At 41.2% G+C, this 134,214-nt stretch overlaps 2 protein-coding genes across 7 annotated transcripts; one reads left to right on the plus strand and one right to left on the minus strand.

Annotated features, from left to right (window-relative positions):
* Nucleotides 1-3,327: 3,327 nt before the first annotated feature.
* Nucleotides 3,328-69,184, plus strand: Rbl2 (RB transcriptional corepressor like 2). Of its 4 annotated transcripts, none has more exons than XM_026392302.2 (23): nucleotides 3,328-3,725; nucleotides 6,643-6,773; nucleotides 8,818-9,018; nucleotides 12,682-12,746; nucleotides 17,039-17,167; nucleotides 19,406-19,566; nucleotides 19,885-19,949; nucleotides 20,647-20,833; nucleotides 27,255-27,421; nucleotides 28,692-28,801; nucleotides 30,369-30,472; nucleotides 32,747-32,884; nucleotides 34,188-34,352; nucleotides 34,831-34,942; nucleotides 39,609-39,878; nucleotides 40,085-40,365; nucleotides 40,454-40,630; nucleotides 46,440-46,511; nucleotides 47,045-47,150; nucleotides 47,676-47,881; nucleotides 48,387-48,551; nucleotides 54,604-54,775; nucleotides 68,625-69,184. In XM_026392302.2, the coding sequence occupies exons 1-22, from the start codon at nucleotides 3,486-3,488 to the stop codon at nucleotides 54,772-54,774; spliced, it is 3,423 nt and encodes a 1,140-aa protein (XP_026248087.2). In that variant the 5' UTR covers nucleotides 3,328-3,485; the 3' UTR covers nucleotide 54,775; nucleotides 68,625-69,184. The 4 variants fall into 4 exon arrangements, with proteins under 4 accessions (XP_026248087.2, XP_026248088.2, XP_077649494.1 ...); XM_026392303.2 differs by lacking the exon at nucleotides 68,625-69,184 and adding an exon at nucleotides 65,374-65,617; XM_077793368.1 differs by lacking the exon at nucleotides 68,625-69,184 and adding an exon at nucleotides 61,311-61,360.
* Aktip (AKT interacting protein) lies at nucleotides 55,968-66,203 on the minus strand. Of its 3 annotated transcripts, none has more exons than XM_026392307.2 (10): nucleotides 66,078-66,203; nucleotides 63,526-63,636; nucleotides 61,840-62,045; nucleotides 59,371-59,435; nucleotides 59,181-59,281; nucleotides 58,627-58,715; nucleotides 58,450-58,548; nucleotides 58,247-58,354; nucleotides 56,920-56,980; nucleotides 55,968-56,748 (listed from the first exon to the last, which is right to left on the minus strand). In XM_026392307.2, the coding sequence occupies exons 2-10, from the start codon at nucleotides 63,565-63,567 to the stop codon at nucleotides 56,641-56,643; spliced, it is 879 nt and encodes a 292-aa protein (XP_026248092.1). In that variant the 5' UTR covers nucleotides 63,568-63,636; nucleotides 66,078-66,203; the 3' UTR covers nucleotides 55,968-56,640. The 3 variants fall into 3 exon arrangements, with proteins under 3 accessions (XP_026248092.1, XP_026248090.1, XP_026248091.1); XM_026392305.2 differs by having other exon boundaries at nucleotides 55,968-56,751; XM_026392306.2 differs by lacking the exon at nucleotides 66,078-66,203 and adding an exon at nucleotides 65,636-65,962 and having other exon boundaries at nucleotides 55,968-56,751.
* Nucleotides 69,185-134,214: the final 65,030 nt, after the last annotated feature.

Raw genomic sequence — 134,214 nt, forward strand, 5'->3', positions numbered from 1 at the left:
TGGCTATTACTCAAGATGGCAGCAGACCTTGGCATCAACCATGTGGTGCTGATTCTGCAGGAATAGGGTTTCATGGAGGCTTCCACCAAGATTTTAAAGGAAGGCCTGGGAGGCCAGGCAAAGTGCAGCAGGGTCGGAATCCCTTCGGGCACTCCCTGGGAAGGTAAGGTTTGGAGATTTGAGGAGGAAACCTAAACTGCAGTGGAGATACCCAAGGTTAAGAAATGCCAGTACTGTGGAACATTGTCCTAGGAAAGCTGCAGGAATTGAGCAGAGACAAATCCACAGAAAGGCCACTTGTGCTGCAAGGCCACAGGGGTGGATCTACATAAACTCTTTGGAGAGAACATCACAATGCCATGTGCTCCAGATGCTGGACATGGAACTACAGGACTTCTTTGCCCAGCTGGATTCGGTCTTACTTTGGTCCTATTCCTTCTTTCTAGGTCCATATTTTTATAAATGAAAATGTTTACTCTGTACCTTGAAATATAGGATATTTGTAAATTACTTTTAATTTTACAGGAGATCTCAAGGTGAGATTATGTTGAGCCTCAGAAAAGACTTTGGACTTGAACTTTGAGCAATCTCAGAACTTTTGAGACTATGGAGACTCTGGGGAAAGGACTAAATGTATTTTGCATTGTTAGATGAATGTGAGTTTCGGGGGGCTATGCATGGAATGTTATGGTTTGAATGTGAGATATCCCCCAAAATCTCAAACATAAGACAATGCAAGAAGGTTTGGAGAAGTGACTGGGTTATAGCATTAACCTAATCAATGGATTGATCTCTGACTGAATTGACTGAGTGGTAAGTGGAGACAGGTGGGGTGTGGCTGAAGGAACTCATTAACTGGGGTCGAGTCTATGGGGTATGTTTGCATCTGGCAAGTGGAGTCTTTCTCTCTGCTTCTTGATCACCATGATGTGAGCTGCGTCCTTCTGCCACACTCTCCCGCCATGATGTTCAGCCTCACCTCAACCCCTGAGGAATGGAGCCAGTCTCCTATGGACGAAGACCTCTGAAACTGTGAGCCCTATAAATAACTCTCCCTCCTCTACAATTGTGTTGGTCAAAAAAAAAAAAAAAAAAGGTGACTAAAATGGGAGCATTCATCTGAAAACTGGCAATACAAGGCTTATTAGTCCAACCTGTCTCTCTCTCTTTTCCCCCTTCAAGACTGAGTCAAGATATTTTTAGAGACTTTTCAACCTCCTATTCCAGATCACCCCATGATGAGACTGTCCCTCTCTAAGCAGGAACCCTCATGGGATCCTTTCACAACTCGGATAGATAAACATTTAATTTTTTTTTTTAATATTTATTTTTTAGTTCTCGGCGGACACAACATCTTTGTTGGTATGTGGTGCTGAGGATCGAACCCAGGCTGCACGCATGCCAGGCGAGCGCGCTACCGCTTGAGCCACATCCCCAGCCCCTACCATTGCCTTTTCTATTTGTATTTTTTTGGGGTGAGCAGCTGGACCTAATTTGTTGGAACCGGAGACTCTGTGAACATGATTGTTTCTTTTGCCCACAAATTTTGTTGCCAGAATTTGGACAGGCCTCAGTGGGATGTTTCATCTCTGCTATATATACAGTATCAGTGGGATGGCCTGACTGGAAGCCTAGAGCATCTATTTCCAAACTGGCCCATTCAACATAGCTGGGCCTGAAGGCCCGGGGCTTGAGTCCTTGCCACCTGGTGAGAAATGCAGAATTCTTGGCACATAAAGACTCCTGTCAAAATTTGGTACTTAGAGACCACCAAACTCTGGCCTGGCTTCTAGCGTCTTAAGGCTGAATCCCTAGAAAGATGCCCCCTTTCAATCCCCATTAAATATCTGCTGCAGAAAGCTCAGCAATGCTAGGAAAATTTACTTTTTATTCCAATCAAAACCTAAACTTAGGTCTCTGGCTTCCCTTTCTTGATACATTTACTACAAAGGACTTAAAACTGTGAATTCTTCCTCTTTGGGATGTATGTGAACCTTTCATAACACAGGAGTTCTTAAGGATCTGAAAGCCCCTGTAATCATCAGGAAGGCTAAGGCCTTCTTCTAGTCTCTGGGGGAGGATAGCATCCTGATTTTCATAATTAACAGCCAGCAGACCCAGCTGGCCTAATGGCATTAATGCCACCAGCCCCTTGTCAATTTTCACTTGAGCTCTGTTCTTTCCCCCTCTCTACTCGTTTCTCCTCCCTTTTAAATACCTGGCCATCTTTGTACAAATTGGAATGGAACTCAGCTCTTTCCCCTTACTGTCAGCAGCTACTGAGTAAAATCTGTTTTCGAGCTTTAACTAATGTACAGCTTGGTTTATTTTTGATAACAGGTTTTCTCATGTGATCCGGGCTTCTGGTATACTGTGGTATGGTGGATGAATTCAAAACCTAGTGGAGGGAGAGAGGGAGAGAGGGAGAGAGAAAAAATGAGCATGTGTCTGCCAGGTGGAAGACCTGATACATTTTATATGTCTGTGCAAATCCAACTCCAAAACGGCTACTAATTTTACTAAAGGTTCATTGTGTCAAAATTGTTCCTAAGATAACATGTTTCATATTTCCATCTCCCTCTCTATTTGCAGATTTCTGTTCTTCTCCTTCCTGCCATTATAGCTTTCATATCCCACCCTTTTGTCCCAGTACTTCTTTCCCTCAGTTTATACTTAACAAAACAAAAATAGCAAAACAGCAATGCCTTTCAGCTGTTCTCCATGAAAATGCTTTATACTATACCCAATAATAAAGAGGACTGGCAATTTAAAAACTTTAAGTGGAAAAAACAAGATTGGAAATAAAGTGATTCAAGTCCACTAAAATGTAAAAATAGAAAGTAAAATAATAAAAATTAAAAGGAAATAAAGTTACGCCAATTGGGTGGTTGAGGATAGTACACCTAAGTCACAGTGAATGTAAATTTGTCATGTTGGGGAGGGGATGGAGAATTACTGCATTTAAAAAAATCAAATAATTACTTGAAAGGCTCACATAACACTAAAACATAGGAAAGAAATAGAAATTACAAGCAGGGCTGAGGTTTGAATTTAGGTGATAAGCTCTTCCTGTTACATTTTGGACAAGGACATCCAGATGATAGGGAAGTATTTCTGGGAACAGTTTGGATACTGAATCTTCTCCTGTCAATGTTTCTTGTACTTTTTTTATCTTCAGAACAGCTTCTGAATGGTCTCACGATGGGAATATACTTAATATACGAAAAAGTAGCTTGTATTTCATCCCCCAAAATCAACACAAGCTGATTTTTTTCTTCATAGTTTTTGGCCCCCTTGAGCTTCCGGTTTGGACTACATTTCCCAGCGGGCCATGCTCAATACTACGGGTGCCTTCAGGAGGTCAAGCGCCGGTGGCGGCGACGCAGTCGCGGTACGGGCGACTGACGGGCGGGCGCTTTGCTGTTTGAATGGCTACGGGCCCTGGCCCTCACCTCACCTGAGGACCAGCTGTCCAGGGGTGCGCTATGCCGTCCGGTGGCGACCAGTCGCCGCCGCCCCCTCCTCCTCCTCCAGTTGCTGCAGGCTCTGATGAAGAGGAGGAGGACGACGGTGAGGCAGAGGACGCCGCGCAGCCGGCTGGGTCGCCAACCCCTCAGATCCAGCAGCGGTTCGACGAGCTGTGTAGCCGCCTCAACATGGATGAGGCGGCGCGGGCCGAGGCCTGGGACAGCTACCGGAGCATGAGCGAGAGCTACACTCTGGAGGTACTGTCGGGGGAGGAGGCGAGGGGCTTCCTGGGCCTAGTCGGCGCGCCCCGCCGCGGGGATGGGTTGCCTTCCCAGTGGGTGTCGGGCGCCCGGCAGGGACCCCCGGCCGACCCCGGGTCTCGGGGCGCCCGGGTCTGCGGCGCCCGGAGAGCGAGTGTTCCTCTTTGCGCACCGTAGTACTGCAAACCGGCGTTTAAAGGGCTCTCGCTGCTCTGGAGGTGAACTCTTTCTCGCCGCTCTTGTGTTTAGGACGGGGTACACCTTTGTTTCCAAAATTGCACAACCAGGTTGAGATGCGCTAGGGTCACGATTACAAAAAAAGGGGGGGGGGGTTGCCTGTGTGATCATCTAATCCCCCACCCACCAAGGTGGTCGAACGAACAGGTGTCGTTGTCCAGACCGTAGGAAGAGTGGGCGAGACTCGTGCTAGCGCAGCGATGGGCCGGATCCGAGTGCTCGGGTCTCGAGGCTTCTTCTCCATTTGTTTTCAATTTCGGCTCTACCTGATTACCTCTGCCCAGGTGTTGCAGACTTTTGAGTAAAGGCGTCGTTAAGTTTCGGGCTGTGTTTATGGATGTGTAAACCAATTAAGGCAACTCTTCCCCCGGCCCAATGAAATGGGCTTTCTGCCTGTCCGGACCTAGACAGACGCCCCCAGTTGTTGCTAAGAATCAGGACGGCGACTACCTTGAGGATCTGGGTGGTTGTCGCCGTGATACGGACGTGTTTTGTCCCTTTCTTCAGACGAGGCTTGCAGATGAGAAAAATAGCCCTCCTAGCCAGTGGCTGTCAACTCTGTAGGCGCCTCCCCTTCATGGGCCAATGGGAAGTGACACGGAAGTCCGGATTGTTTGTCGGCTGTTTGCCTGTGTGTGTGGCATTCAAACGTGAGGCCGTTCGATTTTCTCGAGTAGTTTTACATGTAGCTTGTGGAAAGAGTAGGGCAGATAGGCTCCAAATACGAAGGCCTGCTACCAAGGTATGATTTAACTGTGACATGCTGCTTTTGCGTATGTGTCTTTCTGTTGATTGCTTAAAAAAAAAAAAAAAGATCTAATATTAGTAGAATTTCAATGCGATCACTAATTCCCTCGCCCCATTGCTATTTCTACAGAAAAAGGCAGTAATGATGGCTTTAGAACCTGACAGACCTGGGTGACTTTGAACAAATTACTTGACCACTGGAAAACTCAATTTTGTTATATGTAAACTAGAGATATTTATACCTACCCCATAGAACTGTCTTTAAGGTTAACTAAGGTAACGTGTGGCTCATCATGCATACTGCTTCAGAGTTTACTGAAGTATATTGAGGTGATGTGGCTGAAGAGGCTACTTCTCTGGGTGCTTTCCTAGTAAACTTTTTGTTTGTTTGTTTGAAGGACATACATGCCTCCAAACAAGCTCTAATTTTACCCTCAAGATATTCCTATAACTTAGAACAAGCATTGTCACCATACAGTCTAGGTATTGCAACTTATAAAGATTGTCATGTTAAGTCTAGTGTTACCTTAGCAACAGATGTTAGTGAATTGTTATTATTTTTGGTACTGGGACTTGATCCCAGGACCTTGCAAATGCTAAGCAAGGGGTTTCCTAAAGAGCTTCATCCCTAGCTCCTTTTTTTTTTTTTTTAATTGTTTTGAGACTTGGTCTTGCTAAATTGCTCAGTCTGGCCTCAAATTTGAGATCCTTCTGCCTCAACCTCCCCACAGCTGGAATTACAGACATGTGCCACCACACCAGGCTTAGTAAATTAATTTTGAAAACATGTTTGATTACTCGATTTTTTTTGATCAGTGAGACTTTAATCTCTTCTTGGCCCAGAGCACCTAATAAATGCATGAGTATTTGTTCATGTACCAAATATTTCTTTAGTACCCATTACTACTTGCCACAGTATTCTAGGTGCCAGGAATAAATCAGTGAACAAAACTAAAATTCCCTGCCCTTGTGGAGCTTATAGTCAGATATGCTAAAAGGTAACATGGGATGGGAATCTCAGGTAAATGTACAATGAAAAAATAAAGTTCTGTGATATATTTAATACAGAATACTGGTTTTAGAATTTTACCTTTTTTATTTTTATTTTTTGGTACCAGAAATTGAACCCAGGGTCACTTAACCACTCAGCCATATTCCCAGCCATTTTTTATGTTTTATTTTGAGACAGATCTTGCTAAGATCTTAGGGCCTCACTAAATTGCAGCAGTTTGTCTCGAACTTGCAATCCTCCTGCCTCTGCCTTACAAGTCACTGGGATTATAGGCATGTGCCACTGTGCCTGGCTCTTTGATTTTTTGTATTTTCTGTGCTTTATTCCTGTGTTTCCCTTCGTTTCTAGGGATTAAATTCAGGGTGCTTTACTACTAAGCTACATCCCCAGCCCTTTTTATTTTTAATTTTATGTTATTTAAGTTGCCTAGGAGCCACAAACTTGTTGTCCTGCTTCAGCCTCCTGAGTCACTGGCAGAGCAGCCAAGGATTGAGCTGCTAAGGACTGACACAGCTGGAGAGCTCTTTGGGCATCTCTCTGTATATGACTGACCACATCATATGGTCTCTCCCCAGCATTGTGACTCAAGGTAGTCAGACTTCTCACATGTTGGTGTAGGACTCCCAAGCACATGTTCTGGAAGATTAAGTGGTATCACTTTAACCTGTATTATTTGTTGAGGCAGTTAATCAATTTAAGGGGACATAGACCTATGCCCAGGTTCAAGGTGAGGAAACACTGACCTCCCACCACTCATGGAAGAATGTGTCACATTTTATGAAGAGCATGTTGGACAGTACCATTTTTTGAGAATAAAATGTCCTATAAGCATATAAACTACTCTTTCAATTTAAACATAAGAATTTTTGTATTGAAATATACATAGTTCATTAGTTAAAAATCTACTTTATTTTACAGGGAAATGATCTTCACTGGTTAGCATGTGCCTTATATGTGGCTTGCAGAAAATCTGTTCCAACTGTAAGCAAAGGGACTGTTGAAGGAAATTATGTATCTTTAACAAGAATCCTGCGCTGTTCAGAGCAGAGGTAATTATATTAGTTTGAAGTATAACTAATAAAAAAAACTTATAATTCATAGTGATAAAAAGAATTCTCTGTCCATTATTCTCTGAGCATGTGGATTGCTGAATTTGGACACCAGATCATGGTTTTCCTTTACCACTTCAAAGTTAGTACTCATTATATTTTATTAATTTAATGAAAATATTTGCATTATATGTATTAGGCACTTGTGTGGAAGAATTTACTTTTGAAAGTTATTGTGTAAAATGTGGAGAAATCGAAATAAGGATATTAAGAACTTTAGGAGACACTCCAGATTGAAAAGGCAAATAAAATATTAGTCATATGGTATTTTGCTTATAACTATATGTACAGGACTTGTGTCTTAATGTGTATACATGGAACAGGTAGTAAAATCAAAGGTGTATGTTCTCTGACTCTGCTTCTTGGGATGGTCCCTAAATAAATTACTAAACACATGGACAAACATGGGTATTACAGCATTTTTGTTATAAAACATTAGAAACAACCTAAATTTCCCTTGGTTAGGGAATGAATGCAAAAAGTCATGGTGTGTTCATGAGTAGGAATGTTTTTAGCAATTAAATGAGTGGATTAAATCTGTTTGTATCAACATTAATGAATTTCATAAGCATTGAGTTGAAAATCAAGTTGCAGAATGCTACTTAATGTATGATTCCTTACATATAAAATACGAAACACATGCAAAAGTGCTTAAGTTTATGGATCCACATATTTAGGTAGGAATCAGACTAGCTTCAGTGTGGTTATCTTTCGGGAAGAAGGACTAAGGAGGGGAATTGGACTAAAATGAGGAGTACAAATGGGAATTTTGACTATTTATGTAGTGTTTTTAGTTTTTAAAGAAATCTGAAGTAAGCATGGCAAAATTTATTCAATATGTTAATATTTGTTAATCCTGGAAGTTGAGTACCTATTTGCTAGTTATGTTACTCTTGTTCATTTTTTTTTTTGAGAGAGAGAGAGAGAATTTTTTAATATTTATTTTTTAGTTATCGGCGGATACAACATCTTTGTGGTCCTGAGGATCGAACCCGGGCCGCACGCATGCCAGGCGAGCATGCTACCACTTGAGCCACATCCCTAGCCCTTGTTCATTTTTTTATATTTTAAAATATTTCATAATTTAAAAGGCAAACCTCAGGTAGCCAGATACAATGACACAAGCCTGTAATCCCAGTTAGTCAAGAGGATCTCAATTTTCAGACCTGCCTGAGCAATTTAGCAAGATCTTGTCTTAAAACTAAATTGAAAGAGGTTTTTTGGCACCAGGGATTTAACCTAGGGCCACTTAACCATTGAGCCACATCCCCAGCCCTTTTTTATATTTTATTTAGAGACAGGGTCTTGATAAATTGCTGAGGCTGGCTTTGAATTCAGTCTTCCTGCCTTAACCTACTGAGCTGCTGACATTACAGGAGTGCACCACTGTACCTGGCTCAAACTAAAAAAAAAATTTTTAAAGGTATAGGTATGAAACTCAGTGGCAGAGTGTATGCCTAGTATCCATGAGGCCCTGGGATCAATCCCCAGTACCAAAACAAAAAACAAAACAAAAAAAAACCCCAAAAAACAAACAAACAAAAAATCTCAGGTGTAAGGATCAGAGTAATAAACCAATCTGTATGATATTAAGCTAGTCAAAGACATGAGTTGTGACTTTATATTACTGTCACAATATAATATTATTTTTTATTTTCTTTTTTTTGTGTTATTGGGGGTTTACCCAGGGATACTTTACCATTGAGCTACATCCCCAGCCACTGTTTTTCTTTTTGTTTTTTGTTTGTTTGAGGCAGGGACTCACCAAGTTGCTTAACTCTATTAAATTGCCCAGATTCCTCTTTCCTCAGCCATCCCCCCCGCCCCTTGCCTGGGATTACAGGCATGCTCCACGACACCCAGCTAAAAGTAATATAATTTAGTACAATAATTTTGGTTTACTTTTATCTGTTTGTATTGATATAAATATACTTCACTTTTTATGTTAGTCATGAAATTACCTCATTCATATCTTTATTATCAGCTTAATTGAATTTTTTAACAAGATGAAGAAATGGGAAGACATGGCAAATCTACCCCCACATTTCAGAGAACGTACTGAGAGATTAGAAAGAAACTTCACTGTTTCTGCTGTAATTTTTAAGAAATATGAACCTATTTTTCAAGACATTTTTAAATATCCCCAAGAGGAACAACCTCGTCAACAGAGAGGAAGAAAACAGAGGTAGGTTTTTATATCCATTTCTTGGGAATAAGTGTTTGTCTTTCTGAGTTAGTTTTGATACCTCTGTTAATTTTGCTAGTGTTAAAAAAGAAATGTGATTTCATAAAGAATTTTTTCCCAAGAGTTTTCTTTTAACAATGATTTTTACTTTTCATTGTGTATTATGAAAAGTTTGGCTTCTTTCATTTTGCAAAATGTATGGGGTCTTTGTTGGTATAAACTTTCCCTTTTCATTTAATCAACCAAAAATGCAGACTGCACAAATCAGACGTTTGGGGTATTCAGCAATCAGCTGTCCTTGGTATACACTGCATATTGACTGTAGTATTTTCTATTATTGACTATAGAGACTATTCTTTCATTTGATTTTTATGCCAAATTGAATAATAAATAACCCCCTGAAATGACTTCGCCATGTATTTTGATATTTATTATCAGAGTACAGAAACTGGACTCAAGAAGGCTATAGGGAACTGAAACTATTATGAATTTGTGCTTTCTGATCAGCTCTGCAAAGTCAGTAACTTATTCTGGCTCATTGTCTTTTGTCTTATAGCTAAGGGCAATCAGAGGATACAAATTTGACAAAAGATTTTCTATAAAATAGAAATGGAAATTTGTGTTTAAAATAGAACTAGAAAAGTGTTGATAAAGTGCAGGAAAAGGAGTTTTGTTTGACTGGAATGAATAATGTTTGCTTCTCATTATGGAAAAGTTTTCCCAAGCTATGAAGGATGTTTACAATAAGTAGAAACTTTGGAAAATATGACAAACCACAATTTTAAAAAAGTTTTTTAGTTGTAGATGGGCACAACACCTTTATTTTGTTTATTTACTTTTATGTGGTGCTGAGGATCGAACCCATGTGTCACATGCTAGGCAAGCACCCTACTGCTGAGCAACAACTCCAGCCCAGAAACCAGAGTTTTATATAGTTGACACTACTGATATGGAAGCAGCTGGTCTAGTTTGCTTGAAGTTTGGGAGATTGACTATTTGCAAATTAAGTATTTTAAACTTTGGATACAATTTTTTAAAAATTTATTTATTTTTATGTGGTACTGAGGATCAAACCCAGGGCCTTCCTTGCCTGTGCTAGGCGAGCGCTGTACTGCTGAGCCACAACCCTGGACACAAGTTTTATTTTGGGTTTCAGCAAGGCCAGTGTGATTGTTTATAGAAAGATATAGAATATCTTTTTTCTTTGGAGTGTCTAGAAACTGATTTTATATTGCACATGTTTTGATATTTATTAGGCTATATATACTACCTGTTTCTATTTAAGAAAATTATAGCTGGCACTGTGGTGCCTGCCTGTAATCTCAGAAACTCTGGAGCCTGAGACAGGAGGATTACACATTCAAGCTTAGTCTTGGAAATTTAGTGAGACCCTGTCTCAAAACAAAGAAGTAAAAAGGGCTAGGGATATGACTCTGTTGTAGAGTACTCCTGGACCCAATCCCCAGTATCACAAAAAAAAAAAAAAGAAAAGAAAAGAAAAAGAAAGAAAGAAAAGAAAACTATAAAATTAATTTAAATTTTGTGTTTGGTGGGGTACCACAATTGAAGCCAGGAGCATTCAACCACTGAGCTACATCCCCTGCCCTTTTATTTTCTATGTGTGTGTGTGTGTGTGTGTGTGTGTGTGTGTGTGTGTGTGTGTGTTTTGCAGGGGATTGAACCCATGGCTTTGTGCATGCAAGACAAGCACTCTACCAATTGAGCTATATCTCAGCCCTTATTTTCTGTTTGAGTCAGAGTTTCACCAAGTTGCCTAGGCTGACCTTGAACTTGTGATCCTCCTGCCTCAGCCTCCTGAGTAAATGGGAATATAGGATTGTACCACCTTGTTTGGTTATTAAAAATTTTTATATCACTTTTTTTTTTTTCTGGTGCTGGGCATTGAACCCAGGACCTTGTCCAGGCTCTACTAAGGTACTCTACCCTCCCCCAGTCCTATAGCACTCTATACTTTTTATTATCATTTTCTGCTTACAATAATACTAACGATGTATAGCACTTACTGAGCATTTATTATGGGGGCAGGGACTCTTCTAAAACATAAACAGATATCATTCAGTTAATCTTCATGACAATCTTATGAGGTTGATATTATTGTTACAAATGGGGAAAATAAGCCTCTGGGAGGTAATTTGGCCAAGTTCACACAATTGATGAGTGTAAAGTTACTATTGAAACTAAGGTAGTCTGATTGCAGAATCCCTGTGCTTCATTATGACTGTATGCTACATCTCACACACATTATAATTTGAAAGTTTCTGTCTTTTGAGCATTTACAGTGTTGTCAAGGTAAGGAGGCAGATAAAAAGACTCCCATTTGTGTGATACATCTTATTACAAAAGTCACCAGAATGCAATAGATAGTAGAATATAGGATTCCTGAAGCAAAAATAAATCTGGATGAGTGAGTCAGGAATGGACTAAATAGAAATAGGTCTTAAAGGATGGGCAGGATTTTGACAGGTAAATTTGGAGAAAATGCATAGCCTTCTGTGTGGAGGAAAAACAATAGAAGCAGCAAAGCAAGAGGAAATTTGGCTGCAGGTAGGTTAGTCAAATTTTTTTCTGAGTTTTTAAGTTACAAATCCAGAATTTAGAGTGGCTCGAATATTAAACTAAAAATTTTGAATTTTATATTGATGGGCAATCAAAGCTAGAAATAATTTATCATGTACTGTGGTAGGGAAGCTACTTTTAAAAGTAGATCACTGACTTTTAATTCTTGTCATGGAATTGCTGAATTAAATACACAGTATGATATCCAAGTAGAATAAACTTTTGACAGATGGAGGACTAATGCTCAGGGAGAGAAATGTACCCAGCTAATGGGGGTACTGGAACTAAACCCAATCTCCTGATCATCTTCAGGGTATTTTGCTCTTCTTGACACCCTGTTATAATAAGGCTTTTGGGATGTAGAGATCATAGATATCTTGTCTGAACATTGGCAGAGGTTTTTTGGAAAGCCAGATTTAAAGCAGATCTGATCAGACAACTTGGCAAAATATAACAGGTACTTTCAATGAATGGAAGTGTAAGGGCTTGTAGGAAGGCCAGAATTTACCTTAATAAGATCTGTTTATGATTTGATGTAGTTGGGAATATTTTTAGGGAGATGTATTTCAGCTATGAGAGTGGGGGGGCAGAGGATATGCGACCTCCTGTAGGAGTCTTAAAGCAGCATTAGCTATGATAATGTTATAAAGATAATTACTGTTTTTCATTTTATTTTCTACCCTATGTATCTTTTTAAAAATATTTTATTTTATTTTGAGTTGTATTTAGACACAATAACTTTGTTTTATTTTTATGTGGTACTGAGGATCGAACCCAAGGCCTCGTATGTGCTAGGCAAGTGCTCTGCCACTGAGCCACAATCCTAGTCTTGTATCTTGACCTCAAAACTTTAAACATTTTTTCAGATATTTTTCTTTCTGAGATGAGCTCTTTCCTTGGCTCCCAGTTATTTCCTCACAGTGGTTGGTTGGGGGTAGAATTTCTTACACATTTTCCCTGTGAAGCTGAATCTGGTATTATCACTCCTCTAACTGTGGGTTTTGTTTCACACCTAATTTGTAGTCATTTAGGATGTCTTTTTCTAATTCTTCTGTTGTCTCATGACCTTTTTTTCCTCCCCCAAAGGCGACAGCCCTGTACCGTGTCTGAAATTTTCCATTTTTGTTGGGTGCTTTTTATATATGCAAAAGGTAAGAAAAGAGTAATATTTATTTACATATTAAGTAGCTTATTTAAATTTTAAGATATTAATTTTATCAACCTGTAATATGTCTTAGGAAGAACAGATCCTCACTGAAAATTTTCTCAAGGATTTGAATCCCAGATTCTTTTTGTACCACCTTTTTTTAAAAAGGGTCTTTTGTAATTCTTTACACCATCCAAATCTTCTCTTATGAAATGGAGAATCCTTTAATTTTGTTCTTACTCAACATCTTTTGGACCCAAAGCTGTTCTTCTGAATTTCAAACTAAAAACACTTTCCATTATGAACTGTATTTTTCTTGACATGTCATTCAGCTGAGTGGGACTGATCAGCCTAGAGTAGTTCAAGTTATTATCTGCATCTTAATCAGCTAAATATACTTAACCAAATGTTATGTTAGGTTTATTTTCTCTCCCTTTCTTATCACCCCATTTCACTTATTCAAGATCTGCATTCACTGAATTATGTTTAGATTTCTGTATTTCTACTTAGGAAATATTCTTAGATATCTAAAGGAAAAAAAAGAAAATATAACTGGTTAGTTACATAGCTTTTTTTTATATTATGTGGCATATCTTTGCCTGTAAGATAGCCTAATAAAATATAAAGTTAAAAACAAAGTATCATAGAACTGGAAGGATTTTCACAGATAAGGTAGTTCCCCTTTATCTGTGGAGAATACATTCCAAGACCTCTAAGTGGATGCTTGAACCCACGCGTGGTTCTGTATCTCATGTTCTTTTTTTAAAATTGCTTTTATTTTTTAAATACATTAGAATGGAATGCATCACAATTCTTACTACACATATAGAACACAATTTTTCATATCTCTGTTTGTATAAAAGTATGTTCACACCAATTCATGTCTTCATACATGTACTTTGGATAATGATGTCCATCAAATTCCATTATCATTGCTAATCCTCTGCCCCTTCCCTACATGTTTTTTTTATACATACCAACATAAAGTTTAATTTGTAAATTAGGTATCATAAGAGATTAACAATAATAACATAATAATTTAGAACAATTATAGAATATAAGAGTTATGTGAATGTGGTCTCTCTCAAAATATCTATTGTACTTTAGATCTTAGCAACTTCAGCATACAATTTTTTTTCCTTAATAAGTCAAGAACTATCACTTTTTAACCTAAAGGTAGCACTTTAGGGCTTCTCTGTGGCATATCTAGGTTGCTGGCATTACTACTTTTGCTCTTTGAGGTTATTATTAAGTAAAATGAGGGTGAACGAAAAACTGCTATACTGTGACAATGGATCTGATAACCAAGAAGACTACTAGTGGATGGATAGTGTGTACTGCATGGATACACTGGGTGGAGCAGTGAACAGCAAAACAGATTTCATTTTATTATTCAGAACAGTGCACAATTTAAAACTTACAAAGTGTTTATTTCTGGAACTTTTCTATTTAATATTTTCAGACTGTTGACTTAATATCTGAAATTGCAGACAGTGAAACCATGGATAAGGGGAGATTTTGTAGAAGAGATCCTCATTATTAGATCGAGTATCTCAATTTACTTACTTTAAAATTGGGCAACTGAGGCCCAGAGACTAGGTATTAGGAACAGAGCTAGAATTTGAACCCAGACCTCCTGGCTCCTGATTTCATGCTGAATATGAAAGCTTCTAGCAAGGATGTGTCATGCTATTTGTCTCTAGATGTGGTTTGTTTGGCTATAGCTGGTCTTCTCTAGTTAGGTGACGTACTTCCTTGAGCTGTGTGCTTGATACAAAAGAAGTCTTGTCTTCTGTCAAATGTGAACGATATGCTGTGCATCAGTCTGGCAACTTTCTGTAGTAGGATAAAGGTGACATGATCTGTGGTGTGAAATAAAGGGTTAGGAGTCTATAAACCATTTTTATAATGGTTGCAACAAGTTTTAGCTTGTGGGGCTGATATTATATATGATAGTAATCTTTTCAGATGATTGTATTGGGAAGGTATGTCTGATTTTCAGGAGTTTTATCTGTTTTGTTTGTACTTACGAATAAATGTATTTGGTACCATAAAAACTATTAAAATAATATTTGTTGTCCTCACTTGATCAACTGAAGTGGTGTATTTTTTGTCACTTCAAATAACTCAGTGTTTGAATCTTATTAATTCAGTCTATAACAACTTGATCCAAAGCTTTGTCCTTTTATAATCTACCACTGTGGGTTTGTTGTTGTTGTTGTTTATTTTTGTTTAGGGTTTTTTGTTTTTGTTTTTTGAGACAAAGTCTGGCTATATTGCCCAGGCTGTCCTTGAACTCACAATTTTCCTGCCTCAGCCTCCCAAGTAGCTGGGATTACATGTATGCACCCCACCTGCACTATGATCTTTTATGATGCAGGAGAATCTTTACTCAGAAATCAGCTTAATTAGTTTTCTTCAGTTCTTGATTTATTTGGGAGGATGATGGCCTCTATAGACACTTTTCATGATGACTTTTTCTGCAGCATATGAGTATCCCAGACTCTCTCATTCCTGAACTAAGAAACTTTTTGCTTGCTATCTTTGTTGACTTCATATGGTTAAGTACAAACCAGTGGCCAGTTTGGGCTCATCACACAAAGAATTTTCTGGTCAGAAAACCAATTGGTACCACTTCCTATTTTATAGGAAATCTCAAATCTTCTCATTCTTGATAAATTAGCCAAGTCTATGGGTTAAACAGCTTTCCAACTAGCTGTTTTCTTTCTTGATTGAAATATAAAGTATCTCACAAGGTGAGATTTATTTATAAGGTCAGGGTATGGAATAGAAAGAATGTCACATTGAAACAGACCTAGAATTTAAATTAGAAGCCGATCTTCAGGGGCATTTCAGCTTTTTGTCAGAAATTACAGTATTAGTGGTTTTTCTTCCTGTGGCAAGTACATGTGAGTGGCAAGTTTAGACTTGTCAGTGTGATGGGCTTTGTAGCTTGAAACCAGTAGGTGCCACTTCCTGTTTTATATATGAGGAATTAAGTCTAATATTAAAACTCTGTAAAGCCAAGAAAGTTCATTTGGATATATCAGTATAGAATTTAATTCATTAATGATCATTTGCCATATGGCACCAGAAGATTTTTTTTCTTTTTAATTCATTTAAGTTGAATTGTTGAATGTTTCCATTTGTATGAAAAAAGAACCATATATCCTGATATGCTGAGGTAAGTGGTAACTTTCTTTGGGAGAAAGGAGAGGAAAACCTGAAATGAAGCTCAGTGTGTGTACATGCATGCATTGGTAGGTATTAAGTATGGAAATGCTGAGGTTTGGAAATAGTTCTCCAGATAGATTAGCCATTTACATTGAATTTATCTGATATTAAAAGAAGGTAAAATCAATATGAAGCATATAAAGACAGTATTTGACCAAAAAAGGAACAGAATTTAAGTTGCCAAAAAAAACCAAACTACTAGAAATATTTCTTAATTTATGAGAATAATAAAACAATTTAACAGCCTCTATAATTTGCTTTCAGTATTAGACTTAAACAGCACTGCTGGAAGGACACACTTCTGTAGTTTAGGTTTAAGTTTCTTATGTGTTTGTTACCAAGCACCAACAGTTACCTTGGATAGTAACTCTGTAATTTAAATATCTTTGAGTCCCTGTCGCATTAATTTCTATAAGTTTCTATCATGTAGAAAAGTATTAAAAATGTTATATTGGAGTTCTGATGGTTTTAAAGTATGTACATGAGAAATTGATTATGAGTCATAATTTCTAAATAATATCCATGTCAAATTATTTCTTACAGTTTGAGGTAATTTATAAATTCTCCTTTTTTTTTTTTCTTTTTGGTACTGGGAGTTGAATCCAGGAGTGCTTTATCACCATATCGCCAGCCCTTTTTATTATTTTCAAAAAGAGTCTCCTTAAGTTACTTAGGGCCTTGCTAAATTGCTGAAGCTGGTCATTTGCCACCTTACCCAAGTGCCACTATGCTCAGCCTATAATTCTTTTCAGAAATTTCAAAATCTAATGATAATATTAAGATTTAGTTAGCTACTAAGTATTTAATAAGTGCTTATTTAATGAATACTGAATGAATACATGGCATTTTTAGTAAGGTTTTTGTTTGCATTTAACACTAGGAAATTTATTAAAATATATGAGTAATGTCTCAAAATGTGAACTTCCCAAAACACTTAATATAATTCTTGAGTCAACTTTGTATGATGTTGTATAGTGTCATTAAAATAAAGGAATAAATTATTTTTTAAAATATTGTAAAGTTGATGCTAATTTAATTCCATAACTGTCTATAATCCTGTAGGTAATTTCCCCATGATTAGTGATGATTTGGTCAATTCTTATCACCTTCTTCTGTGTGCTTTGGACTTAGTTTATGGAAATGCCCTTCAGTGCTCTAATCGTAAAGAACTAGTGAATCCTAATTTTAAAGGTAAGTGTTTATTTAAAAGATTCTTGGGCAACCCAGATTTCAACATTATGTTTATTACTCTTAGAGGTTGTATACATAATACAGATTTTCCAGCATCAGAGATCATGAGTATTTGAAAAAGCTTCCATCATCATAGTTATCCAGGACATATATGATAAAGGGTCAAAGCTCTCTTGACATTTTTTATTTTGGAGATATCACAGAGTTTCAAGTCTTAAGTGATAACTTTAGAAGTTTCTGAAAAATGTACTCAACGAGGAGAAGGCATTTAGAAATTCAGAGTAAAGGAAGATTACCCATGTTAAATATCGTATGTTGTATATTTATTTGTCATATAAAAATATTAAAATATATATATTTATTGCACAGTTTTATAAAAAAGAAACTCAGCAAAGATGACATTAAAGCTGGTATTATTTTCAACATTGGCAAGGGTTTATACCTCACACACTCTGTAGAGGTGAAAAAGGATTTACTGTTAGAATCTTCTTTCCAATTTTTTGCTATATAAGAGTAGTTATGGTTCTAAAATAAGTAAAATGAGCCAGGCACAGTGGCACATACCTATAATTCCAGTGACTTAATAGGATTACAAGTTTGAGGCTAGCCTCAGTAAATCAGTAAGGTCCTGTCTCAAAATAAAATTTTAAAAAGGGCTGGGGGTATAGTTCAGAGATATAGCTCTCCTGGGTTCAGTACATTGTACCACCCACTAATTATTTTGACAATGCATTTAGTGTGCTTTAATTTACATAATTTCTATGAAATCGCAGTTCAGAATCCAAATTGTAATTTATAAAGTATATATTAAAAAGTATTTATGTAACTAATATATAAGCTACTTTTAGTTGAATAATACCATAGTAGGATTCTAGAGAGTTGTTGTCAATTTTGGAGTGGTTACAGATACAGTTTTACCTTGTCTATGAGGAGCAGAGATTTTTAAAATTAGCCTAGTTACTTACTTCAGTTGCTCCTGATTTGGTAAATTAATGTTCCTTGTATAGGTTGAGCATCCCTAATCTGAAAATACAAAATCTGAAGTGATCTGAAATCTGACACTTTCTGAGTTCAGACATGATGATCAAAAAGTTTAATATTTAGGGCTGGGTAGATACAGCACTTCCCTACCATGTACAAGGCCCTGATTTTGATCTCCAGCACTAACAAAAATAAAAAGTAAATTCAGATTTTGGAGCATTTCAGATTTTACATTTTTGGATCAGGGATACTTGTCTGGTAACATCTATGCAGATTTTCTAAAATCCAGAAGACTTCAAAATCTAAAACACTTCCAAGCATTTTGGAAAAGGAATAGTCAACCTACATTCTTTTTTTTTTTTTCAACTTAGTTGTAAGTGGACACAATATCTTTATTTCATTTTTATGTGGTGCTGAGGATAGAACCCAGGGCCGTACACATGCTAGGCAAGCGCTCTACCACTGAGCCACACAACTCCAGTCCCTCAACCTACATTCTTTTTTGTCCTTTCTCTCATTCTTTTTTTACTTTTTTTTAGTTGTAGGTGGACAGAATACCTTTATTTTATTTATTTATATGTGATGCTGAGGATTGAACCCAAGGCCTCATACATGCTAGGCAATTGCTCTACCACTGAGCCACAACCCTAGCCCCTCTCATTGTTTCTTAACTCCCTTTTTTCTTTCTTTCTCTCCTTACCTTACTTCCCTCCTTTCCTTCTTTCCTTCACCCACTACCCCTCATGCTGGGCATTGAACCAGGGCCTGCCTCTGTGCTCCATCCCAGAACTATACCCATAGCTCCTTTTTATATTTTTTTAATGGTTGCTTCCCCCATTTTTTTCTTTTAATCTTTTATTTTTCTTTAACTTCTTTTTTTTGCTCTTGTGCTGAGCCTACAACAAGAATAAACTAAATTAATATGATAAATAATCTAATTAAATCTAAGTATATAATCCTTGAACTGTAATTTTTTTTGAAGTGGTGTTTCTTGTTTGAATGTAAGCTTATTTGCAAAGTTGTATTTTTTTTTTAGGTCTTAGAGCAATAAATTAATTTTTAATCATATCCAAATAGATAACCAAATAAAATCTTTTAAGTTGTGATATACTTTTTTAGAGTTGAATTAGGAACATATACACTATTAACTATACATTCATATGCTATTCAGATCGTGATTAGATTCTGCATTTTGGCTTATTAAAATTTAATTTATTGAGTACTGATATCTCCATTTTATTATTTCTTTCATCACAGGCCTATGTGAAGATTTTCACACTAAGGATTTTAAACCTTCCTCTGACCCACCTTGTGTCATTGAGAAACTCTGTTCCCTACATGATGGTCTTGTTTTGGAAGCAAAGGGAATAAAGGAACATTTCTGGAAGCCTTATATTAGGAAACTTTATGAGAAAAAGGTTTGTAAGTAAAAAGAAATAACAAATTATTTTCTAGAGAAAGACTTGATTTCGTATGATAATTTATCTACCCACCTACTTATTTTTGGTACCAGGGATTGAATTCAGGGGTGCTCAACCACTGAGCCACATCCCCAGCCCTATTTTATATATTATTTAGAGACAGGGTTTCACTGAGTTACTCAGCACCTCACCTTTGCTGAGGCTGGCTTTAAATTCGTGATTCTCCTGTCTCAGCCTCCTGAGCCACTGGAATTACAGGAGTGTGCCACCGTGCCTGACTCATATAATAATTTAAAATCTCTTCTTTCATCATAGCTCCTCAAGGGAAAAGAAGAAAATCTTACAGGGTTTCTGGAACCTGGGAACTTTGGAGAGAGTTTGTGAGTACATCTGTTAAAATGTTTTAATATTTTAAATTGTGTACTTAGGAAACCTCAAAGTTTGATGTTTTTATTGTTTTGTACTCTAAGAATTTAAAATGTTTTATGAGAGAATATAGGAAGCAATAAAAATTCTGTTTTTAAATTTAGTGAAAATTGTTTTTTTTTTTAAATATTTATTTTTTTAGTTTTTGGCGGACACAACATCTTTGTATGTGGTGCTGAGGATCGAACCTGGGCCGCACGCATGCCAGGCGAGCGTGCTACCGCTTGAGCCACATCCCCAGCCCAAAAAATTGTTTTTTGAATGATTAGTCACATCAAGCTTTTGCAACTTATGGGTGAAAAGTGACAATGTGGAAATATTGAGGTTTTCAGAGGTTCCTATAACAGCTGGGAAAGATAGCTAAGCTTTTCACCAGGAGTTGCATCTACAAGGCAGATTGGTACAGGGTATACACTATGAAACACTGTCAGTGAGATACACTCCCTGTGCAGTGGATGCACATAGTGTGGCAATCTTATGTTTTATTCTCTTCAGTTTTTATAAACAGTGATCTCAAATGAAATTTAACTTTCAAAAATTATTAGAACTTTTAGTAAATAAAAAATGAAATAATTAAGTGGCCTGAAACATTAACTGAAATGGCAATTCTTTGAGAGAGAACATTTTGTTGTTTTTTCTTTTTCCATACAGTAAAGCCATCAATAAGGCCTATGAGGAGTATGTTTTATCTGTTGGGAATTTAGATGAAAGAATATTTCTTGGAGAGGATGCTGAAGAGGAAATTGGGACTCTCTCAAGGTGCTTGAACTCTGGTTCAGGAACAGAGAGTGCTGAAAGAGTACAGATGAAAAACATTTTGCAGCAGCATTTTGACAAGGTGAGTGGAGTCATCTCAGGAGAGTACAAATACAGGTGCAGATAAGCTGAGGGTTCTATTTTATTTTTGTAGTTCTCTGTGTTTTATTTGTTTACTGAATTAAAAAAAAATAGTTCCATCCTACTTCTCTCAATTAAAAGTTATCTTGTTAATTTACTTTTGGTTGACATCAACTTTGAAAGGTTTTAGTTAGGTCTGAGCAAAAGAGAATTTATTGTAAATTAAAACAAAAGTATCATGCTGATAATTTTTGGTTTTGAAAAGATGGGCCAATAGTATATAGCTTATGCATGTGATGAACATAGTAGGGATTTATAAAATGTTAATAATTAACCTGAATTGTGGCCTTCATTGAAGAAACTGGAGAAACAAACTCTATTATTTAAGAAAATTCTGTTAAAATGAGTTTCAGCATTGTGTGGTGTTAGACTGATAAAGACTAAGAGTTTCCCCCTCCCTTTAAGTGAGTTGCTTCAGATGCTTTTTATTTCTAAAGGTATTTTTATATACCATATTGTGTCTTGGACATTGGAAAATATATCAGTGAACAAAATAACCATGAATATGTTGTTTTAAAGAAGCTTATAGCTAGAGTAGGGAGGTGGACCTCAGATATCAAAGAGTTAAATATATGTTGAATTATAGTAAATGAAGAAAAATTAAATAGATTAGTAATACAAAGTATTGGGGGTAGGAGAGAATGGATGGGCAGATGGAGCTACTATAGATAAGGTAGGAAAAGTGTTTGAGGAGGTAATATTAGCAGAGACCTAAATAAGTGAGGAAGCAAGTCATGGAAATAGCTGCAGAAATAAGTGTGAAGCTAAGAGAATAGCAGGCGCAAGGCTCTGAGGTAGAAACTCCATGGCATTTCTGAACAGTGAGAATATTAGTGCATAAGGAATGGAGTGAGGGAGAGGAAGAGAAGTAAAGGGAGGGAGGAGCAAGGGACAGCTGGGATCATGCAGGCTCTGGAGGCCTTTGTAGGAACTTTTCTTTTGCATTGATGGAAATGAAAGGTTTTAAGAGGGTGTTTTTGAGGAGTGACCCCTGCTATGTGATCTGATTGGCCTTTTTAAAGGTCTTGTGGGGAAGTGGGGTCAGGGGCAAGGGTGAAAGTAAGCAGTTAAGAGGCTATTGATTATCACTATTCTAGTGATAATTCATGGATGGTACCTTGATGGAGAGAGATGGCCGTATTTGGGTCACATTTTGGAGATGCCACAGGATTTATTGACATTTTGGATTAAGATGTGACAGATGAAAAATAATGACAATAGGGCGAGTGATATAAAAGCTAACGTCCTTACAAACGCCTGTGTGATCTTAAGGGACCTGGCCCTGTTATCATTCTGAATTCATCTCCTATTTCTTTCCTCCTCACCCATTCCACTATGCCACATTAACTTCCTTTTTCATTTTTCAGATATGCCATGCATGCTGCCAACTCAAAGCCTTGGGCCTTGCTGTTTCCTCTGCCTAAAACATGTTTCTTCAGATGTTCACGTGGCTTACTTCCTCACTTCATTCTGATCTCTGATAACTTGATTACTATGTAAAATAATAACCACCAGCGTCCTCCAACCCTCAGGACTTCCTTTCTCCCGTACTCTGCTATTGATGTCATTTCAGTATTTATTGCTAGCAGTAAATAAGTAGATAGGTGGGTAGGTTGATAGAAAGAATTGTTATCTATCTCCTTGTACTAGAGCACAAGTTTCATGAGGGATGTGACCATGTTGTTTGCAGTGTTCAACATATAATAGGCATTCCAAATATATTTATGGTTAACATTTATTGAAAGGGAAGAACAGATCTTGGGAGTGGATCAAAAGTTAGGGTTACAGCTGGAAGGCTGGGGATGTAGCTCAGAGGCAAAGCACTTGCCTAGCATGTGTAAGACCCTGGGTTCCATACCTTGCACTGCACACAAAAAAAATAGGAGTTAAAGTTTAGCATGTTAAATCTGAGTTATGTCTTAGGCATCCTAATAGAGTCATTGAGTAGGCAGCTCAGAAATTCATCACTGGAGTTCACAGCAGAGGTTAAGATTATGTATACATACATGCATATGTATATACGCACATACATATGTACATATGTATATGTGTATATACATATTTTTTCTGGAGTCATCAGGATGTGGATGGCTTTTAAAGTTATGGAATGAAGAGAGATTACTTAGTGTGAGATAGAGTGTGAGAGAGAGAGAGGGAGAGAGAGAGAATTTTAATATTTATTTTTTAGTTTTTGGCGGACACAACATCTTTGTATGTGGTGCTGAGGATCGAACCCGGGCTGCACGCATGCCAGGCGAGCATGCTACCGCTTGAGCCACATACCCAGCCCCAGCAGTGTGAGTTTTAAGGACAACTGCATTGCAAATTTTGGAAGTCTTCACTTGGAGAAGGAACAGCCTAGTATATATATGTGTATGTGTGAGTGTGTATGTGTTTGGGTTTTTTTTTTTTTTTTTTTTTTTTTGCAGTACTGCAGAATTTGAAGCCAGGGTACTGTACCACTGACCTATATCCTCATATTTTTTTATTTTATAGTTTAATTCAAGGTCTTACTAAGTTGCCCATGCTGGCCTTGAACTTGAGATCTTCCTGCCTCCACTTCCTGAGTAGCTAGGACTAGAAGAGTACCATTGTGCCCAGCAACATCCTAGTATTTTTACACTATCAACTTCATATCATACTTGAGTTAAAGAAAAATTCCTCTTGCTTAGAATGCACAGGGAGCTTTAGGTAAGTTAAACACTTAAAAACAGTGCTACCAAATAGCTCCATGTTGACCTTGAAGAGAATAGGCAGGAAACTGGTTGTTATATTCTGATTTTCTCTATGAAAATGCTGCCTGTGGGTGATGTGGTTAAATGCTGCTGGCTGCTGTTGACTTCTTACGTGCACCAGGTATTTTTCTCCCTCAATTCAGGCACAGGTTCATATATGGTAAAGAAGTTGGCTCCAAGAGACCTAAGGCAGGGAGTTAATGCAGTTCATCTACCCAGATCATGTTATGAACTTAAAAAAAATGATAGGATGAATTTCCTCTAAACAAAATAAAATGAAGGTCTTAGCTCTACTGGTCTTTTTTTTTTTTTAATGAGACAAGGGAAAGGTCTTGCTAAGTTGCGTAGGGCCTCACTTTTGCTGAAGCTGGCTTTGAACTCCTGATCCTCCTGCCTCAGCCTCCTCAGTCGTTGGATTACCTGTGTGTGCTGGCATGTGCTGCCATGCCCAGCTAGCTCTACTGCTATCTGAGACACATAGAAAGCATACAGATTTAATGTAGAAACCACATAGATTTCTTAATTTTTTAAAAAAGATTTAAATTTGTTCTACTTAGTTGTACATGACAGCAGAATGCATTTCAATTCATTGACCACAAATGGAGTCCAACATTTCAATTCTCTGGTTGTACACGGTGTAGAGACACACCATTCATGTAATCATACATGTACCTAGGGTAATGATGTCCATCTCATTCTACCATCTTTCCTATCCTCATAACCCCTCCCAACCCTCCCCTTTGCCCAATCCAAAGTTCCTCCATTCTTCCCATGCCCCACCACCATCATAGATCAGTATCCACTAATCAGAGAAAATATTTGGCCTTTGGTTTTTTGAGATTGGCTTACTTTGCTTAGCTTAATATTCTCCAACTCCATCCATTTGCCTGCAAATTATGCCATAATTTTATTCTCTTAATGCCGAGTTTTATACATTGTGTAAAATACCACAGTTTCTTTATCCATTCATCTATTGATGGACATCTAGGTTGCTTCCACAGTTTAGTTAATATGAATTTAGTGGCTATAAACATTGGTGTGGCTATATTACTATAGTATGCTGATATTAAGTCCTTTGGATATAGACCAAGGAGTGGTATAACTGGGTCAAATGGTGATTCCATTCCAAGTTCTCTGAGGAATCTCCACACTGCTTTCCAAAGTAGTTGCACCAATTTGCAGTCCCACCAGCAATGTATGAGTGTACCTTTTCCCCCCACATCCTCTCCAACACTTATTATTGCTTATATTCTTGATAACTGCCATTCTGACTGGGGTGAGATGAAATTTTAGTGTCTGTTCAGTTCCTTAGCCCATTTATTGATTGGGTTGATTTTTTTCGGTGTAAGTTTTTTGAGTTATTTATATATCCTGGAGATTAGTGCTCTATCTGATGTATGTGTGGTAAAAATTTGCTCCCATACTGTAGGCTGTCTCTTCACCTCAGTGATTGTCTCTTTTTGCTGAGAAGAAGCTTTTTAGTTTGAATCTATCCCATTCAATAAATTCTTGATTTTATTTCTTGCACTTTAGGACTTGTTAAGGAAGTCGGGGCCTAATCTGACATGTTGAAAATTTGGGCCTACTTTTTCTTCTATTCAGTGCAGGGTCTCTCGTCTAATTCCTAGTTCCTTGATCCACTTTGAATTGAGTTTTGTGCATGGTGAGAGAGAGAAGTTTAATTTTATTTTGCTACATATGAATTTCCAGTTTTCCCAGCACCATTTGGTGAAGAGGCTATCCTTTCTCCAATGTATGTTTTTGGTGTCTTTGTCTAATAAGATAACTGTATTTATGTGGGTTGGTCTCTGTGTCTTCTATTCTGTACCATTGGTCTACATGTCTGTTTTGGTGCCAATACTATGCTGTTTTTGTTACTACTCCTCTGTAGTATAGTTTTAGGTCTTGTATTGTGATACCTCCTTCTTCACTTTTCTTCTAAGGATTGCTTTGACTATCCTGGGTCTCTTATTTTTCCAAATGAATTTCATGATTGCTTTTTCGAGTTCTATGAAGAATGACATTGGGATTTTTTTTTTATATTTATTTTTTAGTTTTAGGTGGACACAATATCTTTATTTTACATTTATGTGGTGCTGAGGATCGAACCCAGTGCCTCATGCATGCTAGGCGAGCACACTAAAACTGAGCCACAACCCCAGCCCCCGACATTGGGATTTTAATAGGAATTGCATTAACTCTGTATAATAGTTTTGGTATTTATGGCCATTTTGACAATATTGACACTGCCTATTCAAGAGCATGGGAGATATTTCCATCTTCTAAGGTCTTCTTCAATTTCCTTCTTTAGGTTCTGTAGTTTTTGTTGTAGAGGTCTTTTACTACTTTTGTTAGATTGATTCCCAAGTATTTTATATTTTTTGAGACTATTTTGAATGGGGTAGTTTAGAAACCACATAGATTTATTTCTGAGCTTTTCTGTGTCAAGTGAGAATTGAACAGCTTGTTCTGATGCCAGTTGAAAATTGTGCTAGGTATTTTAAAAACTCTCTAGAGTAAGTACATTTAATACTAAGGGAAATGTGGCTTGTCTTTTTTAAATATCAAAAATGCTGCTGAGGAGGACTGGGGTTATAGCTCGGTGATGGACTACTTGCTTTGCATGCACAAGGCCCTGGGTTCCATAATAATAATAATAATAAAAAGATAGTATTAAGCTACTTTAACTACTTTAACTTTTCAGAGTTTATGCAAAAGTCAGAAAAGATGCTTTATTTGCAGATGTATTTATGCTTAAATTCTTTAAGTTGTATATTTTTTATATTATATACAAGAATACATTTCTGGGAAGACTTGTCTATTCTTGAGTGAAAAAGTGTGATAGAGTCCAATAACTAAAGATAGTGGAGGGGCAAAAAGATTGATGAAGATTGCTTTTCCTCAGATTGCCTTTTTGGAGAATGTTTAATCATCTCTCTGAAGGAGATTTGATGCTTTGGATGGACTTTGTTAACTCTTGGATTTTACTTGGGCCAGATTTAATCCATAGCTTTCATTTGTCCATCTTTTGAGATTTTCAGACATGATGGTGAATATGAGCTGTCAAATTCTGTTTCTCAGACATGAGAATAATATTCTTAATTTTTAAAAACATAATGGTTTTCTTTGAGCTCAAGTTTTGAAAGAGAGATAATAGGAAGATACCTTCAAGTTTTAACTTTTTTTTCCCTTTGGTACTTGGGGATTGAACTCAGGACACTTTAACACTGAGCCATATCCTCAGCCCTTTTTATTTATTTTTTTTATTTTGAGACAGGGTCTTCCTAAGGTCCTTAAGGCCTCCATGAGTTGCTAAGGTGGGCCTCAAACTTGTGATCCTCCTTCCCTAGCCTCCTATGTCACTGTGATTACAGGCATGTGCTACCTCACCTGGCTTAAAGTTTTAACTTTTAAGACACAAACATATAGTTGGCTAAAATAAATAGTGTCTTGTCACATATCTTTACATGGATAATGGCGGCTCTTAGTTGTGTTATATTTAAATTCCAGGAAGGTGATAAATGAGTTGCTAAAATTTATTGATATTGTAAAGATAAGGTCTGATTGAATTAAATTCCTATTTGTGAAGTAACAAAGTCTTTCTTACCTAATAATTTTATTCACCAGTCTAAAGCACTTAGAATCTCCACACCACTCACTGGTGTGAGGTACATTAAGGAGAACAGCCCTTGTGTGACTCCCATTTCTACAGCTACACATAGCTTGAGTCGTCTTCACACCATGCTGACGGGCCTCAGGAATGCACCAAGTGAGAAACTGGAACAGATTCTCAGGTTAGTTTGAGCTCTGTCTACCTTTCCAAGATCGGGTGTTGATCATTTTCCAATTCCTATATCAATTTTCACTATTATACCTCATTTTAATAATTGTATAGCAGTTGCATGCTCAGTCTTGTTGGTCAGCAGAGGACATAGCAATATAAGATGAATAAGCAGAAGATCATCTTTGCTCATATTTCTCTAATGTGATACAGGAAATGGTAAACTAACAATGCAAAACCCTGTATGATAAGGTACCAAATCTCATTATCAACTATTTTACAATTGTAGAAAAGGAGGTTGTGTGGTCAGTGTCAATGAGAGTTGACATAGAACTTCATGAAAGGGATTGGACCTGAACAAATTTCTGAAGGGTGGATCAGATTTGAACAGATAAAATGAAGCTTTGTGTGTTCATAAAGCAAGAGTAAAACCACTGTTGCTTTTGAAAGCTCTCTAAAACACTCGGCCTACAAAGAAAGTTAACTGCCTCCCAACTCTAATCTTAAATACCCTCAGTGGGGTTAAATATTACCAGTAAATACTAGGTAAAATCAAAGGGTTTTGCATTTGTAAAAAGGTAAGTGTGTGTCATAAATAAAATTCTGGGTATATACAATACTTGGTGATTATCTCTAACAGAATTATAACTGGTTTTTAAAAAAATTTTTTTCCAAGCTTGTTATGTTTTTACAGTGAAATGTATATATTTATGATCAAGATAAACACACAGAGGTTACAAAGGCCCATATGGTGGTATTTGTATAATCCTTCCGAATTTAATTTATATTGCTTTCTAATAAAAAGAATCAATGACATAAACCTCATTTTGGTGAAAAAAAAAAGAAGAATGTCAGTAATGGTTTATGTGAGTCCGCAGTATAGATTACATACCTCTTCCTGTTTTCTTTCAGGTGTTCTTAAAAGCACCTATGTTCTCTAGGGAATCAATTGAAGGCAATTTTTGGTTGTCATCAGTTATTGGGGATATGCAAGTTGAGTTTGGACCAGTCATGGCATTAGTTGTGCCCCAGGGCCAAGATTGCTAAGTTTACCAAAGTGAAGGGTACAGTGCCTCACAAGATAGCATGTGTACTTTTTCACTCCAAATAATAGTCTAGCCACCTTTGTAAAGGAAGCATGGGATCTTCTGAATTAACTTGGAAAGTATATAGTGTCCAAAGATTTTACATTTACATGTTAATGAAATTACAGAGTTGTAATATTTTACCCTTTCATAACGTGATATGACATTTATATTAGATAGATTTTTATTACTTTTTAGGACATGTTCCAGAGATCCAACCCAGGCTATTGCTAACAGATTAAAAGAAATGTATGAAATATATTCTCAGCATTCCCAGCCAGATGAGGATTTCAGTAATTGTGCTAAAGGTAAGGTTTATTATTGTATTTAAGTACAATAATAAGTACATGGAGTCCTTTCTTGGTAATCCAGTCAGAAGCATGAAAAGACTTATGACTAAATGGAGAGGTGTAGTGTGGCTATCTTTTCTTTTATCTGAGTGACTTCTAGGCTCCTCTCTGAAAGAAATTTTAGACTAGTATCTATATTATGTTAGATTTTTTTGTTCTTTTTTTATTGGTAATTTCTTTTTCATGTGTGTGGTTTAACCACTGAGCCGCATTCCCAGCTCTTTTTATGTTTTGAGACAGGGTCTCACTGAGTTACTTAGGGCCTTGCTAAATTGCTGAGTCTGCCTTTGAACTTTCCATCCTCCTGTGTCAGCATCTGAAGCCACAGGGATTAACAGGTGTGCATCACCATGCCTGGTGACTATTGGTAAATTCTTTAGTTTTCATTTGTAAACTAGAAATTAAACAAAACTATAGTGATTCTTCAACATAGTAAGAACAAGGATAGATAAATGGGTTGACTATCTCTTTTCTGAAATGCTTGGGACTAGAAGTGTTTCACATTTCAGATTTTTTTTCAGACTTTTGAGTATTAGATATACAAATTGAAATATCTTGGGGGATAGGACACAAATCTGAACACAAAATTTATTCATGTTTTATATATACCTTATAGCCTAATACTTTAATGCAATAGTTTTAGTGTATCTGTGTTTTGCCTGTGACATGAGTTCAGGGTTGAATTTTCAAATGACTCCATCCTGGTGCTTAAAAAGTTTCAGATTTTGGATCATTTTGGATTTTGGATTTCCACGTTAGGGATGATCAACCTGTAACTGGTCCATATGCCCAAACCTGGCCTGGGAATTGTTTGATGTCAAAATGGAACCAAGTATGTGGAATAGTAAACCAATTACGTATCTCTTAGCATCTGTCAGCTTCTCATTACTGTAATAAAACACCCAAGAGTATTAACTTAGAAAAGGTTTATTCATCTCACTGTTTTGGAGGTTCCATTCCATGATCAAGTAGCTCCACTGTTTTGGGTCTCTTGGGGGGATTCTGGATAACAATGTCAGAGAGTATGTGGTGAGGCAAACTCATAAGCCAGAAAACAACAAGAAAGAGACAAGAAGAGATGGGGATTCCAGTGCCTCCAGTGACTTAAGGACTTCCAATTAGGCCCCATCTGGTAAAGGTCCCACCACTTTCCCATAGAGCCACTCTTAGGACCAAGTCTATTATATGGGTATTTAGAGGATATTCAACATCCAAACTGTAGCATCATAGAACTATTTTTTTTCCAAACAGAACAAAAATGTGTGAATCTTAATGCAGTGATATTATAAATTTTTATATGCAAATTTCAGTTAGCAATTTTAGAAAAATATGAATGTTACCATGAAGAATATAAGGAATTTTAGGGATAATTGAATAAGCTATTATAGAAAAGGCATATATCTGAAGTATGGGTTTGGTTTTTAAATTTTATTTTGTGGGTAGAGAGAGAATGATGGGCCTTCATTTTCCATGTTGTTTATTTTGTTGGTATTTGATTTTTGTGTTTTTAAAATTATTTCTACAGAAATTGCCAGCAAACATTTTCGTTTTGCAGAGATGCTTTACTATAAAGTATTAGAATCTGTTATTGAGCAGGAACAAAAAAGACTGGGAGACATGGATTTATCTGTGAGTAAAACAGTTTCCTTCTTCTCTACTCAAAATTTAAAAAAATATAAGGTGGGGTAGAGAAGAGGGAAAGAAAGGACAGAAGAGGGAGGAAGGTAAGGAAGGAGGAAGGAGGAAGAGCCATTAAAAAGAAATGATGTATGACTCTAGGGAATAAGATTGGCATCTCAGAATAGACTCAATTCAGGAAGATGAAAAGAGTTCTGGAGGTGGAGGGTGGTTATGGTTATATAACACTGTTACCATACTTAATGTCACTGAATTGTAAACTTCAAGATGGTTAAATGCTGTTTTGTTAAGTATATTTTACCACAGTAAAGAATTTTTTTTTAAATCAGTTACTTTGGTGAATATAACTTTATTGGCCTCTAAATTGTAGCTGTTTTATATATATCCTTCAATATGTGCTTTACAAAAAAGAAAGTCATAAGTCATAAAATAGCCCTTTAAATTCATACAGCAATTTATACACACTTATACATATACACACACACCTTGTTCACCTCTCTCTCTATTCTTTGGTAACCTTTACTTAGTCTGTTTTCTGGTTGTCTTTTTATGAATTTATTTACCTATGCTAGGTATCTCATTTAAATAGAATTAAGTACAATATTTGTCCTTCTTAGTCTGGCTTAATGTACTTCTCAGGGTTTATCCACATTCTAGCATAAATCACAATTTTTCTTCCCTTTTGTTTAAACATTTTGTTTATCCATTCATTTTATGGTGGATATTTGGATCATTTCTACCTTTTGACTACTGTAAATAATGCTGCTGTTAATATTGGTGTGAAAGTATTTGTCAAGCATCTGTTTGAGTCCCTGCTAACAGTTCTTTTGAGATCTTCATACCTAGAAGTATAATTGCTAGATCATGGTAATTTTTCTTTTCCTTTTTTTTTGGTGGGGGGCAGGGTTGGTGGGGGAAGACAGTTCTGAAGATCAAACCCAGGCTTTTGAGCAAGCATTCTATTGCTGAGCCACATCCCTAACTCCATGTGGTGATTATTTGTTTAACTTTTTCAGGAACTGCCATACTGTTTGCCATAGCAGCTGTACTTTCTTTACATTCTCACCGGCCCTATACCAGGGTTTCGGCTTTCTCATATCCTCAAAACATTTGTTATTTTTCATTTTTTGAAAAATATTCATCTTGATGGATATGAAGTAATATCTCATGGTGCTTTTGATTTGCATTTCCCTAACAATTTTTAAAATTCTAGATATTAATTCTAGATGTTAATCCTTTCTAGATTATTTTTTTAAATTTTACATTTTAATCCTTTAACAGGTGTCCAATTTGCAAGTATTTTTTCCCATTCTGTGGATTTTGTTTTCACCCTGTTTAGTCTCCATTCTTTTTTTTTTTTTTAATATTTATTTATTTAGTTTTCTGCGGACACAACATCTTTGTTTGTATGTGGTGCTGAGGATAGAACCCGGGACGCACGCATGCCAGGCGAGCGCACTACCGCTTGAGCCACATCCCCAGCCCTCTTTTTTTTTTTTAATATTTTTTTTAGTTGTCAGTGTACCTTTTATTTATATGCAGTGCTGAGAATTGAACCCAGTGCCTCACATATGCTAGGCAAGTGCTTTACCACTGAGTCACAATTCTAGCTCTCCAGTTTTATTTATTTATTTATTTATTTATTTTGGTAGTGTTGGTGATTGAACCCAGGGCTTTGTGCATGTGAGGCAAGCACTCTACCAACTGAGCTATATCCCCAGCCCCATTTATTCTTAATTTTTAAATTTTGATGAATTCTCATTTATCTGTATTTTTTCTTGTTGGCTGAGTAACTTTTTAATTAAAAATAATAAATATTCATATACACTTTTGAGAAACTAATAAGCAAAGCAAATCACCTATAATTATGTCACTCTACAATTAACATGTTTTTTGGCACATGGTCATCAAGCTAGTCACCTTCTTGCCTGCCTTCCAGCCGTCTTTTTGTGACAGTGCCCTCTTACTGTGAAAACTGTTTTGTAATATCTTTTTACATTATTCTAAGCATCAGGGTGCATTTGCATTTTGGTTAGAAATGTCATATTTCATAATATATAAGATTTTTGTAAGTTCTTATATATTCCTTTATATTTTTGATAAAAGAAAGCTTATTTATAGAGTTAAGAAAGGTTCTGTAAGAAAGTAAGCACATACTTCCACTAACTCAGAAAACAAGACCTTATCTGGTATTTTTATTTTAAGTATGAAATGTTCTTTTAGAGTAGGCTAATGTTTCTAAATGTTTTTAACTTTGTTTTATAGGGTGTTCTGGAACAAGATGCATTCCATAGATCACTCTTAGTTTGCTGCCTTGAGGTTGTCACTTTTTCTTATAAGCCTCCTGGGAACTTTCCATTCATTACCGAAATATTTGATGTACCACTTTATCATTTTTATAAGGTATTTTTTTCTTTTTTTTTTTTAATTGGTGCATTATAGTTGTATATAGCGATGGGATTTGTTACATATTCAAATATGCACATGATATTATAAGGTATTTTTTTTAAAGTATGATATTAATGATCATGGATGAGATGAACTTCCTGTTGTTAGTCCTTAACAACTTTTTGTTTGTTTTGTGGTATTGGCAATTGAACCAGTGCTTTGCATGTACTAGGCAAGCACTCTATCACTGATACAACTCCCCAGTCCTTTTTATTTTATTTGAGATAGGGTCTCACTAAGTGGTCCATGCTGACCTCAGTCTCCTGAGTAGCTAGGATTACAGGTGTGTACCACCACACCCAACTGATAAAGGATTTTTAGAATACTGTGATTTCAGGAGTCTTACAAGGCTTTAAAAAGTAATGTGCACATCACTAGCTAATCTTGTATTGCAGCCTTTTTTTTTGTTGTTATGAAAGTTAAATGACATTGAGAGTAGTTTGAAAAAGTAAGTTCTCTAGCTGGGTGTGGTGGCACATGCCTGTAATCCCAGGGACTTGGAAAGCTAAGGCAGGAATGTTGCAAGCTCAAGGCCAGCCTCAGCAATTTAGCAAGGCCCTGAGCAACTTGGTATGCCTCTGTCTCAAAATAAAATATATAAAGGGCTGGTGATGTGGCTCAGTGGTTAAACAACCCAGGGTTCAATTCCTGGTACCAAAAATTAATAAATAATTTCCTGTCATTACAGAGAGGCATTAATCTTCTAGCTGTTTACTTCTTTTGTTTGGTACTAGGGATTGAACACAGTGACACTTTACCACTGAGCTACATCCCCAGCCCTTTTTTGAGACAGGGTCTTCCTTGATGTTAACTTAGCATATGGTCAAATTAGTTGCTGTTTAAAGGGCTTTGATTTTTTTTTTTTTTTTTTGGTTTTTTCTTTTGTGTGTATGCTGGGTATTGAACCCAGGGTCTTGTGCTGAGGCACACACCAGGCTCTTAGTATAAAATATTAACAGTAATGTTTTCATACTCAATATACAAAGGATATTTTTTCATTTACACATTTTGAAATATATCACTGTAGAAAATATTTTATATAATTTATGTATACATTAATTATTTACAAGATAGTAAAAGGAAGAACCACTGTTTCAAAATCAAACTTTTGTTAAATTTATAATTTTTGATATCTAAATATTGAAAAATATTTAAACAGATGTGCCCATTTTACTTTTATGCTTAGTAAAAATTTTTGTGTGAAAAATCATAGTAATTATTATTATTAAATGATCCAAGGCCTTTTTCTTTATTTCAGGTAATAGAAGTATTCATTAGAGCAGAAGATGGCCTTTGTAGAGAGGTGGTAAAACACCTTAATCAGATTGAAGAACAGATCTTAGATCATTTGGCATGGAAACCAGAGTCTCCACTTTGGGATAGAATTAGAGACAATGAAAACAGAGTTCCTACATGTGAAGAGGTTTGTGAAAGTATCCTAACATCTTTTTATAAGTACATCAATATCTATCCTATTCCAGTACCCTTTCACCAGACAGCATTTAAATTTAGTATTTTCCATGTAGGGGGTGAGAGGTTTGATAGTTGGCATTAATATCTACCTCTGTAAATATTAACAAGAGCCAGGAATAATTTGAAATTGTCCCAAGGTTTCAGTGACAATAAAATTCAATGGTTTTTCTTGATTCCTGATCAAGTTTCTGTTCATTAGCATAATTGCCATTCTAACTCTCCAAATCAGTAATAAAGGTTGATTCATATTTAATACCCAATTTTCAGTTTGGGAGGCTTTTTAGTTTTAGTATGAAAATGGAAAAAGCTGATTGTATTAAGGTGGAAGAACTAATGAGCCAAGATAGTTTTCTTCTTAGAGTATTACTGTATTTCTAATGAAAATGCTTCTTCAAATATTACCATTTTGTGTGAACAATTATTTATAGGTCATGCCACCTCAGAACCTGGAAAGAGCAGATGAAATTTGTATTACTGCCTCCCCTTTGACTCCTAGAAGGGTGAGTGAAGTTCGTGCTGATACTGGAGGGCTCGGAAGAAGTAAGTTCAAAATGTTAGAAGGAATATTTTGGAACCTTGCACCAAAATCTGTGATTTGGTGCCACATGAATCATTTAAAAATAATGGTTTTAAAGAATATTTAATGAGGAAAATATATGACAGAACAAGAATCTTGTTTGTTGTGCTGGGCATAGAACCCATGGCCTCATACATGCTAGGCAAGCACTCTACTTCTGAGTTTTATCCCCAAGCCTCAAGTTACTTTTTAAAAGGATAGGATGCTATATATTTAATATGATCCTTATTTTTAAAGTGAATGTTTTCCTCAAAGCATAAAAATGGGCAGAAGTGGAAAAACCAACTTTTAAGAATAATTCTTGTTGGGTGATAGAATTCCCAGTGATGTCTATATTTTTTTAAAAAAGGGAAATGGGTTATTTTTAAGATTAGAAGAAGTAGAGAAGTCTTCTTAAGGTTAGAGCTGCATGAACCAATTAGGTAGAAATACCAGTGAGATAAGAGAACTTGGTGGCCTAAACACGTTCAGTTTTATCAGTTGAGCTGTGCTACCTGAATTAAGATGACAGCAGTGCTGGTCCAAGAAGTACAGAAAAGAGTAGGTTTGCTATGCATCTGGTTTATATTTTAATCAGCTTCTTAGATCTACTAGGTGCAAAATTTAAATTCACCCTATTTGCCAACAACATGATTCTATATTTAAAAGACCTAACAATGCCACCAGAAAACTTCTAGAACTCATAAATAAATTCAGTAAAGTAGGAGGATATAAATTAACACCCATAAATCAATTGTGTTCCTGTACACCAATGATGAATCAACTGAAAGAGAAATTTGGAAAACTATCCCAGTCACAATAGTCTCAAAACTAAAATACTTGGGACCCAATCTAACAAAAGAGGTGAAAGACATCCTCAATATGAACTAGTATAGAAAGAAATTGAAGACCTTAGAAGATGGAAAGATCTCCCAAGGTTCTTGGATAGGCAGAATTAATATTGCCAAAATGGCCATATTACCAAAAATGCTATACAGATTTAATGTAATTCCTGTGAAAATTTCAATGACATTCTTCATAGGTTTAGAAAAAGCAGCTGTGAAATTCATTTGGAAAAATAAGAGGCCAAAGCAATCCCTAACAAGAAGAGTGAAGCAGGGGGCATCACAATACCAGACCATAAGTTACACTACAGAGTTATAGTAACAAACACAACATGGTATTGGCACCAAAAAGACAGAATAGAATCCTCAGAGACAAACCCACATAGTTATCTCATACTAGACAAAGGTGCCATAAACATACATTGGAGGAAAGATAGCCTCTTCAACAAGTGGTACTGGGAAAACTGGAAATCCATATGTAGCCGAATGAAATTGAACCCCTGTCTTTCACCCTGCACAAAACTCAAAGTGGATCAAGGAACTAAGCATTTACACCAGAGACCCTGTGCCTACTAGAAGAAATGTAGGCCCAACTATCCATCATGTCATTTTAGGAACCGACTTCCTCCAGAAGACTTCTAAAGCACAAGAAGTAAAATCAAGAATAGATGGGATGGTATCAAACTAAGAAGTTCTTCACAGCAAAGGAAACCATCAAGAACATGAACAGAGGGCCAATAGAATGGGAGAAAATCTTTGCACCTTATACCTCAGAGCATTAATCTCCAAGATGTACAAAGAACTCAAAAAATCCTAACACCAAAAACCTCAAATAACCCAATCAATAAATGGGCAAAGGAACTGAACAGATACTTCACAGAAGAAGTAATATGAATGGTTAAAAAAAATCTGAAAAATTGTTCAACATCACCAGCAATTAGAGAAATAAACTGAGATTTCATCTCACTCCAGTCAGAATAGTAATTATAAAGAATACAAGTAAAAATAAATGTTGGCGAGGTTGCAGGGGAAAAGATACACTCATAGATTGTTGGTGGGACTGCATATTGGTACAACTACTCTGGAAAGCAGTATGGAGTTTCCTCAGAAAACTTGGAATGGAACCACCATTTGATCCAGTTATTACCACTCTTCAGTATATATCCAAAGGACTCAAAATCAGCATACTATAGTGATGTAGCCACATAAATGTTTATAGCAGCTCAGTTCACAATAACTAAGCTATGTAACCAACCAAGATGCCCTTAAACAGAGAAATGGATAAAGAAAATGTGGCATATATACACAATGGCATATTACTCAGCCATAAAGAAGAATGAAATTATGGCATTTGCCAGTAAATGGATGGAAATGGAGCCCGACATATGCTAAGTTTAATAAGCCAATCCCCAAAAACCAAAGGTTGAAGGTTCTCTCTGATATGCAGATGCTAATACACAATAAAGGGGGAGAAAGGAAGAAAATAAGTTCATTGAATTAGACAAAAGGGAATGAAGGGAAGGGAGTAGAGATGGGAACTGGAAATACAGTAGAATGAAGCAGACATAACTTTCCTGTGTTCATATAGGAATACATGACCAGTATAATTCTACAACATGTTCAACCACAAGAATGGGATCCTAATTAGAATAAATTAAACACTGTGTATGTATAATACGACAAAATACATTCTACTGTCGAGTGTACCTAAAAAGAGCATTTAAAAAATTTATCACAAAAATAAATTTACATGTAGGAGATAACACTACTTTTTCTTTTGGTGCTGGGGATTAAACCAAGGGCCTTGCACATGCTCTACCACTGAGCCACACTCCTAATCCCACAACTACTATTTAAAAAACAGTTTTTTAAATTAAGCAAGTTGTGTATGGTTGAATGCCATTCAAATATTCTTGTTCTAGATCAGTTTGATAAGTCCTGGCTGTAGAAGGATCAGTTTGTATTTTGCAGTACTGGCGATTGAACCCAGGGCCTCACTCATGGTAGGCAAATTCTTTCTCACTAAGCTACATTCCTAGCCCTTTTTTAAATTTTGTTTTGAGACAGAGTATTGCTAAGTTTCCCAGGCTGGCCTTGAACTTGCAGTTCTCCTGCCTCAGCTTCCTGAGATTACAGGTGTGTGCCACTGTGCTCATTTTAGGTGGATCAGTTTTAAAGTCAAGAATCACTCTAGTCAGTGCAGTCAATAAATATGTATGATCCATATGAAAACTTGAAGAGGATTCACAGTGGCTTAACTGTTTTCCTGCTTATTATCAACTCGAATATATCTATGAATCCTAACACCTATTCTTTCTCATGTTTCTATAGTTTTTCCTTCCCTAATCTATGGATTGGGATTTGACATTAAACTTCATTTTCCTTTAATTTATCAGTTGTCCATTTTTCTCAGTGTTAAAAAAAAAATATTGCACACATTCTTGCTGATTCTGCAGTTTTGTACCAAATGCAGACCTAGTAAGTTTATTTTTGTATCATCAGGTAAAGTTAAGGCACAGTCTCTCAGCACTTACTCCTGTAAACCCTCTTATGATCTTCCTACATATATTTTTAAATTTAAAAACCTTCTGATGTACAGTTTTTACAGGTGGACATGGAAGAGGGAAAGGATTGCTTCCTTCTTAGAAATAAACATTGGTTTGAATATTTAAAAATAAACTAAGCTGTAATGATTAGTGTTTTTGGAGTAATGAAAAGTTTCGGAAATAGTGTTAATGATCGTACAATGTTGTAGATGTACTTAATGCTACTGAGTTGTACACTTATGAATGTTTTTTTAAAGTGGCTAATTTTATGTTACATATATTACTACAATTTAGAAAAATTAATAATATACCAAACCCCATTGGTTTACACAACTTAAATAGGTGAAATGTATGGCATGTGACCCATATCTCATTTTTAAAAAAGAAAAGTATTGCTGGACTTGGTGGCTCATAACCTATAATTCCAGTAACTTGGGAGGTTGAGAGGTAGGAGGATCACAGGTTCATAGACAGCTTCAGCAACTTACCTGAGACTGTCTCAAAATAAAAGGGCTGGGCATAACCTCAGTTCAATCCCTAGTATGCCAGGGAGGGGGGACAATTCTAAGCTTAGTTGAATCTAAACCGTGTATGTCCACCTTGCTGAAGAGCATAATATTGAGATTCAGTAATTCTGTTTATGTAGAAAAATACTAAGGTGAAAATTCATACACAACTGGAAAATGCCATCAGATGTGATACTACCATCATGTTCCCCTTATCAAGTAATGGCTTTGCAGTGAAAGCACACTGTGCACGGATGTTAGAATTTCAATATGGGCTGGGGATGTGGCTCAAGCGGTAACTCGCTTGCCTGGCATATGCTGGGCACTGGGTTCGATCCTCAGCACCACATACAAATAAAATAAAGATGATGTGTCTACTGAAAACTAAAAAAAAGAAATACTAAAAAATTCTCTCTATTTTTCTATACTTTTTTTAAAGAGAAATTTCTTAACTTTCCTCTGTATCATGGAGTCTTTGTAGTAGAAGACAGCCTAGTTTTAGTGGAAAGTGGAATAGAGAAGGCAGCACAGTGAGAAAAATACAGAAACATTTCTTCATAAAATTTTGCTTTCAGTAGTGTTGACCTGAATTTTTTATTAGTTGACTGTAGGTACACTATGACTTCTGTAAGTTTTATTTGCTTTTTAAGTTTTTAATTATTTGAAATACTGTAGTTATTTTGAACACAAGAGCTTTGATGGAAGTGGATTTGTCTCATGTTAAATGGTTTGTTTGATTTGTTTTGACCCTAGGCATGACATCTCCAACTTCATTATATGATAGGTACAGCTCCCCAACAGCCAGTACTACTAGAAGGCGGCTGTTTCCTGAGAATGATAGCCCCTCTGATGGAGGGACACCTGGGCGCATTCCCTCACAGCCCCTAGTCAATGCTGTACCGGTACAGAATGTATCTGGGGAGGCTGTTTCTGTCACACCAGTTCCTGGACAGACTTTAGTCACCATGGCAACTGCCACTGTCACGGCCAACAATGGACAGACAGTGACCATTCCTGTACAAGGTAAGGAAGAATTGGATATTGAGTTCTCTGGCATTTATTGGAAAGTTACTTGAGGTTTGGCTAGAGGAGTAATGTCTGGAATAGAGAAGTGATGGGGAGAGGAACTTTAGGAGGAAACAAAAAAAGGAAACCTCTGCCAAGAGAACCTCATATTTTCAACATTTTCTTCATGTCTTTTTTTCCCATGTTGTAACAAACTGGTGTAGGTATTGCCAATGAAAATGGAGGGATAACATTCTTCCCAGTCCAAGTCAATGTTGGGGGGCAGGCACAGGCTGTGACTGGCTCCATTCAGCCCCTCAGTGCTCAGGCCCTCACTGGAAGTCTGAGCTCTCAACAGGTGACAGGAACAACTTTGCAAGTCCCTGGTCAAGTGGCCATCCAACAGATTTCCCCTGGTGGACAACAGCAGAAACAAGGCCAGCCTTTAACGAGCAGCAATGTTAGACCTAGGAAGACCAGCTCATTATCGCTTTTCTTTAGAAAGGTAATTTTTTATGTACCCTAAACCAGAACATGAGCTGGGGATATATAAGTGTTAAACAAAATTTTAAATATTCTTATTTATTTATTAGGTATACCACTTAGCAGGTGTCCGCCTTCGGGATCTTTGTGCTAAACTAGATATTTCAGATGAACTGAGGAAAAAAATTTGGACCTGCTTTGAATTCTCCATAATTCAGTGTACAGAACTTATGATGGACAGACATCTGGACCAGTTATTAATGTGTGCCATTTATGTGATGGCAAAGGTGAGTGCCATTCAAGGCTAAAAAGGCAAGGGCAAAGATGTTATGTCATTTCTCCAAACATTTACTTAGCAGCTTACTTGACATATAACCTGTCCATTTAAAATGTACAATTTAATGGCTCTTATTCACAGATATATGTAATCTTCACAATTTTAGAGTATTCAGTTGTATAGATATGTGCCATTATTTTTTTTCATCAAATGAAGGTCATTTGGGTTGTTTCTATTCTTTGGCTATTATGAATAACACTGCTATTAGCATTTGTGTATATCTTTTTGTGGGGATGCATGCTTTGTTTTTGTTTTTTGGGTTATATACCTAGGAATGGATCAATGGATTATATGGTAAATCTGTTTAATCATTTGGGGGAAAGTCCAGACTGGTTTTTTTTTTAAATAGTTTTTTAGTTGTCAATGGACCTTTATTTTTTTTATTTACTTACATGTGGTGCTGAAGATCAAACCCAGTGCCTCACGCATTCCAGACAAGTGCACTACCACTGAGCCACAGCCTCAGCGGCCAGACTGTTTTCTAATGTACTGTACCATTTTACCATCAGCAGTCTGAGGAGCCTTAATTTCTTAATTGCTGGGGATTGAACCCAGGGCCTTGTGCATATGAGGCAAGCACTCTACCAACTGAGCTATATCCCCAGCCCCATAATATAAGAATACTTTTTTTTTTCCCCATCCTTTCCAGGGATGGAAGTCAGGGGCACTCGACCACTGATCTACATCTCCAGCACTGTTTTTTGTATTTTATTTAGAGGTAGGATCTCACTGAGTTACTTAGGACTTCATGCCCAGCCAATAATACTTTATTTAAATTAATGTTTTTAGTTGTAGATGGTCATAGTACCTTTATTTTATTTATTTTTATATGATGGCAAGGATTGAATCCAGTGCCTCACACATATTAGGCAAGTATTCTACCACTGAGCTATAAGCCCAGCCCCACAATACCTTTTATATTTGTTTTTAAAAAATATTTTTAATTTATTGAGTTGAAATTCACATTACATATACTTAACCATTTTAACTTAAACAGTTTAGTGGCTTTTAGTATTTACTATTCAGTGGCTTTTTGATATTTCATATCAATGGAATGGTATAACAATGGAGTTGTGGCTTATTGGTAGAGTACTTGCCAAGTGTGAGTTTCAATCCTAGCACTACATAAAACCAAATAAAGGCACTGAGTCCATATACAACTTAAAAAAAACCCCAAACGTTGACCTTTTGTATATTGCTTCTTTCATTTGGGATAATGTTTCCAAAGTATATCCTTGTATCAGTACTCCATTCCTTGTTATAGCTGAAATAGCATCCATTGTGTGGATACATTAGAATTTATCCATTCATTTATAGAGGTACATTTGGGCTCTTTCCAACCCTTGTCTATTATAAATAGTGCTATTGTGAACATTTGTGTACTTGTTTGAGTGCCTATTTTCAATTTTTATTTAAATTTTTTTTATCTTGGGATAATGTCTAAGTTGCTGAGGCTGGCTTTGAACTTGGAATCCTCCTGTCTCAGTCTGGAGTTGCTGGGATTACAGGTGTGTGCCACCACACTTGGCTGTTTTCAGTTTTTTAAGAGTTTATACCTAGAAGTGGAATTTCAGGGTCATATGGTAATTCTGTTTAACATTTTGAGGAATCATCATTTTACACTGCTCCTAGTAATGCAAGAGAGTTCTAGTTTCTCTATATCCTTGCCACCTTATTTTACATAGATATAATCTTTAGCATGGGGTATTGAGTGTTATCTCATTGTGGTTTTGAATTGTATTTGTTTAATGATGTTGACCATCTTTCATTGTGCCCTGTTGGCCTTTATATGAATTTTGATTCCAGCCTTTCCAGTAGGTATGAAGGACTTTTTATGGTTTTGAATTCCTGACTGATGATGATAAACAGCTTGTAATTTGCTCATTGGCCATTTGTGTATCTTGTTTGGAGAAGTACCTATTTAAATCCTTTGCTCATTTAAAAAAATTGGATTATTTATTTTTTGAGTTGTTGGAGTTCTTTATATACAACTACCTTGTCATACATATGATTTGCAAATATTTTCTCCTGTTCTGTGTTATTTTTTCTTTTGGGTGGTTGATGATTGAACCTGGTGCCTCAAACATGCTTGGCAAGGGCTCTGCTACTAAGCTTCCCTTCCAGTCCAGTGTGTTATCTTTTCACTTACTTGATAGTGTCATTTGAACCTTTTACAAAAGTTTTTAATTTTGATGAATTCCAGATACCTATTTTTTTTGTTTGTTTTCATATCTAAGACTCCATTGCCAAATCTTGAGAACCAATGTCATTTTACTTCTATGCTTTCTTCTGAGTTTATTTTTATCTCTTAGGTTTTTGATCCATTTTGAGTAATTTTTGTATATGCTATGAAATAAAAGTCCAGCTTCATTCTTTTGTGGCTTTCCAGCTACTCCAACCCCATTATTAAAATGACTATTTTTCCCCATTGAATAATCTTGGCACCTTTGTGGTTGATCAGACACACACAGACATTTAGGCTTATTTCTGCCCAATTAGTTCTATTATCTGTCCTTATGTAGTACCATACTCTTTTGATGACTGTTGCTTTGTTATAAGTTTTACTGGGAAACGCAAGTCCTCCTACTTTTATTTTCAATTATTTTGGTTGTGTTAATCTCTTGAAATTCCATGTGAATTTTAGAATCAAGTTGTCAATTTAACAGTCATCTGAGATTTTGATCGGTTACACCAAATCTATTTTGGTTTAGGGAGTTTTGCCATCTTAAGTCATTTGATCCTTGAACATGGCATGCTTTTAACATTTATTTAGATCTTTTTTAAATGGTCTTTCAACAATGTATTACACTTTGAAAAGTATGACTTTTGCTCCATTCATTCCTACATATCCTTTTTGATGCTATTGTAAATGTAACTTTCATTTTTGGTATGTTCTCTGCAAGTGTGTAGAAATAACTGATTTTTGTATATTGGTCTAATATCTAGGAACCCAGCTGAACTTATTAGTTCTAATAGATTTTAATTGATTCCTTAGACTTTTTCATGTATAATTTGATTTCTTGTCCAAATTAGATACTTTTTATTTCCTTTTTCCCAGCTACCCTTCCCAACTATCTTGACTAAAACCTACAATGTTAAATACAAAAGCTGAAAGCAGAAATCTTGTCTTTTTAGTTAAAAAAAAAAAATTTAGATACTCAACTATGAAGTCTGACTTTCATTATTTTCTTGGATGCCTTTTATCAGATTGAGGAAGCTCCCTTTATGTTCCTAGTTTGTTGACTGTTTTATCATAAAAAAGTGTTAGATGTTGTTTTTTTTTTCTGATTTTACTGTGTTTTACTTATTCTAATCCACTGATTTTCTTATGTTAGACCAGCCTTGCATCCCAATGTTAAGTCCTTTTTGGTCTCGTTGATAATTTTTATGTTGCTAGGTTTAGTTTACTAGTAATTTGAATTTTGTCCTTATTGCTAAGAATAGTATCTTCAGATGGACTTTTTTCAAGGACTTTGTAAAGATATTTCTAATTATCTTAACATCCTTTTATAATGTAGGCATTAACAGTTATAACATACACTGCATCTCCTACATATGCTGTATATTTATCTCTAAGTATTTTTGAATTTCCCTTTTGGTTTCTTTTTGACTCATTTGTTATCTAGGAATATGTTAGTTTCTACATTTTTCCTGAATTTCTTTACTGACTTCTAGTTTAATTTCACTTTGGCTGAAAAAGAAAACATTGTATTATTTCAGTCCTTTTAAATATATCAAGGTTTTATAGCCTTGTATATGGTCCTTCTTGGAGAATTTCTTTTGGAGCAGAGTGTCTTTAGACTTTAGCACTATGAAACAACTAGACCCATTTCTTTTTTGAGCTTCTGCCTCAGTCATCTTTTATCCATATTGAAAGTAAATTTAAATCTCCAAATATTGTTGAAATTTTGGGTTTTCGTTGTTTTGTGATACCAGAAATTGAACTGAGGGCCTTTCATATGTTAGGCAAGCACTCTACCACTGAACTACACCCCAACCTTGGTTCATGTAAGTTAGTACACTATTAACGTGTGTGCTTGTGTTTACTACTTCCTAGTATAACTTCCTGATGGATTGATCTTTTTATTATGAAATATCCCTCTTTAACAGCTTTTGTTTTATAGTGTGATACTTGTGTAGTTGTAGTCTGCTAAATCTGTCTTTTCAGTTTACTTCAAATATATGTGTTTGTGGCAGAATCACTTTAGCACTGAGCTATCCTCCAGCCTTTTTTTGAGGGTCTTGCTGAGGCTGGCTTGAACTTGAGATCCTGCTTCAGCCTCCCAGAGATTGCTGGGATTTCAGGCATGTGCCACTGCACCCAGCTTGTATTATTTGAGGGATGGGGGTACTGGGGATTGAACTATGGCACTCATCCACTGATTCACATCCCCAGCCCTATTTTTTAGAGACAGGGTCCGAGTTGCTTAGTGCCTCACTGTTGCTGCTTTGAACTTGTGATCCTTTTGCCTCAGCCTCCCAAGTACTGGGATTCCACCATGCCTAGCTTGTGTTTTTGAATCTAACACATCTCCTATCAACAGAATAGAGTTGGATCTCATTTCTAGTCTGACAATCTCCACCTTTTGACTATTCAGTTCATTCACTTTAATGTTGATATAATTGGTTTTTCATTCCTTTATTCTTTTGCATTAAGTATTTTTTAATGTTCAATTTTAATGAATTTTTACACCATATTTTGTTTCCTTAGTGGTTGCATTGTTTACATATTACAAATCGAACAGCTACTTGGCATTGATATACTTGTATGACTTTTAAAAAAAAGTAGTTTATAGTTTGCTATAACAACCTTATTTCATTTCTTATTGGTTCTCATGAATTCTGACATCTGGAATAATTTATTTTATCCAATACAGCTTTGCTCCTATGTATCTCCTTTCTTTGTAACAGCTCCAACAATACATCATATACATATTTTATATAATTGTTTTTAATCAAGAGAAAAATGCCTTTTTAGTGTCTTTATAATTACATAGTCTTTGTGAAAAAGGTCAAGAACACTGGCATATATTTGGATTACTGTCGAGACGCACTTATTTTTAGCTTCAAGCACATTCTGGTTTTGAGGATATATTTCATTTATGGAAGATAACTTTAAATATGTTATCTCATTATCTCTTGACATGTACACTCTGTTATTTTATTGGGGTTTCCCTGTAAATGAAAAAAAGAAATTGCTTTTCTCACTAATGTTCTCTATTTGGCTTTCTGCATTTTTACTATGATATATTGACGCATGGATCTGCGGATCCTTGGAGTTTCTTGAGCTTCATAGATATGTACATTAATGTTTTAAAATCAATTGGGAAGATTTCACTCTACTTCTCTGAACACTTGCTTCTCTATTCTCTCTTCCTTGGTACTCCCATTACACATAGTCTCAGAGAAATGTACACACCGTGCTATCTGTTCTTTAGATCATACGATCTCTTTATTCAATTTTGCTAATTCTTTTCTGGTTCAAATTTACTATTTTTCTCCTAGAGTTAGTTTTTAATTTTAGTTATTGTACTTTTCTACACCAGATTTTGGTTCACATGCTAGAATCCTCTTATTGAATTTTAGATTTTCTTGAATAGATGTTTTTTCATTTGCTATATACCCTTAGAACCATTTCCAGAGACTTTAAATCACTGTTTTTAAATACAATTTTTACTACTTGCTATGGAAAGCAGATTCACTGAGTTCCTCACACTGTCATGCTGGAAGTTGATCTGAGTACTCTCATTCTTTGCCAGGTCACAAAAGAAGACAAGTCCTTCCAGAATATCATGCGTTGTTACAGGACTCAGCCACAGGCCAGAAGCCAGGTAACTATAGGCTGAAAATTAAGCTTAAAGTCTGCGACGAATACAAAGATTAACTACTTTAATCTTTCTTTAGTCACTAACAAAGAACTTCACATGTTGGTAAAGTCCTCTTTTCTTTCAAAGTCAACATTATGGAATATTTAATTTCTATCTAGTGGTTCTGTGAATAAAGTTATCCAAGTAAACACTATTGTACATTTAACCAAGATAGTGTTAAAAGAAAAATGGGTTTAAAATTTTAATACCATTTCTCAAAGGCAAGAATGCTGGATCTTTGTAGATGAATTGAATTTTATGGTTGGGGGTCATTATGCTCTGTGGTATTTTAGGAAGTACATGGAATCTGAAGCTAGACAGGCTCTGATTAAATCCTGGATTTGTTATTTAATAGCTGTGTGCCTGACCATGGCTGCATTTCTTAATATCCCCTGAGAAAGATGACTCCTACTCACTGTTAAGTAACATGTCAAGGTTCTATTATTTAGGATGCATTTAATAAATACTAGTTTCTGTGACATTCTGTCTCTTTAAAGGTGTATAGAAGTGTTTTGATAAAAGGGAAAAGAAAAAGAAGAAATTCTGGCAGCAGTGAAAGTAGAAGCCATCAGAATTCTCCTACAGAACTAAACAAAGATAGAAGTAAGTAGATCTTTATGACCTCAAACAAAAGTAGGCTCTTATTTTTTTAGGCCTAGGAGACTAAGAATTACTACAGAAAGTGCTTTCTTGACAAAGAATCTGCTAGAAAAATAAATTCTAAATTTAGTGACAGAGTTCTTCATTTCATTATTCTGAGACAAAGTGCATACCATTTTTCTCCAGGGGAATTAGAAAAGGCTTCAGACAGGAATCTGCTGGCATCTTATTTGGAGCTACGCTATGGAAATGCCATCCCTAGTTATTGATTTGCACCACTTCGTGCAGGATTCAGATCCTAGGAAACTAATGACCGGTATACCTATGCTCCAGTTATGGCATGGGAGTAAAGTTATTTTCTGAGATTTGCTTCTTAGTGGGAAGGAAGTTTGTTTTTCATACCAAGTACCAGTTTCATACTCAGAACTGGTACCAAGTAGTGGAGGTAGCTGTTCAGCTTTTTTTACTGAATTTTTTTTTTAAAAAACCATCAGTACTAGCAAACTTTGTGTTTAACACTCTTTGTAGCCAGTAGAGACTCCAGTCCTGTCATGAGGTCAAGCAGCACCTTGCCAGTTCCACAGCCTAGCAGTGCCCCTCCTACACCAACTCGTCTCACAGGTGCCAACAGTGACATGGAAGAGGAGGAGAGGGGAGACCTCATTCAGTTCTACAACAACATCTACATAAAACAAATTAAGACATTTGCCATGAAGTACTCACAGGCAAACATAGTAAGTTTCACAACAGTATTTGTTTTGTTTTTTCACTCCAGAGGAATGAATAATCATTTATATTTGACCTGTTTGTGTACAAACTAGATTTATAAGCAACTATCAAGTAAAACTAAGGAAGTCTTAATAAGATTGTATTGATTCCCTGCAAAATACGAGATAGTTACATGGATTCAAATTATCCAATATTTAATGGTGGTAGTGATCTTACCACTTATTTACTTCTATTCCCATTTTATGAGAAAATGAGACATAAAGAAGTTTCCAGCTTATAAGGCTGTTGCAAGGATGAGATGACAATAATAGATTTAAAAATGCTTAAAGTAGAGATGGGCATAAACTAAGCACTTAAGTTTGCTGCTCATCTGACTTTCTTTAGGGTCTGATTGTTGCTAATACATCACCGTTTACCATTTATAAAACTACTTATTACCTCTTAAAAACTTTCTAATCAGGTATTTTAAGTAAATGAGTTTCTTACAATTACTGATTTTGTTTTTAACAGATGGATGCACCTCCACTCTCTCCCTATCCTTTTGTCAGAACAGGCTCCCCTCGCCGAATTCAGTTGTCTCAAAATCATCCTGTCTACATTTCCCCACATAAAAATGAATCAATGCTTTCACCCCGAGAAAAGATTTTTTACTACTTCAGCAACAGTCCGTCAAAGGTGAGACTGACATAAATGTCCTTTACAAACCCTAAAATGCTTTTAGGATGCTCCAAATAGGGTTTGGGCTTATCCTAGGCACTCACTAAAGTGATGAGAACTGCCAGGGAACAGTGGCCAGTAAGTCTATGCAGCAAAAACCAGAGTGTTTGATTTTTTAAAAAAATGTTTTAGTTGTATATGGACTCAGTGCCTTTATTTGGTGCTAAGATTAAACCTAGTGCCTTGCACTTGCCTTGCAACTCCAGCCCATGGTTGTTGTTGAGCTTTGTGGTTGGAAACAGGTAAAGGATTCAGATTTATCTACCCCCCGCATCACCACTTCTATTTGTGTATTGCTGTAAATGTGGAGATCGTAAAGTTTATAGGCTTGGAATCTTAAAAGTATCCCATTCCTTAGAAAAAATGTATAACTTATTGAAAATTAATTTAGTATTAAGGAAGATATATCAGTGCTTCTGAGTAAGACTCCTGTATTAAAAAGGTAAAGTTTTCAATTATATTCCAAGCTGGATTGTTAAGGGAACTCAGAACTGGTAATTATAACCTCTTAAAAAATGGAGTGAGGGGGAAATGACTGTTTGGAGTTTATTTGGTAAAAAGGAATCACTAGAATGTGGTACACAGTGCTGCTTTTCTGACGACTGATACTGAGATGAAAAAGGCAAGACCAAACCCTTTGCTGCTTCTAAATAACCTTTAAAATAAAAGGAGTGAACTACTCATACATACTTCAACGTGGATGGACCTGGAAAAATTTGCATGTTATATGATTCCATTTATGTGCAAGTATATTGGCAGAAATAGATTACTGTTTGCCTAGAAGGGAAAAGTTTCCAATTATCAATCTAGATAGAAGCTACTTCCCCAAAGAGTCCACAAATCTAGGAAACATACCAAAATCCATGAAGTTGTTACACTTTATGTGGATGAACTATAACTTAAACATCCTTATTGAGAAAGAATGTAAAAAGCTATACCTTGTTACCCCTAATTAAAGGAAAGGTACAGTATCTATATTAATAAGCAATTAAGTTGATTTCAGGATGTATCAGTGATATTTTCTTAGATTATACAATCCTCAATAGAAAAGAAAAATTTCAGTCTGGTGGCTGAGGACTGCAAGTTCAAAGCCAGTGTGGGCAATTTAGCAAGACACTGAAATAAAATGAAAGGACAGGGATGTAGCTAAATGGTAGAGTACCTGTGTTCAATTCCCAATACCATGAGAAAGACAAATATTCAACATAATTGATAATATCATAAGGATACAAACATAAGGCTGATGAGCTGACATCTACAGAACATTCCCATAGCATCAACTATACACGAAACATTTAAAAACGACCACATTCTGGACAAATCTCAAACTTTTTTTTTGGTAGTTCTGGGGATTGATCCTAGGGACTCACACATGCTACATCCTCAGGCCTAACAAATTTTAATAATATTTGTTTTACTTGCTTTTGGAACTGAGTATTGAACCCAGGGGCACTTTAACCATTGGGGCACATCTCCAGCTCCTTTTATGTTTGAAATAGGGCCTTGCTGTGATCTGAGGCGGACTGTGTATGTGGGATCCTTCTGCGTCACTGGGATTATACACGTGCGTCACTGGGATTATACACGTGCATCACTGTGCCTGGCTCTCAATACATTTGAATGTATTTTTTCAATTTCTCTGGTTATGATGGCATCAAATCCGATATCACAGATAAATGATATCTGGAAAATCCAATTTTTGAAAACTAAATCAGATTTCTGTGGGTCGAAGCAACTAGGAAATAGACTATATTGAAAATGAGAACCCAAACTAAGCACCATGTTAGCTGTGTCTCACAAATTAAAAATATCTATTAGAAAAGGGGTTAAAATTAGTGATCTAAGTTTAAACTGGAAATCAGGAATCATTGAAATAGAAAACAGATCCCACCCAGAGAAATCAAGGCACTTTTAAAGGCTAGTTTTGTTTTTTGAAGAAAAGAATTTCAAAAACTGATCTGTGTAGACTCATCAGGAAAAAGAATGATGCATTACCAGTATACACTAAGGTATAATGAGGATTAAGAAACAATTTTTTTTGACAATGCAGATGAAATGGACCTAAACTAATAAAACTCACTCAAGAAGTAGCAGCCTCAAAACTGTAGGCCCAGACAGCTTTTACTGGTCTATTCTACCAAACATGTAAGAAATAATGCCAGTTCTATACAAATGAAGAAAGACAAATGACAAAATTCAACATTCATTCAAGGGCAAACTGTGGGAACATCCTGAGAGAGGGTGATAATGAACACAAGCCAAAATATCTATAGACAATAACATCCTTAGTGGTGAAAGACTGAATACCTTTCCCCAAGATCAGGAATCAGGCAAGGACGTCCACTCTCACTTCTACTCAGCATTGTAACTGGGGTCACACCATGTGTAATCAGGCAACATAAAGTAGGCACACAGACTGAATTATGTACAGAAAAACTACCAAGAATTGAAGCAGTTTCTGAAATTAAAAGATTTAGGTGGTTATAAAACTCCATATGGAAAAATAAAAGATTTCTATACACTACTAATGAAGAATCAGAAGTAAAAAAAAATTAAATGCCAAAAATAACATTTAAAAATTAAGTATGAGACATAAAACTACACACTTTTTTTGAAAGAAAGCCTGACAAACTAGAGAAATGTTCATGATCTGGAAAACAGAATATCAGTTTTCACCCAGTTGATCTACAAATTAAACCTCATTTCACCCCAAATCCTAGCACAATTACTTGTATAAACTGATGCTAAAATGTATATAGAAGGGCAAGCGAAATACAATAACTAAAAACAATTTTGAAAAAGTTGGAGGAGTCACACTATCTAGTTTCAAGACTCACACTAAAGCTATAGTAATTGAAACAAGTGTAGTGCTTCTCAAAGTATAGACAGATCACTGGAACATGCGGTCAGCCGATTTTCAACAAAGGTGATAGAAACCTGGATATCTATATACTATGAGAATAAACTTAATCCTGTACCCTGCACCACAAAAATTCAAACCAAAAAGGACATCTAGAAAAACAGAATCTTGACTGACATGTGTTGTGGAATGTTTTCTCAGATACATCAAAGCACAATCCATTAACTATAATTGTATTTTATCAAAATTAAGAACTTCTCCTTAAAAGTCACTTAAGAGAATGAAGAAACAAATCATGGAAATTAGAAGGTATTTACAAATCCCAAAATCTGATAAGGACACATTTACAATATATAAAGAATTCTCAAACTCAAATGGAAAGATAAACCACCTAAGGTAAAAAGTTGGCCAAACATTTGAACACACCCTCCCATTACATGCCTACTGGAATGACTTTATACAATGACGGGAACAAGTCCTGGCAATGAGGTGGAGCAGCTGGAACTTTTCTGTGCTGCTGGTGAAAATGCAAAATGGTATAGTCTTCTGGAATTCAGCGTGGCAGTTTTCTTCTAATGTTGAATATACCCTTACCACACAACCAGTAATCTTATTCCTAGGTACTTACTCAAGTGAAAGCTTATGTTTATACATGAACATGAATGTTTATGGTGACTTTACTCCTAACCCAAAAGTATAAAACAATGGAAATGTCCTTCAGCTGGTTAATGGGTAGACCTGCAGTGCAGCAGAAAATGAACTACTTTACAATAAAGAAAGAAGTGATACACTCAACAATATATATGAATCTCAAATGCATTAATGCCTAAGTGCAAGATATGTACCAGGCTACTTATCATGATTCCATTTCTGACATTCTAGAAAACAAACTATAGGACAGGAAACATCAGTGGTTGCTTAGAAGTAGGTGGACCACAGGGAGATATGAAATGGTTTAGGTTTCTGTTATGGTATTCATACAACTAGGTATTTGTTTAAATATGCAGATATACTAAAAGGCATTGTACTGTATGTAAACCCAAGGTGGGAAACTAGTATTTTATGTGAAAAGGAATTAAGCATCCAGATTATTTCAATCCTGCATCTGTAATATCACCAAAAGAAATTCTAACCCAGAATTGGGAGTTTCTTCAATAAATGATAGCAACTATTAAGCTGTTAGGTGGAGAAACAGTCATCATGATGACTTAATAGGTGATGACGGAGAACATTTCAAAGCAAGAAGTAATTTGGGTCTGTAGCCAATTTGTAGTAAACTAACATACTACCAGGAGAAAAGAATCAAGTATCACACAAGGTCAATTAAGATGAAATTATCATTAGTAATTATAAGGGCTATTTCAGTGGATTACTACAGTTAATTGAAGAATAAGTCAAAGAATTATATACTTAATAGTAGTATAATTGTTTAACAGCATTAAGCAATTCTGATGATTAAGTAGTATATAATACATCAATAGAGGATTAATCTATGATAGCCACATACTACAAAATACTATAAAGCTGTTAGTTGAGATGGACCATATATCCTGATATGGGAAAAAATCTAAGGTGGTGTTGAATGTGCAAATATTCTGAATAGTATATAAGTATACTATTTTAAAACCCCATTACCCCAGTACAATATTACATTTCTAGGAATGAGTGCATTCTTAGAAAACAGAAGGATATAAAGCATGCCAATTTGTTTAGACAAATAGATGTGCATCTAAGTGATTATGACATGGCAATAACTATTGTAAAAAAAAAATAAATAGTATGCATCCATGGGGCTTGGGTAAGGATAGAGAGTCTAGGTGTAGTCTGTATATGTTTCCTTTGGAATAAGAATTTAAAGTGTTTTGTATTGTTTAAGTGAATTATGTACAAAATATTGAGTATTATATACAATTAACATCACAATATACTATATTAATGTGCTCCATATATCTACATATTTTATAGTAACCTTTACACAACCTGGCATATAATTAGCATTATATGGTTAATGTATTCAGTAAATATAAGGAATATCTAGGTAAGCGGGACACTACAGAAAAAGCAAATGCAGACCAGAGTTCTTTTAGGGAGGCCAAAGAAGATGGAATAGAAAGGGTCAAAAGAAATTTCTTCAGATGTTAAGATTTGTGAAAGTGCATATGCTGATAAACACTTGTGATTTTATTTAAAATCTTAAGTCGATAATTGCAAAGTAAAGAATGAAGTGATAACTGAATTTGTGTAGGGGATGAGAAGTGAATGGGGTGTAGATCAAATAAGACCAGCCGGAGTTTCTGAAGTGGGGTAAGGAGCATGTGGGGATTCATCATGTTGGTTTCTCTACTTTATGTTTGAAATTTCTTAAATTAAACGTACATGAATATGTTCAGTATGATTTTTGTGAAGAAACATGGATAATGAAGCAGCACATGAAAAAAATTTTTTTAAACCAAGGAGCTACCAGAAAATAGTATTGAGAAAAGGCTTGTAGGACTCTGGAGAAAATGCTAAAGCCACTTAAAAGTCTCTCTAGCACTTCAGCACTGCCTTGCTCCACTGGGCTTCCTCGTCTGAGCCACAGAGCACGAAGGAATTTGAGTAACTTCTCAGTTCTTCCAAGGATAACATACCTACCTAGCACCAAACTCGGCTTACTAATTCATTAAAATGAATTAGCCTTAGGGAATTCAGGCTTACTTCTCTAGTGAAATCCTGGTTGAGAAGTCCTGCTTAAAAAAAAAATGTACTTCATGTTTGTAGAAATATGTCGAAAAAAAAGGGGGGGGCATGATACTACTGTAAGACCATGCTGTCTTTAAAAAAGGAAAATGTGCGCTAAATGATTGTGAATGTGGCAATAGCTGATGTAAAAAAAAAAAAAAAATCACAAATTTGTGAACTTGTACATTGTAGAGAAATGTACATCAAAACCACTGTGAAATTTGTCAAAAACATTCCACCCCTTCCAAAGTGTGCCAGTCTCAGCACTATGACCCAGTGAAGTTGGCAGAATATATCATTCTCTATAAAGGTATTTTTTCTGTAAAAGTTTGTTTTTAGAGGGAAGCTGATTTAACACATTTGAGATTCTTTAATACTGAGCTGTGTGGCACTAGCATTTTCAAGTTTTTGTTTTCTCCCCCATCATAGAGACTGAGAGAAATTAACAGTATGATACGGACAGGAGAAACTCCAACTAAAAAGAGAGGGATTCTTTTGGAAGATGGAAGTGAATCACCTGCAAAAAGAATCTGCCCAGAAAATCATTCTGCCTTATTACGCCGTCTCCAAGATGTAGCTAATGACCGAGGTTCCCACTGAGGTTAGTCCCTGGTATTGAAACTGTCTTTCACAAACTGTTTTGCAGCATCTTTTAATGCATGCTAGATTAAGGAGCCCGTTTCCTTAATCCAGCTAATTAGAGTCTATTAGAAATAGGAAGGGGCATTTTTATGAGAACTAGACTTACTCTTTTCAAATGTGAGAGGTCTCTTAACAGGTTCCAGCAGAGGAATTGTATTTCAAATTCATTCCTACCTGTTTGTGGTCAGCTCTAGTTCTTATGAAAAGCAAAACAAAACTTAAGTACTTTGTTCTTGGAGCGTGAAATTTCTACATTTATGAAACAAAGGAGATGGCTCAGATTCCCCAGGTCACTATAGCATCAGTCTCCTGTGGTACACTTCTCCTCTTCCCCAGTAGTGTGGTGCAGTGTGAAAAGTGAATGTTCAGTTGTGCAATGTCTGAATGAACCTGTATAAGTGGAGGCACTTTAGGGCTGTAAAATGCATGATTTTGTATCCCAGATTTTGCTGTATATTTCTGATGGCACTTTCTACAATGTGAACTTTATTAAGTACAAAACTTCTAGGCTGAATAGCCAGTATTTTCTTTAACACTTTTGTACTTTTTTAAACTGTTCTATGCCCTAGTAGCCACCTTTTGGGCATGCTTTTTAAATTCTCCAGTTGTTATTTAGGGATCAGCTGGCTAAGGAAACATTTTTAAATCAAGTTTAATTGAAAGAATTAATATGAAAAATTATGACCTCTTTCTTTAGGAGGTAGTTATCCAAAAGACATGTAAAAATATGTTTGGGCATGTTCCTGGCAGTCTAAAAAATAGGTTGGAGAATTTAGGTTTTCATTAGTACATAGTACCATTTATACAAATTAGAAAATATTATTTAACAGCTATTGAACTATCTATATATACACCTTTATTAATCACTATTGCTCCAGCAGTTTTAAAGTTGAATTAATAATCTTATTAGGGAAAAAATTCAATTGTAAATTGAATCAGTATAAACAAAGTTACTAGGTAACTTCATATTGCTCTAAAAGAAATATGGAACTTACACTGTTCAATTAGAATAGTGTTCTGCAAAAATATTTATAAAAACCTCAAGATACTGCTACTGTAATTTTATATCAAAATAAGTGTATTTTTCAATAAAGCATTTATAAAGTCATCTTTGTTTAGTTATATTGAGAAAGGGTATTTAGTTTCCTGTGTAAATGACAAAGAACAATCATTTATTGGTTTATTTTCATATCTACTAAACACATTAGTCAATCATTTAAATATCCGACTTCATTAGAAACCGTTTTAACACTTTTTCTCCCTCCTGCCATAAAAACACAGTTAAGTAATTTGTTAAAAAAAAAAAACTAAGATCAAGTGTTCTGGTTTCCTCTCTAAGACATTCTTCAGAGATAGCAGTCTATAAATCAGTAAGACAGCAGGCTGAAGACTGAAACAATCTTTCACTTAAAAGTGCCAAGCTCTAGAATCTGCTCTCTAAACCTGTCCTCTCCATATGCTAACACATGTACAAATGAAACCACTGATTTAAAACTATTAAATAGTTCTGATTTTTGTCTGCTCAGTTTAAATGAATGCAACTTACCTTTAGCATTATATTCAGAAAAATACATAAGTCTCAAGGTCCCCAATAATTTGGAGTACTGAACTAGATAACCACCCTAAGACACTTCTGACAGAAGTAATGCATTACTTAAAGAGAGGTTTCCAAACCTGCTGTTAGAACCTACACATACATAGAAAACACTGATACCCAGTTATGGTTCACACGGTTTACTCTTCAGGCAGTCCTTTGCCATTAGTCTGCTTTAACTAGGCCAGAGTCCAGCAGGAAAGTGCACGGTGCACCAGATTCACCATCTCTTAAGTTGCTACTGTTTTCTCTTCTTTACTGAAGGGTTGTACTGAGCCAGGCTTTACCCATGACAGGCCAGCAACATGAACACTTTTATTGTGCTGTTCTTCAGGCTTCTTCTAGGCACAATCAAAAACAGACATTAAAAAAAGATGACTGATGAGGAGAGTGCAGCCTGGTACAGACTTGTTTCCCCCAAAGTTATTTGTGTGTAATGAAGGTCTCCAGTGAAGATGTTTTAGAAAAGAAACAGCAAGTTAACCATCTCAAAGATGGTTTCTACTTACTTTCTGAGTTAGCATCTTCTCTCTGGCTTCATCATGTACAGAAGGATTCCATGGAGAAAAGCTTAAGGGGTAGAAAGTATTAAAAACAATCAGTGGCTTTATAAACGTGTATAATCTCCATTTTTCAAAAATGAAGCCAATTCTAAAAACTTAATTAAAAAAATATTTTATTGTAGATGGACATGATACCTTCAATTTATTTTTAGTTGAAGGACCTTTATTTTACTAATTTATATGCAGTGTTGAGAATCAAACCCAGTGCCTCACATATGCCAGACAAGTGTGCTACCATTGAGCCCCAGCCCTATTTATTTTTATGTGGTGCTGAGGATTGAACCCAGTGCCTCACACGTGCTAGGCAAGCGTGTTCTACCACTGAGCTACAACTCCAGCCCTTAAGGAATATTTTTAAAGAATAATCTTTCCTCAGTTGTTAAAATGTTTTAGATGTTACATATAAATGATCTTCTCATATTAACCATTCCTTATACAAGGATTACCTAAGCTTCAAATCATCCCTAAAATACTATTATTTAAAGATGAAGAGCTGGAAGCGTGCACATGCCTGTAATCCCAGTTGCTCTGGAGGCTGAGGCAGGAGGCTCACGAGTTCAAAGCCAGCCTCAGCAACAGTGAGGCGCTAAGCAACTCAGTGAGACCCTGTTTCTAAATAAAATACAAAATAGAGCTAGGGATGTGGCTCAGTGGTTGAGTGCCTCGGAATTCAATCCCCGGGTCCAAAAAAAAAGGTGAAGAAAGCAAGGTACAACAAAATCGAGTAATTGCTCTGGGTCACCAAAGAAAAAACTACCAAAGCCAGTCCATCATCTGCTGAGCCCATGCTCTTAACAACTGTACCACAGTGCCTTTCTGGCAGTGCAAATGTTGCCAAAGAACTCACCAATTCCTTAGTTCTCCAAATTCTTTCAGCTGCTTTTCCCCAAGATCCAACATCACAGTGTTACAAGAACCCACCATGCTCATACCACTCAGTTTCCCTCTTTTTAACCAAACCTGAATGGTGGTTGGAGTATGGCAGTTAAAGAAAACAGCTCAAACTGCCAAATAAAAAGTCTTCACATGGGAATGAATTACCATATCACAAGGGTCCTTAGGAAAAGAAGTCACTACATATTTTGCTATTGACACAACGTGCAGACAATATGAAGCATTAAGAGGCCACAAAGCCCTGGAAATTGTTCTGACACCAAGATACAAAGGCCATAGGCTAACAGATCATACAATTTTTTTTTTCATTCAAAGGCCACCTGGCAAATGTAAGTGCAGTACTAAAAAGAACCATTCATCTAGATATTGTACCACTTACCTAATTGCATAGGGGTCTTCTATTTTAGGTTGGTCAAACAAACGAGCAGTGCACACCTTAACACTGTCAACCACTTTACTTTTAAAAAGCTGAATGTCCTTTTCATACCTGTGTTAAAAATTTAAATCAAAAAATTATCAACTTAATCTACTTAGCTGGATTTAAAAATTTATCTTAAATAACCAAACAAAAAAGTCACGTACAGGACTGCAGCCTCTGGGTTTAGGGGGCTTGCTGTATCAATCTTGTAGAAAACTCTCCTTGCATACATTAATACTTGCCAAATATGATTATGGTTTCGCCTAAAAGGAAACATGGTATCATTACTAAGGCTTGCTCCTATGATCTTATGTCTCTAGAAGAAACGCTGATTTACTGACCTCCATTTTGCAAATGCTCTTTTCACATCCAGTTCACCCGAGGTGGGATCAACTAGCGGGTGAAAGACGGGAATATCAAACACCAAGCGCTGTGTTTAAAGAGAGACATGTCCTTTAATGGAAGCACCGGAACTTATGAGACAGATCCTTAAAGATAGTCACCAAAGGAGCTTCAAGGCAACAGGGCAGTCATGTTGTTTAAAAAGTCACAAAGCTGCTCCAAGAAAGATACTAAGCTACTTTTAACCATTCAGTGGGGAAAAAGGTCACTCCAACTGCAGCATGACAAGTGCTGTCCATGTGTAAGTGCTGCAGTACAACATCCAGCCTCATTTGAACACCCCAAGCAGAGAAAGAATGAAGCTCGAGGCAGAGCACCCCATGACCAAAGACTCAAAGCACCAAAACTCCACTGGGAAGACAAATGTTCAGGAAAACTGAAATTGTTAAAGCATTAGGTCAGGAAGAGAACCAAAACAAGAAATCCCTAGGCCCTTTGGTTCCCCCTTGGTGAATGGAGCCCCACAAACAAAGCCACATTGTCTCCTACTTACTGGACAGTCACCATCTGGATAGTTATCAGGGATGTAAACTGTGAACTTGAACACACCATCCTGATAAAGCCCATGCCGTATGAATATTACTCCAAACCACACTGCAGGAAAAAAAATAAAAAAGGTTAAGCCCTAACTCTGTGTCAGAGGAACCAAATATGCTATAAAGTAAGAGTGAATCTTATCTTACTTAACGCAGAGCGGTAAGATGGCTGCACATAGACGCCTGGCAACTTCTGTTTCACAACCAAGGTACTAAAACAAAAGCAGTATAACAATTAACTTGTATGGATGCCAATGGCATATACAGATCAAACCATCCTAAATTGAGACTAGGAATCATCTCTTAAGGGGCAGGTGATATCCAAACCATACAAGCTGAGTCATTATGTCTTTCACCTGACAACTCTGATCACTGCCCGCTTACTGGCTTCATAACCAACTCACAGAATCTCAAGCCAATGAAGAAAGTCAGGGAAGCTGGGCACAGTGGCGCTCGCCTGTAATCCCAGCAGCTCAGGAGGTCTGGGGATGTGGCTCAGTGGTCAAGGGCCCCGAGTTCAATCTCTAGTAACTGCCCCCTTTGCAAAAAAAAAAAAAAAAAAAAGAGCCAGGGAGGGTTATACAAACAATCAGGTTTTACTGCCGGAAATCAGCTTCCCAAAAATATCATCTTAGAAAAAAATCAGCCTATAGGTAGTTTTGAATAATACAAGGTGGTCAAAGTTCAAAACATTAAATTTGATGTAGATAAGAGTATCTATAAAATTATTGCTTTTGTTATTGTAGATGATGGATCTTATACACATTCAAAAGTTGTTTTTTATTAAGACATGATTAATATTTTCCTTTTAGGCTCCAGCAAATTATACCACTAATGCTAACAGATAAGTTGTATTAGAATAAAACACGAGATAGAAATATAATTTTTTTTTAAGTTGTCAATGGACCTTTATTTTTTTATATGTGATGCTGAGAATTGAACCCAGGGGCTCACACATGCTAGGCAGGCGCTCTACTGAAGAGCCACAACCCCAGCCCAGAAATTTTAAACTGCTTTTAATTGCAATTTTAGGCAATTGTTAAGATTCCACAAACTCATCACTTAGTTGTCCTTTTCAGTTTGAATCACCGGAACCACGGTGTCACTTGGTGAAGACGGGCATCATTGTGAATTCTCAAGCTGTACTCTACTTCCAAATAGCTAACTCCCTAACTCAGACACTTGAACTCTGTGGTCCTTACCAGTGAGTGGGAAACTGTGTTGAAAACAAGGAAAGACAAGTCTATCAACAGAGGTGTCACTAGTTTTTCTGGGACCCAGTAACCCACCACCAGCCATTGTGTCCTCTTGCTTGCAACTGCAGCTACATGCTGTGATCTGACCTTGAAAAGAACACTGTTCACCTAGGGCTTAATGTTTACCTGCTGCCTGAATTCTATAAAGTAGTAGTTTATTGGGCCTTATTACTTTTATTACCTAGTTGCCATCACATTCATTTTTTTAAGTTCTTTTCTAAGTCACTAAAATTCAGCATGCAACAGTTCAGGAGATCTGGGGATGGTTTGCCAGAAAAGGCAATTTTGTGTTCTAATACACAGCAGATTTAATCACCACAATAGGAGCTTGTCTAACTCACTGCCCAGCCTCAAACACAAGGCCTCCATTATAAAACTAAAGGGATTATTGCTACCAAATCACACCCAGCCAGTTACACTGGGGCCTCTCACCATGACAACATTAGTACATTGAGACAGAGATTAAGGATGCTTTTTTAAAATAGCTTCATATACAAAGGAATTTTTAAATGATGGAAACTTAAGAATTCTCCAGACTTTCTGTCCTTTTAATACACAAGCAAGCCATCTGAATCTATGGGTTATTTGAGCCCCTCTATGCAAGGGCAAACTTCTGTGACCAGTCAATCCTTACCCAGTAGAGCCCAAATCTTTGTCTCCCTATAATTGCCAAACCCTGCCTTTGGGGGTCATATAAAATAAGTCAAATCCTTTCTAATAACAGACTTTTGAGTATATGAAGACATCTTTAATAAGCACTTGTCTCAAAGCCAGCAGTTCCAGTTTAATTGCTGATCCCTGAAATCTGTCTTCCCAACCCTTCCCCACCAGGACCATCTCCTCATTCTATCAGGATGCCTCCAACAAAGTGTTAACCAAAGTGGAACACAATCTTCCAGATGGGTCTGACCTAAGGAAGACGAGATCGCCACCATCCCACTACCCCACCCCCCCAACCTCTTCAAGAGATCCATTTCTCACTTCACCTAAAGGAAGACTAAAATTCAGTTGCTAATTTCCTGATCCACTGTAGGTTCTTCATTACTTTTAAATTTTCTTTATTTTTCTTTTTTTTTTTTAAGTTGTAGTCGGACACAGTACCTTTATATATTTATTTTATGTGGTACTGGGGATTGAACCCAGCGCCTCACACATGCTAGGCGAGTGTTCTGCGGTTGAGCCATAGCCATAGCCCTAGTTCATTACTTTTAAGTTTCTTCCTCTTCTTGATCTCCAGAATGGAGCAAGAGGGGGATGGGATTGAGTTTTAAGATTAATCTACCGGTCCATCAAAAAACATTTCATTTTTCACCTGCAAGGATCTTTCATAACTGAACCAAATAGTCTCTTAAGAACTCACAATTCTGCAAGAAGAGAGTATTCCAGGTAGAAGGGTCCGTAAGAAGCATGTGTGCCATTTGCCGACTGTGCTGCTGGGGCAGGCGACGTAGGCTTAGTGATGGGCAAAGCATTTTTGGGAATAGAAGGTAGCTGTTTTTTTGGTGCAGTTCGTGGAGGACTGGTTTTCACATCCCCTGTTAATGTCTTCTCTTCACCATCAGATCGCTATCCAAAATGAAGTTGGGAGAACATTTGTTAAGATGATTTTTAAAAAATACTCATTTTTTAGTTGTAGTTGGACACAATAGCTTTATTTTATTTATTTTTATGTGGTGCTGATGATGAACCCAGGGCCTCACACATGCTAGGTGAGTGCTCTACTGATGAGCCACAACCTCAGCCCCATATTAAGATGATTCTTAAATCACAAGAGTATAGTATTAGGGCTGGGGTTGGGGCTCAGCAGTAGAGCGCTTGCCTAGCATGTGTGAGACACTGGGTTCGATCCTCAGCACCACATAAAAAATTTTAAAAAAAAGGTCCATCAACAACTAAAAAATATGTTAAAAAAAAAAAAGAGTACAGTATTATTAGCTCCATGACCTAAAAGCCAGAATTTCTCTCTTATATGTATGGATACTCTAAGGCCATGATTGAGATCTGAAAGTCCTCTGAGCAAGCAGGTCATATTAAGAGTGAACAAGGCTAAAACAACAGCAAAGAATAGGAAACCCTTTCATCAGCTGCACTACAGAAGGACAACAGTCATATTTACAGATTAACTGAAACAGAAAGAAATGGTTTCTCTTGGTGGCCCCAAGATGAAGATGTATTTTTAAAATAAATTTTATTTAGGAAAATTAGAGAAATGGTTTCTCCTAATGACAAGGAGTTACTAAAGCCATCAGACAACTGTAGATGACTAGAAAAGTCCCTCTGACATAAATGATGGAGAAAGGCAAGTGCTAAGAAGTTCAGAATAGTGTGGATGACAGAGCAGCCACTGCATGATGTCATCACTAAAGGCAGAAACAAAGCTATTTTCTCACTTGCTTGGGTCCAATTTTGATTTTGTCCCTAATGGAAGATATTCCAAATGTGGAAAGACATCAGCATAAACTGTCATCCTCAGTCAATAAAAAGGACAAAGTGAGTTAGAAACTAGGTACTTCCTTGACACAAGGTACAACCAAAGGCTGTATAAAAAGTAATATTCTCTTAGAGGTGGAATTAAAGGTGGTTGTTTTTTTCTTGCTGTTTGCATATTTTAAGCTTTCCTAAAATAAAAATGTGTTTTCAAAAGAAATATTTAGAAAAATTAAATTAGTGGTCCTTAAAAAAATAAAGTCCGATGTAACCATATTGGACTGGCATTTTCCAAAGCTGCTTTAACCTCTGACTCTTGAAGTTTAATACAGACATTACTACAATCATAGATTACATTTATCTATAATGAAACTTAACTGAAAATAATTTTAGAATTGTGAATACCACAGTTTTTATTTGACAAGCAATCTCAGCATCAGAAACTGACTTTAATGGACAAAATCATTTCTTCTCATAAACAAAACCTAAACTAGACAAACCGGATAATTTTGTTAAGGTTACTGGAGACTTTGGCTTAGATGACGTTAGCCTTCATCCTGGCCCTCTCTTCTGACAGAGGCAAATGGGTTTCCTCACTGCACTTACTGACTGTACCTACTTTGCGAATGGAGCTTGTAGACATGCTCCAGAAAGGGTTCATAACGTGTACTCCAGAGAAGTCCAGTGGTCCGTGTCATCCAACTCTTCTGTCCTCTGCATTCACTTTACCCTAAAACCATATGGGAAAACACAAATATTCTAATGCCAACAGTTAAAACTTCTGAAATGGTCAGAAACAAAATCTGATGAGATACAATATAATGTTATATAATATATAGTTATGAAAGCCTAGGAAATGTCTTCAGGTAGCTCCAGAAATAATATTCTTCTATACCCCTTCCTATTCTGGTTCAATTTCTTTTGCACCTTTAGATGCCTGCAAAAATCTGCGACAAGGTCCCTGGCTAGGATTCAGAGTAGACAGTGACATGGTTCAGCTTTAGTGCCAGAAATTCTGAAAATATGGACTACAACAGTTGCTACTAGCATAATATCTAGGCTTAACCAATGGGAAAGCCAGATTCAGAATGCACTGTACCCACCTACACAAAAGTTATATCACTGTTCCCAGGGTCATGGGAACAAATGGTAAAAGAGCATCCAGGCTGGCTGATTTAAGAGTGTCTTTAAATGAGCTGTTTCAAGGACAAAATGATTCCTTCCAGCAAAACTATTAGCCAAAGATAAGAAAAAACAAGGCAGGCCACACATACCTATGTCAGTAAAGAGGACGGGGCATACCTGAATCCAGGCAGGACCACACTCAAGAAACTGCACTTTTTAAACCGGTAAAAATATGGAAAGTCTACAGAATTAGGTATTTAAGGAATTACCAGGCAATACACACAAATGCAAGGAAGACTGCACAAAAAACATCTCACAAATCTTCCACTCGAATCTTCAAGTTGTGGGTAGGAAAGCAAGTCTCAAAGGTCACAGAGTCAGTGGGTCATTTACTAAAAATAAGCAGCAGCAAAGGAAAACCAGCCAAATCCAGCTGTAAGGACAGCAACTTCTCGGGGCTGGCGATTCCCCCCAGGCTCCACTGTTGAACACAGAGCTCAGTTCTCTAAATTCCTATTTGTACCAATCAAAAGGCTGAAGGTGAAAAGGGTCAAAATTTAGCAAAATTTTCCTAAGAAAATTTTCTTAAGATTCTTAAGAAGCAAATCATGTAACAAGCCATGTGTTTTCTCCCTGATGAGCCTATGACATCCATGGGTGGGTACCAAGTCTACCATATCCTGCCAGTGCTTTGCTTTCCAAGAGTTAATGCCATCCAGTAATTAGAGGATGAGGGTACTAGTTGTTCCACTAACATACTGACAAAATGAATTAAGTAGCAATAGCTCTCCACAAATCTGCCTTTAAAGGTTAGTGACACATGAAAATTGTTGGGACATCAAAAATTGGAAGGCGGGGTCCTACTTGGCCCAAATGAAAACATAGATTTTCTCCCACTGTCCTTTAGATACACCCGATTTAACAGGGACCCACACCTCTTGGGATCTAGTGCTCCCGGAATGGTAAATTCACTATAAAATCCCATTCAAGTCTTAACAATACATTACGATTCTGCAGCTTTGCCTCTAAGAATCCTATGAAACTTGCCCCCAGTTCCCATCTTTAAGCAAAAGGTATTTGTTGCTGGCTAGCATTGTGATGATTTTTTTTTTAACCCAATGGTCCCAGCAGCAACACAATCGAGAAACTTCAGCACGCTTTTCAGAAATGACACCATTTATTAGATGTCTAATCCACAACAGGAACAATATGACATTCCAATAGGAATGACACAGATGGAAGGAAAGATGGCTATATCCTTGGCGTTAGGAAACAATTTTGGAATTTCTCCTGGTTCGGCTTTGAGAACAAAACCTGATTACTTTCCTTTATATCTTAACAGCTGAGAAGTCAGTGTCTTTGGCCCATACGAATGATCCCTTATACAGAAGAGCCAAACTAGACCCACTGCTCTAACTTAACCTGGAATACCTTGAGCTCATTTCAGGGTAAGAGGAGACTGGGCATGGCCCAGGAAAAAGACAAAACAGCTCCGGCCCCGGACAGGCTCGCCGGGCACAGCCAAGACCGGCATCTGGCTGGGACGGGCACCCTTGCCTGGGGCAGAAATCCGTTTCAGAGCACACAGAGAAATCTGGACAAACCTGTCTTGAGGTGACGCAAGTCAGGGGCCGTGTCCTGGCCTTGCAGCTACCTTGAAGCCAGTCAGGGGTCTTCAAGACTCTGGAGTGGGGGCTGAGTCTCTCCAGGTCTGAGAGACCACCCTCCCATCCCCCGCCGCCTGGAGCCACAGGCCTTGGCCTGGGAGGGCGGGCCCCAGACAGGTCCAGCGGCTGGGCCCGCCTTCCTTCCCTGGGCCAGCCCAGCCCAGCCCATTCAGCAGCCCCCAAACATGGACTGCAGGTTCCAAGACCTCAGTGCAGCAGGTGCCTGCAACGCGCACAGGTGCCCAGCCCAGCCCCGCCCCCGTGTCCCATCGCGGCCGCCGTCGCTGAGGAATCAAGACTGCTCAAGAGGGAGACGAGTGCCAGGCTCAAAGAGGCTGGTGGCCCCGGCTTACGGACTTCTCGTTCGCTGCATACCTACCAACTGGTTTACCCCAGAGCCTTCAACGCAGAGTCCCCAGCTGCCAAGCGCCGTCGCCGCCCGACAGCATCTCTGGCTGCAGCGCCAGCCCGGCCCCTGCCCTATCCCCGCCCCGCCCTGCCCTCGGTGCCGGGCCCCGCCCCCTTCCCCCTCCCGTGGACCCGAGCTCTTCCGCCCAGCCTCCAGGCACCTAGTGGCTCCCATACCTGTCCATCAAGGGCGCTCTTCCGGGGGTGTCTGGACAACAGCAGTGCGTCCTGCCAATCAAATCGGCTCCGCTCGGGTGGGGCAGCACTTGACCCTCCCCTTACGTAACAGGGCCTGGAGCGAACTGTCAGTCAAGGAAGTGTCTGCCCCTTGGGGGGATGGGGGCGGAAACAAACAAGTACCGGGATACAATTGGCCACAACGTCCGCCAGTCACCATGGAGACCCCGCCCACGGGTTTGTGCCGGCAGCTGCAGCCATTCAAGGGCTGGGACTGCGGCGTTTTCTCAGCCTGGCACCGGCTGGTCCTTGAGTGCAGGCGGGGGCGCCACTGTTCGTGATGTGCTCAGCCGCTGCCAGGCCCGGCTGCCACGTAGGGACCACCAGGGTCCCAGAGGCCGGAACGGGAAGGGCTGGGTTAGCAGGGGGAAAGGACACTTTCAGGAGCACCGAGAAATGTGGGAGGACCAGAGCTAAACTCCAAGTCATCGCTGGGCTCTGGTGCACCTAATGGAATGGGTGGGCCCAGCGATCTACGGTTGTCCCAAGATCCCCTGGCGATTCTGCCACAGGGACAGGTAGCTCCCGGTCCTCCCGCCCACCCCTCGCGCACCAGCCGCACTTTGTTCTGAAACACCTTTACCTTTTGTGACCTTTTATGGCTTAAGAGCTTTCCATAGGAGTCGTTTCACGCCCTGATAAAATCCAAGCCTCGCCTGGCTTCAAGACCCAGCCTAGTCTGGCTTCCTTCCCATCATAGTCCCATCCGCTTTCCTATGTCTGCCTCTAGCCCAATTCTGTGCTTTAGGCTGTCCTTGGTTTAATGCTTCCGTTTTAATGTCTGGGACAGACAGATGTGAATGGTGGGAACACAAGGTTAAGAGAATAATTCTATCAAATGGGCCCACTCTGCTGCCCTGGACCCCCATATGCTCTCTTTTCCAAGAAGTAATTTATCTGCAGCCCTGCCTGGCCTAAGTGGACAGGCTATGTCGCATTCCTCAATAAACTTGCTGTTCACTGAGGAAAAATGCAAGCCCAATATAATGTTGATAAGAGGAGCCCAAGGTACCCTGAAGGACAACTTTTGTTACCATATCCTAAACTCTGGGAGATGAGGATAGTTCCTTCTAACCATAAATTCTGTATGAATGTATGGTTAGGAATCCAATTAGAACCAGTCAGATGGGCCAAGGTGACCTAGAGTTGCCATCACAGTGGGGATTTAAGTCTGATGTCACCCTGCTGTCAATCAAAAAAGAGGTAAGTGTGGGCAGAACTCTCTGGAAACTTCTCTGGTATCTCAAAACTGGAATACAGAAGGGGCACATTGTCCCTCTCCTGAGAGGACCCTCCCTTGAGAGTGTCTCCTTTTCTTATCCCTTCAATAAAACTCATTCCAGTTACTGAGTGACATTCTAAAATCTTTCTGACTTGATAGCAAGAATTAGGGTTTGAAAAGGGGTCTTTGAAGTGCCTCAGTTTCTCAGAAGGCCTCAGCTCTGTAATACTCCCCCAAACCTTTCCTCAAAATGATTCCTCCCTGTGGGATGCCCTTCCAACCCCAGATACCCCTGGCCACTCCCAACAACTTTCTGCCCCTTTTCCAAGATACCAGTGGCACTTTTTGTCTCTGGTATCTTAGAAGAGAAGGGAGATTCTCTGACCAGCTTATTTGTTCCAATTTGGTTGCCTCTGAGATTCTGGTAAATGACTTACTTATTAAATGGCAGGAAGCCAAACTCCTAATGTTAATCCCAAGGGGTGGTTCTGAAATCCAACTTCCTCCTACAGTTAAAAACAGTCCTGAGCCACTTCCTTTCATCTCCTTTGGATACTCTTAGGAATGTTATAAGACCCTAATATTGGTCTTAAAAGGAAGGCAAGATGAAAGTCTCTTTTTCCACAGGAAAGACGCCTCCATTGACATCTCTTTATCCTAGCTCCAACCAATCTTCTTTGCAGATTTGCCATTCTCATCCTCCTAAGATTTCTTCTGATCTCATCCCTTCTCCAAGCTTCCATTTTCACTGAGAACTCACGTATTTCTCCAGCTCAGATCTCACCTCTGAGTTCAGATGCAGGTACCCAACTGTGCTCTTGGCAGTGGATGACTCAGACACATACCAAGGTCAGGACACTCGAGAAAACCCAACTCCCACTGACTCACATAGCTAGGGGATTTCTCTCACATGGTAAGGCATGCTCCGGGGATGGCACCATGCTTGAAGCACTGCTTTCCATGGTGTTTCTGGAATTTCACTTCCAGACTGTTAGCAATGGCTGCTGCCATTCAGGTACATCCAATGTCTACAAAATAAAGAATATCCCTTTCTTCCAGGTGTCCCCTTTGAAGCTCAAGAATTTATTTCCCAGAAGCTCCCAGAAGAAATGTCCACATGTGTCAATGACCAGAAATGCATCACTGGGTCTCTGCATACCACTGAAGCATCCAAAGGCCAAGGGAACAAGTCTGTGGTCGTGACTTGAGCTAATCGAGATTTATTCTGGAACCCCGGACATAAGGCACAGGACAGATGCGATTCAATTTGTATTTTGAAAACATCTCTTTCTTGGAGAACAGATTGAAGGGGCGGGAGTGTTCAGGCAAGAGATGATTTCAGGAGTGAGATGGTAGAGATGGAGAACTGACCGTGTCCCAGAGATATTTAAGAGATAAAGAGGACAGACCTTGCTCATGGATCAGATGTGGGGATAGCGGAATGAAGAAGGGGATATCATGGATGATGCCGAGATGTTTGGGTTGAGCTGCTGGATGAAAAGTGAAGCCATCTGGTGAGATGAGAAAGGCAGAACCATAAGTAGGTTGGAGAGGGTGGGAAACAGGAAGAACATGAGTTCTGTACGGGGTGGGTACTGTGGGGAGTTTCTGTAGACACTAAAGGTTAGGTACCTGGGGCTGGGATTGTGGCTCAGCGGTAGAGCGCTTGCCTAGCAAGGGCAGGACCCGGGCACCACATAATAAAGGCATTTTGTTGTCCATCTACACCTAAAAAATAAATTTTTTTAGAAAAAGTTTATGTACCTTTTATGGATTCGCTTTTAAGTATCCCCCAGACTCACGTGTGAGACAATACAAGAAGGTTTAGAGGTAAAATGATTGGGTTATGAAAGCCTTAACCTAATCAGGGTTAACCCACTAACAGGGATTAACTGCCAGCAGGTGGGGTGTGGCTGGAGGAGGCGGGTCATGGGGGTTGGCTTTGGGGTTTACAGTTTGCCTGTGGTGAGGAGGTCTCCCTCTCCCTCCTCCCCTCCCTCTCTCCTAGTGACTCTTTCCTACCCGCCTTCTTCTGCCACACCCTTCTGCCTCACCTTAGCTCACAGCAATGGACTCAGCCGTCTAAGGAGCATCACCTCTGAAACCGTGAGCCAAATAAACTTTCTAAAATTGGCAAAGACCAAACTCCTCACCGTGGCTGGAGTCCTGTCCCACTGCCCCAGGTTCCAGCCACTCCAGCATCCCTTCAGTCCTTGGAGGTGTCAAGTTTTCCCCTCCTGCCCCACAAGATGGGGTCTTTGCTTGGACCGTTCCCTTCTCTCCTCCCCTCTCAGCTCACACACAACTTCAGGGAAATGTGCTGTTGCTCTGGGGGATGACTCGACTGCTGTCCATCTCCCACACCGTCCTTTAAGCTTGTGAGGGGGAACCATATGTGTCTGGCCCTCCATTGTCTCCCCAGCCCCTAGCCCCTGCCTGGACGGAGAATGTACTTGAGATAGCAGAGCAGTCCCCAGCTCCGCACCAGGGAAGCTGCTTGCTGTGGTCTGAAAGTGCCTTGTGCCTTCTAAAACTACCGTTAAAACCCGATTACCAGTCTAGCAATGTCAAGAAGTGAAGGGACCTTTAAGGGGGATTAATTCAAAGGGCTGATTGATTAATGCAGTTCCCCTGAGCCTGGATTAGTCACCTGGAGTGGGCTGGAAGGGTAGGAAATGATCCGGTTATGAGAGCCTTCACCTAATCAGTGTGCTGATCTACTTGAATGGATGGAGTGGGTGGTGACCGTGGGCAGATAGGAATGGTTGGAGGGGGTGTCTTCTGTCCCCTGTGAGCATGAGCTTTCTCAGCTTCCTGATTGTCAGATCCTTTCTTTCATCATACCCTCCCACCATGATTATTCTGCCTCATCTTGGGCCCAGAGCAATGGAACTGGTCATCTATAAACTGAGACCTCTGAAAAGAGTCCCAAACAAACTTTTCTTCCTGTAAAATTGCTCTCGTCATGTATTTTTGGTCACAGCAATGCAAAGCTGACTAAAACAACCTCTAGTCTTTATAAATCACTCAGTGTAAGGTATTGTGTTATAGCAACAGAAAATAGGGTAAAACAGCTCACTATGAAAGTCAGGATGACTTATTCAAAGGGAAATGAGGCAGCCTCAAGTATCACTTAAGACAAAAGAAAAAAAAATTTACCTAAACCTTACCTATATAAAACAAAAGCCACTTTCAATCACTGCACAATACATTTGCTATTCTAAGTTTTTCGGAGTATTATCTGACACTTGTGTCAAACAATTCGTTGTACACCAGGACCTCATAGATATGTGATCTCTGAGTACTCATATGCTGATTATGTTCTAATCCTCAAAATATTTATTGAACCCATTATTTTCATCTCTGGAAAAATTGTATAAAGCAACTTAGATTACTGAATTACCACTAATAACCTCAACCTTTCAGTTGAGGTTTGAAACATATTTTTTGCATTACAATTCTTATTGCACATATACAGCACAATTTTTTATATCTCATATAAAGTATGTTGACACCAACTCATGTCTTCATACATGTACTTTGGATGATATCTATCACATTCTACCATCCTTGCTAACCTCCTGCCCCCTCCTTTTCCCTCCCACCAAAACAAAGGAATTTTAAATGTGTGTGCCTTTTACATATATACAGAGCCAATGTTTTCAGCTCAACCCATTTGCTTCTAAATCTTTCTCTGAAAGGTAGATTCCTAGGTTTATATCACTGATCACACATGTTATTCTATACATGAGATAATTACCTAGATATGCATTTAATATGGCAGAAAAATATAATTAGCACATTAAAACCATAATTTTATGGATAATTATTAGGATGAGACCAATGTGGGAGGATATTAAGTAATGGCCCCATAGCTGGTGATTTTAAGACATGGCAGAAATCACGGGTTTTTTCAGAATCATTGAAGTTCCCCAGGAAACACTGCTATAGAGAGATGCGGTTTCTGTCTTTTGTACATCCTTGCTGATTGTTACAATTTTTGCTTATAACCTCACAAATGAACTTTATATTATATTTATATTAGGTCACATAATGTTTTCTTCCTGCCTTATAATGAGTGGCTGGCTGGCTGGATGGAAAGGTGAAGGGATGAGTCGTCTAGACAAGGGCTTTCAAAATGATGTTGGAGTAGCTGATGGACCACTGTGAATATTTATCCTTAAGGAAAAGCAACCAATATATAACATTGTGATACAGGGCTGGAAGAGAATTGATTTCCTTTTATAATCAAACGCATGTTGAACATGGCACGACATTACAAAAACCACCCCCTCTCAGCCTGCTGATGATTGTACCACAAGCACAAGAGCAATCTTCCCTTTGATTGACGTTATCTTTGGAAAACCACCTCACTCTGTGGTATAAAGCCTTTGGAAAGATGATAAATGCTCCGGTCAGTTTTAGCTAGAGTGGCAGATTCAGAAACAGAAAACCAAAGAGAAAGCAATGTTCATTCAGCAACAATTAATCCATGGTCTACCATTCTAGGCATTGACCTTCCTTTCTCGAAACTGGTAAAGGTGAGCATCTCTGCTTTTCAGAGTCTCCCACCTAAAGCCATCATCCCCAATTCCAACATCACAGAAAGTTTCAGTTCCACAGAAAAATGCAACACACAGCCTTATACTCATTATTATTTTTCCTCATTTCAAAATAGCTGCAGTCATCATGACCTTCACCTCTAGATACTTCAGTTTGTATCTACTAAGAGAAAGGACATGCCCACCCCTACCCCCAAGAAAATTCACCCAAGAAAATTCACTCCAGAGAAAAAAGCTTTTATAAGTATTGCTATAGACTAATTGTTTGCCCCCCTGCCCTCCGCCAAATCCATAGGCTGAGAACCTAATCAACAATGTAATGGTATCAGAGTGTGGGCTCTTTGGGGGGTGACTGGTCATGAGGGAGGAGTCCTCATGAATGGGATTAGCGCCCTTCCACAAGGTCCCAGAAGGCTGCCTTCCCCCTTCCACCTTGTAAGGACACAGAGGAAGTGCCCAGAACCAGAAGTGGGCCCTCACCCGACCCCAAATCTATCAGCACCCTCATCTGAGACTTCCCAGCGTCCAAACTGAGAAATACGTTATTATTTATAAGCTGCCCAGTATTTTGTTATAGCAGCCCAACCAGACTCAGCTGGTTTCCATTTTTCTAAACCAGGATTCAATCAAGATTCAGTCGTTTGCACTTATTACATCTCTTTAATCTCTGCAGTCTGCAGCATCCCCTTGACCTCCACCCCACGACACAGATATGAACAGAACAGGATATTCTACATTCTGGGTTTGGCTGTTTTCTTGTGGTGTTGAATAGAATATAGCCTCCGTCTCTCCATCTCTCTAAACTAAAGGGCCTGAAGGCTTGATTAGATTCGGCACCTTGGGCGGGAATACTTCATGGGTGAAAAGTCTATCATGACCTTTTGAGCTACTGATTTAGAAGAATTCCATCCTAACAGCTATGCCTGAACCAAAAATTTCAAAAAAAAAAAAAAATCAACATGCACTATGCTAGCACAGGTTATCTGGCTCTCTGGTCCTGTACATATTTGTGGATTTTGAAGCTGTCCTTTGGGTCATTTCTATATCCCCTTTCTAAGGTTAACATTGTCAGCACCTGTTTTCACAAATATCAGTGAGTCCACAAATTAGGCTTATTCTCATGGCCACTGCTGGATACTTACCGCTAGTTATTTTGAATTGGTTTAAAAATGAAAATAGAATAAACAAACTGTGGTTCAGAAGACACTGGATGGCAAACTGTGGTTGCCATATTAGTAAATGTCATTGACTGGAAGTAGCAGGACCTCAAGGACAGCAAATTTGGGGTAATGCAGAGAACTTGCTTCCACCTGTAGTTAAGCCAAGGCCTCAGGTCCCTGTACACAGTAAACTGTTTAAGAATTTTTTTTTTTTTTTTTTTTAGTTGCCAATGGACGTTTATTTTTATATGGTGCTGAGGATCAAACCCGGGGCCTCACACATGCTAGGTAAGCGCTGTACCACTGAGCCACACCCCAGCCCATTTTTCTTTGATGTGACAAGATACAAAACACTTTTTTCCCCCAAATCATTTCTTAACGTGCACCAAAAGAGGAAGTAAAGTCTGTAGAGGATTGTTTAAACCAGGTGTCCCATTGCTTTCTCTGGGAGTGTGCCAAAGAGTTCACACAAATGTAACTTGCATTTTCCCCAGTAACAGGCGGCAGCCTCTTCTGACACCCTCGATGTGACCCTCCCCTCTCAGGCAAGGCCTCTCTGAGCCTGGAAAGGCTCTGGCGAGTTTAACCCAAGGACAGGCGACGTTAGCTCCTCTTGGTGAGTGGCCGAGTGCCCTCTGGTGGGCAGCAGTAAGAATGCAAGTAGCCAAACAAATTCACTTACCTAAGTATATTTCTCATAGAGAACATTGTTTAAAAAAAAAAATCCTGAGTATATGTTTACATTCATGAAAAAAAAATTATTCCTAAAAAGGTTTTCTATTTTCCTTAAACAGTCTCAAGGAGGGTAGGACCCCATGGGGGTTCAAGTACACGGAGGCGAGATGTGGGTTCAAGGGAAATATTTTTACCAGCCCTTCGTCTAGGGTGCCCATGATTATCTCAAAAACCGTTCCTCAGGGCTGTCCCTTAAGAAAATCCATGGCTTTAACCCCCCAACCACAGGCCTTAGAATCTTCATTCCCTAAACTAAAAATGACAATAGAGTTTAACCCTCTACGCACAGCGAGGGCCCAAAGCCCTACAGTAAAGGGATGGAGTGCTGAGGAGGGCGCTTCCAGCCGGCCCAGAACAGAGTGAGGGATTCAGTCCCCCACAGGCCGGGTCTGGAGAACCAAGGGGGCGGGGAAGGGCTGGGAGGAGAGGGGATGGCTGCCCCCCAGCCCAGGTGCCACCCTAGGCATGCCCAGAAACACATCGACAGTGCCAGCCCCACATCTGCCCACTGGAGGAACAGGCCTACCAACAGGGGCACGTCACCTCTGAGCAGGGATAGCTCAGGGGGGATATGGGGTGGAGGTGTCTCTGGGAGGAACAGCACCTTGATGGCACAGTAAGACTAGGCCATCACCCAAGAGTCGCAGGACTCAACTTCTCAGGATAAACCTTGCTTTAATCATGGGGTGGGCAAAGGCACCCCTCTGCCCGGTTTCACTGGTCTCCAGGAATCGGCAGATGCCAGCAGGAAAGCCGATGACCCCAGTGACGGGCCCTGGGGGGCAGCTGGGAAAATCCCAGCCGTCCTGTAACCTAAGGGGAAACCCTAACCCTGCAACTGTCACCCAGCCACAGCTGCACAAGGCATGTTGGGGCCCACTGGGGTCTTTTTACCACAAATCACACAGCGGGGGAGTGGCCAGAGGCCCCTCGTAGCCTCTGCTCTTCTCCCCTTCTGGAAGGGCCACAGTCCTGCAGGCCCAGCTACCTGTGCCACGAGCAGCCCTTGCAGAAACGTGGGCGAATGACAGGGCGTGTCATAATTGCTTCCTGACCGGAAATATCACCCAGCCAGCAGTACCATGCCAGATCACACGGAAAGGGACCTCTGGCCTGGTCTCCCCACCCCACTCAGTTGGCTGGTCCTCCACATGCAAGGGCACAGGCCCCGGGGCTGGAGTGGGCAAAGGTCCAGGAATGGCGGAGTCCATGAGGCTGGAGGGGCAGTGTGGTGGGGGTGGGGCCCAAGAGGGAGCTCAGCAGTGGGCAGGAGTCCTGTGGCTCCTCCCCTCAGTTGACCTGTAACAGGTAAACCGGCCCCTTCCCGGCAAGGCTTAGTTCTTCATGTCCTTCTGTTGGGCAGCCCCAGTTCGCAGTAGGGGGAATCTGGGGCGCTAGCCAGGCCTCCGCTCTGGTGGGGTCGGGCCACACAACAATCGCAGATGCCTCAAAAACAGGAGCTGATGAAATGAAGGTGGAGGCTCTTGATGGTACAACCTCTCTTAGGCCGAAAATGGGCCCCTATGTCTCCAATTCCTTTTTTTGGGGGGAGGGGTACTAGAGAGTGAACCCAGGGGCACTGAATCACTGAATCACATCCTAGCCCTTTTAATATTCAATTTAGAGACAGGGTCTCACCAAGTTGCTGAGGCTGGCTTTGAACTTGTGATCCTCCTGGCTCAGCCGTCTGAGCTGCTGGGATCACAAGCATGCACCACCATGCCTGACCCACATTTCCAATTCTGGAGATTTGACAGAATTCTAAGCAGCAGGCACAATGTGCCTGGCTCTAGGAGACCAGAAGGTCAAGTGACTGAGAATCCAGCCAAGTATGAGCCAGCTAATCTAAAACTCCCGGTGCTATGACCAGGCCAAACGCCCGTCTGGTTATGTTGCTTCAAAACTAACACAAAGAACAAATAATCAAAAAAAAAATGGCCCCCAGACTGTCCGTTAGCCACCTTGCAGCTAAATATTGTCCATCTGGGCTAGAAGCATACATTCCTGAGGGATTCTGGGTAATCTCTTAGCCATCAACCCGTTTGGGCAAAGGCACCAAGGAAACAGATTTACAAGACGTGTCCTTTTTTGGTGGTATTTGACTTCAAAGAGCTTGCCATCTAAGTCAAAGGAAGTGACAGATGCCAGAGAAAGCAGTTAGTCCAGTCCCTCCCTGCCAGGCCCCCTCTTGAGGGTTCAAAAGGTGATACCAGTAGGTGACCACACACCCATTTTAGTCATTTACACGTGCGAGTCTTGCCCTGGTGAGAAATTCACCTCTTCAGTTAACAAAAGCTCCCTCCCCCACAATCCTCTTGGTTTGGCCGAGTGGCCCCTACGGGCACCCATGACCTCCCTGTCTCATTCAGCAGAAGGACATTTTATTATTGGCACTCTGCAAACAAATGATGGGCGAGTGCGTGGTCGGTATTCAAAACAAACTTTATATAAAGGAGAGAACAACCCCCTCAAGCACAGGAGGTCACCTGGAGTCAGTCTTTGTGGTTCTGCCCCCTCTGCCTGAGCCCAGGGACACTCTCCATCAGATTCTCTCAGAGCCTGTGTGGCAGGGAGTTCTCGAGGACAGGCACACGTGGGACATCTGGTCACGCATCCCAAAAGGGGAGCTTGAAGGATAGGGATGTCAGCCCTCAATAGTCTGGTAACCATCAGTGCCCGGGTGACACTGGGCCTGGTTGGAGAGTCATGGGCACCACGTGAAGAGCCTCTGACAGAATCCCTCTTCCTGTCCCTACCTTCTGCAAGTACCTGTTCAAGCCGCCCACCCAGGCGTGGAAGAAGAGAGGCGTGCAGCGAGCATGTTCCGAGTGTGGGCATGTTCTGAGTGTGCAGGGTGTGCACGCGCGTGTGCAAAGGAAAGTGGTGGGAGGCAGGGATGGGGCATGCAGTGAATGCCTCTCCTCCTTCAGACCACCCCAGAGATTTTCTCGACTTCACAGGTGGAACTGAAGATAAATGGATTAGCCAAGTGAATAAACCTGTATTAAAAACTTTCTGGGAAAAAAAAAATCAATTCGAGAGAGAAGATCTGGGAAAATAAAATATGATCAACTGTGTCAGATAGCTTGAATAAATCGATGCCTGCAACTCTGGTAAACAAGTTCTGATCTACGGCTCCCAGCGTCCCCTCACTGGTGATGGTTACCTCAGTAATTGGACCGTGGCAGGAGGCCAGGCCAGAGTGAAAGGCATTAAAAATGAGGTTTCTTCAAGTGAAAATTAATTTATTTGCTGACCAACAAAGACCAAAGTAATTTCAGGATTTTAAGGCTGGCGAGACATCGTAAGATTATTTACACTCTTCACCCCCCTCTTTAAATCAAACATGGAAATGAAAGGGATGGCCCATCTGTCCACAGTCAAGCACAGAGGCAACCGGCTGGTCATTAGCAGCTTGCAGGAGTGAAAGAAGGGGGAAGGGAGGTTCCAGGGTGATGGGAGGGAACCTGTACCCATGTGCATCTGGAGGGACAGAACAGCGTGGACCAGCAGAGGTGTTTTATCTTCTACTTGGGTCCTCCTCCAGACACAACGGCACAGGGAGTTCCAGGGATGGAGCTCTCCACACTGGAATAAATCAGCCTCCAGAAAATGATCAAGTTCATTGTTGAACCAAAGTGAAGACCTCAGGCTGTGGTATGTACCCAGCAGGAAAGACGGGCAGTGACAGGGAAGGAAATATGACCAGCCTGCTAGCAAAAGTGGCCTGGCACCCTGGGGCTGGAAGGACTTTAGCTCAGAGGCAGAGCTTGTATTTAGCATGTGCAAGGTCCTAGGTTCAATTCCTAGCACCAAAGAGAAAACGGCTCCCCCCATCAGCCAGAATGATGTTTGGAGACGGGGTCTTTCTGTTGTTCAGGCTGGACTCCCACGGCCAGGTTCAAGCAAGTCTGTGTCCTCAGACTCCTGTGAAGGTGGGACTGCTGGTTTGTGCCACCATGCCCAGAAAGCATGGGGTTCTAAACGGTCATTTCCTCAAAGCCCAACAGTGCCTGGAATGTGCCAGACTCCCATTCAATATAGTCACATACCACATGAAGACTTCTTGATCCACAATAGGCCACATGTAGGACAGGAGTCCCTTGGGATAATTCTGCCTAGTGCATCCTAGGCATCTGAGCTATGTAAGTGTGCTATGACATTCACACAACAGTGAAGTTCCCTAATGCTACCTCTGTCATTTCCACTCTTAAGCAACACATTTCCACATTTCCACTCTTAAGCAACATAAGACTGTAGATGCTGGGCTGAATGAGTGACTCAATACAGAGGCTCATACTTTCACTGACGAGTCACGCTTTTGGAGAAAATATTGCTTCTCCATTTTTCTTCGATACTGGGGATTGAGCCCAGGGGTGCTCTACCATGGAGCCACATCCCCAGCCCTTTTTTTATTTTGACACAGGGTCTTACCAAGTTGTTCAGGCTGGCCCCAAACTTGTAATCCTCCTGCCTCGGCCTCCGGAGTAGCTGTGATTACAGGTGTGCATCACCACACCTAGTTTTCATTTCTTAAAGCAAATAATTTCAGGGAATATTCCATTTTTAGGAACTAAAACCCTCAGGGAATAAGTTTCTCCAATTCCTCCCTGGCCAAAAAAGGCAGGAGCATGGGGCATCTATCTAGGGCACATGCTGCTCAGAGTTACTCTGCCGAGTAACACTTCTGGGGACTCTCAAGAATGATAGATAACCTCACCAGCAATAAAACACATGCAGGCTAAAACTTCTTTTAAACTTCTCAGAAAAGACAGAATAATTTGTTGGAAAATGTGTCAAAACAGGGACTTTTAACTGGTGGGAGCTGGAATCGGAACATCTTTGATATAATAAAAATAAATATTTTAGAAAAACCAAATGTACATTTTCATTTTTTAGTTTTAGGTAGACACAATACCTTTTCCATTCATGTGGTGCTGAGGATCGAGCCCAGTGCCTCATGATGCGAGGCGAGTGCTCTACCACTGAGCCACAATCCCAGCCCCCGCACATTTGTTTTTTTTTCTTTTTAAAGAGAATTTTTCAATATTTATTTTTCAGTTTTCGGTGGACACAACATCTTTGAATGTGGTGCTGAGGATCGAACCTGGGCCGCACGCATGCCAGGCAAGCGCGCTACCACTTGAGCCACATCCCCAGCCCCGCACATTTGTTTTGACCTAAAAATTCACTCCTAGGAATTTATCCAGCAGATTTATACTCATGAAAGTATGCAAGGTTAATAACTACAGCTAAAGACTGGAAACAATGTCAGTGTCCAGGTGAGAGAGGAGGGGCTGATTGGCTGGCTAATAAGAAAATTTCAGCACAATCAGAAAATGAAAAAAGAACAAGGAAGTTTTTTTTTTTTAAGTGTATTAATATGGAATGATCTTCAAAATAAGTGAAATGAACACTAGGAATACCCTACTGTTGTGTAAAAACGGGTGAAGGGAGATGTGTGCATATCACACCCAGGTATATACAGTCACGTGCCAGACAACGCCTCAGACGATGATGAGCCACAGACACAAAGGTGGTCCATTCAGTTATAATGGAGCCAGAGAACTCCCACGGCCTAGTGCCATCACAGCTGGTGGCACATTGTGGCAAAACATATTCTTGCATTTATGGCGATACAGGTGGAGACAAGCTTACCGTGCTGCCAGCCCTATAAAAGTGGGCCAGTGTGCTGGGCGTGGTGCACACCCGAAACCCCAGCAGCTCAGGAGGCTGAGGCAGGAGGGTGGCGACTTCAAAGCCAGCTCAGCAACGCAGAGAGTCCCCATTTCAAAATAAAAGAGCTGGGGATGTGCCTCAGTGGTTAAGAACTCTTGGGTTCTATCCTCAGTACCAAAAAAAAAGAAAGTACAGCTTATACAGTTACATCCAGAAGATAAATACTGTTGGCAATAATAAATGACGGTGACGCTGGTTTATGTAGTCACTATGCTGTAATTTGATCATCGTGTTAGGGTGCACGCCTACTTAAGTGTAAGATGTTTACATTAAACACCTGACACACTTAGTCAGCTCCGTGTTGGCCAGGCCTCTGGCTTGCACAGGGGCCCACGGTGAGCGACTCGCCCATTCCGCCGAGGTCTGGGGAGGTGCGCGCCGTCGGTCTTGCGCAGTGATGGCACACCTCATGGCACATGCCTCAGACGCGTCCCCGTGGCTTGGCAGCAGGCCAGTGACGACACCAAGAACAGCTCTAGAACATCCAAGCAACTGGGTGCCCGGCTGACTCTGGGGAAGGAGCCACGTGGCTGAGGGACAGGGGTAAGGGAAACCCCTGGACCTTTGAATTTGGACCTTATGGCGAGTCTCATCTAAAATAAATGTTTAAACTTAGGCTGTAGATTTGGTACCAGAGCAGTTAAGGCACAGAAAATCCCACAGTTGAGTCATATAAATCAGTCAGTGGGACTTTTTTTCCACCCAACTTTCCTCCCTTCAGAGGGGCTCCCCCACTCACTGGGGAATACCCTCTAACCCAGGGGGTCAATGGCCAACCACTCCACATGTCCCTGGCCTCCATGTTGGCCACCTCAGGACTCAGCCTGGGACCACTTTTCTGCCTACGTTCACGTGGTTGGTGACCTCTGCACACCTGAAGCTCCCAACCTGGGTCCCCAGCCATAACCTCCCTTCTGCACCCCCGGTTCCCGCGAGCATCTTCCCTCAGTTGCGGCCATGGCAAAGCCCCCAGGGCCATCGGCCTCCGAGCCCCAGCTCCTGTTTTCCTATGGCCAAGCTCCCGACCTTCTCCCCCTCTCCTTTCCTCTCCCACCACCTTCAGCAGCAGTTCAGGGTCAGCCCCACCGATAGCTGTAGCCAGGATACAGTCTCTGCTCAGCACCAAGCTTGCTTCATCCTGCCCTGCCCTGCCGGTTCACCTGGATTGGTGATGGCCTCCTGACTGGTCCATGTTTGCTCTGTAAACACCGCTCTGTAGACTGTTTAAAACCTAACCCAGATCATGTCACCCATCTGTTCAAACTCCCAGTGTTTCTCATCCTGAGTAAAATCCAGTGTTGCCATCCTTATGATGTCCCCGAAGGCCTTATGCGGTCCCCTCCTCCTTAGTGCAGTGCTGGCCACTGTAGCTTCTGTGCTCTCCCCACATTATACCAAACACAGGGCCTTTGCACTTGCCGTTCTTCCTGGAAATTTATTCCAGACAACTACATTCCCCGCTTCCTCCAGACCTTGACTCAAACATCATCTTCCCAGCAAGGTAGGCCGCTCTCTGTCCCCACAGCCCGCCTCACTGTCCACCTCTACCCACGCTCCTCTTCCTCCTGCTTTTCTGTGGCCCCTCTCTCCTGAGAGAACCAGGTGTTGACTTGTTTATCTTGTCTTTATCTGCCTCTCCCATTTGAGAGTCCTCCCCAGACAAGCAGGAGTGCTCATCTGTTTTGTTCACAGGGGCCCTAGATCTGGGATCTGCACAGTGGGTGTTCAGTGAATACCTGTGGCATGAACAAGTCATCCTCTCGGTTGGCGCTCTGGGTGGCCACATCACTGCCGCAGGGTTTCACTGCAGCATGGCTGCTTCCCGGGCTCCAGCTCCACCCACCACACCTCCAAGGCCCCAGTAACCACCTGGCCACATTCAACAGGCCGCACCCGGCTCCCTCCGCACATCTGCCCTCTTCTGTGCTGCACAAAGGTCACTCTAGAGCCTGGGGCCAGAAAGGGCACAGAAGAAAGGGATGGGGGCCAGCCAGGGGCCTCTGTATAAACCTCGACCAGAAAGCTGAGCCCTCCTGAAGGGTTAAAGAGGACAGAGATGCCCCGACAGACTCTAAAGGTAGCTGCGATATGGTAAGAAACATGGGGTCTCGTCTCCCATGGTTTTCTGGAGGCTTCTAAAGAACCTTGTTTGTAGAGTTCAGGGTCATCCTGTGTTACACGGCTTTCAGGGGCCTTTTCTCTGCTTAAAAGACAGCAATCAGGGCTGGGGAGGTAGCGCACTTGCCTAGGATGTGTGAGGCACTGGGTTTGATGCTCAGCACCACATAAAAATAAAACAGGTTCATCGACAATATAAAAAAAAAAAAAAGACAGTAATCAATGAGCACACATGGGCGAGGAGGGGCCGAGCGAGTTCTGGTGCATTTGAGGGGAGTCAAACTAGAGACAGAAGTGGGCGGAGGACTGTCAGGGGTGCAGGCAAGGAGAGAAACTGAAGGATTCATTCTGTCGGAGCTGGGAGAGGGGAAGGTGACAACTGACGTGATTCATGGTGGCAAAAATTAGTTTTAAAATCTTGATCCAAAGTTGGCCGCGGCTGCAGATGTAGCTCAGGGATACGGCACCTGCCTAGCACGTGCGAGGCCCTGGGTCCCAGCCCCAAGACCACAAAACAAAAGTTGGCAGCAAGAATCTGGCAACTCCACTCTGGATATATGTATCTCCAACAGCACCGACCACAGGCGTCCAACAAAAACCCGGAGGCCGACGTTCCTAGAGGTGCGATCACAACAGCAAAGGTGGAAGCGGCCAGATGCCCATGAGTGAAGGGGACAGGGATGATCCTGTGACCGTGGAAAGGAATGAGATTCTGACAGGCAGTCCACAGGGGAGAACCTTGAAAACCTCCTGCCAAGCCAAAAAGGCCAGTCGCCAAAGACCACGTGTTACGTGATCAGTTTCTTCAAAATGTCCTGGGAAGGCAATCTACTGGAACAGATAGTAAACAGTGGTTGCTTGTGGCTGGGAGGGTACTCCGAGGGGCTACAGGAAGAGGGAGGTTTTTTTAATATATATATTTTTAGTTGTCGATGGCCCTTGACTTATTTATATACACTGCTAAGAATCGAACCCAGTGCTTCCCACATGCTAGGCAAGTGCTCTACACCGAGCCACAACCCCGGCCTATGAGGGAGTTCTTGAGGTCATGAAAATGCTTTCAAGTTGACGTAGGTGACGTTTGCACAATTCTGTGAGTATACAAAGGCCACTGAATTGCGTTACATGGGAGGGTTGTATGGCAGGTGACACCTCACATACTTTACATCAATCAAGTTAAACATCTGGAAGTTGGTGTCATCCTGGGGACAATTCACAGCACCCCAAGTGCCGCTGCTCATCCTTGCTAGGACGGGGGAGGGCCTGGGTTAGAAGCTCCCCAAAGGGACCCTGCACTTAGCCGCCTTAAGTCTCCACACCTTCACTTTTCATCAGTGGGACGAGCTCATCCCAGAAGGTGTCTTTACAGACTTTTAATGAGCTCATTCACAGAGGCACCTCCGAGGGAGGAAAGGTGGTTAATTGCCACAGGCGCTTAATAAGTGGTTGCTCTGTGAGCAACTGTGGGTGGGAAGTCGTGGTCCCTGGGTTCAACCACCCCCACAACCAGGCTCTGGCTAAGCTGGCAGGGCGACATCTCAGGTGTGGTGCCCAACCTTCAAAGGCCAGTCTGATGCTCCATGAAGAGCATCCCCTCCCTTGGTGGGGACACCAAAGCATCCCTGTGAACAACTTTGTGGTTAACTGTGGTCTCCCTAGCCACACCCCAGCAGGCAGAGAGCGTGGCCTTCTGAGGCACCACACCAGACCTGGACTCCAAGTCAGTCCATCCCAGGGCTCTGAGGCGGACAGTCCCTCCTGTCCTGCAGGCTGGCATCCCTGGGCAAGGCTGCTGTAGGTGACAGCACGGGACCCCACCGCCTGGGACTGTCTCCAAGCAGCTGCCCAACTCCAGTGCAGGTGCTACGTGGTCTCTGAGTGCAGCCCATGGCCACCTGCGCGGCCCTCCCCTCGCTGTGCCAACCTGGGTGTCCGGCCACCATCAAGGTGATTATGAAGTACTGAGGCTGTGTGCTTTCCTTCCCACAGAAATAATCACCGGGAGCCCTTTGATTTCCAGGGAAATCGGGGCTTCCTGCTGCACTTCCTGTCAGACCGGCCCTTTGAATGAGCTCACTCCATAATTTAGAGTTTGAATCTCGTTTTAAATGGCAGTTAAAAATTGTATGTGGCAGTTCACAATGAAATTTAGCTTGACAGCTTGGACATAAAACTAAAAATAAATGACTTCACATCCAAATAATAAGTAATAACAATGTTAGCCTGCATAAGAATAGCAGGGCTGGATTCAAATACAATATTAATTTTAGGAATATGAGTGACTGGGGAGAGACAGAGGCAAAGAAACAAATCCTTCATATAGCAATCGTCTCCTCTTATCCCCCGGGCAACTGGCTGCCTTTCACCTCCGCGGCACAGCAATTATGTGGTGTAATGGAGGCAGCGCAAATAAGCAGAAAGATTTTATTAAACCAAATGAGCAAATCATCTGCGTATTATTGCGATTTGATTGACACTGACAAGTGTCGAGCAGACGCGGATGTGAATATGATAAAAAAGCTTGCAGAAAAGCTCTTGATAATGTTACTCTTGATAAAGTTGCCTGGCCACCCTCTCTAGGTAAATAAAGGGGAGAGGAATACGACGCATATTAATTCACCCCGTTTGCAGCCGACCGGAGGACAGGAGGGGGGGGGGAAGTGGCAGTGGCTTCGGCGTGTGGCATTTGATATGAATACCAAAATTGCATTCATGATTCACACAGACTTTACGATAATATATTAATATTAAAACTAAAGGTCATTCCACATAACAGTTAAGCTGCCTGAGCTTCAACCTTTATACCAATAACAGACTCTGGAAAGTGAGAAATATTTGAATACTCTAAAAAAAAATTTTTTTTTTCTTATTTGGGAGGATTGCTGGCTGACGTTAGCTCAGGTGGCCCCTCACCCACCTGCCCTCTCTGGGGACAATTAAAGGGCTACCTCGAGGAGGGCTGCATCTGAGACAGCTGGTGCTGCCGAGGGAGGAGAGGTGATTAATTGCCACAGGGCCTTGGGGCCCTCGTACACTGCTGCGTCTCACTAATGACTCCCCTATGAGCCGGTGGAGCGCACTGCCATCGTCCCTGCTCCACGGGCCGAGTCAGCACAAAACTTTACTCGGCTGCTGGGGCGCTCGGAGCAAGCTGTCCAGCAGGGGTTAAGGCTGTGTCTAGGACGATTGAGGAGGAGACCTGCCTGGAGGCAGGGGGCTGGCCAGGATGACCTCTGGAGTTCCCTCCAGGGGGTGGTTTGCTCCCATTCTGTCAGGAGGCTGGTTCCAATAAAAGTGGCCTGGGTGGGTGGTTGGGGACTGAAGATTTTCCTGGAAGAGAAGCTTAAGAAAATGGGGACAGGTGAGGCCTGCTGTCCCCACTGAGGTGCCGTGTGTATGGGGTAGAAAGTCATTGCCCTAGTCCATCAAACCAGCGTCTAGAGAAAGGAATTCTTAGTGATAGAATATTTGGCCCTTGGTCACAGAGTCTGGGCTGTTAAGTCAGGGTGGACAGAGCCTGGTGGGCCAGGGTCAGCTCCCACAGGCCAGAGCCCATATACCTCTGGGTCAGTCCCTAGCTTCAGGGGTGGCTTGAAGTCGGTCATCCTGGGAGTATTTACACCACAGAAATGGGCAAATGCCGACCCACCTCCCCACCCCGAGACGGTTTTCACCACGTGGCTGGGTCCCAGGTTCACCAGCATGGCCTCCCAAGGGTCTAGAAGCATGTTTTAACTGATGGAGTCGGTCCAACCCGACATCATAATTCTAACAACACCTCAGTAATTTGCTACCTCCGTTGGGAAAACAATTTGGGCTCCGATTTCTCCGTCTTCCACTTGCCCAGCTAGTTCCTCTTTGCAGTGGCAACGGCAGATGGGGAGGGACATGGCGTATGCCTCGAGTGCTTGGGCCTCCCCGGGAGTGTCCCTTCCCTGCCCCTGGGTTGCTGGCCTCTTTGCTGGCTCCAAGCTGTGGACTCATGACCTGGTCTCCCACGATCCCATCATGCTCAGCCTCCCCGACAGGTGGGCCATGCGCAGCGCTCCCTCGCCCCAGCCTTCTGGCCCGCGTAGGTCCCCCTCATCTCCTGCTGTGGGGGGTCTCCTTGCCCTCCTGCAGGGGAGCACTGGGCTGCACCTACACCCCCAGGGAATGGAGGCACCTGGGGAGGGCTGTGGGCCTCCCACTCTTTGCAAATACTGGTGGCCTAACCCAAAGGCAGGGGCTGTCTTTCCAGGGTCTGGAGGGGAATTGGGGGAAATGCTCTCTCCCCCCCCACCCCCATTCCTTTCTGTCACATCTTTCACCCTCCAGACCTGGATCAGGGAGGTCAGGACAATTCCCAACTGCCTCCCACATCTGTGAAGGTCCTGTCCTCTACCTTTTTCAAACTGAGTCAAGACCCATTCCTGGGAGAAGAAAGAAAGTCAATGGGTCATGACCACCATTGATAAGAAAATAGGATTTTAAAAGTGAGAAAGGCCCAGTGTGGGGGCATGTGCAGGTAATCCCAGGGCTCGGGAGGCTGAGGCAGGAGGATCAAGAGTTCAAAGCCAGCCTCAGCAACCCCAAGCAACTCAGTGAGACCCTGTCTCTAAGTAAAATACAAAATAGGGCTGGGGATGTGGCTCAGTGGCCGAGTGCCCCCGAGTTCAATGCGCAGTACCACCCCTGTCCCCCGGCCAAATAAAAGTGAGAAAATATCACCCATAACAAGATTAACAATCCTTTTCTAAAATTTGATGCATCTTACTGTGGGTCATGGAAAGACATTTGAAAGCCACTCTTCTGCATCATATTCTACCACAGAGCAACAAACCACTTATCCTGAGGGACATGGGGATGTTTCCTCCACCCTGGGAGGTCTCTAAGCACTGTACTTTCCAAGCTTGGCTCTTGGTATATGGAGAAAATTAAAATGAAATTTTAAACGTTAAAAAAAGTCTAAGAATTCTGGATGGCCATGAAAAATTCAATTTTGAATGTCATGAACCAAGTGAGCATAATTCTCTTTTGTTTCTCTGTAAACATTATGATCTCTTGCTCCAAGGAGGCTCAATGCCTCCAGCCAACTAGGGAGAGGATCACACTCAGGCCAAAGAAAAAAGGTATGATATATATATATTTTTTTTTCAAACTACTTCTCCTGCTACATGTTCTCTGAGAGGTGGTTTTGTGGTGCCTCCCTCATTTCCTGGGCCTTCCCTTGCTCTGTCAGGGGACAGGCTTGGCAGAGCCCAGCAGATTCACCCGAGAAACTACCACTCTTCATTCTGGTTGCTCAGGCCTACATGAGTCACTCTTGGTTTTAATGAGCAGATCTCGAAACCCTGGATAAAAGCCAAGTCAAATGACCCCTAAAAGCCAGGGCTGTTCTCGGGGTTACTTTTTGCCCTCTCCCCTCCCCTGCCGATGAGCTTCACGAGGGCAGGTATGTGTATTTCTTCCCTGCACATGCCCACTTCTAACAGAAGCATCCGGGACACTTGGAAGCACTTGATGAAGCTGCATGGAATGATCGAGCATGGAAAAGGGCCAAACTTGCTTTATTTCTTTAAGCTGTCCCTGTTAGCCAGCCATGTGATGCACGGCTATCATCCCAAGGACTCCGGAGGCTGAGGCAGGAGTGTCTCAAGTTTGAGGCCAGGGTCTTGATAAATTTCTGAGTCTTTCTTAAAAAAATAAAAATGGCTAGGGATGTAGCTCAGTGATAGAGAACCCCCGAGTTTGATCCCCAGTGCTACAAGAGAAAAAAATAAAGTATATGTAACGGTTCCAGTGATATTTGTTAAATTTAGAACCCCAACAATGTCATATCATTAAACAAGTCCCAAACACTTTTTGTATATTCTTTTATGAATTTACTCAGGCAGAAACCTGAGACACAAAGCAAAGTGGTTTGTCTGTATTTTGTTTTGGTGTTTTGGAAGTACTGGGAATTGAACCCAGAGCCTCACATGTGCTAGGCAAGCACTCTACTGCCGAGCTTCATCTTCAGCATGCCAGCCCCCTGCTTCCCCCCTCTCCCACACTCCTTTTTGAAACAGGATCTCACCAAATTCCCAAGGGCCTCAGTAAGTTGTCCAGTCTGGCCCCAGTCTGCGATTCTCCTGCCTCAGCCTCCGAGTGGCTGGGATTACAGGTGGGTGCCCATGCATCTAGCTGTTGATCTTTTAACATGTTATCATTTTTGTTGTTCCAGAAGGGTATTTTGGGACTCCCACCATTTAAAAATGTATCTCAGTGTGATATGGTGGATTTTCTTGGTCTTTATACACATTCCATCACTGCTAGTAAAAGATACACCCACCAATATATTTGTACACCTATCTATTCCAGAAGATACCCGAATCATTGTCTATTTTGAATACTTGAAGGAAAAATAAATGAGGCTAGATATTTTTGGAATACGTCTCTAAATTCTATGACACTTCAAGGGGTAAGATCATTCAGATGCACTTTAAATGTTAACTGCCACCTCTCCGTGTTCCTCTGTGAACAGAAGTGGAGACCACACTTGTCTGTTATCCCATGTGTGTAAGAGGTGCGTCTTTCCACCCTTGCTTTGTGGCCTGCTGTAACCAAAACTTTATTTGGAATGAAGAGATTAGTTTCCCAAGGTACCCTTTCAAACACAACTTTCTCATCATCTATGTATATTGAGGACTTTGGAACTTGGCACCCACAACTTCCAAGCCGAGCCCAAGTTACTTTCCCTATATTGTTTACTCAAACATCTCCCAGACACCAGAGCCCCAGCTCAGATTTTGAGTGGACAGACAAGGCCCTTTTCCTCAAGAAGCAAAAAAGCCAACAAAACTGAGCCTTGGGGTGGGTGCTCTGGAGGAATTACATGGACCAGGGGACAGCCAGTACCTAATGGGGAGGGGTCCTTGGGCCAAGATGTCAGGTAGGCTCTGGGGGAGTCGGAGCAAAGGCTGGAGGGAATGGCGCATCAAGGCCAGAGGAGAGGCCACTCAGCCTCTGCCCAGAGACAAGAGGCAGGGAGCACCGAAGGGAGAGATGGATGTGTCAGTGACAGGAGCCAGCTCGCCTAGGGCCTTCAGAATCACAGTGAGAAATATTGCCCTCATGTTAAGAGAAATTTGAAGTTAAATATTACTTTTGAAGTTAAAAATTACTTACTTGAAGTTAAATATGTAATGACTTTTTTTCCAGAATTGCCAGAAGACAAGGAAAAATTCAGATGTCCTTGCCCTGGTGAATAGGTAACACCTTGCTCCATCTGTTCAAGTTATACAACTCTGGGAGAAAAAGAACTGCAGAATGGAGCAACAGTGTGGATGAACTTCAGATGCTTTATACCCAGTGACAAAAGCCAGACTGAGGCTGGGGAGTGGCTCAGGGGTAGAGCACGTGTCTAGCATGCACAAGGCTTTGGTTCCCATTCCCAGCACCACCCCCCACCCCACACAGCTTCATGTTACCTATTATCACAGAGCAAAATTGTCCCCAAACACAGCAGGGGCAGGAGTATAAAATCCTACCATGTATTTAAAGAAAGCTTGAGGCGTAGCCTGGTAGCCACTTGTAGAAGTTGCAACTATGTTGCCGTCTTATTTCTAGAGAGAAAGTTCTGTGATTTTTCAACAAATGGTCCTCCCCCTGAGAACTTGGTGAAATCAGAGAGCCCCGGGATCCAAAGGACTCATTATTCACATGACTGGAGCAAGATGTTCTACCTCACCAAGTCAATCAGAGAAGAGAAGCAACCTGTGACACGATATGCAACCCTGTGACATGCAACCCTGCCGTTGGTACCCGGCCATGGAGCCCAGTACCAACCCCTACTGACACCTGCAGACACTTGACATTTTGGAGTCTCAATTTCCTCGTCTTGCAGGATGTGGGGCTCAGATCTGATCTCCTCTCCATCTATACATTCTTAGCCTTCATTCTGCGATTTAATAACATGCTGCTGTTTGTGCAACAAGCTGGGGTTCCCTCAGTCCCTGAAGCCCACCACGTGCACGTCCTAGGGTCATTTGGATACCACCTGCACGATTCTCACCACATCTGCTGGCCACCTGCTCTACTGTTGACTTAATCTTTCCTTTCAAACAAACTCACTTTAAAATCAAATTTAAATGTGTATATTTTTAAAGTAAACTTTATCTCATGATGGTAAACGGAGAAAAAAATCAGGGCGATGTTGAATTAGAAGACAACTGTAAAATAAATACAGGGAAAGCAAAACAAGATTGGCGATTTCTGGTTCAATACTGTTGCAGTTCAAGATTTGCGTTTACGTCTGCATTCGTTTGAGGGAGGTATGATGGAAGAGAGGCATTAAAGACCTATTAGCACCAAACTGCGACGTTCCCCTTGCTTTATCCAAAGGCTTAAAAGATAATTGAAAAGGGAATAACTGTCCTTTGGTGATTTAGTGTTATTTAATGCCACATCTACATTCTCCTTAATACTATTTCCCATTGTACACAGAGATGCCTCCCAATGCTCGAAAAATGTGGAATTTGGCATGCTTTATGACTATTTATAAGTTGGTTTCTCCGCTTCCCTTGACTAAGCTCCCAGAGGCCAGGTGGGTTGGTTTCTGTCTGGGCATTTAGATCAGATGTCTTTTCCCATCTCCTCTCAGAAAGCTTAGCAGTCTAAGCAGGTCAAGCCTTAGGGAGGTACATAGGACAGCAAGGTCATGGAAGAGGGTAATTGTCATCAGCAGCCGGATGTGGCGTTTTGGTCTCAGTTGTTTTTGTTTAGGGGGAGGATAGGATTGAGGAGTGATGGAGTTTCCTTCTGAGATGACAGTGCTCCAAAATTGATTGTGATGATTGGAAAACACTGAATGCATTGAAAACCACTGAATGGTACCTTTACATGTATGAATTGTATAGGATGTGAATGATCTCAGAGCAAACAGTTGTGCCTCCATGGGTGGTGGGTTGTAATGCTGGTGGAGAGCAGGGGCCCCCAGCTCTGGTTGCACATGAGAATCAATGAGGGCTTCAGCCTATAGATGCTGGACCAACTTAGAAGGCTCCCGTCAGCAGCCTAGGGCTGTCGCAGTCTGCCATAGTCTTAAAAGTTCCCCAGGTGATTCTTAGAGCAGAAGAACACTACATCAGAAAAGTTGCCAATAAAAAGGTCCCCTTGACAGAGATGGATGTCCTTTCTTGTTTACCAGATGGACCCCCTTGTACTGGGTAACTCCTGATTTCCATACTCCTGGCCCCACCCCCATCTCTTCTGTTTTGTGACCTTTGAACTTAAGTCAGCTACAGGTAAAGCTACATTCTCACTCACCACCATTAGTCATTACAGAAATGCAAATAACAGAGATACTACCTGCATTCCTGGTGGAATATGGAGGTGGGGGAGTAGCATTGGTTGGGATGGAGAAATTGGACCCCTGTGCATTGGTGGTGATGTTGCCAAATGGCGCAGCTGCCATGGAGAACAAGTATGGTGGTTGCTCAAAAAAAGCTAACCAGAGAATTACCATGTGACCGTCCAAGCCCACTCCTGGACCCATACCCAAAAGGTCTGAAAACAGGCACCCAGGTTAAGTGTGTGTACATTCGCAACAGCCAAGAAATGGAAAGGTCTCAACAACAAATGAAAGGGTCAACAGAATATGATTCATACATACAATATCTAGTCAAAGAGAACTGTCATTCCACCCAGGTGTGGTGGCACACGCCTCTAATCCCAGCAGCTCGGGAGGCTGAGGCAGGAGGATCAAGAGTTCAAAGCCAGCCTCAGCAAAAAGTGAGGTGTTAAGCAACTTGGTGAAACCCTGTCTCTAAATAAAATACAAATAGGGCTGGGGATGTGGCTCAGTGGCCGAGTGCCTCCGGGGTTCAATCCCTGGTACCCTCCCCCACCAAAATAAAGAAATTTAATTCCGATATATACTGCAAAAGCCAAACAGAAGAATACTGTATGATTCCATTTATAGTGCCGAGACAAAAAACAAACAAACAAAAACTAATTATAAGTAGGCTACTTTTGGGTATGACAACGAAAGGCAGGCTATTTATGAAGAAAAAAAAAGTTTCATTTAACTCACCGTTTTGGAGGCAAAGTGCAAATAGCATGGCGCCGGCTTGGGAGAGGGCCCCTTTTGACTGCGTCACCACATGGGGGGTGGCAATGGCAGGAGCTTGGGTGGAAGTGAGAGATCACATCTTGAAACAGGAAGCCAGAGATCGAGGTCCCCCAATCCCGTCCAACACCAGGGCCCCCGGAGACCATAAGGACCTCCCATTAGACCCCACCACCTCCCAACTCTACCATCCTGGGGAACAAGCTTCCAGCCCCAGAACCCTTGGGGAAACAAGCCACATCCAGATCACAGCAGCTACCAAGGGCTGGGGGAGGTGGGAATGGGAGCTAGTGCTTCCCGAGTGCAGAGCTGCCATCTAGGATGAAAACATGCCAGAAGCAGATCTGGGCGTGGCTGCGTCACACTGTCAATGCACTTAATGCCCTTGAGTGATGCCCTTGAAGATGATTGAAGTGGTAGATAACTTAGGTTGAACTCAGGGGCACTCGACCACTGAGCCACATCCCCAGCCCTATTTTGTATTTTGTTTAGAGACAGGGTCTCACCGAGTTGCTTAGCGTCTTGCTTTTGCTGAGGCTGGCTTTGAACTCACCATCCTCCTGCCTCAGCCTCCCAAGCCATTGGGATTACACTGCACTCAGCTATTTTGCTACAATTTTAAAATTACACACACACACACACACACACACACACACACACACCAGGAAGAGAGGTGAAAAAAAATCAGCTACAATGGGCTTTGCAGGTGTGGAGTGATCTTTCCAAACTCCACAGGGGCAGACCCGCTAGCCCCTGGAGAGGGAGAGTGTGTGTCACTTGGGATTGGATTGTGAGGATGGTGGGCAGCTGCTCAGTGTTTCTGTACCCTGGTTCCTTCAACAACTCGTACTGCCCACCTATGTGGGGCATGGTGCAGACTGAAGTGTGGACTCCAGTCTCATGAATAGGCACCCATGCACACGTGTACATAATTAAAGCATTTGACCTAGGTGGCCGCTTCTGGCGTTTCCGTCTTTATACCCACGCCCACAACGCTGTGTACCTCGACTCTGATCTTCACTCAAAAGGCACGGTGTATTTTGGGGGTGATGACATGTTCTGGAATTAGCGGGGCTGGCTGCCCACCTTCCTGAATATACTACAAACCACCAGATTATACCCTTTGAAGTGGTGGGCTTTATAGTACACGAGTTGCATATATTTAGACATTAGGCAGGCGATACAATCAGCGAGAGGTGCTCCTTAATGTGGTCACACATCGAGTGTGGGGCCTACGTATTTGCTAGGCAGCAAAGTCATGGCCACCATACCCAAGGCCCATTTCCCACGGTGGTCAAAAGAAAGCCTGCACTTGGATAGTGTGGAAGAGGTAGTGGCCGGGAGCCGGGCTGAGACGCGTGCTGAGACCCGTGAGCCTGACCACCACGGTTCTCTTAGAGCTGAGAGGCCACTGCCCTTTCCCTTATAGCACCTAGGATGACCTCTTTGTGGGGCTGAAGCCTGCCACAGTGGCACCTGGCCTGGAAGGTGGCCCGCCCAATCCTCAGGTCCCTCCCACACTAGGCGGCACTGAGGCCTGAGCCCTGGCACTTGGTAGGCACTGGGCAAGACAGAGGGGACCAGCCATCTCCTGCCTGGGCTTGTCCCACCACAGGTTTGGGACCATCTGGGTCCAGCTCTTTAGTTGCCACCTGAGCAGAAAAGGCAGAATCTAGACCTGTCTGGTGGCAAAATCCAATACCCCCCGCCCCTTGACCCCGGGAGCATGGACTCAGGCTGAAAAAGGCCTCGGCCGCCCCCTGCTCCACACCTACCATCCGTAGCTCTGCTGTTGCCTCTTCCACGGGAAATCTGGAAGACTCTGTGCCCGGCTATTGTCTGGATAAAGCCACCTGAGGAGCAAAGATTGGGGGAAGAGTGGGCCCTAAGCAGCCCTCCCAGTCTCACTTTTAACCAGGGAACAATCACCCTGCTTTGGAAGACACCTGGGAGGCAGCAGCCATGAGATCTTGGCACGAGATGCTCAGGAGGGAGGGGCACCTGCTTCGTGATGTTACCAAGGGGCAGCACCTGGCTCTGCTGAGCACAGCAATGGGGAGTATTTCCCCTTTCGGTGACTCGGGCTTGAGCCTGGGACCCAAGTGGAGGACGGGGTGGGCCCTCACCAGAAGGTTGGGTACAACGGGAAGTATTTGGCATATGGTATGGGAAGAGGGGAGCCCTGTGCAAGGGTAGATTCTAAGGCTTCTCAAAACTTATGAAAGAGTTCAAACAGGAGCATTCTGACCCACAATGATTGCGAGATAAGAAGGAAATCTAGCAACACCTGACCCAGTTCCATCATGAGAATAGTTGATGGAAATGTTCAGGGACTCAGTCAAGAGAAAGGTAGAAGAAAGACCGAGAATCTTGCCAGCCTGGAGAATAATCTCTGAGGCACAAATATAGTAGGCATTCGGGGGAAAAACTTGCCCAAAGCAATGAAAACTTCAATGTTATTATGGTTATTGAGGAAGGATGTTAGGTTTTAAACATTCAGTTTATTATATGCCAATCACACCTCAAGGCACTTGAAATTTAGAAGGTAAGCTATTACAGGCCACCTGCCCTCTGTAGTTTATGCATCAGGTCTCATTTACTTCTCAAAACAGGGAGAAAAGGCAGGTGTAACAGAGGCCAGGCGCTCCTGGAGTTCAGGCGATGCGCGGCAGGCAGAGGGACGGAGCTGGGCGTCTGATTCCAGCCCCTGTGAAGCTCTTTGACTATTTATGAGCCTTTTGTCCACTGGATGGTGTGGAAAGTATCAGGGAGAAATTACAGGGATTGTTGAGAGGGTTGCCCGTGGGGATTTGCTCTCACTTTGGGCACAACTGACCAGCTGATTTCTCTTTGGACCTCACTTTCCTCTTCTGATCTCCAAGATCCCTCTTTGCTCTGGGAACCCATGGAGAACTCGTGAATAGTGTTTTGAATTTCAAAAACAATGTAGCCTCTCTTGCCACCTGAATATTGGGATACAAAGATTCATCCTCTTTCCCAAGTGAACCAACACTTTTTTTTTTTCCCTCCTAATTATGTGTTGTGCTCTGAAATCAGCTTCTATCTGAACTCAGGATCCTAAAGTAAGGAGTTTTCTTATTCCAAGATCTTCATCACTGACAGGTGCTGGTGAATGATGTTTCTATGAATCAAAGCATGCTTTTGACTTTAAGATTTAAAAGGTTTGAAAATCTGGGTTTGTGTGTGTGTGTGTGTGTGTGTGTGTGTGTGTGTGTGTATGAAGAAAAATGGTGAATATTAGCCCTTAAAAAATCAGCTCACTTTGAGACCTCCGTGGCATTATTGCCTCCTTTAATATTGCTGACAGTCTCTTGCAAATGTATCACAAGTTGGCATTTATTAGTGCGAGGCACAAGTAAGGGGCATGTTATTTGATTTGAATAACAGCTCGGAGCTACAGTTTGAGTCCAGAAATATATTAGTCAGAAACAATCTCATTTAATAACACAGAAACTAATAAAAGAAAAGTATTCCAACTGATTCAGAATTGAATTTATGAATATTGCTTTAGCTGGATTAATGATCAAAACCCCAACCTGTTTGTCACGTTATAACTGACTTTTTCCATTTAAATGCAAAACCAGAAGTCAATGAGTCCAAAAGATTGTATATTGCTTTGAAGAAAATCAGTTCATTTTACATGTAAGCTTCCAAATTGGCAATAAACTTTAATTACAGGGTCAGATAATCAAATTATAATCAAATAGCCTCACATAAAAACCTATGTTTGAAATTAATGAGACACAAGCCTGCCACTTGGTATCACCACACCTCTGTGACTTACTAACTGACATTTCATTTCCACTTAAAAGTCACCTTAAGGACTTTCTCCTCAATTTCCACCGTGTCGCTTAATTTGATTTAGAAAACATTTCATTCTTAGACCATGCAGTCCTTCGGATTTTCATATTCCTCTCTTCATTTTCCCTCCTCCTCTTACCTTGGGGAAGGTCTGCTTCGTAATTGACAATGGAGTTTCGAAACTGGCCCTGTTGGAAAGCTTCCCACCGGGGAGCTGAATCCAGCTCTGTTGGGGTGGCCGGGAGGACCCTTTGCCCTGGGGTCAGGTGTCCTCACTGGGAACCTTGCACAGAGCTTAGGAACACTTGAGTCATTTTGATATCAACGTGCATGTTGGTAAGAGAATGGCATTAACGCTTCTAAGTGCTTGATTGTCTCATCAGATTTGAACGGCAGAATGCTAGGTTATCTTTTAAACCCCTCTCTTTCAGCTTTAAAAACGATCTCTTTGTCTTCAGTTACAGTAGGGTTTTTAAAATCAGAATAATGAAGAGTGAGGCTTCGTCCTGGCTGGCAGGGAAGTGACGAGCTGAGAGGCTCCTACAGAGGAGTTTAGGGTGGACCCTCCTGGAACTAACGTGCTACTCAGGAGGCTGAGGCAGGCAGACAGGCTGAGCTGAGTTCAAGACCAGTCTGGGCAACAAGAAGTAAAAAAATTAAAAATAGACTTTGCTTTAGTTTTTCCACACTGTAAAATAAATGGGGGTGCGAGAGCATCTGACAGGGCTGCCGGGCAAAACTGAACTTCTAATATATGTCCCAGATATGGCCCAGGATGTATGTGTGCACGCATGCACACACACACACACACACACACACACACACACACACCACACACACACACTCTCTCTCACACACTTATTCTTGTTTATCTGAATTTTTATGGTGAACCAACTCTTTTTTTCTCCTAATTATGTGTTGTGCTCTGAAATCAGCTTCTCTCTGAATAATGGATCCTCCTTTGAGTGTTCTGAGCCTGATGTCTTCTGAAACATTAAAGGATTTCATGGTGATGAACTCAATGTTTTCCACACTTGCCAGAAAACCCCATCATCAGAACCAGCCGGGAACTCTCTAGACTCTAGATCCCAGGCTCCTCCTAAAACTGCAGATCCAGGGAGTCCAGGGGCTGGCTTGGGAGTTGGTATTTTGACGGGTCTCCCAGGGGATTCTTGGCATTGGACAAATTTAGAAAACACTGCAAGATGTCTTGTCACTCCATCCCGAGAAGCAGGGTATGGAGTGTGGGAGTCAAGGCAGAATTATGAACCTTCATTTCCATCTGGAGAAATCACAGTCGGGGAAGGTGCTTGGCTCTGTATGTAACCTGGGACCTGATGACATGTCAGCCAGCCTCCAAATATTTTATTTCATTGCCGTGTAAAGTAAAAGGTCAGACGGTCTAGAGACGGGGAGAAGACCACTGACCATGGAGGTTACTTCTACCAGTGTCTTCGTGAGCTCTGCTCCAGGGTCCACGGTAAGCTACTAGGAACGGGGTAGACGCCATCTCTGCTTTGGGTTGTTCTTCTGCAATGAGGAGATCCTTCCTGCCTCAAGCGCTCCCTATGATTTTACCACCTGGACCAGAAAGCAGAGAGAGAGAGAGAGAGAGAGAACCCGTGAGAAGTTCCATCAATCGAGGGCACAAAGAGTAGGGGAGAGTGCGCTGCGGGTTAACTGCAGATTAACAGCTCTGTTTCCTGGTTAGCAGCCACTTAGCCCCTGCCCACCCCCTTCCCCCGACCCACAAATATGGGGAGAATGCAGAAAATCACTGAACCCCCATGATACTCCTGTGTACTCTGGGCACACTTGTGCAATGGATGGAAACTGCAAGGATTCCGTGTCATGGGAATATTCAATAAAAGCAGACCCTTGGATCATGCCACTCTCGCCTGCTCTCTGTTACCACCAGGGCAGGAGCTGTGGGTTCAAGGTCAACCACTCTCTTTACCTGCGGGCAGTGTTCAGGAGAAGCATGGCTGGAGTTGTTTCTTCCCAAGACTCCAGCCTCCAGGACACAGCTCCTGGTACCCTGGTCCACCCTTTTGGGGTTGGTCTTGCTTTCCAAGAACTAAAGCGGTCAGGGTTTATGCTCACAGTACAATCACCCTCTTTGGAATGGTCACTGGACCAGTGGTGAGAATTGGTCTCCACCCCAGCTCCAGCCATGACCACAACCTGTCGGCCTCTCCTCTGCCTCCACTCAGGTAGTTACCGTTGGCCTGGACCTTCTGGGCCTCTCTGCTGGGTTCTTGCTGGTTGTCGTTTTGTGGCGTTGTTTTGGGATGACTGAAGATACTCAGCAGGCACACGCTCAAATTGAAGAAAGAAAGTTCAGTTTTCCTTTCCATCCATTATTTCAGCTCCTTCATTTTCAAAATTGACCCCAAATGACTTCTGCTGTGCAATCCCACGGCTGTAAGATCTGCTTGTCACTATGCCTTGTGAACCCAGTGACTGAAGGGATAACATGGAAAATGTTTGGATTCCCAAGGAGAAAGAGCCTTCTCTCAGCCAGCATCTCGAGTTCTTAGACCACCTCTGATCATATCTGAGAGGAGCCCAGATTTTTTTCAAAGGCCTAACAAACAATACAGCTGGTTCTCCGTATCTGAGGGTCTCCCATCTGTGACTTCAACCGAGGTTGAGTTGAAAATATTCGGAAAAGAAACTGCATCTGCACTGAACATGTACAGACACTAAGTTTCCTGCGAACACTATGCCCTTTTATAGAAGCGACTTGAGCATCCTCAGATTTTGGTGCCTGGGTGGGGGAGGTTCCTGGTTTCTAAAGGGTGCTGATGGAGAACTCTAGGTACCTCTGGGGCAAAGCATCCAACAGAGTATCCACGGAGAGGAGGTGGAGGAAGTCAGGCAGGGCCCTAGTACCCATGGGAAATGGTGGGGTTCTGGTGACCATGGGACAATGATCCTATCTTCCTTAATCTCCCAAGCTCTTGGTGCTGCTCTATTGACTAAATACTTACTAGGTCAAAAACATGTCTTGCTGCCTGTTTTCCCAGAGGCACTGAGGTCTAAATCACCTGCCAGGTAAAGAAATTATGAGAAACCCTTCTGAATCCCTCTGCCCTCTTTCCGCTGCGACGCTCTGCAGGGCTCCCCTGGGTGGCCCAGGAGGACCACTCACCATCATGGCCAGGGCTTCCTGGGAGAGTAAGTCCTCAGAGCTCCTGAAGTTAGATTTTTTTAGTTCAGATATGATACAAAATTCTTGGAGATTGAACCTGGGCGACAACTTGAGATGCATCTCAGAGGGCTTGAAGACATAGACTCTTTTTTATCCAGAAATTTTATGGTTAGCTCTTTATCTGAAGGAACATCATTTGTTCAAAGCTTATAATTGTGAAAAATCAATAACCGCTTGTGGCCTAAATTATGGTGTGTTTATATGAAAGAATATTCCGTAGTCATTCAAAATCACATAGCAGAATACAGTGGCATGACAGAATGTCCACCTCGGATGGGTTAGTGAAAATACAGGGCTATGTTTATAAAGACGAATGACAATGGTTAACAATGGTCACCTTGGTTGATGGGATTTTTTCCCCAGTACTGAAGATTGAACTCAGGGGCACTTGACCACTGACCCACATCCCCGGCCCTATTTTGTATTTTATTTAGAGACAGGGTCTCACTGAGTTGCTTAGCATCTTGCTTTTGCTGAGGCTGGCTTTGAACTTGTGATCCTCCTGCCTCAGCCTCCCGGGCTGCTGGGAGTACAGCCTTACTCCACCATACCTGGCTGGTTGATAGGATTTTGACTGACAGACTATTCCTTTTTTGACTTATTTTCCAAGTTGTCTGCACTAATCATCACTACTTTTACATGGCTTTTTTATTTAGGATAAACCTAAAGACACTTCTTTTTTTGGTCTCTCTTTTCATGTGTTTATTGGTGCATTATAGGTGTGCATGATGGTGGGATTTATTGTTACTATTGTGAATGCACACAACATGACAATAGAATCTGGCCAATTCACTCCCCAGCACGTCCTCCTAAAGACACTTCTGAGGGAAACGATAATAGAACCGAACAACAGTCTTACTTGTCATTATGGGTCTGGACTCCCAGCTTCCACTGCACGGTGAGTCAAGGGATCCTGTGTCTACTCTGTTTCTAAGTTGTCCCAAACTCTAAATTCACTGGTTGTCTTAGTCCTTCTCCCTACTTTATTGACCCATGTGGAAATATTCTAGCCAAGAAGAAGTAGCAAAATAATAACACTCCGATGAATAAACTATGGGATGTATCCAGACCTGACTTATTGTATTTAACCTGGTAAAAGCCACAGAGTAGGTGCTAATTAAATGTTTGTTGAGTAAATAAAAGAAAATGCAATCTTGGTATTTTAAGGACTTTTATGTGTTTCATTGTTACAATAGAAGAACAAAGTGGTGGAAAATAAAAAGACCCACTTAACTCAATTCATAACAAACAGTGGTTTAAAATAGAGATTCCAAACCAATTTTGGCTAAAAGCGTTCTAGAATATTCCTAACAGCTGCTGTTTTAGACATAGTCTGAAATAAATAACTTCCAGGGTAGTTCCAAGTCTGCATTGAATAAACAGCGCAGATAGAGGAAAAGGCTTAATTAGCATTAATTGTAGTTAGCTTTGTGCAGCTAGCTCCAAGCCTGGACCCTGCTGCTCACAGAGAATCCTAGTGACATGCTCCTTCCTTGGGCTGTAGATGGAGCCATAGCATTACTAAATCTCATCAGAGCTGAGCTCTGGGGGTTCTGTGCTACACAAGCCAGATGTCTGCAAGTTTTCCAGCTTTAGTTTCTAAGTGTGAACAACCAGAAAACTCAGACCTTTCTATTTTCTCCGAAGCTGACTGGGCTTGGAAAAGCCAAGGAGAGCCTGGCCTGGGCGGCTTCGACTCTCATCCGCCTGGCAATTATCACCTGCTCTCTGCCTTCTCTGACGACTTCTCTGCTTGAGGGCATCCTGGGGCTGTCAGTCCTGCCTCCTGGTGAATTCATTTAGCAAGTCAGACCTCAGTCCTCTGGTGTTCCTCTTCTCCTGCCTTCTTTTCCTAAGAGCCAGGCCAGGCCAGGGCCCTGGGACTCCCCTGACCTCCGGGGCCAGAGTGGAGATGAGGAGGCCCACAGATGGGGGTCTCCTTCCAGGCCTCCCTGGCTCAGTCTACATCTTCTTTCTCTTCTAACTCCTGTCTTCTCTCTCCTCCGCCGGAGTCCTGCGCGAAGACCATTTTCACGCTCATCCTCTGTGTCTTCCCCCTGGCCAGAGACCTCTCACATCGTTCTCACCTCCAAACACCCCTGGCTTCCTGGAGCTCTCATCCCGCAAACCTGGGCTGACCTTTCCAGGATCTGGATCCCCCCCCCCATCCGCAGGCCACCCCTGCTCCCTGCGTCCACTGCCTGAGATTCCCCCGCTCTGAGGCCAGGTCAGAGGCCCCCGCCTCCATGCAGCCTTCTTGACAGATCTCCAGTGCGAATCTCTGTCTTCCCTGGAAGGACTTCATCAGGACAGGGTCCCTATTTGCCTTGGAGTCCGACTCCCCGGTGCCTATCTGGATGATAAGGTGACCAACTGATGGGGACCTCGTATTTCCTTGTCAGCTGCAGCCCTTCCCATCCACTCACTGAACTATTTCTGGGCTCGTGGTTGCCAGGGAAGAGAAGGTAGACTGCAGGGACAGAGGGGTCTCTTCCCTGGCATTTGGGTTGCCAAAGTGACTCCCCATGACCCATGGGGAACGAGGAAGAAAGCTGATCTAGCGACGGTGTATGGTGGAAGAGGGTGTCTTCACATCCCAGGAGGAGGGTGGGAGAAGATGGCTGTGTAGACACTGGTGGGTCCCTGAGAAGGCATCCTGTCCCTGTCCTGTACACCTAAGCTCAGAGCACTGGCGTGGGAAGCCCTGACCCCCAGACAGCTTTGTCTGATCTGGGAGCAGAGAGCCCCTAAGCCTCACTGCCTAGGCAGAGCTGGGCTAGGGGGACCAGGCCCTGCTGCAGGATGGGCCTGGGTAGAAAAGCCCTTGGCCCATCTCCTACAGTAACCCAAGGGACTCAGGGACACACTGAGCCCAGGTGGTGGCCAAGGCTGTGGGTGCCCCAGCCCTTTGGCCCTCAGGCTGTCCTCTCCTCTTTGTCATCCGGCCTGACACTCAGTGGCCAGCATCTGTGTCTTTGCCAGGGGGATTTCTCTGGTTGCCAGAGCCGGATGTGCCCATGCACATGGCCAGCCAAAGTGCTGGGGACGGGATGCCACAGCAGCACCACAGAAAGACTGAGGGGAGGTGGCAAAAACACCCCAGCTCCTCCCAGGTGCTAAGTGTGTTCCGCCTGTTCCCCAGAGTTCTCGGAGGCGCTGAGCTCTGGGTGGCCACCAGGTGACTTGCCGGTAAATACTGTCAGCTTCCTTTCCTGTCCCTCTCCTCCACCACCTTCCAAATCGACTCCCTGGTGTTCTGATGCTGAAGGACCCGGAACTGACACAGACTCAAGGGAGGCTCCTGGGAAGGCCCAAGGAATGACAGGGAGTGGGACTCCTGCCGCTGACTTCATTAGACAGGTCCAAACCTCTTCGGAACAGCCGGGGAGAAAGGGAACAGGCTGGGTTGATGTCCCAAGAGGAAAACTGTAGGTTTCTCCATCCGGGGCCTTCTCCTCCTCTCTCTCAGCTGCTCCAGGGCAGAATGAGCTCATCTCGTCTGCAGCCTCCTACAAAAGGGGCTTCTTGAGCCAAATTCAGTCTACCTGGCAACGTGACAAGGACTGCAGATGGCCTTAAGGTGACAAGGGGAGCCTCAGCCACAGCCAGCAGGGGAGCGGGCCCTCCTCCTATAATGGCAAGGAAATGAATCCTGCCAATGACCTGAAGGATCTCAGAAGTGGATTCTTCCCAGAGTCTCCCGATAAGCACCAGGCCAGCCAGTGCCTTCTTCTGGCACAAGAGGCCCTGAGCAGAGAAGCCAGACAGCCCACCCAGCCTTCTGACCCCCGGCACTGAGGGGTAGTAAGCTTGGACGGTTTTAAGCCACTCGGTTTGGAGTACATTGTGACAGCAGGGATAGAAAACTGATAATCAGGTGGTTAGGGCTGGGGAGGACCGCTGTTTGTGACCACTTGGATTAAAGTACTGCCAAGGTAGATGGGTAGAAATGCCTGCATCTGTCCTTCCACCAGGGCTGCGAGTCCACCGTGGTAGCATTCCACAGGATGGCTGGTTAGGAAGAGTGAATGGATGAAGAAAGCTGACCCCTTTGGACCGCAAGTGGGGAGGGAAGGCTGCTCATCCATTGGTGTAACTGGAGGGAGCTGGTGTGTCAGTCAGAACCCATCACTGAGACAAAAGACCTGAAAAGAAAAGCAACATATAAGGAAGAAAGCTTTCTTTTGGCTCAGAGTTTCCCTCCATGGCTGCTTGGCTCTATCAGTTTGGGCTCATGATGAGAGAGCACGTCCCTGGTGGAAGCAGATGGTGGGTGGGACTTCTCAACTCAGCAGCTGACAAGCTCAGGAGGAGAGGAGCAAAGTCCCAATATCCCAGTAAGGACACGCCCCCCAATGACCTAACTTCCTCCCACTTGGCCCCGCCTCTTAAAGGTGCCACCACCTCTTAAACTTTGCACCACAGGCCAGGGACCAATCCTTTAGCACATGGGCATTTTGAGAGAACATTCCAGATCCAAGCTAGATCTCTGGGGATGAGGGGACGTTTGGGATGTCTTTGCATGGTAGAGCTTGTGAGTCCTTGGATGCTTGATTTTTAGTTTGGAATCTGTCAGGAGGCCTGATTTGGGGCACATGAGCAGCATCCTGTGAGTATGGTTGGCAGTGCCCTGTCCACTTCATTTTTCAGGCCAGGCAGTGTGATGGGCATGGAGTTTAGCTTCAGGTTTACCTAAGCTCTTTTGTTCCTCTTCCTCTCAGCAAAGGGTACTTGGAATCCAGGGTTGGAATTTGCTTTCCCTCTTCGACTAAACTTTACTGTTTGAATAGATTTCAAGCTAATGGTGGCTACAGCTGCCAACTGGAGCTGTTCACACATGTCCTGGGGGTTGTGGGAGGGACAGGCATTCACACTTTGATCTCTGCAGTGAGGATAAATAGCTTTGTTCAGTCCCCAAAATGGAGGAGGTTCCCTGCCTTAATCATAGAGGTCTGGAATCTACTTCCTGTCTGGGATGGGATGACTCGTACTTTTGGCTTGGCTTCCATGTTTCTCATTGGCCAAGACAGAAAGGACTGAGCTGGAAAAGTGACCAAGTCTTCTTTTGGTCACGGAAAATTCCAAACATATTCAAAGGTAGAGAGCATGGGATAATGAACTACCCACGACTCAGCTTTAACAATGTCCAGCCTACCGCCCGTCTTGTTCCTGCTGTGTCCCCACCTGCCCCAAGACATCCCTTATTTCATCCACAAATATTCAGTGAGCATGTATCACCTTTGCACCTAGAAATGAAAAGAATTACCTGGCTCATTCTGAAACTAAATTCCCCATATTCTCCTGTAAATCATCAGAAAAGGCTGGAAATTAAACATGACTCAGTCTTGGGATTAGGAAGAAATATATTCTCTACTCATAATGTTAATACTTATGTTTTTAATATATTTATTTTTTAGTTTAGTTGGACACAATACCTTTATTTTATTTATTTATTTTTTTATGTGATGCTGAGGATCGAACCCAGGGCCTCGAACGTGCTAGGCGAGTGCTCTACCACTGAACCACAGCCCTATCCCCAATACTTATGTTTAATCCAAAGGAAAGAATCTCTAACAGTGAAACTTCTACTATGAAGGGGAGAGGCTGCATTTGGGGGCAGGGAATAGGGAAACGTGCTCAACTACTTACTGTGCAGTGCCAGCCAGGGTAGGAAAATTGCTAGCAGATCATAAGTCCCCCAGCACTTTTTGCACCTCATACACCAAACTCCTTAGTAAGTCCTGAGAACATCTTTTTGAATTATCTCTTGGGAGTTCATCAGCTTCTCTGCCCTCATCAAACAATGGAAAGTTTTGGAATTCCTGGGGGTATGGCATGTCATCTCTGTCATCCAGTGTGCTTGTTAAATGTCTATTGGACTCATGGGTCTACCTGTCGCCCACTGGGATCTCTTTGACTTAATACCAGGTGCGAATTATTCTCCTGCCTTGTTCATTTGGATTAGAAACCCCATGATATTAAACTGGGCTCATATGTTTTTTTTTTTTTTTGCTTTTTTTTTGAAGCCATAGAGATGTTTTGGAGAGACTCTGGATTGCATTAGCTGATAGTGTACAATTTTCGTGGGAGACATATGGAAAGACTCACCTCCACTTAAGGCTCATTTCCCAGGACCGGCGGCTCACCGTGGGGCTCACGGTGGGGCGCGGGGCGGGCATCACCACAAAAGACACGAGGCCTTCAGGCAGCTGTCTTGCAGCACATCTCTGACCTTGGAGCAATCTCCGTCCTTGTCCTGCACTGTCCTCGGCACAAGTCAAAACTCAGCACATACAGGACTGAGACTGAGGATCCAGGCCCTGGGAAACTCTCAGGTTAGGGTTTCTCCTTATAAAACTAAGAAGTTGACTTCTTTGTTTTCTTGGATGGAGGGGGAAAGACTGCTGCAGGGGTGTGTTCCTCTGGTGCTTCCTTCTTGCCTATTTGAGCGAGTGGAGAAAAGCCATTCTGTGCTGCCTACCAAATAGGCTGTGTTTTCCTTGCAAATACAAATGTCAATCACCCCGGCAGAGAGAGTTTTCAAGTCTGAGTAAATGTTTGACCTTCAGTGAGATTCCAGAATTGAGGTGTTTGCATCATTAGAAAACATGACAAGTTCAAGGGGGACAGAAGTAAAGACGGATGAGATTGTTCATACAGGAGGAGGGCCACAGTTAGGGGGGCTGGAAAATTTGGGGTCTAATTAGGATTCTCTGCAGAAGAAGCTTGCTGGAGATTTCTGGGGAAATCCTCTTCCCTGGAAACAAAAAAATGCTCTAAAAAATGCTCCTTCCGGTGGGAGAAAAGACCCCGTGGGTGGAAGTACACTCTGCTTGTTGGCAAAGAAGAGTGAGAGGTTTTTGGAGTGTAAAGAGAAGTAAAACTGCTTTTGTGCTTGGGGACTTAGATTGAGGGGGACAGGAACAGAGGTGACTAACCAACTGGGCTACAGATAAACCCGGAAGCTTGGTGTTTTCCAAGACTGCTGTCAGGACTTGCTTTCTGCTCGATGGCTCTTGGTTCCACCAGATACTGATTGGCCATGATGCAGATGGCAGCCTGGGACCTGGGGTCATCCAGATGCATCTGGGTTACAGAAGTTCCCGTGGCCCAGGCTTCCGGAAGAAGAGGGGAGGAAAGCAAAGCACATTTTGAAAACACTGCAAGGCGGATGTCACTAAGGAATGAGCTACTTGGGTTGGAAGAATAGGCCGAGTTGGCCATGGGAGGGTTGCGGGGGCTCTGCCTGCTGTGCTGAGACCTGGGGCTGTGCAGGCGGAGTGGGGGAACGAGGCGGAGCAATGCAGGACGAAGTCACATGTCAGCAAGTCTTCCATCCCCGGGTCCCGGGGACTTGGAGGCCCAGCCAGAGTTTCCTGGCATTTGGTCATGAAGTAGGTAAGGCCAGCTGGCTCCAGAGCGTTTCGGAAAGCTTATGTCAGCCTTGTTTGGGGGTCTTGTTCGCTGCCTGGAAGGTGACACTGCTGCCTGGCCAAGGTTCAGCAGCTCCTCTGGGGGCGCATGTGGAGGTGCTGGACTGTGATAGGATCTTTCAAGCCAGGAAAGGCTGAGGGACAGGAAGGTAGGGCCGGGGATGGAACGCAGGGTGGGTCTCACAGCCAGAGCAGGTCCCTTGGGCTTCGGCTAGTCATCGTCCCTGGCAAGGAAGAGTTCTTAGTGACCCCAAGGCCAGACGAGTGCTCCTTCTCCCTCCTACTGTGAAGTATTCTGTGTGAACCTCGGCCTCCCTGGGGGGCTCTTCCATACGGGCTGCCAGGCGTGCTTTGAAAAAGCATCCAAAGCACCCGTGACCCGGTACACCCACCAAGCTTTCTTCCCTGGAAACAAAAAATGCTGTAAAGCCCAAGTTTTATGCAAACACTTAAGCAGGCAGTCTTCCTGCCTCTCTGCATTACTGTCACCTCAACACATCTCTCCCCGGCCAGGCCTTGCATCCTTGCAGCAGGGAGCTTGAGTTTGCCTCTGACACCAGGGATCCATTTCCACAGAGGTTTCTGCATGCTTGGCTCCCCTTGCTCAGGTCATTTGCCCTTGAGGTGTCTCCTTCCTGGGGGCACAGGAATCTTTTCCAGGAAAATTCTGATGCTACCAGGAATAAAAACACCCAGATCAACCAGGAGTGACCTGGGGAGCTTCCTGGTGTCAGATGCACTTCCCTTCCTGCAAGAGGGAGCGATATTGGCTGGATGTATGTCGTGTGCACTCTTCCAGGTGCTTAGCTAGTCCTATCTCATTTAACCTCATAGTGGTAACCACAGGGACTGGCAGAGGACACTGCAGCTTGGTGAGACTGCAACACACACAGGCTTCAGGCAGGGCAGCAAGGATTCTACCCCAGGCTCTTCTCTCCCCACCTGGGCAAACTCAGGAACTTGGGTTCTGTGCTGTGAAATCAGGAGCTCAGCATCTTCTGGGGTGGAGCTTTGATATAGGGGATGGGGCATGAGAATATCCAGGGAGGAGCCGGCAGAACTAGTTCTTCCTGAAAGCCCCTTGGGGCTCTGGAACCAAAGAACTCAGAATGGGCCACACGTGTGCATGTCCACAATTTTCTTTCTTTTTTTGGGTAGGGGGTACCAGGGATTGAACTCAGGCCCACTGAACCACTGAGCCACATCCCCAGCCCTATTTTGTATTTATTTAGAGACAGGGTCTCACTGAGTTACTTAGTGTTTCACTTTTGCTAAGGCTGGCTTCAAACTCGTGATCCTCCTTTCTCAGACTCCTGAGCCGCTGGGATTACAGGGATGCACCATTGCACCTGGCTATGTTCATGATTTTCTATTTCCTTCACATCCTCTGGGTCACTACTGACTCACCCCTGGTATTGATGGATGTGGTCGCTTAAAGTCGCCTCACCCAGGATTTACTCCACACCATCCCCAGCTCTTGGGACTGAGAGATGAAAATGTCACAGTCTTGGGCTGGGGCTGGGGCTCAGTGGTAGAGCGCTGCCGCAGTCTGGCTGGGCACAAATGATGAGCCACTGAAGCAGGAACAAACTTTATTTCTGAACTCCACCAGCACACTCCACAATGCTCCCCGGGAATTCTCCCGGAGGCCACGCGGCTCGTCCAGGAACCCGCAACCGGAAATATCCTCCGGAAATCCCTCCTCCTGCATTCCCCAACCAATGGGAACTCTCCGGGAATCCCCGCGAGCACTCCAAAGTAGCGTGAGAACTCCAAAGTAGCCACTGAGGCGGATAGTAATGCCTCGCCTGTCAACCAATACTATTGGCAAAATGCCAGGGGCCACTCCCACTCAGCTGTGGCTCTCAGCAGAGCGCTCGCCTAGCATGCGTGAGACACTGGGTTGGATCCTCAGCACCACATAAAAATAAAAGAATAAAATAAAGATACCGTGCCCACCTATAACTAAAAAATAAATATCGAAAGAAAAGAAAAAGAAAATGTCAGTCTTTACTACTGGTGACTCCAAGACCCTGTGCAGGAGATGCAATCCAGAAATGGATAGGGAGGGTTCAGAAGGTTCCGGTGAAAGTTTCCATTGCAACCAGCTAGCCTGATAGCAGAATCCCTACAGAATTCCCACAGTCTCGCCCAGACTTGGAGAGGCCTCTTTGATGGGCCTCCTTGACAAGAAATGCAGATGCCCCTTGGACAATACCTAGAGGAAGAGATTTGGACAAAGAAGAGCTCACCTGCGCATCGGAGGAGAGAGAAGGGGTTTTGGAGTTATCTGGTGAGACCTTGACAAGGAGCTTGAGGTCTTGAAAACCAGACGGGAAGTAAAGGGCTTCCCCATATTGCAATCCTTCTGCTCCAACCTGCGCAGGGTTTCAGGCAAGCATCGAATGAGGAGATCTAGGAAGAGTGAGGACTTGAAATTTCCATATTAAAGCTGTTTCCAGCCAGCACAGTCATCACTGGACTATTATCACCCTCTCTCTCCAAAGACCTTAAGAGTAAGTATGCGTCACAAAGAATAGTGGTGAAATTCCAGGAGGTGACATCCTCGGGAGGACCAAGGCAGAGCCCGGAAAGTGGGTTAGGAGATGATTAACCAAACAGGAAAAGGCAGTAGTGCCCTGACAGAGGACAGATTTTTAAATCTTTGTCCCCACCCTCCTGGGAAGGTGAAGGTCACAGTGTGGGATGGAGAGGGCGTAGCAAGGTCTCCCGGTGGCATAGCCGGGGCAAGCAAGTGGGCCCCGTGCCTCGGGCACAGCAGCTCAGGGTGTGCCAACAACTTACCCATCAAGTCACCTTTGAATGTAATATTCAAAAGAAATATATGAAAATGGATGCATATGGGGGGGCTGGGGTTGTGGCTCGGCTATAGAGTGCTCGCCTAGCATGTGCAGGGTCCTGGGTTCGACCCTCAGCACCGCATAAAAATAAATAAGTAAAATAAAGGTATTGTGTCCAACTACAGCTAAGAAATAAATATTTTTTTTAAAAAAAAATGAATGCATATCACTTTATTTACAAAGGAGGAAACAGAGCCAGATCCGTTCACTGACTCCCGCTTTGTCCCCCATTCTCCTCTCACTGATCACAGTGAAACTCGGACCTAGGAGAAGCCCAAAATGTCAGGTTAGGAATCGGCCAACGGGCTTTCATTGACACCACTGATCCTTTACATGTGTATGTGTTTTAATGAAAATTTGGTCTTTCTGGTAGAATTTAGCAAAGCAAAATCTATTTCTACTTTCATTAAACCTTGAATTCCTTGGAAAAAAATGAATGCCCAAATCCATAATGAACAAAACGTCAAAATTTTGCATGATGACAAAATCAGCATCACTGAGTCTTCCCTTTGCTGCAGGTTCCAGTAGAGCTGAGCAATGCCATGTTACAGATCCTTTATTTAAAATTTTGATGGCTTATTTGTTTTTTTTTTTTTTTTGCTTTATTTTATTGCAGTCCTGGGGATTAAACTCAGGAAACTTCTACCACTGTGCTACATTCCCAGTCCTTTTTATTTGATTTTTTTAGACAGGTTTTTGCTATGTTGCCCAGGTCGGCCTCAAATTTGCAATCCTTCTGCCTCTCCCCCACCTCCCCAGAAGCTGGGATGACAGGCATGTGCCCCCCACACCTGGCTGCACTGATCTTGATTTTTAAAAAATCAAACATGACGAATGCGGATCGCTGAGTTTGTTGGCACACTCCCTAGTGTTATCCATTACTCCCCTCACCAGAGTCCTGGTCCTGGCTGTGAAGGACAGAGTAACCCTTGTGCCAGGGGGTTCATGGGGAAGGGCAGATGCCTGGGTGATACCAACTCTTGCAGGATACTATTGGGGCTCAGAAAAGGAGACCCCCAAGGTGTAGCCTTTGGCATGCTGAGCGAAGAACTGGAGTAGCAGCCTGAAGTTCTCTGTGACAACCTTATCTCACCCCTACCCCTACCTTGGGATCCTCTTTTTCTCCAGAAGTGCAGGGAGGGGCTTCCTCCGAGGTTTTCCTTGTCCTACTAAGGGAAGTTCCTAAGGAAGGAGTGCCATTGGTGTTTGTCATGGACCCTCTCCCTGGAATCCACATTAGCCAGAGATTAACCGTCATGAGAAGAGACAGAAAGTCAAGCGCCACTCTCAGAGTCCAGGTGAACCTTGTTCCAGGTAATGGTTCACTCTTTCAGTTCCTTTATCTCCTCTAAATATCATTTACTTTTCCTTTTAATTACCTATAGCTCCCACTTCTCTCTTCCTTTAGTACAGGGTATTGAAGTTTCAACCATCGGGTCCTTTGTATTAGTCAATTTTCTGCTACTGTAATAAAATACCTGATTCTGACTATGTTATAAAGAAAAAGACTTAGCTCACAGTTCTAGTGGTTAAAAGGCATGGTGCCGGCAACGGCTGTGCTCCGGTGAGGACCTCATGGTCAACGATTTTATGATGAAACGTGGGAAGAGGAGAGATCACACTATGAGACAGGAAGTCAGAGGCCTGGGGGAGCCAGGCTTGTTCTTTATAACAACCCTCTTTCCACTAAACATACCTCTTAAAGGTGTTACCAGCTCCCACAATGCCACACTGGGGACCAAGCTTCCAACACATGAAACATGGGAGACACACTCAAACTGTACCCGAACCATAACATCTATGTTAGAATTTCATACTTCATGTGACTCTTATGCATGTACACAATTAATAAACGTGTATGCTTTTCTCCTGTTCACCTGTTTTTGGTTCATTTCTGCAGATTCAATGATCAAACCTTTGGAGGGTGGAGGGGATGACCTGCTTATCTCTCTCATACCTCCAGAGACCCTGGATCACCACCGACAAAACCCTCCTGCCGGTTAGTGCCCCCACTGGGGACGAGTCTCGTGTTCACACATCACTGTAGGCTATGAGGCTGTGGCCTCCCTGGGACTCTGGTCTGATGGTGGGCACAGAGCCAGGGGGCCCAGTGGTCCAAGAGGGAAGTATTTGGGGAGGGGGGGGTTTGATTTGATTTTGTCTCAATGGGAACTTTCTTTGGATCTCTTTCCTGGACTTCGCTGCACATTTCAAAACAACATTCTTTTATGAACAAGCACCCGGACATCAAATACTTCCACACCCTATGCTAGAAGGGCTCCAGGCCATGTTGTTCTTTTTCTTTTAAAGAGTTCCATGTAAAATCAGATGTTAACTCTCTGAATAACCCAAGTGGAAAGGGTTTTTTTTCCTCTTTAATAACACCAATGACAATCAGAACAGGTGGAAAGAATATGTGCTCTTACAGAACAGCATACAACAGTTAAGAAGAAAAATACCAAGTTGTTACATATGTAACAAAGTGCTCTTATTTATTGATGCTGAGAAAAATGAATAACAAAGCTTTGAGGGAAACCGTTGTGGGGAAAACATTAGCACAAAGAATGATTTATTTCTTTGAACGGGGTCTATTACTTGTGTAAATGGATTTTGTTTTGTATCTTGGTAAACACCAACTTCTCCCACTTTTTCCTGTTAAACCTTGTGCTGGGCCCATCATTTATTTTAGCTAGCAAACCACAAACTAGGAAGGAGGACCAGGATTCGGGACTTCAGTGATGTGCATGTGTCTCCCACGTTCTGAAGTTAAAGAGTATGAAGCTGGATGGGATCTTGGAAGTCAACTGGTTGAATGGCACAGTACCACCTCGGCCATAGCTACACTTTCTTCATGATATTGGGATTGGAAAAGGAGACTAAGAAGGAAATGCAATTCAGCTGGGATCACACAGTTGGCTGGTGATGGAAACGCACATTTCTTTTTCTTTTCTTTTTTTCTTTCTTTCTTTCTTTCTTTTTTTTTTTTTTTTTTGGTACTGGGGATTAAACCCAGGGGCGCTTAACCACTTGAGCCACATCCCCATGCCTTTTCGTCTTTTTTGAGACAGAAGCTGGCCAGGTTGCTTAGGGCCTCACTAAGTAGCTGAGGCTGGCCTTCAACTTGTGATCCTCCTGCCTCAGCCTCCCAGGTCTCTGGGATCATAGATGTACACCATTGTGTCCTGCCGGATCATTTCTCCAAGAGATTCCAGGCCTAGATTTCCAGTCTTTGTTTCTTTCCTTTAATTTTCCCCTAAAGTACTGTATGAAAGAACAGCTTCATTAATTGCTATTGACTAGAGTGCAGGTGGCTTTGATAGTCACTCATAAAACCCCCAGGAGCATTCAAATACTTGTTTCCTTCCAAAGATTGTCTCGCCTACATACGTGTTGCCTCGTGATTTCAAACACTTGAACTTCACACAGAGGGCTGGAAGGAGCCTCGGGAACCTTAATTGTTGCTGGTGGTGATCAAAGTGAATGTTAAGTTCTGCCTACTGCTGCAGGGCAAGATAAAGTCGATCATCTTTGATGATCTCTCTGCCTGCAGCCCTGGGCTTGATAGAGCTCCAAACATGTGGGTCTTGAACATTGTTGAATCTGGAAAAATTCACACTGAGCAACTGCTTCTTGTTGCAGGAACCTACATTCTTCTCTTGGTAAAATAGCAAGCAGAGGAGGAAAAGTCCCACCCGCGTCCTTACAGAATTGTCCCAGGCTCTGAGAGCCAGCCGTCAGCTCCCGCCAGGCCGCTCAGCACAGTGGCCTGCTGCCTTCTCCCCTGACACCTGAGTTTGGGGGCTTGTTCCTTTCTTACCTTTTGTTGTGATTTTGGATGTTAATTTGTTTTGTTTGAAGAACTTTTATTTCACATGTATTCATGTTAGAATCAGAAAACACAGATAAAGGGAAAAACACATATTACACATAGAAGTAGCTACCTACTAGCACTTTGGTATGTAAATATATATTTTGGGATTGAACCCAGGGGTGCTTTTATTGAACCCAGGAGTGCTCTACCACTGAACTACATCTCCAGCACTTTATAGTTTTATTTTGAGACAGGATCTCCCTAAGTTGCTGAGGCTGGCCTCAAACTTATGATCCTCCTGCCTTAGCCTTCCAAGTTGCTGGAATTACAGGCATGTGCCAAAAAATTTAAGTCATTTCTAGACTACTTATAATACCTAATGCAATGTAAATTAAATGTTAATAATTGTTAGAATGTATTATTTAGGGGATGATGGCAAGGGGGGAAAGTCTACACATTCAGTACAGACACAATTTTTTTTCCTGAATATTTGTGATCCATAGCTGGTTGAATCCTCAGGTGAGGAAGCCGTGGATACAGACTATAAAGATGGCTGTTTGAAAGCTGGAAATAATCCCACTTCCTGAAGATGGCTGAAAACAATTCTTTGGATGATCATAGACAGAACATGAAGAGTGGAAGAAAATTCACTAGGTGGGTCCCTGACTCTTGTATCCTGAAACTTTTGTCTTTGTATTGAAAAGAATTAAAACGAGAACCCAGCCCAGGGAAGAGTCGCTGTCCATCTTGGCAGGTTCTACAACAAGGACCCAGTGTGTGAGAAGAACAATCACTCAGCCAGGCCTAGTGGCGACACGCACGTTACACAAATACAAAACATCAGTAATTTTCAGAGGAATATAATGAATCCAGGATCTGCTACAACACAGCATTCATAAAATCAGGGATAGTATCCAAAACTGCTAGACACAGAAAGACAGAGGAAAATATGCTCTGGACTCCAGAGAGATGGTAACAAGTGGAGACTAATACCCAAATTACCCAATGTTGGAATTGGCAGACAGGACTTCAAAGCAGCTGAATGATGTAAAGAAAATGTTTCCATAATGAAGAAGCTAATAGGAAATCTCAGCAGAGAGATGAAATCCTAAAATGAACAAAGAAGACATTTTAGAACCCCAAAGTAAAGGGTCTGAAATTAAAAATGTACAGCTAATAGTCGGAGGGAAAACCATTTAGGGTAGACAAAAGGAACTGGGGGAGGAGAAAAGAAGAGTAAGAGCAGGTATTGGGGAACGGACTGACCAAATTACATCACCTGCATGTATGATTATGCCACAATAAAACCCACTGCTCTGTACAATTAATATGCATCGACAAGAAGATGCCAAGAAAGAAATTGTTTTGAATGAACCACTTGGATGGGAGGAAAACATTGTCAGAGATTTTTAAAAAATGAACAGCTGAGGGCTGGGGTTGTGGCTCAGCACTCGAAAGCTCGCCTCACATGCCCCACATAAAAATATAGAGATATTGTGTCCACCTACAACTAAAAAAATAAATATTAAAAAAAATGCAGAGCTGAGAGTAGATAACAGGAGAGTAAGTGAAATCAAACATGCATCAATAGACACTGTCTAATCTCAGGAACACAGAGATGAAAAGATTTTAAAAAACGAACAGAGAATGAATGATGCGTGGGAAAATATGAAAAGATCTAATAGGCATGTAATTGGAATTCTGAAGAGAAGAGACGAGACCAGAACGAAGCCAGACAAAGATATTTGAAGAAACCAAAAAAAAAAAAAAAAAAAAAGAAGTACAGAATCAATTATATCAATCAAATCTAGGCATGTGACAGTCAAACTGCTGAAAGCCAACCACAAAGAGAAAATCTTGAGTAGGTGAAACAAAAGGACACATTCCATATGGGGGGGTGCACAATGGTTCAAATGACTTTATCACTAGAAAAGATGGACGTGAGACAATGGAATCACGCCTTTAAAATGTGGAGAGAGAGGAAAGGCAACTCACAATTCTGTATCCAGCAAAAATATCCTTCAAGAGTAGGGCAAAATGAAAGCATTTTCTACAATGAAAATGCAAGAGAATTTGTCACCAGCGGGCCTGGACAACGAAGAACACTAGAGGACGTTCTTGAGGCTGAAGGGAGACAATACTAGATCAGACTACCTTGACACCTGCCATTAATAATGTGCAAAACCCAAAACCCAACATCTCCATCAAGGAAAGTACTAGAGGGTGAGATTTGCCTCGGGTCCTTTCCTTTGGCCTTAGCCCTCATTGTTATTAACCAGGGTCTCTGGAGACACAGAGCCTACATATACATACCCTTCCTCTAGTTCATGCTTGTTTGGGGGTTTCTCATGAGCCTACAGATTTTAGTTTCTGATATTTTATCCAGAAGGTTGTAGCTATTATTCTGCCATTACTGGAAGCAACTGCCTCTTTTTATTTTTTAAGATGATAAAATTTGGAGCTGGGGTGTGGCTCAGTGGTGGAGCGCTCGCCTGGCACTGGGTTCAATTCTTAGCATGACATAAAAATAAAATAAAGATAAAAACCTGTAACTGAAAACATAAGAAAAATGATAAAACTTGATACATAGTTGCAGCTTTTTTACCTTCTGTTTTACAGAGGTTTTGGTCTTGTTTTTGGTACTAGGGATTGAACCCAGGGGTGCTTTACCACTGAGCCACATCCCCAGCCCTTTTTATTATTTATTTTTTTAAGTTTTGAGACAGGGTCTCAGTAGGTTGCTTAGGCTGGTTTTGAACTTGTGATCCTCCTGCCTCAGGATTCCTGGCTTACAGAGCTCTTCCTCCTGTCTGCGGTGCTCGCTGTGTTCCTGTAGGACACCCGTCCAGCAGTGTTCTCTCAGTTCTTCCACCCTGAATGGGGAGTCCATCCTAGAAAAGCTCTCAGTGATCTTCCAGTGGATCTCCCATCTGCTCCGGAGCCCTCTTCTGTGAGGACAGAGAGCCGCCAGGGCCACGTGAGCTGGCTGAAGTCTCCTGCCTGAGCCCACAGTCTCCAGGACGCTCTTCCCCCCTGTTCATCCTGTCTAAGTGGTTGCCTGACTTCCAAAGTCATTTCCCCTCTAGAATACCTGGATCTAGTGTGACAGTGACCCTGAAGGCTTAGCACCTTCTGACTGTGAAAACAAAAAATGGAAAATGCAAATAAAGGCATGACATTTTAAAGGTGTGGGTGGTGTTGGACCCACCTAGTCCAGTCTTTTCATATCCATGTTGAGGTGCCAGATTCAGGGTATCTGGAATAATGGTGGCTGTCTGCTCACGGAGAAGCAGAAGCAGTGGCGCTCCACTGTGGACTCGGTGGTCTCAAATTCATTTTGTAGAGTTTGAGCTATATTTTTCTACTGTCGTCCGAAAGTCTTATGTGAAAGACCCTCTTAACATCCAAACATTCACCTATGTAGTAGTTAAGGACATCGTGGTTGCTCCCAAGTATGGACAGTTATGTACAACGTTGCTATAAACACTTTGTGTAGTTTTTTTGTGTGAGTGTAAGTTCTCAATTTCTTTGGGTAAATACTAAGAGTGCAATTGCTGGATCACATGGTAAGAGAATGTTTAGCTTTGTAAGAAACTGCCAAACTGATTTCCAGTGTGGCTGTACCATTTTGCATTCCCACCAGCAATGAATCAGAGTCTACCACCTTACCAGCATTTGGTGTTGTCAGGGTTTTGCATTTTGTCTGTTCTGATGGGTGTGTAGAAATAACATTGTTTTTGTGGTTCACTGGTGCTGGGGATCAAACCCGGGGCCTCAAGCATGCTAGGCAAGCACTCTTCCACGGAGCTATAACCTCAGCCAACCTCTGAGTTGTTTTAATTTGCAATTCCCTCATGACAGAGGATTGTTCAGCATCTTTTCATATGCTTATTCGCCATCTGTATATCTTCTTTGCTGAGGTGTCTGCTTAGGATTTTTTTTTGTTTTTTACTTATTTTAAAATCATATTGCTCATTCTCTCTCTCTCTCTCTCTCTCTCTCTCTCTCTCTCTCTGTGTGTGTTTGGATAATAAGTCCTTTTATCAGATTTCTCCCTTGCAAATATTTTCTCCCAATCTGTGGCTTGTCTTCTTATTCTCTTGACACTGTCCTTCACAGAGGGAGAAGCCTTTAATTTTAATGAAGTCCACCTTATTATTTCTTTCATGAATCCTGGCTTTGGTGTTGTGCAGTTGGTTTTAATAACAAAAACAATGACAGTAACAAGACTGAACCAAAGTGGGATGTTAATTGCCATAAAAGCAATCATTTGGTATGAGCTTGAGCTCGACGGTAGTGTTTTACTTGGCATTTAAGGATCCTCCATGCAGATCATTTCCCTGGACATGTAATATGAAAACATGAATATTTACAATTACATTGTGCATCACTGGAAGGGTTTCAAGTGCAATGTCTGCAGTACAAACAGAGAAGCCCGCATGTGCCGGCCCTGACGTGCGGCTAACAGGGAATAACCATTTCTTCACCTGCTGCTCCTGACGTCTTGTTTGACCAAGGCCAGGTATTGTCTTGAGAGGTGCTGCTCCCTCTGCGGGGAGGTGTCCCATAGAAGAACACCTTCCTTCACCTCCTCAGAGGCAAAGACCACTGCTGGTGATGAGCTTACTCGATAGACATTTTGAAAATGGGGATTTGTACCATGTCGCAGAGGAAATGATAATGACAGTCACATTCCGGGAAAGAATCCTGCTTTGAGAGATGGTACCATGTCAAGAACTGTTCTTTCAGGCTGAGCAGGTAGCAGAACTAGGAGCAGCCTGCTGAGAGGGTGTTCCACACGTGGCCTCATCCCTGTACCCCTGGCAGTCCATTCCTGATCTTATTGAGTTGGCGCTGAAGGGCAAAGGAAAGAGATCAGCTAGCACCCGCCATCACCTCTACAGGGTTCTTGAGGGTCTTCTCTGTGGTAGATACATTCTGGTGTGCATTGACACAGACACAAAGATGGCTACCCTTCCTGCGCATTCCCTTGCTTCTTCTCCAGACCTCTTTGGTTTTGATCTGCTTATTTGTTTCCTCTCCTGCCTTTTCTGGGTTTTGGCCAATCTATCAGCCACGTCCACTATCTAGGAGTCAGCCCACTTCCTCCTCCATCAAACGACAGATCTGCCCACCACTTGTCCTTTGGGGCCATCCTTCAGTGACGCTGGAGTGTGCAGCATCCCATGGCCAGCTCATACTAACACATAGAGCCCACTGATCCATAATCCAAACCTGATTTTTTTCCCCCTTTCTTCCTCTGATCTGTGGTTGCAGGGAAGACACATTCTGTCCCACAAGCCCAGAGCTGTGAGTTGAGGAAGAGGCATTGTGTATCACAGTCGGGTGGCAGGGAAGTCTAAGCCGTCTGTCTGTGTATTGCTCTGTGGTTCAGGCTCCTGGACACTATCCTGAATGTGTGTTTCCAAGATGGAATGCCTGGCTGTAGTGTGTGCACACGTAAGTGAACGCCTGTTCCAGAGCAGAAGCAAAGGGCACAGCGTGACTCGAGGCAAGATGCTTCTAGGGTGAAGTGAGTCGAAGCCTTGGCAGAAGTGGCCACCGAGGCCACAGCTGGAATTTGAGATGTGGTGGGGGAGGGGGCGCGGGGACATGAGCAAGGCCCTAATATGCACCCCATCTGCTTTGGTTCTATTATTAAAACTGATTTAAATTCCCGGTCCCTGATTCTCATTTTCGCTTTGGAGGAAACACAATGACCAGACTGCGAAAGCTGAGCAAGAGACCTTGGAGGATCTATCCCCAGCCCGAGAAGCCACGGAACACCCATTATACACTCCCACGGACTGTGCCCACAGCTGAACCTGTGTTTCCCCCTTGCTCATCAAAGAAAGCTTGACTTTCATTCAAGTTGCTGTCTAAGATACAGGAAAAGAAGATACAAATATTATATAGCCCTTTCCCTCTTCCCCCAGCACACCCACAGCTTTGGCAGCAGAGCAGGTTAGTTACCTGGAAAACACCTGCATGGAACCAGATGGCCCTCTGATCACCTGGTTCTTCCAACAGCTTCCGGTGGGGGGTTTTCTGACTTTCCTACGCTTACCTGAGGCCACCTCCTACAACTTATTAGAATCTTGGGCTTCCTGGTTTGCACTGTGACTGCACCGTAGGGCCTGAGCCATCCACCTCCAAGGAAGCTTGGTGAGGCCACCCGTGCTGGAGACGCGCGCAGGGCCGGGAAGCAACAGAAGGGCACACCTTTGCTCCTACAGCGCATTCAAGGCCAGGCTTCTCTGAGGCCAGAGGCTCTTCTTCCTGGCTTTGGATAATTGCAGGATGACCTTGGCAAGGTAAATAGGAAGCACGGGCTGGCCGTGGAGTGTGGCCCGTCACCAGGAAAGGCCCTGCTGCACAGTAGGGTGTGTTCCAGCTTCTCTGTGCCCTCTGTGCCTTGAAACAGGCAGATGATTCCACTTCCAAACTGCCTTCATGGAGGCTGAGGAATAACAACATTCCTGTCTGTCCCCTCTCCAGAGAGACAGCAAACGACTGCTGACTGAGGACTTTGGGGTTTGTGAGCTCCTTTCCTGGGTAGATCGACACCCCCATGAGGACCCATGGGGCAGGGTGCAGGACTGATGGACCATACCCCAACCCGGAAGCTCCCTGGAGGCTCCAGTGTCCTGGCCACCAAGCTGCAAGCTCATCTGAAGATGGATCTCAGCCCCACCCCACCCCTAGGATGGGGCTCATAGGAGATGTGGCCTGGGAACACACTCATGTCTCAATCACCTACAAACTCCAAACCCTAGTCTCTGTCCCCAGTCTTCCTGCCTGTGTGGTAGATGTGTCTGGGCTTCAGCCTCCAGTGCTGGGTTCTAGGTTCAATTAATGCATCAGTATTTTACCTTCTCCCCTCCCCCACTCGTCTTTTCCCTCTTCCTTTCCAAATCACTGTTGGCACTCTTGGGTTCATCCTTCTGTACATTTCTCCTTGCTCATATGATCTTTCTTTTATACCTACACGGTGTCCTTGGTAGAATCCTGACTTTATTTGCATCACAATGTGCTCAGCGTTGGCAATGGGTCAAGATTGGTTCAAACCAATAATGATAATGCTTTCCCCATATTCCCTAGTCTACCTTGAAGCTAGAGGTAGCCATGTGATCCAGTTTGGGCCAAGGAAGGTAGTTGGGGTTTTTAAGAAAACATTTGCTGGCACATTTAGCAGGGTCTTTGGCCCTCTGTCCTTCTCATTCACAGAAAGCAAGTGTGTGGCCTGTTAGTGCTGCAGGCATCTTGTAGCCAAGAAATGACAAATCAACATGTTAAGGACGGTGGAGTCGAAATATAAAAAGAATGGGTCCTTCAGGGACCTGCTGAACAACTGAATGGATGCTAGAAACTATCTTCAGGCTAAAAATCAAGGTAGAAGAGCAAATCCCTATTTGTTTAAATCACGGCTAGGGTGGTTTACTTTTTATAGCTGATACAAAATGATATGCATGCACATTCATGAATTTTTTGGTCTTCAATTAACAAAAGTACATTGTTATCATTGCATATATAGCCATGTGTCACATGGTCAAAGACAAACTACATATGATGGTGGTCCCACAGATTCTCTTGCCTTAGCAGTGTTGTAGCCATCATTGTGTGTGGGTACACTCTACATTGGTCCCACAATGATAAAATCACCTAATAAGACATTTCTCAAAATGCATCCCTCCATTAAGTGTCGCATGACTATTCCTCTCATTTGATAGTATCTTTCTTTAAATCATAATCTAAATGGAAACCTGTCTAAGTCCATGGGCACAACTCTTATTTATTATTTAAAAATATTTTACTGATGGCCCTGAAAAGGCAATACTAGTACATGGCTTAAAATTCAAAATGTATACATGGAAAAGAATTCAGCTACTTTGGAAAATTGGTAGCTCCACAAAAAGTTAAATATAGATTTTCTATATAACCCAGAATTTTCATGCCTAGTTTTCTACCCAAGAGAATGAAAACATGTTACTCATGCATGAAAGTGTGTACACAAATATTCATATTAACTTTATTCAGAATAACCCAAAAGTAGTAAAAAAAAAACCTAGATGCTTATCTACTGATGGAGACATTATGGTATATTCATAAAATGGAATATTAGTAAGCAACAAAAATGAAATACTGATGATGCTACAATATGAATCCACCTTGAAAGCAATATACCAAGTGAAGGGCGGCAGACACAAGCATACATATGATTCCATTTACGTGAAATGTGCAGACTGGGAAACTTTATAGAGACAGAAGTAGATTACGGTTATGTAGGGCTGGAGGAGGGGACATAGAGTATGACCGCTAATGTATATGTGATTTATTTTGGGGGTATTGAAGTATTCTAAAATTAGATTTTGGTGGTGGTCAAAGAAGTCTGTGAATACATTTAAAAAAAATCAATGAACTGTAGTCTTTAAATGGATGAATTTTATGGTATGTGTAATGCATTTCAAATAAGTTGTAAAATACAGTTTTAGACACAGTAAAAATGTTCTCTTCTGCTTCCTGCCCTAGCCAGCCAGTTTCCCTTCCTGGGACAGTGACCACTTACCAGCTTCTTGGTATGCTTCTAAAGATATTTTATTTATACTTAGGCACACACACAAGCATTTTTACATGATTTATGGCATATACCTCACACCATTCTTTACCTTTTTTCACTTAAAAAATGTGTTTTGGAGACACAAAAACAGAGAGGAGAATGTTCTGGGAAGACGGAGGCAGATGGAGTGTTGGGTCTTCAAGGCAAGGAACACCAAGGAGTTACCAGCACTGACCGGACACTGGGAGAGAGGCCTGGGCACAGCCTTCTCTGGAGTAGTCAGAGGGGACATGGCCCTGCTGACACCCTGCTGTAGGACTCCGAGCATCTAGAATTGTGAAAGAATAAATTCGTATTGTTTGAAGTCTGAAACAAGCGGACACTAATGATCTTGGAGATGATTCCATATCGACACAGTTACTGACTCTTTTCAATAGTTGCATGTTATTCAATCTCTTAATTTATTTGAAGAGTTCCCTATTGGATATGTACAGTATCTCCAATTTTTGCTTTTTCAAACAGTGCTGAAATAATGATCTTGTCCATACATCATTTCTCACCTTTGCAAGTGCATCTTTGGAATATATTCTTACAATTTAAAGGTAAGTATATTTTTAACTTTAACAGAATCACCAAATTGACCTCCATAGTGTTTGTGGGGAACAATCCTCCCATTGGTGATGCATGAAAGTCTGCTTCCCCACAGCTTTGCTAATACCTTGCCTTATAAAATTATTGACCTCATAATTATAAAAAATCATAAATCATTGTGGTTTTGATTTGTATTTTTAAATGTATAAGCATGTTAAGCATGTTGAACATCATCAGTCAATACCACCCCATTCAATAATATTAATGTAATATTCACTTCATTAAATCATTTGAATTTTCTTTTCTAAAAATGATTTTTCTTGTAATTTATTCATTTTTCCTGTGGGCTGTCAATCTTTTTCTCATTGTTGTTTTCTTGGAACTCTAAGCCATTTATCCCATTTTTAGCAAACTTTCCCCAAGTTTTTCATTTGTCATTTGATTTTATGATTTTTTTTTGCCTTGAAGACACTCACTTTTTATATAGTAATGTATTATTATTTTCTTTGATAGCTTCTGTGTTTTGTGTCATACTTAGGCCATTGCCATTTGATATTGCAAATAATAATTTTAAAAATTCCTAGTGCTGTTTCTCCCCACTAATTTGCTATTCCACCTTTGCATGTGTTTGGATCTGTTTCTAGACCTTCTGAGCTACACTGTTAGCATTCCTGAAATAAGTAACTCTTAATCATGATGTATTATATTTTCAGTGTGGTGTTCAGTTCTACTATTGCTACTATTTTGGCTAGGACTTTTGCTTCAATGACCTGAGATTAATCTACACAAATATACTTTCCATATGTGTATACAGTGTTTATTGGGTGTACATATCAAATTATATAGTTACTCTGTTAGAAGATTATGAAAAGCCAGGCGCGGTGGCATATGCCTATAATCCCAGTGGCTTGAGAGGCTGAGACAGGAGGATCCAGAGTTCAAAGCCAGCCTCAGCAACAGTAAGGCACTAAGCAACTCAGTGAAACCCTGTCTCTAAATAAAATATTAAATAGGACTGAGGATGTGGCTCAGTGGTTGAGTGTCCTTGAGTTCAATCCCTGGTATCAAAAAAAGAAAAAAAGATTATGAATAAGAATATTTATCTGAAAATACATGTAGAAAAATCACTGATTATATAGCAACATCAAACAATTTGTCTAAGTTGTTTCAGGAACTTGTCGAATAGGGGTAGTCTTAACTATATGACATTAAGTGTAGATATGGTTATTTATGGTAAAAATTGCTATTCCAAAACCTGTCTGACCTACTGTTTTATATTGTAGCTAGCACTTTTTATTTGAACCACCATTTGCTCATAAGAAGCAGATGGTGAAGTCAAAATGATTTCCTAAAATCCTGCTGCTTATTAACTTTTTCAATGCTGCTGGGTTATGTTTACTTTTTTTTTTGAGATCTTTTGAAAGTAGAAAATATTGATATGGAGTTTAAGAAAAAGATTGTGGAAGTTTTCCTTCTTTTTATAGCTCTGGAACAGTTTGGACTACATTAAAATTAGCTAGTCTTTGAAGGCATTTTAGAATTCCTCTGTAATCACCTGATTCTGTTGCTTTTTTTGAGCTTCGTTTGTTAGTAATTTCGTTGTCTATGGAAATTGATCTTTTAAACTTGCTATCTCTACTAGGGTCAATTTTGGTGGACTGTATTTTCTAGAAAGTCATCTATTTCATCTAGGTTTTCAAAGGTAATTGCATAGAATTGTACAATTGAGACACATGCTATTTCAGGAATCCTGATTTGATGGTTCTCTCTCATTGTCATGTTTTAATTCGTACGCATTCTTTCTTTCTCTTTAGATAATGATTAGATCTATGTGGAGGATTATTTTAAAGAACTACCTTTTTAGTCATTATGTTTATTATTTGGTTTTAACTCTGAATTTATCTCTTTACCTTTGTTATTTCCTTCCTTCTACTTTCATTAGATTTACTTTTTGTTCCTTTTCTAACTTTTCAGATAGATAATTCGCTTATTTAGTGTCACACTATCTTTTATTCTTATATTTCATCTGGGCATTTTCTTTCTACCTTTGCTGTAATTGTACCTCAAAGATTCTGGTATGCGGTATTTTCATAATCATTATTATTATTTTTTTATACTTTTATTCTATTTATTTATATGTGGTGCTGAAGATGGAACCCAGGGCCTCACGTGTGCTGGGCGAGCGCTTTACCACGGAGCCACAACCCCAGCCCTCATAGTCATTATTTTTAAAAGAAATTGTGTGATTTCTATTTCGAGTTCTCTTTTGACTGAAGAGTTGCTTAGTAATTTTTTAGAAATTCAGATGGAAATGGTCTCTCACTTCTTGTTTATCTCCAGTTTTATTGCATTGTGATAAGGCAATATTGTTTATTTCTTCTTAATAGAACTTAGTATCCATTTGTTGGTGATCTCACAGATCATGAATACCCATGGATGTTCTGTGTATTTGAAAAGAAGATACATTTTCTCTGATAAGGCCGATGTGTTTAACTCATATTCACAGAATCTATCTTGGAATTTTTTTTCTTCTCCTTGTTATTTTTTTCCCCCATTTGTTCTATCTTGAACTGAGTGAATCCTTCAGTCTCCTCTAATTAATGTTCTTTCACGTGTTTTCTTCCTGTCTCCTGTATCGTGCTCCATGAAGGCCACAGCTGTGAGGTTCCCTGTGGAATTATGGTCCTTCATCTCACTAAGCACTTTTTGTCTCCACCCATGAATTTTATCTTGTCAGATAATCAAGTCCACGATTCCTGCTTTCTTCATGTGCATTTGTCTGGTATAGTTTTGCTCTTTCTTTAACTTTATTGCTCTATATTTTGGAAGAGTCTCTTGCACTATAGGGTTGAATTTTGCCTTGGAAGCCCATCCGAAGGATCTGTTTTCTTTTCCAAAGTTAGTTACGACCATTTACATTTATTACTTCAAATTAGAGGCTTGATCTTAGTTTTAATCTTAATTTATGCTATAGTTACAGTTCATATTATGTTTGCCATTTTTTTAAAACTCTGTAGTCTGTTTTCTTTGCTTCTTTCAGTTAAAACCTATTTTTGGTGATTAGAATAACTGGGTTTGTTTTGGTAGTTATCCTTCCACTAATACACAATGCCAGTATTTTTTTAATAGACTCCAACTACATGGTTTGTCTGCTTTGACTCACTTATGATTCATGCTAAAATCAATGAATATATTCTATTTCCCCATTTCTTTTTTCCTTTTCTTCTTAAAAAAAATTTTGACTGGGCATAGTGGCACCTCCTGTAATCCCACCTTCTTGGGAGGCTGAGTCAAGGAGGATCACAAATTTAAGGCCAGTCATAGGTTCTTAGTGAGATCCTGTCTCAAAATAAACATCAGTAAGGGTCTGGTATAGCTCAGTGGTACAGAGTTTGCCTAGCATGTGCGAGGCCCTGGGTTCAATCCCAGCACCATACACAAAAGTTTTATGTCTACTTTGTCAGAGCACCCAGCTACAATCTTTTCTTCCACCTTCATCCCCGCCTTTGGTTTGCTTAAGAGCTACAGTTAAATATGGTCACCACCAATCCTTAACAGCTTCCTGCTACTTCATCTCTTACTTAGACGAAGGTTATTTTCTAGAAAATTCCTTATTAATACAATACTCCCCATTTTTCACATTTAAAATTGTTTTTTTCTAGAAATAAGCCCATGAAAAGATGTTTAACATCATTAGTCATTAAGGAAATTTAAATAATAACCACACAAGATACCACTTCACAACTTGTGAGAATGGCTATTAAAAAGCAGAAAATACCAAGCGTTGTAAGGATATAGAGAAATCAGAATTCTCATACCCTTTAGGTGGTAATGTAAAATGGTTCAGTTCTTGTAGAAAACAGTTTGATGTTCCTCAAAAATTAAAAATAGAATTTCACATGACCCAGTTATTCTACTTCTAGATATGTACCAAAAGAGTTGAAAACAGATACTCAAATATATCTTTGTACACAAATGTTCATAGAAGCACTATTAACAGCCCAAAGGCAGATACAAACCAAATGTCCATCAACCAATGAATGGCTAAAAAATTGTAGTATATTATGGAATAATATGCAGTCATAAAAAGGAATGAAGTACTGATACATGCTAAGACATGGATTAACACTGAAAACACTATGTTAAGTCAAAGAAGCCAGACACAAAAGATCATACATCATATTATTCCATTTTTATGAAATATTCAGGATAAACCCATAGAAACAGAAATGAAATTGGTCAAAGGGGAGGTTATTGGGAATAAATGTTTAATGTGTATGGGTTTTTATTTGGTGAGGTTGGAATATTTGGAGTTAGAGGTGGTGGGTGCATAACATCATGGATGTACTTAATGCCACTGAATTGTTCACTTTAGTTAATTTTATGTTATGTGAAGTTCACAGCAATAATAATTGTTTTCCTGTACTCTCATGTTTTAAGGACAGCTGAGTGGGGTAAAACAATCCTTGGTCCATGTTTTCTTTTCTTTGTGGTACAGGGAATTGAACCCAGAGGCGCTTTACCACTGAGCTACATCCTAGCCTTTTTAATTTTTTCGAAAAAACGGTCATGCTAAGTTGCGGAGGCTGGCTTCAAACTTGTGCTCCTTTTGTCTCAGCTTCAGAGTCACTGGCACTGCATGGGCCACCATGCCCGGCTAGCCTTGAAGGGTTTTTTTGACAAGATTATTTCACTACTGTCTTGCTTTGTAAATTGCTTTTGAGAAACCTAATGCCAACCTGACTTTATATTCTTTTTTCTAAATGCCTTGGTCTTTTGCCTGAAGTACTTGAGGATTATTTTTTCTTTAACTGAAACTTCTAATAATTTCCTTAGCATATGTTTCAGAGTTGACTGCTTTGGTGCAATCTTTCGTTCAATATTCAAGATTCAAGTCTCTTATTTCAAGAAAGCTTTCTTGAATTTTTATATTAGTTTTGTTTTTGTCTTTAACATCATGGATTTTGCTTACATGTACCTGTCTATAATATCTCTTCTTTTCCCCCTAAGATTTTTTCTTCCTCAGTAGTTCAATACCATTTTCTTGGCACCTTTTATCTTTATTCTTCTTGAGTCTACTTTCAGCTATATTTTTCTCTTAGATAACTTATGATTTTTTTCAAGGTTAATTTTTTCTTCAACTTCTTTTCTAAAACCAATTTCCCACTTTCTAAGTTTCAGTCTGTCGATTTCCATCTTGAGTTTTTAAATTCCTCATCTGTGTTTTTATCCCATCTGTAATGGATCATTTCCTTTTATTTATCGCAGGTTGGAATATTGTGTTACGTTTTCTTTAGCATAATGGCTGTTTTTATTTCTTTTGGAATTTTTCATCTCCAGGAAAGTTTTTCTTAAACTTAAAAAAATTTGAAGTATAAGTTCAGAAAAGTAAATAGCTGATAACCAAAATTTCCTTTCTCCTCTGCACATATCTAAATTCACCACCATTAAGAATCTATCGAGCCAAGTATGATGGCACACGCCTATAATCCTAGCGGCTTGGGAGGCTGAGGCAGGAGGCTTGTGAGTTTACAGCCAGCTACGGGAATTTAGCAAAGCCCTAAGCAACTCAGTGAGACCCTGTCTCTAAATAAAATATAAAAAGGGCTGGAGATGTGGCTCAGTGGTTAAAAGTCCCTGGGTTCAATCTCTAGTACTAAAAAAAAAAAAGCTGTGTGTCATGTGCCAGGATTATCTGAATTCCACTGACCATAAATAATGTTTATCCTTTTTGTTTTTTTCCCTGATTAGTGAGCATAGTGCTTTCAGAGTATCAACTTGATATTCTGCTTTTTCTGAAAGCTGGTTTTGAAACAATGCTGTGCAGGCAGTTTATTTGGGCTTCCCGAGACAGGATGAAGAAGATGTAAAACAGATGAGACAGAAAAGCCAATGCAAGATTGTATTATCGACTGGATCACCTCTATAAGCAATTGCGGTTGGATAGCTTCATAGAATGTACCTTTACTGTCCGTCAGCGGAATGGAAGGGTGTTGATCCACCAGCTCCTGATCCCGTTAGTCATGAGATTCTCTGGACTATGAACTCTCTTGTGTGTGGAAGGAGGATGTGATGGAGGGTCTAGGATGTGTTTCTTCCGTTTCCTAATCCATGCACTGTTTCAGTTTAGACTTAGTGTTGCTCTTTTGAAGATACATCTTTTGTCTCTAACTCCTTGTAAGAATTCCTTTTTGGGGCTGGGATTGTGGCTCAGTGGTAGAGCACTCGGCTAGCATGTGTGAGGCCCTGGGTTGGATCCTCAGCACCACATAAAAATAAATAAAATAAAGATATTGTGTCCAACTACCGCTAGAAAATAAATATTAAAAAAAGAATTTCTTTTTGTCTTTGTTTTTCAGTTTTCTAAGATATGTCTTAAGCAATTTGTCTTTGTGTTTATCCATCCTGGGCATAGAGGATTTAGTCATTCTTAAATCTGTGCCTTCTATTTTGGAGAATTCTTAGCCATCATCTTTTGGGATACTGGTTTTGCTTTTCCCCTTTTTCTTTTCCTCTCCAGGATCCTTAAATATATGTTTAACTTTCCATATGCTCTTGTGTCTTTTATCTTTCCCTTTCTTTTTAGTATTTTTCATTCTTCTTTCCATGCATCAAGATGGACAATGTCTTCTGAATTTTTATTTTTAAAGTTCACTTAATCTCTCTTTAGCTGTGTCTAATTTACTGTTAGACTCATCCAGGCAGTTCTTAATTTCAGCTATTATGATTTTTCATTTATAGAACTTCTATTTGGATCTTTAAAAAATGATGTCCAATTCTGTGTGAAATTTCTCCACATTGTCTTTTACCTCCGTGAACATATCAAAAGCTTGTTATGTGGAAGTTCATAGATGATGACTCCATTACCTGAATTACTCGTGTTTCAAATGTCTGTTGTTACTTTGGTTTTCAGTCATGTCATCTTGTCTTCTTGACTAGTTATTTAGAAATGTGTATCAAACACTGTACATAAAAATAAAGGAAATATTTGAGGGTGTGGATGATGTCTTCTTTTAGAGATGTGTGTTAGTTTCTGACAGGTGGCTAGGCTGGTGGCTCTAGCAAGCTCAGATCACCTTAATCCATGAAGAGTCTATGATGAATCAAAACAGGACTTCAGTGCCTGGGTAGTCTATTTCTCAGACACTATTATTTGACAAATTAGCTTTTGAAAGACACAACTCCAAGGCTGGGGGATTTACTTGGGCCTCTCGTCTCTGATGGGCCCTGAATTTTGGTTTTATCCTTTGAATTTTGGTTTTATCCAGAGTCTGTTTAGCCTTACATCCATGCTTGCATCGGTTTGGCAGATGCCCGTGGGAGAAAACCAGCCTCTTCCCCTGGCTCATCCTCTGAACTTTCTTTCACATTGCACCATGCAATTTCTTCTTTTTCTCCTCTATTTCCACATTTTAAAAAATCATTGCATAATAGATATAGATAATGATGGATTTTTAAAATTACATATTCATATATGCACATGATATAACAATATAATTTGGCCAATGTCACTCCCCAGCACTTCTCCTCTCCCTTTCCTCCTCCCACTCTCTGGTCCCTTTCCTCTACTGATCTCCCTTTGATTTGCATGAGATCCCCCCTCCACCCCATAACTTTCCTTTTCTTTTTCCTTTCTAGCTTTCACATATGAAAGAAAACATACAACCCTTGACCTTCCGAGTCTGACTTATTTCGGTTAATAGAATAGTCCCAAGTTCCATCCACTTTCCTGCAAATGACACAATTTCATTCTTCTTTGTGACTGAATGAAATTCCAAGTTTTCTTTATCCGTTCATCTGTTGATGGACATCTAGGCTGGTTCCATAGTTTGGCTATTATGAATTGTGTTGCTAGAAACATGGACCAACATGTATCATTATGCTATAATGACTTTATTCTTTAGGATAAATACCAAGGCGTGGTATAACTGGGTCATATGGTGGTTCCAGGCCTAGCCTTTTGAGGAACCTCCATACTGGTTTCCATACTAGTTGTACTAATTTACAATCCCACCAACAATGTAAAAGTGTTCCTTTTTCTCTATATCCTCTCCAGCACTTATTGTTTGTATTCTTGATGACTGCCATTCTGACTGGTGTGAGATGAGGTCTGGGTGTAGTTTTGATTTGCATTTCCCTGAATGCTAATGATGTTCAACATTTTTTTCCATACATTTGTTGACTACTTGTATTTCATTTTTGAGAAGTGTCTGTTTAATTCATCTGCTCATTTATTAACTGGGTTATTTGGTTTTTTGGTGTTAAGATTTTTGAGTTCTTCATATAGTCTAGATATTAATCTCCAGTTAGAAGATTATCTAGCAAAGATTTTTTCCCCATTCCCCTGGTTCTCCTCTCAGATTCCTAATTATTTCCTTTGCTGTGCAAAAGCTTTTTACTTTGATACCATCCAATTTATTAACCCTTGACATTATTTCATGAGCTTTAAGGGGTCCTACTAAGAGAGTCGCAGTTTGTACCTATATGCTAAAGTGTTGACCTTATGTTTTCTACTAGGAGTTGCATAGTTTCTGATATGATATTTAGTTGTTTTTTCTTTTTGCAGGTTAGATAAGGTTCCACTTGGTGTTATTCTCATAATACCTCAGGTATCTGCTTTATTGCATATTAAAAAATAATTAATTTATTTTCATTAGGTATATGACAGCAGAATGCATTTTGATTCATTGTACACAATTGCAGTACAACTTTCAATTCTCTCGTTGTACTCCATGTAGCATCGCACCATAGGTTCAGTCATATGTGTACCTAGGGTAATGATGTCCATATCATTCCACCATCTTTCCTACCTCCCTACCCCCTCCCACCTCTCTCTCTCCTTTGCCCCATCAAAGTTCCTCCATTTTTTCCATCCCTCCCTCCCCACCAATATGGATCAGCATCCACTTATCAGAGAGAACATATGGCCTTTTTTTTGGGGGGGGTTGGCTTACTTCGATTAGCATGATATTCTCCAACTCCATTCATTTACCTGCAAATGCCATAGTTTCATTATCTTTTGCTGAGTAATATTCCATTGTGTATATACTGCAGTTTCTTTGTCCATTCATCTATTGAAGGGCATCTAGGTTGCTTCCACAGTTTAGCTATTGTGAATTAAGTGCTATACAATTGATGTGGCTGTGTTACTAGTATAGTATACTAATTTTAAGTCCTTTGGGTATAGACTGAGGAGTGGGATAGGTCAAAAGGTGGTTCCATTCCAAGTTTTCTAAGTAATTCTTAGGTTTTTGATCCATTTTAAGTTGATTTTTTTGTAGGGTGAGAGATAAATGTCTACTTTCATTCTTCTACAGATAAATAATCAGTTTTCCCAGCACCATTTGTCAAAGAGGCTGTGTCATCTCCAATGTAGTTTTTGGCACCTTTGTCAAGAATCAGATGACTGTAGCTGTGTGGGTTTGTCCCTGTGTCTTCTATTCTGTACTATGGTTCTATTTGTCTTTTTTTATGCCAGTACCATGCAGTTTTTGTTACTGTAGCTCTGTAGTATAATTTGAAGTCAGTTATTGTGATGTCTTTAGCGTTTGCTTTTTTTTTGGCTCAGAATTGCTCCGGCTATTCTTGGTCTTTTACTCTTCTAAATGATTTTTTTTTCCTTCTAATTTTGTGAAGAATGTCATTGGTATTTTGATGGGAATTGCAATGAATTTGAATATTGCTTTTGATAGTATGACCATTTAAAAATATTAATTCTGCCTATTCATGAACATGGGAGGACTTTCCACCTTTCTGAAGTCTTCTTCAATGTTCATTGTAGAGGTATTTAACCTCTTTGGTTAGATTTATTCCTAGGTATTTTATTTTATTGAGATAATTGTGAATAAAATTCTTTTCCTGATTTCTTTCTCAGTAGATTCGTTGTTGTTGTTCACGTTTTTTTTTTTTAAAAGGAAAGCTAATGATTTTTGTATGCTTTGTAACCTGCTGCTTTGCCAAATTTATTAGCTCTAGCAGTCTTTTGGTGGAGTTAGTTTTTGCATTTTACTTATTTTTATTTTTTATTTGTTGATAGACCTTTTATTTATTTATATGCGGTGCTGAGAATTGAATCCAATGCCTCACAAATGCCAGGCAAGTGTATTACCATTGAGCCACAGCTCCAGCCCCAAATTTTTGCATTTTTTAAATGTAGGTTCATATCAACTGCAAACAGTGATAATTTGACTTTCTCCTTTCCCATTTTTTATCCCTTTTATTTTCTTCTCTTGCCTAATTACTCTGGCTAGAATTTATAGCATCATATTAAGTAGGAGTGGTGAGATTGTCCCAGATTTTATAGGAATTGACTTCAGTTATTTCCCATTCATTGTGAAGTTGGCTCTGAGTTTTTCACAAATAGCTTTTATGGTGTTGAGGTAGGTTCCTTCTATCCCAATTCCATCATTATTTTTATTATGAATGTGCACCCTGAAATTTCTTGCAGCCCAGTTAGCTCTTAGGCATTCTGGTGTTTTCAAATTATATATCAATATATAAAAATATGTATGTATATATGTTCATATATATATATTCCAGTTTGTCTAGTTGTCCTTAACTGGAAGGATGGTTTGAACTATCAAATTCAGCAGTGCTTGGGCAGAACTCCATCCTGCTGAAAAGGTCTCTTTCTTTCTCTCTCACCATGGAGTTGTTTATTGTAGTAATTGAGACATTGGAAACGACTGGCACATTTCAAAACCACTGTTTAAAAAAAAAAGTGAAAAAAAGTAAGTTGTATAAACAGTTGTCTGCAGTCTGACACTTATGTAAATAAAAAACAAAACAATTTTATACATATTCTGTGGGTGCATGTATATGTATACATAAAAATGATAAACTCCACTGGTGGGGAGAGGATCTGGATTAGGGGGTGATATGGTTCAAGGGGATTTTAACCATGTGTATTATTCTGATTTTAATGAAAATGTAGTATTTTCATGTATTACTTGTGTTAATTTCAAAATTTTTGAAATTACGAATCACAGAAAAAAAAAAAAAGAACAGGAAACAAGTGTGTAAGAAGTTACTGGCTGACTCTGGGTAGTGGGATAATGGGTCTTTCTCTGGTTTCTCCCCAGCTTCACTGAAGTACAACTGACAACTGTGAAAAGTTTTGATCCTCATTTGTTTTCTTATGGTAAATCATGCAGGATTCCCTTCTCTATTAAGACTAATTATTTGGGATATTCCTGGACCAGCCAGGACAAAACTGCATGGTCAGGGAAGGGCTTGGATGGCTTACAGGTTTCTCAGCTCAACAGTGTCCTCTTCTGTTGCTACAGCAAAGTGCAGTTTCTTTAATAAATGTTTCTTATTGATTCGATACCACGATACTGACACCATTCAATCATACTCTCTTGTTTCACTGGGAGCCGAGGTTTCAGCTGGTTCCATCTTTCATTTCACTTCCATGGCTCCACAGGATCTCTCTCCCCTTTTAAGTCATCGGGTTCTCTTCCAGAAATGCCTTTCCAAAGCTGCCACGTCGAGTCCAAGGTACTTCAAGCTGATTCCTTTTACTTCTCCAGGAGCCAATGCTCTGACTTACCAGGTGTCTTAGCTTTCTGTTGCTGTGACAAAATACTGATGTAAACAACTTGAAAGGAGAAAAGATTTATTCTGGCTCATAGTCTCTGATGAGAGTTCAGTCCATGGTTGCGTGGCCCTGTCAGGTTGGGGCTGTGGTGAGGCTGACCACTGTGGCATGAGCTTGTGGCGAGCATGGCTCTTCACCTGACAGTGGCCAGGAAGCAGAGAAAAAGAGGTCGGAGCTGGGGACAAGGGCACAGCCCCACGGACCAAGCTTCCTTCCACTAGGGCCACCTCCTAAGGGTTCCTCCACCTCCCAACAGCATCACAGCTGGTGACCAAGCCTTTAACACATGAATCTTTGGGGGACATTCCATATCCAAATTACAGCACCTGAATTCAGACCAGCTCTTGACAGCGGTCC

The sequence above is a fragment of the Urocitellus parryii genome, chromosome 15 (assembly GCF_045843805.1).
Source record: "Urocitellus parryii isolate mUroPar1 chromosome 15, mUroPar1.hap1, whole genome shotgun sequence".
In the NCBI taxonomy this organism is placed as follows: domain Eukaryota; kingdom Metazoa; phylum Chordata; class Mammalia; order Rodentia; family Sciuridae; genus Urocitellus; species Urocitellus parryii.

Excerpts from the sequence above, each read along its gene's own strand:
- Aktip (XM_026392305.2), bottom strand. The coding sequence starts at position 63,567 with ATGAACCCTTTCTGGAGCATGTCTACAAGCTCCATTCGCAAA. Across the intron at positions 58,716-59,180 it reads ATCCAGATGGTGACTGTCCA|CGCTTGGTGTTTGATATTCC; the intron begins GTAAGTAGGAGA and ends CTTTAAACACAG. Across the intron at positions 56,752-56,919 it reads AGAAGATGCTAACTCAGAAA|AAGAAGCCTGAAGAACAGCA; the intron begins GTAAGTAGAAAC and ends GATTGTGCCTAG.
- Rbl2 (XM_026392302.2), top strand. The coding sequence starts at position 3,486 with ATGCCGTCCGGTGGCGACCAGTCGCCGCCGCCCCCTCCTCCTCCTCCA. Across the intron at positions 27,422-28,691 it reads AAACTGGAACAGATTCTCAG|GACATGTTCCAGAGATCCAA; the intron begins GTTAGTTTGAGC and ends ATTACTTTTTAG. Across the intron at positions 34,353-34,830 it reads GAGTTCCTACATGTGAAGAG|GTCATGCCACCTCAGAACCT; the intron begins GTTTGTGAAAGT and ends AATTATTTATAG.